The 144,179-nt window shown below is 43.2% G+C and overlaps 1 long non-coding RNA gene and 4 pseudogenes across 2 annotated transcripts; 1 reads left to right on the top strand and 4 right to left on the bottom strand.

The window, feature by feature from the left end:
* Positions 1–2,434: 2,434 nt before the first annotated feature.
* On the top strand, positions 2,435–42,846 carry LOC100583376 (annotated as a pseudogene). Its single transcript, XR_004032671.1, has 14 exons — positions 2,435–2,567; positions 28,164–28,377; positions 30,128–30,250; positions 31,079–31,293; positions 32,332–32,404; positions 32,868–33,073; positions 34,384–34,435; positions 37,626–37,789; positions 38,832–38,883; positions 39,541–39,713; positions 40,418–40,469; positions 41,079–41,251; positions 41,950–42,001; positions 42,604–42,846. The product of XR_004032671.1 is annotated as a neuroblastoma breakpoint family member 3-like (transcript).
* On the bottom strand, positions 19,040–22,787 carry LOC105739133 (annotated as a pseudogene).
* A 7,205-nt stretch (positions 42,847–50,051) lies between the features above and the next one.
* Positions 50,052–51,187, bottom strand: LOC105739135. Its single transcript, XR_001115010.2, has 3 exons — positions 50,887–51,187; positions 50,390–50,538; positions 50,052–50,293 (listed from the first exon to the last, which is right to left on the bottom strand). It is a non-coding gene; the product is annotated as an uncharacterized LOC105739135 (long non-coding RNA).
* Positions 51,188–66,400: 15,213 nt separating this feature from the next.
* Positions 66,401–99,319, bottom strand: LOC100581357 (annotated as a pseudogene).
* Positions 99,320–123,955: 24,636 nt separating this feature from the next.
* On the bottom strand, positions 123,956–126,511 carry LOC100581036 (annotated as a pseudogene).
* Between the last annotated feature and the right edge of the window lie 17,668 nt (positions 126,512–144,179).

Below are 144,179 nucleotides of genomic sequence, written 5' to 3' on the forward strand. Positions count from 1 at the left end.
ATGGTTACTGCTTTTTGTGTCCTGTTTAAGAAATCAATGCCTAGTCTAAGAGTATGAACACATTTTTCTGTGTTAACCTTAATGAAATATACTCTTATCAATCTTTTCCTTTATGGTTACTGCTAATTGTGTCCTGTTTAAGAAATCAATGCCTGGTCAGGTGCAGTGGCTCACGCCTGTAATCCCAGCACTTTGGGAGGCCTAGGCAGGTGGATCACGAGGTCAGGAGTATGAAACCAGCCTGGCCAACATGGTGAAGCCCTGTCTCTACTAAAAATACAATAATTAGCCAGGTGTGGTGGTGGGCACCTGTAATCCCAGCTACTCAGGAGGCTGAGGCAGGAGAATTGCTTGAACCTGGGAGGCGGAGTTTGCAGTGAGCCAAGATTGCACTACTGCACTCTGGCCTGGTTGACAGAGTAAGACTCTGTCTTGTACAAAAAAAGAGACAGACAGAACGAAAGAAAGAAAGAAAGTGAAAGAAAAAGAAGAAATCAAGCCTAGCCTAAGAATATGAACTCATTTTTCTGTATTAACCTTGTAGCAATTTTATTTTAGTTTTTGCATTTTTTTTTTCCAGACAGGGTCTCACTCTATTGCCTAGGCTGGAATGTGGTGGCATAATCTCAGCTCACTACAACCTCCACCTCCTGGCTGAAGCAATCCTCCCACCTCAGCCTCCTGAGTAGCTGTGACTATAGGCATGTGCTATCATGCCTGGCTAATTTTTGTATTTTTTGTAGAGATGGGGATTCACCATATTTCCCAGGTTGGTCTTGAACTCTTGGGCTCAAGTAGTCTGCTTGCTTCAGCCTCCCAGAGTGCTGGGATTACAGGCATGCACAACCATGCCTGGCTAATTTTTTATTTTTTGTAGACATGGTCTTCCTATGGTGCCCAGACTAGATTCAAACTCCTGGGCTCAGTTGATTCTCCCACCATGACATCCCAAAGTGTTGGGATTACAGGTGTGAGCCATCACATCTGGCCATTTTAGTTTTAATAATTTTTATATTTTTCTAATTTAAAACAGGTGCTAAAATGTCTTACAGCTATTATTTGTAAATATAGTATTCATTATTGTTATTATGATTATTTTGTATGTGTTCAATCTCATTTTCAACATAAGCTCCTGAAAATTAGAGATTTTGTCTCTTTTATTCACCACTGTATTCTGAGTACTTGACCTTGCCTGGCATGAAACGGATATTGAATAAATATTTGTTAAATGAATGAATGAATAACATACTAATACCATATTCAACAATCTCCAAGTATCACAGTTTTCACCACCTAACAAATAAAATAGCTTGTATAGAGCAGAATCATAGTCAACCTGCCAAAAAAGTATATGTCAATGAAAAATAAACCTTTGTATGTGTAGCTGCTAAGATTTTGGGGCTTTTGTTACTGTAGCATAACCTACTGAAAGCTCAGTGAGACAGTGTATAGAATATACGTGTACAGATTGACCAGATAGACCAATAGATGAGATTCCAAAGATAGTTCAATAAGCATTAACTAACTACACCCATACTCTCTTAATTCCCTAACAGAAATAATCAAATTCTTGTTCACTAAGATCTGCCTCAAATACTTTGTGAAAACTTCCCTGGCTACTCAAGTATTTAGTCAGGACTCTTTATTTTCTCCCCCCAGGCTGGAGTGCAGTGGTGTCATCATAGCTCACTAACCTCTAACTCAAGGCTCAAGGAAGCCTCCTGCCTCAGCCTCCCGAGTAGCTGAGACTACAAGTGTGTACCACCATGCTCAGCTAATTTTTCATTTTTTATTTTCAGAGATGGGGTCTTACTATGGTGCCCAGGCTGGTCAGGACTGTTTTTTTTTTTTTTTTTTTTTTTTGAGATGGAGTCTCACTCTGTCACCCAGCCTGGAGTGCAGTGACAAGATAGCTCACTGTAACCTCCGCCTCCCGGGTTCATGCTATTCCCCTGCCTCAGCCTCCCAAGTAGCTGGGACCACAGGTGCCTGCCAACACGCCCGGCTAATTTTTTGTATTTTCAGTAGAGATGGGGTTTCACCATGTTAGGCAGGATGGTCTTAATCTCCTGACTTCGTGATCTGCCCATCTCGGTTTCTCAAAGTGCCAGGATTACAGGTGGTCAGGACTGTTGATTACATACGACAGAAACCCAACCAACTCTAGTTCCCCACCACCTTTCAATCTGCTCCTCCTTGGGTCTTCCCAGTCTCCGTAAATGGCAGCTCCATCCTTCAAGTTGCTGAAGCCCCAAATCTCGATGTTAACCTTGACTTCTTTCTTTTATTTCATAGGCAATCTGAAGGCAAATCCTATTTAGACCCAGGCAAAGGTTCCTGGTGACCCAAGCTCTCACCAGCTGATCGTCCCTTACCATCCTCCTGAGGGTGTCTGGAGCTTCAGTGCTGTGTGCTCTTGGCCTCCATCCTTGGGATGCCACGGACTCCCACTGTCCAGGGCTTCCAGTGGACTCTCCGAGGCACTGACGTAGAAACTTCCCCATTCAGTGCACCAAGAGCAGCCTCACACGGTGTGGGCTGACAAGAAGGGCTGCCAGATCCAACAGGTAAAAATCCCGAGGCATTGCCAGCTCGATGGGGTCAGAGGATCCTCTTTTTATTATGACTCAGATGTGAAGGGAAGATGCCAAGGTCCCTAAACATCTCAGGGCCTTGACTGGCATGAAACAGATACTAAATAAATATTTGTTAAATGAATGAACAAATATTCACAGCATGTGCTGCCTGCAACCTGCAGTGCCGTGGTCAGGGGGAAGTGATTTTACTTCAGGAGAGGACAGTGTTCTCTCCAGGACTTTTCCTTAGTAGCTAGATCTGCATCCCTCTCCTGTCTCTTCCCCTCTCAACCCCCATTCTCTGCCTCCATTCCTCTGTGTTTCCACCCTGCTGTCCCCTTTCACCTGCTTCCTCCTCTTCAGGTTTTGTGGCTCAGCCCCTCCCTGTCCACTTGCATCCCCCAGACTAAGGCCCCTGCACTGTCCTGGGTGGGGAGATATGTCTGGTTTTAGGCAGTGCCCTCTAGATGTGTCCAGGATGGGGAAACATGGCTCAGTTGCCAGTATAATGGGTTAAAAGAGAGGCCACTTTTGAAGGCCTTTCCCATCTCCAATTCCAGAATCCTGTAGGACTTATAATTTATGGGCCACAGTGGAATTCTTGGTTCCCCAGGACTTTGTGGTGGACACCTTCTTTCACTGAGCATTCATGGGGTGACTATTAGGTACCAGGCCCTGGTCTGGGCTAGAGGCCCCATAATGAGTAAATCTCAGGTCACTACCCAATGGAACCCACCACTGCAGGCATTGAGAGGGGGAGAAAGAAAGGGGCGTGGCCTGTTTGTGTCTTTCTCACGTGGTCGCCCACTGGGTCCTGGGGGAGTGGGAGCCAGTGCAAGGAGAGAAGTCCAGTGAGAATGGCAAATGGATGATGTCAGACCCAGGGGCTGGGGTCCCCAACTGCAGCCGGGTAGCTTCTGGAGTGGACAAGGAGCAGCAGGGAAGGTCATGGCCTGGTGTTCTGGAGTCCATCATCTCATCTCATTCTTGTGGGCACCAGAACTTACCCAAAGATAAGACTCAGTGTCTTGCAACAGTGGGCCAGAGTCAGAATGTGTTTCAGAGGAGGAGGAAGGGGTTGTACCCCATGGAAACAGTATATGGTTTTACAGTAGTGCGTCTCTCTCTAATAACTAGTTAGTGTGTTCCTGTTAATGGAAAATATTGGTGGTGTAAGTTCCCCTGGATGTTCTCATCTTCATGTAAATTTGTTAACTTCCTCCCTCCCTCCCTGCCTGCCTGCCTGCCTTCCTTCCCTCCTTCCTTCCTTCCTTCCTTCCTTCCTTCCTTCCTTCCTTCCCTACTTCCCTCTAACTCTCTCTCTCTTTATTCTTTCCCTCCCTCCTGCCCACCCACCCTCCCTCCCTTCCTTCTTCCTTTCCTCCCTCCCTCTATTCTTTCCTTTCTTCCTTTCTTCTTTTCTTTTTCTTTCTTTCTCTCTTTTTCTTTCCTTTTCATTCTACTTTTTTGAATAGACCACACTGTACTGAAACCTACATTATTTACCAAAATCTCTGGAGCTGCTTCTGTCTTGCAGGCAGGGAGCTCGTCGTGTAGCCCTTAGCTCCTTCCAGCCCCCTCCTTTGATTTGTGGGTGCCACTGGGGCAGCTGCTGAGTCGCAGTGGTACCTAGTCTTCACCAAGTTCTGCCCACCCAGATGGTTTGTACCTATCCTTGCCAGAAACCTGCACTGTCTAGATTGCTGAGGCTGCTTCTACCTAACTGATCTGCTAGCTGTATTCCAGGGGCACCCCAGGGTTAGAGGTAAATGGCACAGGCATTGAAATCTCCAACTGCTGTGACTCCAGGTTGGTGCACTTCAATGCCAAGTACTAACACACAATAACAGGATGCCACCAAAACCTTGATATGGGGCTGCTGCATCCTAATTAAAAAAAAAAATAGACATTATTTTTTAGAACAGTTCTAGGTTTACAGAAAAATGGAGTGGATAGTACAGAGAGTTCTCCTAGGCTCCCCTGTCCTCCAGCACACAATTTCCCCTATTAGTATGTTGTATTAGTAGGGCGCATTTGTTACAATTGATGAACCACTGTTGATACACCATTATCAACTAAAGTCCATAGTTTACATTAGAGTTCATTCTTTGAGTTTCACAGATTATGGGTTTTGGCAATTACATAATGTCCTAAATCCCCAATACAGCATCATGCAAAATAGTTTCACTGCTGAAAATTCCCTGTGCTTCTCCATTTCATGGCTCCTCCTCTCCTCCATCCCTGACAACCGCTCATCATTTTACTATTTCTATCTTTTTGACTTTCCAAGAATGTCCTAGAGTTGGAATTGTACAGTTTTTAGGTTTCTAAACTGGCTTCTTTCTAGCATTGTGTACTTTAAGTTCCTCCATGTCTTTTCATGGCTTGATAGCTTGTTTTTTAAAATCACTGAATCAGATTTCATTGTATGGCTGCAACACAGTTTGTTTATTCATTCACTTGGTGAAAGACATCTTGGGTACTTCCAAGTTTTGGCAATTATGAATAAAATTGCTCTAAGTACTTATGTGCAGGATTTTGAGGGAATTTAACTTTTCCAAGGTGACTGTACTCTTTTGATTTCCACTAGCTATGGAGAGTTCTGGTTGCTCCTCGTCTTTGACAGCATTTGGTGAGTTCACCTTTTTGCATTTTAGCCATTCTAATAGGTTTACAGTGATACGTCATTGTTGTTTTAATGTGCAATTTCCTCACTACAAATGATTTTGAGCATCTTTTTCATATGCTTATTTGCCATCTGTATATTTTATTAATGAGGTGTTCAGATCTTTCACCTTTTTTTTTTTTTTTTTTTTTTTTGCTTTGTGTTGTTTAGTTCTCAGAATTCTTCATATATTTTGGACAGCAGTTTTTCCATCAGATTATTTTGTAAATATTTTCTGCCAGTCTGTGACTTGCTTTTTCCATTCTCTTAACAGTGTCTTTCACAGAGCAGAAGTTTTTAATTTTAATGAGGCTCAACTTAATTTTTTTCGTTAGTAGATTGTGCTTTTGGTTTTGTATCCAAGAAGCCATCATCAAACCCAAGATCCCCGAGATTTTCTCCTATCTCCTAGGATTCTTATGGTTTTGCACCTTACATTTATGTGTAAGATTTATTTTATAAAGGGTAGAACATGCATACCTGGATTTATTTATATATATATATTTTTGCATGTGGTTGTCCAGCTGTTCTAGCACCACTAGTTGGAAAGGCTATCTTTGCTGTTTTGAATTGTCTCTAAACCTTCATGGAAGGTCAGTGGGCTGTATGTAGGCCTGTTTCTGGGCTCTGTATTCTTTTCCATGGATCTATTTATGTGTGTTTTCTCTTTTCACCAACTTCACCCTATTTGGGCTACTGTAGCTTAATGTAAGTCCTGAAGTTGGTAGTGCCAAACTTCGGGGAGTTTTTCTGAACTTCATGATGAGAACCTGGTTGAGATCATTACAGTAAAACTTGGAAATGTGTGAGATTCCCCCTTAGTCTGGTTTTCAAGGAGTTTTCAGTGCTCTAGCCAGGCCACCCTGAGCTTCTAGTAATGTGTCAATACCATTTAAGTGCTCCTCCTACTTGCTGTCCCCAGCAGCTTCTCGTCCCTGTGAGCTGTGACTCCTTGTGTGTTAGCCTGTTTTTTTCATTTTTCAGGTGGCAGTTTTCCCTGTGACCTCAATTCTCTGGTCCACCCTAGAAGGGTTGGCTTTCAGTTCATTCAGCTTTTTTCTAGCTGTGAGGACAAGTCATGACCACCTAGCTCTTTCCATGTTGGAATAGAAACCCAAAAGTTCGTTTAAGGAATTACTTGTTATAAAAGTCACCCATTGTCAATGTACAACTCAATGATTTAAGTTGATTTATCGAATTGTGCAGCCATCAGCAGAGTTCAACTTTAGCACATTTTGTCACTTCCCAAATTCCCTTGAACCTCTTTGTAGTCATTTCCTAATCCCTGGTCCCCATGACTGGGTCTGAATAAAATAAATATTTGGAAAGCAGACTTCATTGTATTTACATTTTCCCGTGTTTGGGACTTTATATAGTGGTGGACTATTATGTTCGTTTTGTGACAAGTAGAGAAGAGATTGCATTCTAGGGATGGTTTTTGGGGGAACATAATAGTAGTCCTGTTTATGGCTCTCCTTGAATTGGTTCGTCTGTGCTGGTGACTGGTATTTGCTACCAAACCTTGTCTGGTGAGCACAAGAAAAGGAATTTAAAAAAATCTGCTATTAAAATCGAAGTGATACATTTTCATATAATAATATGTGGAGTTAAGTAATGAACCATCTTTATTTTTTTACTTATTCATTTATTTATTTTGAGATAAATAATTGCACTGTTCCTCGGGATGGATTGCAATGGTGTGATCTCAGCTCACTGCAACTTCCACCTCCTGGGTTCAAGTGATTCTCCTGCCTCAGCCTCCTGAGTAGCTGGGATTACAGGCACCCACCACCACGCCTGGGTAATTTTTGTATTTTTAGTAGAGACAAGGTTTATCCAATTGGCCAGGTTGGTCTCTAACTCTAGACCTCAAGTGATCCACTTGCCTTGGCCTCCCGAAGTGCTAGGATTACAGACATGAGCCATGGCCCGAACGGAACCATTTTTATTCTTTCAGAAATGTGATTGATAACAGTAAAGCCACACTCTTCACATGCCTGAAATACCCCTCATTGTCTTCTTCAGGTGGCAAGGGCTCTGGAACAGCCACATAAAGGTGAGGGCAATATTTTTACTGTAGTTCTTTGATTGATTGATTGAATCTTTTTCTTTTAGAGGGGTTAGCATCTATGTATCTAAAATTGAAATTCAAGAGGAGAGACAGGCACCTGTACTAGTTTTCTCTTGCTGCCTATTATCACATTACCACAAACCAGTGGTTTGAAACCACAGAAGTCTGGAATGAAGTGGCTGGGTTCTCTGATAAGAGTCATGTGAGGCTAAAATCCAGGAATGGGCTGGCTGTATTTTTTTCTAGAGCTGAAGCTATTTTTCCAAGTTCACTACAGATACTGAAAGACTTCGTATTCTTGTTTCTGGGGGACTGAGGGCCCTTTGTCTTTGCTGACTGTCAGCCGGGAGACACTCTGACTCCAGAGGCCACCTGCTTTCCTCCTTACCTCTCTTTTCCATCATCAACCAATAATAACTCATGGAGTCCTTCTCAAGCTCCTACCTTCTCTGAGTACAGATCCTTGACATAATTCTCTTACCTCCTTCAACCTGTGAAACTGAACAAACAGCTTATCTGTCCCTGATGTGAAATGATGGGACAGTCATAGAATAACAACTACAGTGATTCTAGTTCAAAATGAGGGAACATGGAGGGGACAAAGAAGTCACTGACCTAAAAGAGTTTGGAAATGGAGCTGGGCAAAATCCAGCAGGAGTTTCTTAATTAGGATCCACAGCCTGGGACCGACCTGCCTTCCTGTGGGTCTTTGCCTCTGGGCTCTCTGCTCTGCATTTCTTGAAACCATTATTATTTATCTTTTTTCTCACACTCTTTTGCATATGGCTCCTATTGCACTCAAAATGTTTTTGAGATTCATCCATGTTGTTTTGTGTGTCAACAGTTTGTTCCTTTAGCCATTCCATGGAATGAATGTATCACAGTTTATTGATCCATTCTTGTATTGACAGATACTTGAATGTTTTCAGTTTTTCCTATTGTGAATAAAACTGCTATGAACATTCTTGTATAAACCATTTTCTGGACATATGTTTTAATTTCTCTTGGATAAATGCTTAGGAATTACTGAGTCATAGAATAGGTAGTTGTTTAGTTCAGTAAGAATATGCCAGACATTTTTTCCCAAAGTGTTTATACTACTGGACATTCCAACCATTAATGTATGAAGGTGAGAAAGCTTTTGCTACTTCCAAAGAGGCCTCTCTATATACATGTAATTTTTTCTAAGTGGAGACAGGCTGATGACTTCAGAGACATGAGCCTGGGATACAGGACACCTGTCATCACCACCACCATGAAGTTGGGATTCAGGAAGGAGGTTAATTATGTAAGAAATCCTGTGACCAGCATGAGCTTCTGTCAGGCCACACAGGGCACTCAAGTAAACAGGGCATGGGGGGCCCTGGGGTCATGGTAAGAAAGTGTCTCATTGGTAAAACCTTTTCCCTTGGGGAGGTAAATAAATTCTTTGTTCCTTTTTGGTAGCCCTTGAAGATAAGGATGGTAAAAAAAAATTATCATATCTGCAGAAACTCAGATCTTGGAGAGATTTACTAGTTGGGAATCCAATGTCAATGCCAAGAAGTAGCTGCCAGTTGGGATCAAATGTGAGCCTATGGATCAAGGTGCAAACTCAAACACAGAGAGCTTTTTGAAAGATGCTATCAGTAGTTTTTCCAGGGAAGAGATGGGTCCTTTATTTTTCTCTCTAATCTAGCCCATATGCTTAGCTAAGGAGGTTTCTTCATATCACTTCAAATGATGATGTCCCTTGTTTAACAATTTTCTAAGCATTCTTTAGATAAGAATTTTATGGGCATTCTTTATTGCATTAGGCTTAAATTTAATGCATCTTAAGGTTTTATTGCAAAGTGTTGCCTTGTTTCCTTTTTAAGATGATACAATTTATAACATGCAAGTTTGCTGTCTGTCCCCTCCCTTTGTGTACACACAAAATGAGCAAACATGTGGCCATGAAAAGGATGGTCATAGAATTGGTTCAGTGGTTGTGAGTGCAGCAACCCCAGAAAGTCTTGTCTGAAATACCACCAGGAATGCCTGGACACAGTAGACAAAGTTTGTTCAACTGGATGCCTCAGGATACATGCTTCCAAAAACAATGTAGCTGAAAAGAAACCAGAATCACAGAATATCAGAGCGAGAGGAACATTTGGAGGTAATTCAGTACCTCCTCCTTTTCAACCTACAGGGGAGATAGTGGAACAGAAGCAGGGATGCACCTGCCTGCTGTGCCCACAATTCATTGGAGATTGTTGCGGTGAAAAATTTCATTTATGACGAAGGAGAAATAAACCCCTATCAGCTTAAATTCAGGCAGGTTTATTGAAAAGGTGAAGAAGCATCTTGCAGAAGCAAAGCATGGCTGAGGCTTGTGGGCTCTGTCTGGGAAATGAACAGCCAACAGTGGCTGATGCTGCCCCTGCCTCTGGGGCCATGTGGTTTCTTGTTCCCTGAGAGCATCTCTTGTATTCTCTTGCGTCTTCCCTCAGCCTGGCAGTCTCTGTGTACTCTTCAACACATAATTGAGCAAGGCTGTGCCAGCCCCAATGCCACCTGGCACTTTAGATCAAATTAGAAACGCATGAAATAAACTGGCCCTTTATAATATGGCTGTTGGAACAACAGTTGAAAATACAGTATCTTGACTCCTGGTTTAGTGCTTTCTGCTGAACTTTCTTTTCTGAATATGAGCACAGACTTTGGAATATTAGTGTCACCTAGCATTATTAGCTAGTATTCTCCTTTTGTTCCCCAATAACATCCCCTCCTCCTTCCCACAGATCCACTCTCCACTCATTTCCATTCTGTCTTATGCCACTCAGGGCTTACCCTTCTAAAATGCATCCCTGGCTCCCCTGCGTGCACACTTCTAGTTGGGTTTAGCAATGGGGGGCACCTGATGGAGCCTGGAAGTGAGAGGCAGGTGAGGTCTGTACTTCTTTCCTCTCCCTCCCTGCTCTGGCACTGAGTATCTGACAATAGCTGCATGTCTTACTTCAGTGGCCACTTTTCCACAGCCCCAATTCTCAGTGGGTCCCATACCATTATTTACCTTTGTTCCTTTAGCTCCCACCAAGGAAGATCCAGAGACATACTCCTCACCAAAGCATTAAGAAATGCACAGGTGAGGGGAACAGCGGCGTGCATGTAAAGGTCCTGTGGCACCTCTCCTTTGCAGGCTGGAGGTCATGGTGGGAGACGATGCATGGATTTGCCCTCCCTGCTGTCAGTGAGAAAAATAGGGTTCTGGAAGAGTAGAGGACAGGCCATGGGACTTGGCCATCTAGAAAGAAGGTGGGAGGGATTTCCTTGAGAGGCAGGGACCTGTGGTGGTTGCTAATCATCGTGAGGTATCTGGGAATGTAATGGATGGGAAATCTACAAGAAATCAATGTATGTAATAATTAGAAAAGCTCTAGTTCTGAGGACAGAGACCATAGTGGCAATTTATGACCTGGCATCCAGTTCAGATACCTGGAGCTTCTTGACGGAGGGGAGATTGGATCCCTTGAGGAAGAGTGAAGCCTTCAATGCTGCCACAAGTGTATGCTGTAAATCTTCCTTCAGGCCTTCCCCAGAAGGACCTGAAGCCATTTATGTGGGTGACCGAGGAAAGGGAAATACTCAGAGCTTCTGTGGCTTTTTGGATTCTGGCTCTGAAGAATGCTAGCCTAAGGGCACCTGTGGCGGCCATGAAAATGCACTACTTGCATCTCCAGCTGCAGGAGGCCTGATGAATCAACAGCCCCAGCTGCTAGACTCTGAATCGAGTACTTGATGACATTTCCCCCAGATCTGTACTAGCCCATGAGGAGGAAAGCCTCATATCAAGTCCTCCCAATGGAACACCCATGATGACTCATGAGGATGTCGAAGCTGTTTTCCTGTGGCAACTGTGACTTTCTTTCCTCAAAGTCTGTTTTGTTCATGCACATTAGCTGATTTATATAAAATAAGAGAATAAATGCCTACACTCCCATGAGTCTATCTTTTACTGATAAACTCTAGTTCTGAGGACAGAAGCTTGATGGAGTCAGTATAGTGGGAATTTATAACCTGGCATCCAGTTCAGAGACTTGGAGCTTCTTGACTGGGGGGAGATTGGGTCCCTTTGGGGAAGAAAGAAGCCTTCAATGTTGTCACAAATGTATCCTGTAAATCTTCCTCTGGCCTTCCCAGAGGGACCTGATATATGACATATGATACGGTGACCACCAATTCAGGGTGTTCTCATCTACTTTCAAGGATGCAATATCTTATTACTCGGGATTCACTTAGTACCAATATTTGTGTACAGCTATGCACCTTAATAGACCATAGCTAATTAGATGAGGAATGGTAGACCCAATTCAACCATACAGTCATCAACCATATCAGCATACAGGCATCCCTCTCCCACCATTTCATTCTTGTCCCCACTCCAAAGTCTTCTCCATTTTACTTGTATTAATTTTCTATTGCTCCTTCCTTCCTTCCTTCCTTCCTTCCTTCCTTCCTTCCTTCCTTCCTTTCTTTCTTTCCTTTTCTTTTCCCTCTGTGGCCCGGGCTGCAGGTAATCTACTCGGCTCGCTGCTGCCCCGCACCGCGGACTGCCTGGGACTGCCAGCGCTCGCCAGCCTGCTTTTCCTCCTTTGGCTGCAGGCGCGGTTTTGCCATGTTGGCCACGCTGCTCTCCGGCTCCTGACCCCGGGTGCTCTGCCCGCCTCGGCCTCCCGAAGTGCTGGGACTGCGGGCGGAGTCTCGCTCACTCGGTGCTCCGTGTGGCCCAGGCTGGAGTGCGGTGGCGTGGTCTTGGCTCGCGGCAGCCTCCGCCTCCCAGCTGCCTGCCTTGGCCTACCAGGGTGCTGGGATTGCAGCCCTTGCCCGGCTGCCGCCCCGTCTGGGAGGTGAGGAGCGCCTCTGCCCGGCCGCCCCGTCCGGGAAGAAGTGAGGAGCGCCTCTGCCCGGCCGCCCCGTCCGGGAAGAAGTGTGGAGCGCCTCTTCCCGGCCGCCCCGTCCGGGAAGAAGTGAGGAGCGCCTCTGCCCGGCCGCCCCGTCCGGGAAGAAGTGAGGAGCGCCTCTGCCCGGCCGCCCCGTCCGGGAAGAAGTGAGGAGCGCCTCTGCCCGGCCGTCCCGTCCGGGAAGAAGTGAGGAGCGCCTCTGCCCGGCCGCCCCGTCCGGGAAGAAGTGAGGAGCGCCTCTGCCCGGCCGCCCCGTCCGGGAAGAAGTGAGGAGCGCCTCTGCCCGGCCGCCCCGTCCGGGAAGAAGTGAGGAGCGCCTCTGCCCGGCCGCCCCGTCCGGGAAGAAGTGAGGAGCGCCTCTGCCCGGCCGCCCCGTCGGGAAGAAGTGAGGACCGCCTCTGCCCGGCCGCCTCGTCTGGGAAGAGAAGAGTGCCTCTGCCGGCCGCCCCGTCCGGGAAGAAGTGAGGAGCGCCTCTGCCCGGCCACCTCATCTGGGAAGAGAGGAGCGCCTCTGCCTGGCCGCCCCGTCCGGGAAGAAGTGAGGAACGCCTCTGCCCGGCCACCCCGTCTGGGAAGTGAGGAGCTCCTCTGCCTGGCCGCCCCGTCTGGGAAGTGAGGAGCGCCTCTGCCCGGCCGCCCCGTCTGGGATGTGGGGAGCGCCTCTGCCCGACTGCCCCGTCTGGGAGGTATACCACGGGGGCCAGAAGCAATCTGGGGGCTGGACGTGGTGGCTCACGCCTGTGGTCCCGGCACTCTGGGGGGCTGAGGCGGGTTGATCACCTCGGGCTAGGAGTTCGAGACCAGTCTGGCCAACATGGTGAAACATATGAAAAATACAACAGACAAACCAACCAACCAACTCAGTGACAACAAAACAGGTCTATCCTGGAGTCATACTCTAATTTTTTCTGTTTTCCTCCCTTTCTGATCCTTTATCCCACTTTCTTTTTCTTCCTCTTCCTTCTCCTTCTTTGTCAAATAGAGGATTGAGTTATTATCACTGATCCATATAAAGTCCCTCTGTCATTTATTTTGATTCCCACTCCCCATTTCTATTCCCCATCTTCCCATGTGCAACCTTCCTAATATGTTTGATATGCATCTTTTTGTTTGTATGTATTTTTAGAAAATGTTTATTGTTTTTGTGTGCAAAAAAATTAAAAAAAAATTTTCTATTGCTGCATACTAAATTACTGCAAGCTTTAGAGGCTTAAAATAACAATGATTTACTTTCTTGCAGTGTCCACAGATCAGAAGTTCAGGCCTGGATTACCTGGGTCTTCTTCTCAGGGCCTCACAGGCTGAAATTAGGCTAGGTTTCTTTCTGGAAGTTCTGGGGAAGAACTTCCTTTCAAATTTCCTCAGGTTGTCAGCTGAGTTCAGTTCCTTGTGACTGCAGGACTGAGATCTCTGTTTTCTTGCTGGCTGTCAGCTGGGGGCCTCTCGCTGCTCCTAGAGGCCTCCCATGTTCCCACTGCATGCTTTCTCCATCCAGCAGAGGAGAATCATCCTGCATGGAAACCCTCCTGCACTTCACATCTCTCCAGGAAGACCTCAGTCCCTCCAAGGAACTCACCTTCATTTGGTCAAGCTCATAAGATAATCTCTCTATCTTAGATTCGACTGATTTGGGATCTCAATTACATCTGCTACTTGTTTTTGCCATAAATTGTAACACAATCACAAGAGTGATACCTCATCGCTGGCTTTGTCTGCACTCAGGAAGAAGTGATTATATAAGAGCAAAGATCACTGCAGCTCATCTTAGGATTCTGTCTACCATAATACTATAAAGACACAGTAATTAAAAGACTATAACAGATTTCTACTGCTATCTGTTAGAATAAATCATATCAGACTAATCCTGCCTTCATAAACAAACATAAAATTGTTTTCAGACAGTGGACAACAGGGAGTACAACAGGAAACTTAAGGGGGAAGCCCCATGATTTCCTAGTTTTTTGTCTGGGGAGAATTTCTCAGCAGCTGCACAGTGGGCTAGAGTCCTGTCAGAGCAGGGCATCCCCACTGAGCTGAGAAGGCAGAGATCAGAGTTCAAGGCCACTGAAGAAATTGCAATCTGCAGGGCAGGGCACCAATAGGAGACAGCTGTTCAGAGGGGCAGCTCTCGAAGTCCATGTGGGGTTCCATGTGCATACTTATCAAGGACTGGAGTGTACCTGCACAAGGAAAAGACTAACAGATTTAACATAGGAGTGGCTGCTATAAAGTTGAGTTTGGACCAGAGGTACTTGTGGTGGAGAAGGGTTGGGGAATGGATGATGGAGTTCCTGCCATCCAGGGTGGGAAGAACTCATTTACACCTCATTAGCATCCAGGTATCCAACTGAGACACTAGAAAGGCTGTGCTTTAGGAATAAGTGTCATGCTTTACAATAAGGCCTATTCTAGACCAGCCCTAGTAAAGCCTAAAACCAAATCCTGACAAAATCCACAAAGGGGTGGATTGGTGATTGAGTCCTACCAAATTAGAAAGTCTTGGGAAATGCTTTTGGCTTTCCATGAATCCACTGTAATAAAACATAAACCAAGTCCACATAAGTCCAATGTGATCAGACAGTAATTTTACTGCCCACTAGAACAAAATTAATTCACACAATCAATGACACAAGTTAGCCAAGTCGACATTTAAGCAAAATACATCTAAGAACAGCTAACAAATAACTCTTCTTAAACTCACATAGAACATTCACCAAGATAGACCACATATGCTGAGACATACTTAGTGTTTTCTGTCCTTTCTCTTTGGCTCGTGTATACTGTGCTCAAACTCTTAAAATTATACAGTTTAATTATACACTTTAATGATTATACACTTTAATGCATCTCAATTGCATGTAAGTTATATTTCACTATATTTGTTAAAAGTTTATAATTAAAAAAACTGTCCTAGCTTGATTCAAGAAATCTTTTTTATATTTAAGAAATATAATTTTATATATTATCAGGGCAAAAGAGAAAAACTGTATGATTGCCTTGTCATACACAGTAAAAGCATTTGGCAAAATTGAAAACTTTTTTCATGATTTATAAAAACAAACCCCAGAAAACTCTCAGCCTGATAAGAACAGAAGGCAACACTTCCAACCCCATTAAGGGCAGATTTGAAAAACCCACAGGTAACATTATATTAAATGGCATAAGATTGAATGCTTTTCCATTAAATCAGAGAAAAAAGTAGAATATCTGTTGTTACTCTTTCAATTCAGCATTACACTAGAGCTCTAAATCAATGCAATAAAGTAAGAAAAATAAATAAAAGTATTGAAAAGATTGAAAATAAAGAATTGAAGCTGTCTTTATTCACAGATAATGTCTGTGTATATTAACAATCCTAGAAATCTACAAAAATCTCCCAAAACTAATTAGTGAGTTTGGTAGTGCTGCAGAATATAAGCTCAATATAAGTAGTCTTTTGTATTTCTGTATATTAGCAATGAGCATTTGGAAAATGAAATAAAAATACAATTTAATTTAAATTAACATCTAAATACATGTTGTGGTTATAAATAAATTCAACAGGCTGGGTGCAGTGGCTCACACCTGTAATCTGTCAGCACTTTGGGAGGCCGAGGTGGGCAGATCATGAGGTCAGGAGATTGAGACCATCATGCCTAACATGGTGAAACCCCGTCTCTACTAAAAATACAAAAAATTAGCTGGGCATGGTGGCATGTGCCTGTAGTCCCAGCTACTTGGGAGGCTGAGGCAGGAGGATCACTTGAACCTGGGAGACAGAGGTTACAGTGAACCAAGATCGCATCACTGCACTCCAGCTTGGGTAACAAACTGAGATTCTGTCTCAAAAAAAAAAAAAAAGATAAAAAAAGAAAGTCAACAAAATCTATGTAAGGCCAGTACACCAAAAACTACAAAAAAGTTGCTTGAGAAATTATGAAAGAACTAAATTAGTGGTGAGATAAACCTTGTCATGGATCAGAAGATTGTTATGTTTAAAAAGTCAGTTCTTCATGAATTGATCTCCAGATCCAATGCAATTCTAGTAAAAATTCCAAGCGGCATTTTGGTAGAAATTTACAAGCTGATTCTAGCATTTATATGGTAATGTCAATGATCAAGAGTAATAAAAGAGCAATATTATAAAAGAATAATGGTGAATGAATTCACTACCTATTTCCAGAATTACTCTACAGCTATGAAAATCAAGATCATGTGTTTTGTTGAAAAAAATAGAATATATATCAGTGGAAGAGAAGAGAGAATCCAGAAATAGATACTCACATATATGTCGAATTAATGATTCTTAGGACATATATATATATATGTGTACATACCCACCCACCTGCCCACACACACTCACACATATATGTGTGTATATATATATTCACCTTTTTGAAGATTATCTATCGTTTTCCTAATAGGGAACATTAAGAGAACGTAAATAGAAGCCACAATATAGGAGATATATTTATCTCCAACAAAGGTTTTTTTTAGAGTGTATATATGTATACACACACACATATATACTATATATATATATATACACTATACATATATACTATATGTATGCTATACATATATATACTATATATATTGCAGTCTGATAAGATAAACAGCACAATGAAACAATTTCTCAAAAGACTTGAATAGATGCTTCAGAAAAGAAGACACATGAATGGTCAATTAGCATAGGAAAAGATGCTCTACTGTTTAGTCATCAGGGAGATCAATCAATACAACAATGAGATACCAGTACATATCCAAGAGAATGGCTAAAATTAAAAAGGCTGAAAATAGCACATGTTGGTGAGGATATAAACCACTTGGAAGTCTTATACTGGTAAGAATGAAAAATGTTATGACTCTGAAAATCTAACAGTTTCTTAAAGGTTAAACATGTACCAATCAGATGGACAGTCATTCCATTCCTGGGAATTTACACACTATGTCTGCACAATGATCTGTATGTGTGTTTCCAGACCAAACTGAGGGGCGGGCTGCTATTTCTCATGTCCCAGTAGCGAGACGCTGATGAACTGGAGAGGAAGAGAGTTTTCACTTCTGCAACTGGTTACAGGGAAAAGGCCTGGAAATTATCAACAGACCAAGTCAAAACTACAAAGTTTTCCTGAGCTTATGTACTTTCTAAGCTATATGTGTATGCGGAAGTGTGTATTCATCTAAATACATAAGTGATTAACTTCTTTTAATCTATAAGGTCTGAGTCCTGAAGACCTTCCTCTGGAGCCTCAGTAAATTCACTTAATCTAAATGGGTCTAGGTGCTGGGGACCCTTATCTTGTCTCCTGCTAAATCACAGAGGTTTGGGGAGTTCCTTCAGACCTCCAATTAACTTGTTTCTGGAGGCCTGGGGAGTTTCTTCAGACCCCCAATGAAACTTATTTAATACTAAATGACTCCTGTTAAGAATGCCTTCATTATGTTGTCATGCTTTAAGGTCCAGGAAAAGCCTAAGCAAAACTCTTGGTGGGCTTTTGTTACATTCCAGCCTTTGTATAAGGGCACTGGCTTTTTTTTTCTCCTTCCTCTTAATATTTAACTGAACCACTCAGTCAGTACTGAAACAATTGTTAGGGAGGCCTGTGTTAGTGAGACCTGGCTGCCACGTATGGATGCTCATTATAGTTTCTTCATAATAGCCCAAATATGGAATCATAGAAATGTCCAATAACAAGTGAAAGTATAAACAAACATGGTATAGCCACATGAAGGAATACTACTCAGCAATTACAAGGCATTAACTGTTGATGCAAATGCTCATATGGATGGATTTTAAAATTACGTTGAGGCATGAAAGAAGGCAGATACAAAAGAAAGCAGGTATAATTTCATCTATAGAAAATGGTTAAAAATGCAAACGAACCTGAAGTGACAGCGGCTCCTTGGGGACGAGGGTTGAAAGACTGATGAACTGCAAAGGGGTACAAGAAACTTTGGGGCATAAATTCCTCTATCTTGGTTGTGGCAGTAGTTCCATTAGTCTATACATTTGTAAACATGCATTGAATTATGCATTTTAAAGTGGTGCAGTCTGTTGTACCTAAATTAAACCTTTATAAAGTTGATTTCATCATCTTAATTTCTCCATACTAGCAATTAGCAGCTAGAAAATGAAATTCAATAAAACATAATAGAGATTAATAGTCAGAATCATTCCATGCTTAAGAATACATGCAATGAAGCAGGTACAAGGCCCCTAAAAGCAATTGGTGAGAAAAATTAAAGAAGACTAAATAGAGAAATAGATATCATGTTCATTGACTGGGAGACTCAATTTTGTTAGCATATTATATCAACACAATTCTGATTAATATTTCTAGTAGGAGATTTTAGAGAAATTTAAAAGCTAATTTCAAAATGTATTTGAAAATCAAAGAACTTAGAATAGACAAGTTTGTCTTAAAGAAGCAATAAGTTGGAGCACTTTCTCTGCTAGATTTCAAACCTGATTTTAAAGTAATTTAAAAATGGCAGTACTGTTGTAAGTATTCATAAATATATCAAAGTAAAAGAATACAGATTCAAACTATACATTCAAACATATGTACAGTTATTTTTTTTTTTAGTAGAATCTTTTTTATTCATAAAAAATCCCTCAAAACAAAAAAGTTTTCCAACCACACAAAAGAGGGGTATAGGTAGGGGAATGTGTCTGTCCATCTATCCCTGGCCCCCAGCCCATGTTGTTTTGGCAGCAATAAGGTGTGTGGGGTAATGGTCCCCGAAATTAAAATCGTGTGTGTACGAGAAGGAAAGTGGGGCAAAGCTGTGGGGAGCGGTGGAGGCGAAGGAACAAAGGAGGTCAGTATTGGGAACGCTGAAGGTGGGAGGCCATTTTACAACATTTCTTTGTTATGAAATGGTGAAACTGCCATGGACACCTTCTTTGCACATCAGCAGGACTAGCGTCTTGGCAGTCATGGTGACAGTGAAATTGAAGGTGGGGGCTCCACTGATGCTCTTTATATGAAGATGCACGGTCAATTCCCCATCCTGCAGCAGTGAATCCGGGACCACAGTATGTTTCTGCCCCCCCCCCACACCCCCCCAGTGTCAGCCCATTCACGAAAAAGCTTGACCAGTCTTTGCCAACAAGGACACCAACCTCACCTGGGGTGATGTCGAAGAAGGTTTTCCCTGAGATGGCAGCCCAGTTGGAGGGCGAGTTCTTGTTGCCCATGATGGTCATGTCCTAACAGGTCCCGTCTGCCACGAGGCTGTAGATGGAGGCATCCACTTGGCCATTGCTTTGCTGCAGGGGCTCCTCTGGTCGCTGCTGCTGGGGCCGCCTGGGCTGGCAGGCAAGGGAGGCGGAGAGCTCGGGGCAGGCGCTGCCCTCCTCACCACAGCTCTGCTAGCTGTGCAGCAGCCCTAGCACTGCCACTTTAAAAAAACTTTATTCATTTATTTATTATACTTTAAGTTCTAGGGTACATGTACACAACTTGCAGGTTTGTTACATAGGTGTACATTTGCCATGTTAGTTTGCTGCACACATTAACTCATCATTTACATTAAGTATTTCTCCTAATTCTATCCCTCCCCCAGCCCCCCATCCCATGACAGGCCCTGGTGTGTGATGTTCCCTGCCCTGTGTCCAAGTGTTCTCATTGTTCAATTCCCACCCATGAGTGAGAACATGCTCGCACCGCTACTTCTAAATGTTTTAAAAACAAAGGCACCAATGCCCTTCATTGGGGAAATGAAAGACTTTTAAGTAAAATGATTTTGGGTGAAATAATATTTGTTGTTTTAAAAAGTTAATATTAAAACCACTCTCCTTCATACATTGAAATTAACTTAAGATGTGAAAGTTAAAATTAGAAATCCTGTAAAGAAAAATAGGAAATAGTTTCATGAACTTGACATAGGAAAATATTTCTTAGACTAGATACTGTAGCACTCACCACAATAAGAAATCAAGCGAATTGCACTTCATTTTAAAAAGCCTTCTACTTATTATGTTGTTGATTAACAACTTAAAAGCTATCTGTAGACCAGGAATAATTATTTGCAATATAATATAGCAAAAAATATGTATATATAAATGGACTCATTCAAAATATATAAGGAACTCCTATAGATTACAAAGAAAATGACAAACACCCCAGTATATCAACAAACATAAAAATTTGAGAGGATATTTTCCATAAGAAGATATCTAAATGAACATTAGGCCTGAGAAAACCAAAACAGGATATCACTACACACTTGTAGAATGGCTATATATAAAAGACTGAAAATATTAAGTGTGTGGGAATGTAGAGCAACTGGAAATGGCCTACATCTTTCATAGAAATGTAAAATAATACAATTACATTGCAAAACTCTGTGTCCACACATTCACCAAGCAACTCTATCCCTAGCTATAGATATCCTGGAAAATAAGTATGTATCTTCACAGAAATAATTGTATGAGAATATTCATAGTTACTTATGCACAGCAGCCAACGAATAAACCTGTCTCCCCTCAGAAAAATGGATATCAAATTGTGTGAAAATCATACAATCAATAGGGTATTACTTGGCCAAAACAAAATGAAACAAGGGAAAAAGAAAATCAAACAAATTAGTGGCATATATAACCACCTGAGTAAGAGAAGCCAAAACAAGAGAACATACTAAACGATTCCATTTTTTAATTTTTTTGAGATGGAGTCTCACTCTGTCCCCCAGGCTGGAGTGCAGTGGCACGATCTTGGCTCTGCCTCCCAGGTTCAACAAACTTTCCCTGCCTCAGCCTCCCAAGTAGCAGGGATTAAAGACACCTGCCACCACACCTGGCTAATTTTCGTATTTTCAGTAGAGACAGAGTTTTACCATGTTGGCCAGGCTGGTCTTGAACTCCTGACCTCAGGTGATCTGTCCGCCTCAGCCTCGCAGTCTTGGGATTACAGGCGTGAACCACCAGGACTGGCCAAAATGATTCCATTTTCATGAAGCACATCAATAAGCAAAATTAATCTCTGGTGGCTTCTATAGTTTAAATATTGGTCCCTTCCAAATCACATGTTTAAATGTGGTCCCCAGTGTTGGAGGTGGGTGTTAATGGGAGGTGTTTGGGTCACGGGAGTGGATCCTTCATGAATAGATTAATCCCCACCCTGGGAGAAGGTAGTGAGTGAATTCTCACTCTCTTAGTTCCTGTAGGAGCTGGTTATTAAAAAGTGCCTCTCACCTTACTCTCTTTCGCTTCCTCTCTCACCATGTGATCTCTGCACACACTGGTTCCTTTTCACCTGCTGCAAGTGGAAGCAGCCTCAGGCCCTAATTAGGAGCAGATGCGGGTGCCATGATTCTTGTGCAGCCTGTAGAACTATGAGCAAAATGCACCTCTTTTCTTTATAAATTACTCAGCCACTGGTATCCCCGGTCCAGCAACACAAAGGGACTAAGGCAGTGACAACATTCAGAATATATTCTTCATTTGGGGGATGAATATTGACTGGCAAGGGCCACATAAGAACCTTGTGGCATGTGGGAAAATGTTCTCTGTCTTTAACTGGGTGTTATTATACAATGTATAATTATATTAAAATTTATAAAGCTGTACCTTTAGGTTTTTTGCAGTATTCTCTATGCAAATTATATCTCAGTGAAGAACTGTTAGCATACAACAAAGAGAGAGAAAATAAACACTCAAAAATGTGAAAATGGACAGAAAATAGGTAACAAATATTTAGCATATAAATAAGAGGGATCTGTTGAGAAGAAATCAAAAGAAATGGAACAGAACAAAGACAAAAAAGTATAATAAAAAAGTTTAAATTTCAGAGTTTGAAATGACATTAAAGTGGCACACAATTTCCTTGGGAAAATCAAGCGAGAGCCATGAACTCTGAGACTAATTCCAGCAAAAGTGTGTAAATCAGTTTGATCTAATGGTACATGGTTAGCTTTGAAGGCCAAAAGGAACTGGTTTCTAATTCTTATTCCTCTCCTCACTAGTTTTGTGACCTGGGGAAATTTTGCAATCTTTCTGAGTTTGTTTTCTCATCAGGAGCAGGATAATACCTAAGTAACATGATAGTTCATAGATTTAAATATGATCGCATGGTAGTGGACATGAACCATAATTAGTTTTTAAGAATATATTTACACTGAGCTCTCCTTTATCCACGTTAAAATTGTAGACAAACAATTGACAAAGAATAGACAAAATGTTCTAACATAAACATTCTTCCTTTGTTTCTAGAAAGAAGTCACACATACAGTAAAAACAAAGAGGACCTAGTTCAATTGAACAATCTTCCCCAAACCCTGAAACAGCTCTACTTTCTAACACCAGACATGTCTTGACTGACTCCAACCCCTGCAGTCCCCTCTGTCTGGAATAGATGGAGGAAGTTTGCTCCAGCCTTAGAACAGCATGGGCTGGCAAGCGTTCTCAGAGAGCCTCTTGACTTCAACTCTGAAGGCCCTGAGAAATATGTGCAACTGGGTCGGGTTAAGGCTAAGCTGAATCACATGACCAGGGCTCTCACCAGCGCCGAAGTCAGTGGAAGGATATCAGTCCCCAGAGCTCTGTTACAGGCCATGGGATGCTCCATGGAGGGGTGGTGAGCATATGAATAACAATCAGGAGAAACATCGGTAATGGACACGAGGCATAAACAATGTCTGCCCTCCACTAAAAGCCAGGAAAGTTCTCATTCAAAAAACGATATCTTGAAGGAAACGTAGTTACAAATCTTTGTGACTTTGGATTAGACATTTTTTAAGCAGGCACAAACAACCCAAAAATAGATAAATGGACTTAATTAAAATAAAAATCTTATATGCTTCAAAGGACACTGTCAAGGAAGTGAAAAGATAATCCACATAATGGGAGAACTATTTCCAAATTATGTATTTGACACGGGTCTAGTACCTAGAGTATATAAGAAATTCATATAACTGAGCAATAAATGACAACCAAATTTAACAATGGGAAAAAAGCTGTGAGTAGAGGTTTCTCTAAAGGAAACACACAAATGGCCAAGAAGCACATGCAAAGATATTCAATGTTTTTCATTAGGAAAATGTAATCTTAAACCAAAATGCGATACCACTTCACACCCACTAGTATGACTTAGGAAAAAAATAAAGATAATACATGTTTGGAAAGTTATGGAGAATATGGAATTCTCATATATTACTATTGGGAATGTAAAATGATATAGCTACTGAAGTTGGTAAACAGTGTGTGAGTTCCTCAAAAAGTTAAACATAAAAAAAGTTAAACATAAAGTGACATATGATGCAGCAATTGCACTCCTAGGTTTACAACTGAGAAAATGAAAAACAGGTGTTCACTCAAAAACATCTACAAAGGTGTTGATAGCAGCATTATTCATAATAGTTAAAAAGTGGAAACATCTTAAACCACTGTCAGTTGATGAATAAACAAAATGTGGTATAACCATATAGTGGAATATTATTTGGCCATAAAAAAGTGAAGTACTAATGCAGGCTAGAAAGGATGAAACTTGAGAACAATATGCTAAGAACCAGATGTAAAACACCACATTTTGTTATTCCATATAGAGGAAGTGCCCAGAACAAGTACATCTATATATAGAGAAAGTAGATTAGTGGTTGTCAGAGACCTCAAGAAGGGGGGAATTGGAGAGTGACTGCCCATACAGGCATGTTTTTGGTATTATGAAAATATTCTGGAATTAGGTAGTGGTGATGGCTGTGAAACTTTGAAATATGGTAAAAGACACTGAAATGTATGCTTAAAAATGGTGAATTTTGTGATATATGAATTGTACTGTAGAAATAATAATAATGACAACAGTAATAATTCAAGATGTCTTTCCACATCTCCATGTCCTGTATTTTCATTAAAAATGAATAAATAAATAAATAAATAAATAAGCATTTCAGGGGCCAGGCTCGGTGACTCACTCCTGTAATCCCAGCATTTTTGGAGGCCTAGGTGGGAGGATCACTTGAGGCCAGAAGTCCAAAACCAGCCTGAGCAACATAGCAAGACCTTGTCTCTATGAAAAATAAAAAACTAGCCAGAAATGGTGATGTGTGCTTAGAGTTCCAACTACTTGGAAAGCTGAGGCAGGAGGATAGCTTGAGCCCAGGAGTTCGAGGTTGCAGTGATCTATAATCACCAGTGTACTCCAGCCTGGGTGACAGAACAAGACGCTGTCTCAAAAAAAAAGAAAAAAAAAAAGACATCTCACTTTAATAGTAAGTGGCCAGAATATGATGCTGGCAGCAAGTTGTGAGGAAATGTATTAGATGAAAGAGGTTACATTCTTACATTCCGGAAGTTTTCCTTTTTTCAGAAATGAGGTATAGGGGAGAGAAACACGTACTTGGAAAGAACTGACCCAGCTGAAAATGTGGGAAGGAGATGGGGAAGAGGCTGCTCCACCTGAGATCTGGCTCCAGGACTTACAGCAAGGAGAATTTAGGAAAGTTACAGACTCTCTGTGCCTCAGTTTTTTCATCAGCAAAACAGAATCATCCCATAAACTGTAAGGTCGATGCTATCAGTGGGTCCCCAAATTGACTGCACATCTGAGTCATGTTAACAGACACATTCCAGGCCCCACCTGAGCCCTCTGAATCCAAATCCCTTCAAGGAGGACAACGAACTTGTCCTCCAGTGCAAATGAACATTTGCACTGACTTTTCCCAGGTGTTTCTTACTCTGATCAACTTGGGGGTAGGACGCATTGAGCTGCATCACATCATTCCAAAGCCAAAACACAACAGCAGGACAAGAATATTTTCAATGCAGTCTCTAAAGCAGAGGAGAAACTGTTGTGGGAACCTAGAAGTAAAGGAGATCTGGCTTGCTGGGCTCCATTTAAACCTTATTTTGAGTACAGCAGAGACATAAGCCCTTCGGGACACATGCCTGAGGCAGTGACAGTCCAACTTTGGAAGAATGGAAGCCCTAGCTTCAAATTCAAGCATGCTTTGCATAGAAATTAGGTTTACCTCTTTTTGCACAGCAACATGGCCAATCTTTCCTAAGCTGTTCATCTTACAAGAAAAATAATCATACTGCTAAGAATTCAAACTTCAGCAGTCATGGGTAAGTAAGGAAGTCTTATAAACCTATTCTAGCCACCTAACAAGAAACCAGAAATTTAGCAAGTTCTTTCACTTACAGGACAGTTGTGTTCACTAGATCAGAGGCACTGAGACAGGAAGAACAGACCCCTAAAAGGGGAAAGTGTTCCTTTCAGTTTTAGGACCATCACTGGAATATTAGGGAAGTGGGAACAGCTGCCCGCTCTACAGTCTGGGTTGCCTTTGTGTCTGGAATGTTTCTGACGTCCTGATCCCTATGTCCATTTCAGGGAGCCTTGGGAGGAGCCAGAATCACTGATGGAATTGGACAGTGCACAGAGATGGCTCAGCAGGATGAGGTTAAGTGCAGAGGCAAGTCTAGGTCATACTGATAGACAATGAGTGGTGCTGATGGGGACAGACAAAGATAAAATCAAAAGTTTGAGCTTCATTTTCAAAAACTCAAACTAATAACAAACTTGGCCTTATAAGAAATAATAAGTATTTTTCTATTTACATGAGAATTTAATCTCAAAACAGAAATCAAAAAAATATTAAGTGCAGGACATAAAACCTAAACCATTGCTCATATTTATTCTTTCTAAATAGAGCAAAGTATAAAATCTTCTCCATAAAACAGACATTGTGGTTATAAAAAGGCAAAAGTCTTAGTGAGAATCATTGGTATTCCATAGAAGAGTGAATTAAACACAGCCAAAGGAAGACCCAAGTCTCATACTTCTTTTGTATATTCCAAAGTTCCAGGGAAATTCCAGGTGATAGAGGTTATTTCCCATACTGTTAAAGCAAGGTTGCAGACACTTCTGAATTTTGGTCCCAGTACACTATGAGGGCACACCTCTGTCCTGGAAAATAATACAGGAATGAATACACTTCCCGTGACTCATTCTGGTCATTCTTCCAGCATCACAAAAACCAAAAAATGGAAATATGGCCAAATACACGATTTGCTATCCCTCTTCTTCAAGTTTCTTACCTGTTATTTATGGATAATAGCATTACCTTCAGGATTATGATGAAGATACAATGTCAAAATATGAGCACAGTTTTGAGCAAAATGCCTTGTATGAATTGGTCAATGAATAATTACTGAATAATTATGTGAATATTTACTGAATTATATGGATCCTATGAATAATTACTGAATAATTATTGTGATTGCTTTTATTGGCAGTGCTGAAAACTCATCCCTGTGTGACCTCATGTAAGCCATGTAACTTTGTGAACCTGCAGTTTTATCATTTGTAAAATGAACAAACTTGACAGATTTTCATTCTGAAACAGAACGTCAGGTCTCCCAGACCCCAGAAAATACATTGACTTAAAGCCCTTGATACATCTCAAAGCAGTGTCCTTACAGTGTCATTGGAGGATGGTGTGGGCTGCAGAGAGAGATGCTTTCAAATGGGATTGATCCAGTCCTCCTTCCTTCACTTCCACATGAATGCTGGGCAGCCTAGGGTCACACCCACTGCACCCTCAACTCAGGCAAGTCCAGCAGCCAATCTTAGGAGACTTGGGCTACAGAACAGTCTCCCAAGTTCCAGGCTCACAAAACCTAGGTGGGATGAAAGCTGAGAAAGTGAGGAGGTGGTTCAGGGGATCACTCTTTTCTACTCATGCCTCTCACCTCAAACTCACCTTCTACTGCACAGCAACACTGAAGATCAGCGAGCAACCCTGACCGTAACCTTGATCTTGCCATGTTCTGTTAGTGGAATGAAACAAAAAATCAATGGTATTAGTCCAACTCAACAAAAATATGTATCAAACCATATTCCATAAGAACTGCTCGTGGCCCTGTTCTTTTCAGTATATGGGAAAACAAAATGGAAACAACAAAATAGCATCAGGTTTACAAAAATTCCCAAGATAGATGGTCACACACGTTTTCAGGAGATCCCTATATAAATGGTTTTGATCACTTGATACCTTGAAAAGAGCTCTTGTGGCACTAGAATGACATTCATAAGTGACAAGTATAAAATGTAGTGCTCAGTGACATTAAAAAACAAATCAACCCACATAGAGGAAGAGTTTTGGTTGTTGGGATGTCATACTTGTCTAGAGTGTAATGAAAAGCCAAGATGGTGCCCCAGTAAGAAAAAAAGAAATCAACGTAACAATGGGATGCAGCAAGAAGAATACTGAGACAGGAAAGAAAACATTTTTAAAAAATGAATTATTCATTCACTTTTTAGTGAATACAGAAAAAACTGCAGAAGACCCAGAGGACATCAGGGCAGGCTAAAATTTGATACCTTAGACTTGTGGAAAAGCCTTAAGATCTGTTTTAACTTAGAGCAGGTAGAGTGACTTCATGACTACCATTAAGAAAATATAACCTGTTGGGAAACTGTTTCTGCCTTGATGATATTGTACAGACAAGAGATAAACAGTGAGGAACATACTTAGATGTATTGGGAAAGAGATGGGTCTGTGGCATTGTCACAAGGGTACACGAATACTGAGAGGGAATGCTGAAGGAATAATCCCCATTGGTGGTGACCCTCAGGTGAGACTAGGGTGCCTGAGTTTCAGCAAAGCCTGGGCAATTGCAACGCAGAGCTCCTAAGATTCCATGACACCCCTATGTTCTAATTCTGTTATTGCAACTGCAGACAGTTACTTGGCACGCTGGCCACAATCTTCCTTACTCTTGTCAGAGTCTGAGCCACTGGTAGTGAGTGCCTTCAGCTCTGAGTTCAGGCACCTCAAATCTTGTTTTTGTGGTCAAGGATCCTACAGTGCTGTGGGGAGTGATCACATTTTTCTCAATAGTAAGTTAAGAATTTCAGTTACTGACATCCCTCAGTCCTGATTAAACGTATTGGATTTCACCAGTTTTTAACCCATCATGTGCTTGGGTTTCTTCTCCCCAGTCCTTGGCTCCACCTCTTCTGCCACAAACGTCAGCATGGTGGTACCTGCCAGCCCTTGGTCCAGTGAGAAGGCAAAAAAGAGCATTCTAGAAATCAATGAGAAATTGCACCCCCAGCTGGCAGAGAACAAACAGCAGTTCAGAAACAGCAAAGAGAAATTTCTTGTAACTCAAGTGGCCTACTTCCTGGTCAACCAGCAGAACAAATACCACAAGTTCTATAGGCTCACCATCACAAAAGTGATGAATGATGTCCTATCTTCTCTCTAAGAAACTAAATGCTGTCTCCATCAAAAATAATTTCATCCTTCCCATACATCTAATAAACTAGAAATGGGTATTTTAACATTTTGTTAAATTTGGAAGACAGAGGTACCAAAGTATTTAGCAACTTTCCATGTTTGCAGTCAGCTGGGGGTGAGACTAGAGTTAAAATCCCAGTTACTGATTTCCGACACAGGCACAGAATGACCTGTTTTCTCCAAGAGGTGAAATCATGTTTTCAAGAATCCTCTCTGTACTATATAAGATCCTGCAGACAAATAACATCTAGTCTGTTGTTCTAAATGTCTGGACAAGTGAACTTTTATTCAGTTCAAGCTTCTGTTGAGGCCCAATAGGCAAAGCTCTGTTCTAGTGACCCTGAGGGAAACTTGGTGATAGTACCCAGTACCCACTCTGAAGGACTTCAAGAGCAGTCTGCTCCTAATAGAACATGTGGTATATATAAGTAACAGCATCAAGTGCAGGGAGTAGGGGCCGTGCACTGTGGCTCACTCCTGTAATCCCAGCACTTTGGGAGGCTGACTTGGGCAGATCACAAGGTCAGGAGTTTGAGACTAGCCTGGGCAAGATGGAGAAACCCCGTCTCTACAAAAATTTCAAAAATTAGCTGTGCGTGGTGGCGGCGCCTGTAATCCCCACTACTCGGGAGGCTGAGGCAGGAGAATCCTTTGAACCTAGGAGGCAGAGGTTGCAATGAGCCAAGATCACACCATTGCACTTGAGCCTGGGCGACAAGGCAAGACTCGTCAAAATAAATAAATAAATAAATTTAAAAAAGTAGAGAGTACTCTGTTGAGAGGGAAGTCCTTTTTCCTGGGGCACAGGCTGTTGTTCCTAAAGAGGAAGAAAGATGGCACCTGAGAATGTGTGGAAGTAGAAGTACAGTGTGCAGAGCAGGGACCCTGGGCCTGTCTCCTGGGCTCCATCCAAGTTGCTTGTCTTGTCTGTCCCTCAGTCTGTTCCTGTTTCCTCATCTGTTCACAGGGTACGACAATAATACCTACCTCTGTAAATTTCTGAAATAAATTACATGAGCTATTTCTTGCCAATCTCCTAGAACATTTATTGGCACAGAGTAAACAGTATCAATTAGTTCTTCATTCTACTGTTTCTAAATTAACACAAACTTTATTAGCATTTGGGCATATTCCCTTCATGGCCTTATGGTCTTATGCCTCATACTTTATGCTTCAGATATGGTTCTCAAAATCATACCTAAAGATAAGGTTTAAAAATCAAAGATTTTAAAAATCTTTGACATATTTGTCCTTGAAATTCCCAGTAAAAGGGAAACCATCAGTCCCATAGTACTAGGGGGCCTTCCTGACTGTACAAGAAATCACTACTTCATGCCCCAGTGCAGTGTTTTAGAGGAGAGGCTGCAAGGCTTGGGAAAGTGGCCCCGCATTCAGAGTCAAATCTCTGGGGCTATGAATTCTGACTCCACTTCATTGTAGTTGAATCATCTTGTAAACTTCCTTGATGTGCCCCTGAGTTTCTCTTTCTTCGTTCCTAAATTTTGGAGGATCAGATGCCAGAAAGTCAGGAGACTGAAGAGTAAAGATGTGGAAATCCCTGCCTAGAGCCTGGTACTGGGGACAATTTTGTCCTTGGGATGGACCTGGCTCCTGCCCTGTAGGCAGTGACCAGAGCAGCACGTCCAGCTTTCCACTGAGGCAGGCATGTCTGTCTTTTCTCAGAGTGTGAAGAGTGCCAAGACCTCATAAAATCTATGCTGAGGAATGAGCTGCAGTTCAAGGAGGAGAAGCTTGCAGAGCAGCTCAGGCAAGCTGAGGAGCTCAGGTGAGGGGGCCCTGTGGGGGCAGTCAGGTCACAGATGTGTAAATCTCTGAAGTACAGCAGCTCAGTGGGGAGAAGTAAGAGCTAAGCTGGGCCAGGGGAAAGGCGGGCATTGCCATGGTAGGCTCTTGACACACAAATATTTATCAAACAGAGAACAAGGATAGTAATAAATTATGGGTTGCAGTTGTTTCTCAGAGCCTTGTTTTCTCTTTTTCAAACAAGTAATTGTTGAGGTGAAATTTGCATAACACAAAATTAACCAAAGGAGTGGGAGCCACCCAGCAGCATTCAGTATACTCAAAATGGTGTGCCATCACCACCCCACTTACCCTTAGTCAGAGTCACCTCCTGACTGCTCCTTCTCATTCTTTCACTCAATCAGTGTTGCCTTCTTGACACTCATTCTTTTCTTCTTTTGTCTTTTCAATTCTCCCCATCTGCACCTGGCCTCATTTCTGTACATGGCTTTGTATCTAGTCGCTGCAAGAGACACTATGTGTATTTTCACATGGCGGTGTCCATGGCCAGAGTGAGGAACTGAAAGGATGTCATTTTGAAATTGAATTAGGAAGACATCTACTTTTGTTTACAGAAGAGAAAGATGAATGGAACATCATCGAGGATCTTACAGGAGCCCTCTCTGATATAGAGGAAGCCTGTAAACCATTTTTGATTCTTTCCCTTGGCCACAGACATTTCTTTAAACATGTGCTGACCTTCTGCTTGGAGGTCTCCTTGAGGACATTGTCTCAGAAATCTCTGTCATAATATTAGAACTGATCACTCATCCATTTCCACCGTTAAATTTTCTCTACTATCTAACCGTAGGTGATATAAAGTCCCAGTCCACTCTCAGGAATGAGAGCTGACCCAGTTACGGGAGAAGTTACAGGAAAGGAGAGACGCCTCCTGCTTATTGAGTCAGCATCTCCAGGCCCTCCTCACTCTGGATGAGCCGGATAACTCCCAGGGGCAGGACCTCCAAGAACAGCCTGCTGAGGGGTGTAGGCTGGCACAGCACTTTGTCCAAAAGCTCAGCTCAGGTAAGGTGGCTATAGGCCCTGATGACCCAAAACCCCAGGCTTATGAGAGACTCCAGACCTCCTTACTTTCAATGACAGTTGTATCGGTGATGTTTTTTTCCACTAAACATATGTGGCCATGACATGACCAGGACTTCCTGGGTAAGAACAGAGATGGGAAACCCATGGGGTTGGAGGTCACAGTATTGCAAGTGTCCCTCCTTCCTTGATGGAAGGTCATCTTTGGAGCAAGAGGCAGCATCTATCTAGTTTTAAAGGACAGGAAGGAGGCTGTGACAGGAGGGCTGTTAGAGTGAAAAGAGCTCTGGACTAAGAATGAAGGTTCCCATGCTGTCTCTTCAGCAATGTTCTTATTAACTGTTGGTGAGTGAGTGATTTATCCTTCCCAAGTTTCTCTCTCTCCATTTGCAAAGGCAGACAGATTGTCTCTTGCAAGGGACTGAAGCATCCAAATGTGGGAACACTTACTACTGCTTTTCAAAATGAGATGAAGCTCCTCGCCTTGTCATGTTGCAGAAGGCACTTGATGTGGGGGCTTTTGATGGTAGGAAGTGCTTCAGACTGGAGCACTCCCCATGGAGAGAATGTCACACAGCAGAAGCCACATGGAGGGCCTGCGAAGTATCCTGATGCATAGAGCACTGTGGGACAAGTTTGTCCTCTCCTAAGAGAAAGAATTAGGTTCAAAATGCAAACTGTGACAGGACACCAAGCCTGTGCCTGGGAATCACATCTGTGATGGGATGGGGGAGACAGTTGCCAAAGTCCAGAGAGAGGGTGCACAAGCCTCCAGTGATATGGGAGCAAAAGATCTTTTCAATATTTGGCCACATCTTGATGATGGCCCTCCAGATCAGAAATGCATTACCTGATGGATCAGGAAACCGTGCCAGTGCATTTTGTTAAAGATAAAACATGAGAGCTTTCAGTTGAATGGTGACCCATGCCTAGATGTTCATGTCTCTGTGTACATAGGGCTGACTGTGCTTGCAGGGTGTGAAGTGGGAAATATCTGAACGAACACTTCTGTATTTACAGAAAATGACGAAGATGAGGATGAAGATGTTGAAGTTGAGGAGGCTGAGAAAGTACAGGAATCATGTGCCCCCAGGTAACACTGAATACTCAGGAGCAAGTAATGGGTGGTAACATATGAAAAAGGTCTAGGAGGCACACCCTCTCTGGCATCTACAGTGGGCCAAAAGCCTGCATTCCCTTGGCCACAGTACGTGAAATTCAACCCAGCATAGACACAGAGTGTGGCATCTGTCGAGTTTCTCTATGTGTGCCGAGTGTCATGTCTGTACCGTACAGGGATAGCTGAGTCTTCATCCACCTCACCTCCTATCTGTCCAGTGCAATGAACACCAGCTGCTCTCTTCCTCTCTGGCTCCTTTGGCAGCCATGCTCTGCTGCAGAGAGAAGAGGATTGCCCGTTCCCTCTTAAAGGGAACCTCCTGTTTGCTTTCTGGGACCACTTTCTTATGCCTCCTGTCAAAACCAGCCAGGACTCCCTGGGGTCCAATCCCTCTGTGTCTAATCTTCTGTCATCTCAATCCCACCTGGCTCATCAGGGAGGTGCAGAAGGCTGAAGGAAAGGAAGTCCCTGAGGACTCACTGGAGGAATGTGCCGTCACTTATTCAAACAGCTATGGCCCTTGTGACTCCAAACAGCCTCACAGGAACACCAAAATCACATTTAAGGAAGAGAAAGTTGATCCATCTCTCATTGATTCATCCTCTCCTGATGAATGAGAGGATGCTGTACACATTATCCCAGGTTGCCTCTATTTTCCTTGTGTCTCATACCTCTTTCTAGGCTGAGGAAGATAAACTCTGAAGACAGGCTCTATATACACAAATTGGTTTGAATAGAAAACTAGGATTGGATTCTAAACACAGATATCAAGGAGTTTTTGTGTCCTTCTCAGCTCATGTCATGGCTTTGTTTGCCAGTCCCCAGTATCAAGTTACTGGACCCCAAGCAAGTGTGACAATCTCATAGTCACCTGAGTGCAGGAGGTTCACAGGAAGTATCTGTCAGGCCTCCTAGCTTCGACTTAGCATCTCTTGTCACCTGTAATTAGGTCATCTGTCCCTGAACAATGTCCATGGAGTTTCTATGCCTTTTTAAGGAAGCTGGCAGATTTTCCTGTGTATTTGGAAATATTGTTCCCCAGGCTTCACTGCTCTCAGCTTTAATCTCGATCTCCTTTAAGTCAGCTTACCTAACTACTTAGCTGCACAGTCACCTTGAAATTGGGAAGGAAACTTTCTTCTTTACTTTGCTGATATATTTTCATAAAGCAAGGCTGGACCCTGGTTCTCCACCCCATCAATGCAATGGCTGATCCAATGTTTCTTTGTAGCATCATAGATTCGTTTTTTTGTTTTTTTTTTTTTTTTTTTTTTGCGTTGGAGTCTTGCTCTGTCACCCAGGCTGGAGTGCAGTGGCACCATCTTGGCTTTGTGCAACCTCTGCCTCCCAGATTCAAATGATTCTCCTGCCTCAGCCTCCTGAGTAGCTGGGACCACAGGTGCACACCACCACATATGGCTAATTTTTGTATTTTTAGTAGAGATGGGGTTTCCCCATATTGGCCAGGTTGGTCTTGAACTCATGACCTCAAATGATTCATCTGCCTCGGCCTCCCAAATCACAGATTCTTTTTAAAGCAAGAGCTGTTCAAATTTATCTATCAGTCGAGTTTCATGTACAGATGCCTCTAAACATTTAATGTCTGTGTTACCTGGGGATATAAGTCAGTATTGCAGCAACACTCCTAGAAAATTGTTTGAGCAATTTTTGGAGATTTTTTGGGGAAAAATTTTGTTTAACTTTGCATAGACTCAGGAATGGAATATGGCATTATGGTCTACCCATAGAGAGAGATTTTGGCCTGTGGGTCTGGAAAGCAGGGTCATCTACTTCTCATCAGACTTAATATAGGGTACCCTGGAATATTCCTATCAGAATCATATTCTTGCACTGAGAATAGTTATGTCCTTGTGCTATGACTGAACACTGATTTGGTCATATGTGAAGTGTGAATTGCTTAATGTGACCTGCTTCTCTGAATTTATTTACAGAAAATGAAAGTGATGATGAGGAAGAGGAAGAAAAAGGGCCAGTGTCTCCCAGGTAATGCTGTGGAATTGTGGGCTGTTAATTCAATAGTGACACCAGGAGATTGTAGATTTAGGGAAAAAGGGGAAGTGATGTACAGAACTATTTCTTCTTTTCACCCAATTACAAATTGTCCTTATTAACAATGTTGTGTGTTATTTGTGGCCCATGTATTGGTTTTAATTTTGTAGTCCTGTCAAGATAGGAACTTGCAATCAGATGAGCCAGGTGAACTAGCCAAATAGGGATTTCTTGCTGATCTTTTCACAAAACGAACTCCTGGATTCATTGATTTTTTTGAAGAGTTTTTTGTGTCTCTATTTCCTTCAGTTCTACTCTGATCTTAGTTATTTCTTGCCTTCTGCTAGCTTTTGAATGTGTTTGCTCTCGCTTTTCTAGTTCTTTTAATTGTGATGTTAGGGTGTCAATTTTGGATCTTTCCTGCTTTCTCTTGTGGGCATTTAGTGCTATAAATTTCCCTCTACACGCTGCTTTAAATGTGTCCCAGAGATTCTGGTACGTTGTGTCTTCGTTCTCATTGGTTTCAAATAACATCTTTGTTTCCATCTTCATTTCGTTATTTACCCAGTAGTCATTCAGGAGCAGATTGTTCAGTTTCCATGTAGTTGCACAGTTTTGAGTGAGTTTCTTAATCCTGAGTTCTAATTTGATTGCACTGTGGTCTGAGAGACAGTTTGTTGTGATTTCTGTTCTTTTACATTCACTGAGGAGTGCTTTACTTCCAACTATGTGGCCAATTTTGGAATAAGTGTGATGTGGTGCTGAGAAGAGTGTATATTCTGTTGATGTGGGGTGGAGAGTTCTGTAGGTGTTTATTAGGTCTGCTTGGTGCAGAGCTGAGTTCAAGTCCTGGATATCCTTGTTAAGCTTCTGTCTCATCGATCTGTCTAATATTGACAGTGGGGTGTTAAAGTCTCCCATTATGATTGTGTGGGAGTCTAAGTCTTCTTTTTAGGTCTCTAAGAACTTGCTTTATGAATCTGGGTGCTCCTGTATTGGGTACATATGTATTTAGGATAGTTAGCTCTTCTTGTTGAATTGATCCCTTTACCATTATGTAATGGCCTTCTTTGTCTCTTTTGATCTTTGTTGGTTTAAAGTCTGTTTTATCAGAGACTAGGATTGCAACCCCTGCTTTTCTTTGCTTTCTATTTGCTTGGTAGATCTTCCTCCATCCCTTTATTTTGAGCCTATGTGTGTCTTTGCACATGCAATGGGTCTCCTGAATACAGCACACTGATGAGTCTTGACTCTTTATCCAATTTGCCAGTCTGTGTTTTTTAATTGGGGCATTTAGCCCATTTACATTTCAGGTTAATATTGTTATGGGTGAATTTGATCCTGTCATTATGATGTTAGCTGGTTATTTTGCCTGTTAGTTGATGCACTTTCTTCCTAGCATTGATGGTCTTTACAATTTGGCATGCTTTTGCAGTGGCTGGTACTGGTTGTTCCTTTCCATGTTTAGTGCTTCCTTCAGGAGCTCTTGTAAGGCAGGCCTGGTGGTGACAAAATCTCTCAGCATTTGCTTGTCTGTAAAGGATTTTATTTCTCCTTCACTTATGAAGCTTCATTTGGCTGGATATGAAATTCTGGGTTGAAAATTCTTTTCTTTCAGAATGTTGAATATTGGCCCCCACTCTCTTGTAGCTTGTAGGGTTTCTGCCAAGAAATCTGCTGTTAGTCTGATGGGCTTCCTTTGTGGGTAACCCGACCTTTCTCTCTGGCTGCCCTTAACATTTTTTCCTGCATTTCAACTTTGGTGAATCTGACAATTATGTGTCTTGGAGTTGCTTTTCTCGAGGAGTATCTTTGTGGTGTTCTCTGTATTTCCGGAATTTGAATGTTGGCCTGCCTTGCTAGGTTGGGGAAGTTCTGCTGGATAATATTCCGAAAAGTGTTTTCCAGCTTGGTTCCATTCTCCCCGTCACTTTCAGGTACACCAATCAAATGTAGATTTGGCCTTTTCACATAGTCCCATATTTCTTGGAGGCTTTGTTCATTTCTTTTTACTCTTTTTTTCTCTAAAATTCTCTTCTCACTTCATTTCATTAATTTGATCTTCAATCACTGATGCCCTTTCTTCCACTTCATCTAATTGGCTACTGAAGCCTGTGCATGCATCACATAGTTCTCCTGCCATGGTTTTCAGCTCCATCAGGTCATTTAAGGTCTTCTCTACACTGTTTATTCTAGTTAGCCATTCATCTAATTTTTTTTCAAGGTTTTTAGTTACCTTGCAATGGGTTTGCACATCCTCCTTTAGCTCAGAGAGGTTTGTTATTACTGTCTTTTTGAAGCCTACTTCTGTCAACTCGTCAAAGTTATTCTCCATCCTGCTTTGTTCCATTGCTGAAAAGGAGTTGCAATCCTTTGGAGGAGAAGTGGTGCTCTGGTTTTCAGAATTTTCAGCTTTTCTGCTCTGGTTTCTCCTGATCTTTGTCATTTTATCTACCTTTGGTGTTTGATGATGGTGGCCTACAGATGGGGTTTTGGTGTGGATGTTCTTTTTGTTGATGTTGATACTGTTCCTTTCTGTTTGTTAGTTTTCCTTCTAACAGTCAGGTCCCTCAGCTGCAGGTCTGTTGGAGTTTGCTGGAAGTCCACTCCAGACACTCAAACAGGGATTTCTTGGTGTTGCCTGTTCTCTCCCATGTGTTTAAATCCAGGGAGAGATGTATATAGGCTATCTGCCCATTTTTTGTTAGTATGTTTGCTAGTATTTGTGCAAGAAAAGAAATGGAAAAAATTAAAATATTATATCAAAATATTGGAAAAATGGGGCCCTTAATATGTGAGATCTGTGTCTGCACTGCCTCAAGAGCTCTGTTCACTTGAATGCTGCATGTAAAATTCAACCCAATTTATGCAAAGTAGTTGAAGCCCTGTGTTAGTTCTCTGTGCTGCAAGTCATGATGGTAGTTTACAGGGAGATTCTGGGTGCCCTACATTGGCTCATCTGTGGCAAATGTACTGAGCACGTGCTGCCCATTTTTGCTCTGTCCCCAGAGCAGACACCCTCTACCCTGCATTTAGAAGGACAGTTTTATTTCTCTTGAAGGAAAGATGCCTTTGGTTTCTGTGACCACTCCATTCTGTCTCCCATCAGAACATCTGGGAGGTTTTGTTGTCTAATCTCTATTGGTTAAATCTTCTGTCATCCCTGTCCTGCCTGGCTCATCAGGAATCTGCAGGAGTCTGAAGAGGAGGAAGCCCCTCAGGAGTTCTAGGATGAAGGTTATTCGACTCTCTCAATTCCTCCTGACAAGTCAGCCTCGTACCAGTCTTACAGGAGCACCTTTCACTCATTAGAGGAACAGCAAGTCGGTTTGGCTCTTGTCGTAGGCAGTGAGTACTCCATTGTGAAAGTGATAAAGCTCCAGTTCATGTCCCAGGTAGACCCCATAATCTTTGGGCCTTGTGCCCCTGGTTGGGCTGAGAGTTGCCATCACTGTGGGCTGAACCTATATATCAATGTAGATTTCAATCACTCTGGAGTCGAGTCCGAAGAACAGGCATGGGGTGGGTCAGTGAGCTTGGCTCTCTTCCTAGTCTCAGGCCATGCCCATGCCACCCTGGATCGACTGTCAGGACATTGAACTCAAGGCAGGTGTGGCAAACTCACACCAAGCTCTGCAGCACATGCCCAGGAGTTGTCTATCAGATCAGCTCATCTGAATTAAATGTCTCTTGCCAGCTACGAAGTTCCTTATGAGTTTTGTTCCCAAAGCATGTCTGTGGAGTTCTTTACCTGCCCAAGGCCAGTGTCACCCTTGTCTACCTCTCGGTGGAAGATGTGACCCAGGTTTCACTGAATTTATCCCCATTTTCTGTGTCTTCTAAGTTGGCTTGTTTTAGCCCATCTGTTCATCATCTTGCTGGTATGTTTTCTAGATAAATGGCTGACTTTTCACCCACAAAAGCCATAATAGCTGATGCTTCTTTGTAGAACCAAGTCTCATTTTGACTCAAGAGCTGGTACATTGCACCCCTCCATCAAATCTCAGTGTCCACAATCTCGTAAACTATCAAATCCTGGGTATTTGATGAGAGAATCCTGAATATTGCAGTATCTCTCCTACAAGGTGTTAGAACTATTTGCCTAAACTCTATTGGGAGAAATATTGCTCATTTGTGTACACAAACCTAGGACAGAACACATTGGGAAGATAATGTTCCAAAACAGGGGAATTTTGCCCAAGGTTCAAGAAAGGAACCAAGTCAGTTCTCTCAAGACTTGACCTCAGGACTCCTGGTATATTTCTCTCAAAGTCTCCTGTTCTCACACTGAGAAAACTGATGTCCCTGTGTTAGGATTGGACAGAGGAAGGTTTCTGTGTGCAAGGAAGAACTGCTTAATGTAAGAGGCCCCATCTGAATTTATTTTCAGGACATCGATGTGAGCAAGTGAAAAAGGAGGACCAAGAGGCAACAGATCCCAGGTGAGTCTGAGAAATTGTGGACAGTTAATTTGGTGTTGACACCTGGAGACGCCAAGTCCAGGGAAAACAGTACATGCTGAAAATAATGATTTCATCTTGTCAGACAAGTCTGAATTATGCCTACTAACATTGCTTTTGGTTCTCATTACATTAAATGTTTAGGTTTTCTTTTCTTCCTACCCTTATCATTTACTAACCTAGTGAAGGTTGACCATACCTCAAAAGCTGTCTTCTCATAGTGACTGCAGGGAAACTTGAGCACATTTTATGCAAAGTTATTAAGCCCACTCTTTTCATGATCACTGTTTGCTGTGCGTCCTGAGGGCACAAATACAGAGTGTCCTTTGATTCCCTCATCAGTGTGTCACCTGGCCAATTCACTGAGCTCACTATCTCTCTGTCTCTCTCTCTCTCCCTGTGTGTGTGTGTGTGTATGCATGTGTGTGGGTGTGTGTGTGTGTCTCTCTCTCTTCCTCTTTCATCCGTTTATACCTGACCCTGGTCTATCCCAACATAAAGGCAATAATTTGTTACCTCATTACTGGATCTGTTCTTTTTCTTTTAAAACACTTCCTTATGTTACCCATGAAATCTAGCTGGGGCTGTGTGGTTTCTGATTTCCTCTGCCTTATTCTTTACTTTCTCCTACTTTTCCAGGCTCAGCAGGGAGCTGCTGGACAAGAAAGAGACTGAAGTCTTGCAGGACTCACTGGATATATGTTATTCAACTCCTTCCGGTTATCTTGAACTGCCTGACTCATGCCAGCCCTACAGAAGTGCCTTTTACTCATTGGAGGAACAGCACCTTGGCTTGGCTCTTGATGTGGACAGTGAGTACCTTACTATGAAGGTGATAAGCCTCCACCTGGTCTTCCAGATAGGGATGATATTCCTCTTCCAAGTGGCCCTTACTGACCCAAGAGATGTCATTGCCATAGGCAGGGCCTATGGATGCATATAGCTTGTAATGAAACTGTAGTTTCAGTTGGAAGCCCAGACATGAAATGGGTCAGTGAGCATGGCTCTATTCCTAGTCTCCAGCCATGCCTGTGGCAACCTGAGCCCACTCTCAGCACATTGGACCCAGGCAGATGTGAAAAATTCACAAAACTATGATTTGGACTCAAGGGTTTGTAGATTTTCTCCGTCATTTTAATTTCAGGGTCTTGCAACCATGAACAAGATGGGCATTTGATGAGACAGGGCTGAATACTGCAGTTTTCCTCCTAGAAATCATCTGGGGCATTTTCTTTGAATTGATGGGAACAATAAGGCATAACTGTTTCCACAAACTCGGGATAAATGATTTTAGGATAAAGATCTACCATAATAGTCGTATTTCACTCTTGGTTCTGAGATGCAACTAAAGAATCTCTATCATGACCGGCTTTCAGGCCTCCTGAAGTATATCTCTCCCATTGTCCTGTTCTGATGCTGAGGAGCCTGAAGTCCCTGTGTGGGGATTAGACAGTGGACTGTTATGGGTGTAAGTGAATTGGCTTATTTTGTCTGTCCCTGTCTGAATTTATCGTAGGAATTAAAAAGGACCAAGAAGAGGAAGAAGACCAAGGCCCATCATGCCCCAGGTAACTTTGAACAATTGTGAACAGCTACTTCTATGTTGACACCTGGAGATTCTTGGTTCAGGGAAGACAGAGCAGGCTGACAATATCGATTACATCTTTTCAACCAAGCCTGAATTATTCCTACTAACACTGCTGTTTGTTTTCATTGCAGTAGATATTTAGGTTTCCATTTCTTCCTCCCCTTATCATTTACTAACCTACTGTAGGTTGACCAGACTTCAAAAGTTGTATTCTTATGGTGACTGCATGGAATCTTGAGCACATTTTATGGAAAATTATTGAGCACAGTCTTTTCATGATCACTGTATGCTGTGTGTTCTGAGGGCACTAACTCAGAGTGTCCTGTTACTCCCTCATCAGTGTGTCACCTGGACAATTCACTGAGCTCTCTCTTTTTCTCTGTGTCTGTCTCTCTGTCTGTCTTTGTCTTTCTTTCTTTTCCATTTGGCCCTGTTCTGTCCCAACATGAAGGCTATAATTTGTTACCTCATTAATGGGCCTATCCTTTTTCTTTTTTAGCCACTTCCTTATGCTACCCATGAAATCTAATTGGGGCTCGGTTGTGTCTGATTTCCCCTGGCTTATTCTTTAGGTTTTCTACTTTTGCAGGCTCAGCAGAGAGCTGCTGAAGGTAGTAGAGTCTGAAGTTTTGCAGGACTCACTGGATAGAAGTTATTTGACACCTTCCAGTTGTCTTGAACTGCCTGACTCATGCCAGCCCTATGGAAGTTCCTTTTACTCATTGGAGGAACAACACGTTGGCTTTTCTCTTGATGTGGATGGTGAGTATCTTTCTATGAAGGCAATAAGGATCCACTGAGTCTTCCATATAGAGATCATATTCCTGCTCCAAGTGGCCGTTACTGAGCTGAGAGATGTCATTGCTGCAGTGAGGACCTATAGGCACATAGGTTGAATGAAACTCTAGTTCTACCTGGAAGCCCAGACATGGGATGGGTCAGTGAGCATGGCTCTCTTCCTCATCTCAGGCCATGCCTGTGGCACTCTGATTCTACTCTCAAGACATTGGACCTGGGCAGATGTGACAAATTCAGAGAACTATGATTTTGACTCAAGGGTTTGTAGATTTCCTTTTTCACTCAAAATCCTCACAAGCATGAACAACCTGAGTGTTTGATGAAACAGGGCTGATTATTGCAGTTTTTCTCCTAGAAATCATTTGAGGGCATGTGCTCTAAATTGATTGGAAAAATATGGCATAACCATTTGCACAAACTTGGGACAAATGATATTGGGATAACGATCTACCAGAACATGGACTTTTTACCGTTAGTTTCTGGGACAAAAACCAAGGAATCTCTATCATGAGCAGCCTTCAGGCCTCCTGAAATATATTTCCCACAGTGTCCTATTCTTATGCTGAGGAGCCTGAGGTCCCAGTGTGAGGATTAGACAGTGGATTGTTATGTGTGTAGGGGAATCAGCTTAATGTGTCTGTCCATGTCTGAATTTATTTCAGAAATTGAAAAGTACCAAGAAGGGGAAGAAGATCAGAACCCACCATGCCCCAGGTAATCTTCAGCAATTGTGGATGCTTAATTCTGTGTTAACACCTGGAGACGACAGATTCAGGGAAAACAGAGTGTGTTTGATTTCATGTTTTCAACGAAGGCCGAATTACTCCTAATGTCATTGCTGTTGGTTTTCATTGTAGTAGACATTTAGGTTTTCATTTCTTCCTCCCCTTATCATTTACTAATGTACCATAGGTTGACCATACCTCAAAAGCTGTACTTTCATGGCGACTGCATAGAATTTTGAGCACGTTTTCTGGAAAGTTAAAGAGCTCACTCTTTTGCTGTGTGTCATGAGGACACTAACTCAGAATGTCCTTTTACTCCCTTATCAGTGTGTCACCTGGCTAATTCACTGAGCTCGCTTTCTCTCTCTCTCTGTCTCTGTCTCTCTCTCTCTCTCTCCCTGTCTTTCTCTTCCATTGTTTTCTACCTGGCCCTGTTCTATCCCAACATAAAGGCAATAATTTTTTACCTCATTAATGGATCTATCCTTTTTCTTTTTTAATCACTTCCTTGTGTTACCCCTGAAATCTAGCTGGGGCTCTGTGGTGTCTGATTTTCCCTGGCTGCTTCTTTAGTTTTGTCTGCTTTTCCAGGCTCAACGGGGTGCCGATGGAAGTGGAAGAGGCTGAAGTCTTGCAGGACTCACTGGATAGATGTTATTCACCTCCTCCAACTTAGTTTGAACTACCTGACTCATTCCAGCACTACAGAAGTGCCTTTTACTCACTTAAGGAACAGCACAGCAGCTTGGCCCTTGAGTGGACAATACGTTTTTTACTTTGATGGGGATAAAGCTCCACCTGGTCTTCTAGATGGGAGTCATATTCCCACACTAAGCGGCCCTTATTAAACTGAGAGATGTCATTGCTGCAGGCAGGACCTATAGGCACATGTAGGTTTGAATAAAACTATAGTTCCATTTTGAAGCCCAGGCAAGGATGGGTCACTGGGCATGGCTCTATTCCTATTCTCAGACCATGCCAGTGGCAACCTGTGCTAAGTCTGAAGACATTGGACCCAAGTTAGGTGTGACACATTTACATAACTGTGCAGCACATGCCAGGACTGATCTGTCAGACATTCTAAATTGAACCATATATCTCTGGGTAGCTACAAAGTTCCTCAGGGATTTCATTTTGCAGGCATGTCTCTGACCTTCTATACCTGCTCAAGGTCAGTGTCATCTTTGTGTTTAGCTCATCCAAAGATGTTACCCTAGTTTCAGTGAACCTAACCCCATTCTTTGTATCTTCAGTGTTGGTTTGTTTTAGCTGATCCTTCTGTAACACAGGAGGGATCCTTGGCTGAGGATTATATTTCAGAACCACTGACTGCTCTTGACAATTGTTAACCCACTAGGCTGCTTTGATGAGAGAAGCTACAGTCCTTCAGCCTCCAATTGATATCAATACTTAGGAAGACCACAGCTAGATGGACAAACAGCATTGAGAGGCTGTAGCCATGCTCTTCTCAATTCCTATCCTGTAGAGAACAGGAGTCAGGAGCCAATGGCAGGAGACAGCATGTCACCTGGGAATCTGCCAGTGCAGAATGTGAACAATGCCATGTTCTTGCAGAAAACGCTTAGCCTGAGTTTCATAGGAGGTAATCACCAGACAACTGCATAATGTAGAACACTGAGCAGGACAACCGACCTATCTCCTTCACACAGTCCATGTCACCACGAATCACACAACAAAAAGGAGAAGAGACATTTTGGGTTCAAAAAAAAAGTAAAAAGATAATGTAGCTACATTTCTTTAGTTATTTTGAACCCCAAATATTTCCTCATCTTTTTGTTGCTGTCATTGATTGTGGTGACATGGACTTGTTTGTAGAGGACAGATCAGCTGTCTGGCTCAATAGTCTACTTTCTGAAGTTGTCTGAAAATGTCTTCATGATTAAATTCAGCCTAAACGTTTTGCCAGGAACACTGCAGAGTCAATGCTGTGAGTTTCCAACCTCAGCCCATCTGCGGGCAGAGAAGGTCTAGTTTGTCCATCACCATTATCATGATGTCAGGACTGGTTACTTGGTTAAGGAGGGGTCTAGGAGATCTGTCCCTTTTAGAGACACCTTACTTATAATGAAGTATTTAGGAAAGTGGTTTTTAAAAGTATAAATGTCCTGTATTCTAATGATCATCCTCTAAACATTTTATCATTTATTAATCATCCCCGCCTGTATCTATCATTAGATTCATATCTCTACACTGGAAATTTTCTGTCTCAATTTTTACTGTGCCTTTGTTTTTGCTGGTGTCTGTTGTTGAAAAAAAAGTTCTCTGCCTGAGTTTTAACTTTTGTCCAAAGTCAATTTTAATTTATACAATTAAAAACTTTTGCCTATCACTCTGGACTGCTGGATTGTTTTTTACATTCAGTGTTATAATCTTTTATTATGCTGATTGTTTTTCATGGGTACTGATGCGAATTAATAAAAACATTTTCATTTCCCTGTTTATTTTCTAATCTCTTCCACATTGTAGGCTATGTTTACCATATGTAGCAGAATGTATTTACTACTTTTCTTGGTTCCAATTATTTGTATTCTTTGTGAGTGTGTGTGTGTGTGGCTGTGTGTGCCTTTGGCATTTAGGAAGGGTTGTAGAGCTCATGTTTAATATTGCACTAAAAATGTTTCTGATAGTTCCCCCCCTTTGAACTAGACATACTTCTAATATTTGGTTTATACATTTTAAATTATAACTTTCAGCGTCAAATATTTCCATATGACAGTCAGTTACATAATGTGTTTTCTTTTTCCTACCTTCTCAACCTGCCACTTCTCATAACAGTATTTGAACCTAAACATATACCAGTGACATTCCGTGATTGTCATCTTGTCCCCACGTTTGTTTTTGGTTTAGATCCTCAATTAAATATATTAATGCTCATGAGCTATTCAAAAGTGAATGTTACAGTCATCTCTTGCTGAGTGGTACTCATCCTTAACAGAGTCCTCCTGAGGGAATTGGGTCTCACTGAGTTTAGCATGTTTAATAATCTTTTCTCACGGTCTTAAAACATGGATCACATTACTGGATATAAGGTGCTTGCCCAAAATGATTTTTCTTGAGTTTTTAGGAGATATTGTCTTCCTTGGGGGACATATATGGTGTATGTTCTCATCGCAGGATTCTATTTTGTTCTACCAGGAACTCTAATTTCTGCCAGTTACTTCATTCATTTGTTCTCTTCACCACGAGTCTCCAGAGGATACTTCCATGGTCCACGCCTCCCCATCTCCCAGGAATTCTGCGTTTCCAAGACTGGCAATTCTTGTCCTCTGCATGGTGAAGCTCTTTCCTTTCAATTCCCCAGTAGCCAGTGCTCTAATCCACCAGGTCTCAGGCATGATCTGTGTTTCTCCACACTTGCTTCTGTGGATAGTTTTACCTGTGTTCTGTCATTAACACAGGTAAAATGTCTCCCTGCTGTCCTGGCCTCTATTTGCATAGTGTTTCCTGCTCCCTCTGCTGTCGTGTGTCTCCCACACCCGGCTAAATAAAATCACCTGAGGGCCACAATGTTTCCTAGCCCTGGTGTGTAGGGGCAGGATTATGGGTGGAATTTTTGACTCTCTAAGTTAACCCCTAGGGCTTTGAAGTGTATGTTGAGAAATTCAGCTGTTATCATCCTAGGTGGACTTACTCTCTCCCATCCTCCTACTTCAAATGCAGAACTTCAATCATGTACAAAAGAAGACTGAATCATATAATAGAACACACCCTTATTCATTGGCTGGCTTCACCAATCATCTCATGGCTGAACTTTTAAAAATACAATCTTAGACACATACCTATGAAATGTATATGTGTGTGTGTATATATATATATATGAATTTGCTTCTGAGATTATGGAGGCTGAAATTCCAAAGATGGAAGGAAAGCTGTATACCCAGGAAAACATTTGTTTTCCATTAGGCTTCTTAATTCTCTCCTGGCATTTGATTGATTGTATGAGCCCCACCCCCATTAAGGAGGGCAATCTGCTTCACTTAGTCTGCCCATCCCAGTGTTAATCGTATCTGAAACACTCTCTGGAACACAACCAGAATCATGTTTGGCCAAATGTCCTGGCACCGTGGTGCTCGGTCACAGTGACAAGTACAAGTAACTATCACACTTGCCCTTTGTCATATTTGTGATTTCCACTGTTTTTCTCCCAATCCGCAGCTTATATTTGTTCTTTTATTACTGTCTTGTGTTGAGCAAAAACTTTTAATTTTTATAAAGTTGAAGTTATTAATGTTTTCTTTAATGGTTTGTGTTTATTGATAACAAAGAACACTTTGCCTAACTCTGTGTCATGAAGATTTTTTCTTATATTTTCTGCTATACTTTTTCTAGTTTTATAGTTTATATTTAGTTGCATAATCCTTTTTGAGTTAGTTTTTGAGTCAGTATTGAGGTTCAGGTGAATTTTTTTCCTTTGGGGATATGCATGTCCAGTTGTTTCTACACAATTTGTTGACAAGAGAATGCCTTCTCCACTGAGTCTTATTTGGACATTTGTCAATCCATTGGGTGGTTGAGATTGGTGAGAGGACTGTCCTGGTGTTTGGACAGAGAGACAGGGCGTGAAGTAGGGTAGTTCTTATGGGAAAAATTAAGGAAGACACATTTTTCTGTGAAGCATAGGAAAGCCCCAAGCAAAATTGAGGTGGCCTCTGCCAGCATGTTGTAGCACACTTATCTCTGCTCTCTCTACCTGTCCTGTTGCAAAAGCTTGGGTGTGCATAGACACTGAGGTCGAGTGGTGTCTTTGGGCACTTTTGAGCATTGACACCAAAGCTGCAGCATCAAATCTTAGAATATCAAGCAGCCAGGGGGATCACCTGAGGTCAGGAGCTCACGACCAGCCTGACTAGCATGGTGAAACCCCATATCTACTAAATCAAAAAAAATTAGCCAGTTATGGTGGTGCGTGCTTGTAAACTGAGCTACTTGGGAGGCTGAGACAGGAGAATCGCTTGTGTACCTGGGAGGCGGAAGTGGCAGTGAGCCAAGATCACACCATTGCACTCCAGCCTGGGCAATGAGAGTGAAGCTCCATCCCCCCCACCAAAAAGTAAATAAAAATAAAAGAATATCAAGCAGCCAAAGAAGCAGGAAAACATAACACATAAGGAAGAATCTAATATCTAGTTGAAATTGACACACGTTGGAAATAGAAGAAAAGGACATTAGAGCAGTTAGTATAATTGTGTTTTAATTAAATGGAGAGATTGAAGATTTTTTAAATATCAAATTCTGTAGATAAAAACTATGATTTACAGTCTGAAATGGAAGAAGGCACTGGATTAAACATTGCAGAAGAGATTATTGAACTAGATGGAATAGAAGTTGAAACTAACATAAATGAAACACACAGTAACAAATGACTTGAAAACATAAAAAGACCATCAGCATAAAAACGTTAAACATCCTAGTATAAGGCTAAATGGAATCCCTGAAGGGTATGTAGTGGAGAAGAGAAATAAAGATATTTAAAACATTCTGGATGAAAGATTTAGAAGCTCCATGGAAACTATAAACTTCAAATATTACAGAAATACAATTATTCTAAGCAGAAGAAACATGAAGAAAACTTCACCAAGGAACACCTTAATCAAATCTGTTAAAACCAGTGATAAAAAGGAAATCTTAAAAGGAATAAAAGGAGAAAGAGCATGTTACATACAGAGCACTAAATATAAGGATGGCATAAGATTTCTCATCGGAAACTTTACAAACAAGAAGTTTGCAATAAAGTACTTAAAAAAAGAAAAACTGAAGTCTACAATTCTTCACCTGGCCAATTTATCTTTCAAAAATAAACATGAGAAAAAATATTTTTGAACAGAAAACAAAATGATCTCAATTTGCAGATGGTGTGATCCTATGTATAGAAAATCCCAAATAATACATACAAATGCAAACACACATACATGCACACAGAGACCACAGACACACACACACACACACACACTACTAGAGTTAGTAAGTGAATTCAGCAAACTTTCAGCAAACAATCAGTTGTGTTAGCAGTGAACAATCTGAGAAGAAAATTGACACATTTATTTCATTCATAATAGCACCTGTAAGGATAATATGCCTGGGAATAATTTTTTTCAAGGAGGTGCAGTACTTGTACACAGACAGCTACAGAACATTGCTCATGGAGATTAAGGAAGACCTAAATAAATGGAAAGATATCTTGTGTTCATGGGTTGGAAGTTGTAACATGGTTAAGATAAAAATACAACTAAAAGCAATCCACAGATTCAATACAATCCTATCAAAAAGTGGCCTTTTTTACAGGAATGCCTAAGAAAAACTTCATATTCTTAAAAAATAGCAAGTGTCCCCCCAAAACAAAAGCAATCTTGAAATGTAAGAAGGAGCATTCTCTATTCCAAAGGTCTTTAACTGCTGTCAGCAATACTTGGTAGTCTTCAATATATAGGCTTTCACATCTTTGATTTTTCTGCTTTTGTTTCTAGACACGATCTCACTCACTCAGGCTGGAGTACAGTGGCACGATCACAGCTCACTGTAGCATGGAATTCTCAGGCCTGTGACATCCTAGGGCCTCATCCACTGAGTTCCTGGGACTACAGGCTCACACCACCACACCGGGATAATTTTTCTGATTTGCAATAGAAATGAGTTTTCACTATGTTTCCTAGGCTAGTTTCAAGCTTCTGAGCTCAAGCGAACCTCCTGCCACAGCCTTCCAAAGTGCTGAGATTTGAAGCCAAGCCTGGCTGGCTTTCACATCTTTCCTATGTAGTTTATATTTCTTGATGCTATTGAGAGCCTGGCTGGCTTTCAGATCTTTGCTACATAGTTTATATTTCTTGATGTTATTGTAAATGTTTATTAAAGGAATCTTTTTAAAATTTTGTATTAAAATTATATATTTAAGGAATACAATCTGAGGACTACGTATACATATACACATACCTATACATATACACATACCTATACATATACATATACATATACATATACATATACATATACATATACATATACAATGAACCAATGCATACTAGGTGAGGGGCTGTCTTGTGCGCAAACCCAAAGTCCCTGGCTCATGAAGCCTTTGCCTAGAAGGATGGAGGGATCAGCAAGATGGGCACATGGCAGGTTCTGTCTTTGTTGCGGGCACCTGCCCACTCGGGTCTCTGGCAATACTAACCAGGCTTCACGATGGGTGAGGTGAGATAGGAATGGGAAAGTGGATGACCTCAGATCCAGAGACTGCAGTTGTCACCTGGGGACCTGGCATGTGCGTGGAGGAGTCTCCCACTTATTTGGCCCTGGGTCAATGCCCCAACATGCACAAGGACAGGAGTCTCAGCCTCAATGTTTTAGGAGCCCCCAGTCTTCTAAAGAGGGTTAGTGGTGGGGAAGAATGTTCAACAAAACAGAAGAGTTATGGGTACTCTAGCCTGGCAACAGAGAATACTTCCTTGTGCTGCTAAATGGCAATATTTGACAATTATGGATGACACAATTGAGCAAGAGCTTTCACTGTTTAACAAGCAGTGTCTCTGGAACACTAGGTTAGTGCCGTCAGATGTTGACTGAAAAGTCAGTGGTTTGAGCCCATCCAGTCACATTAATGTTTCTAGCTGACATGACCTTCCATCTGAAAAGTCTCTTCCTTGGACCAAATATCTCTCAAATCTTCTCTTCTTGTCTCTTGTCTATTTTCCAAGGCACCTCTTTGTTGCTTGAGGCAAAAAAAAGTCCATTTTTAATCCACACCCAACAAACATCTACCCTTACTTATCCTGGTTTTTAGGGTTTTGAGTTTGTTTGTTTGTTTGTTTTCTCTGCTTCTCATATTTGGAATACTGGAAATTCCTAAAGTGGAAAATGACAGAACCTGAATCACAACTATGGTGAAGCCATGGGCTCTGGGTGAAAAACCTAATCTGCCAGGGTTTGAAGTTTAACACATTAATTTTCTGTGCCCCCATTTCTATCTGTCCAATAGGCTAAATCAGAACACTTAGGTTGTCCAAAGTTTAAATGAGCGTGGAGCCAATGCCTGTCATGTAGTAATTGGTCAACACGCATGAGCTCCTAACAGCGTCATGGCCACCAGCATTTCCACCAGGCTTAGATCTTTGAAATGTCCTTCTTGATATGAACGGATCATTCTTCAAACATTCTCTAACCGATGGCCATGAAATTGCTCCAATGTGTATTATTACAAATACAAAAGCAGGGATCAGACTGACACATGTATCTGTCGTGCATCGCTTGTCTATTTCTCCGTAGACACCTGGAGATGGAACTGTCAGACCAAAGTATTTATACATTTCTGATTTTGCTAATTTCTATCTAAATTACTGTGAAAAGAAGATATAACAAGTCATACTTTTAACATTTTATGAGAATTCTTTTTTTCTCCATCTTCTGGCCAAAACTGGGAAGTATTTCCCTACCATTTCCTCTGAACTTACTTTGTCAACATTTCTGTAATCATACAGGGGGATCACATTGTATGCATGACATCAAATTCAAATCCTTAAATGAAAAGAGGGATTAACATGACTGTATAAAAATTTTTATTCAAAATACAAAGATGCAAATATATATGTGTACATAAATATATATATATACATATACATATATGAGGAAGGGATTTTTTTATTTGGATACTTTATCAAAGTTATATATACTTGAAAATTTGTTTAGTACAACAGCAGTCCCTTTGTGTACTCCCAGAGTTTCATCACATAGAAGCAATTATTTAGTTATCTCCTTATGTCTAAATATATATTATTACTTTTTGATTTTCAAGTTTAGGCACTATCTCTCTTTCACATACTTACTCATCACCACCACCCTCAAACATGCCTCTCACTACCTTACCCTCTAACATGTTTATGTCCTAGTTTGCTGGGTCAATTACTACATTGTTATAACTTGTATATTTTATTCAGAGTTCAGTCACATTGGATATACATAGCAGGAATGAAAGGCCAGTATCTTCAGGGATTCTCTCTCAAGTGGATAAGCTTCAGAGATTTTTGTAATCTTTGGTCACCCTCCCCATCTTTTTCCTATTCCAGGTAAGTACTGGATCTGATGGGCCCAGCTTAGGTCAGGCACTCTCTCCTTGAGCAGGGGAGAGTGGGGCATCTTCATGTGTAGTACCAGGAAGACACTGTCCAAAGAGGGAAGGGTAGTTCTAAGACAGAAAAGTCAATCTGGGATATGGGTAGGCAAAACAAAGACAGGAAAAAAAAAAGTGTCTCTTCTGTGAGGGGAGCATGCAGTAGAGGGTGGATTCAGAGTGGGAGGGGAGAGTTTTGAGAGACATGGGCCATGGATATCCCTCTCTGGGCTGGAGCCACACAAGACTCTTGGGGTCTCTCAGGGGCAGGGAGCTGAGGAGAATCTGCCCTCCCCAACCTGCGAGACTGGTGAGAGGACTGTCCTGGTCACCAGACAGAAATGGGGTCTGGGCCAGAGCAGTTCTTGTGGGAAAGAAAGGACAGGACATCTTCTCCTTAAGGTAAGGTCCTGAGTCGGGTCTTGGTAGGGAGGGAGGTTACCGTGGGCATTGGCAGCTGAAGATGGTTGGCCAGATGAGGGCACTGAAATCTATGTCCTATAAACTTGTAGTTCTAGTAAAAGAATAGCTGCAGTAAAGGGTCTTTAGGAAGGAGAGGTGGAAGACCTGATTTGGGTTGGGGGTCCAAGAAGAATGTCTGCCTTGCTGTGCAGAAGCCTTCTGCATAACCTCCCTGGTCCCCTTGCTCAGTCTCCTGGACAGACCCCTGTGAGCCCTGGAAGTGCACAGTCAGCTCAGCCAAGGCACCTCCAGCTGGGACTCATCCCTGGGCATTTCTGTGGCCTTGGGTGCCCTGGCCTCCTCCAGGCCCTGTCTTGCAGGCAATCATCCTGCAAGGGAAGGGGGAAAGGAGGCTACTTGACAGTTAACTCTGAGCAGCTTCACAAGGTCCTGACTTAGCTCCTAGTCACTTGCAAACCTATATACCCCATCTCATCCCCCAAACGATGAAAAGAAACTTTGCCAGTACTCATGCCAGACAAATAGGATGGGACTCTTCCATAGAGCCAAGTTCTTAGGATATCAATAAGAGATGGAAACCACCTGCTGGAAGGCGCCACAGTGGGAACCTTGGGGACAGGGAGCAGTCACTGAACTGTCAGGGTGAATCCTGGCTCCTGGCCCTCACACACCCTTTCTCCCCCTCCCTCCTTCTCTCTTCTCTTCTCTCTGCTTTTCCCCCTCTCTCCCCTGCATGCCTCAGGTACCTTCCGTGAGCCCTCACTGCTGCTTTTCAGAGGTTGCAAAGTGAGCCCTCAAAACACTTTGTAACCTTGGACATTTCCAAAACTGGAGAGATTTGGCCACACCATTTGTATAAGTTAGGAATGTCCTCCAGAGTTCTTGTCTAAATTTTTCTGTTGATGAGAAGAGAACAAAAGAGTTTCCATCTGATTTGGTCCTAAGGCAACTTCTCCTAGGAGAAGAGTCTGGGCAAGAAGAAGGGGGTTGCCCAGGGCCCAAGACTTGCCCTTTACAGCTGCTCTCCTCCTCCCCGCTTCACTGTGGGAGAGCTGGCCAGGGATCAGGAACCTCTGTTCTCCACAGATGCTAGGATTCCAGGCTCAAATCTAAATATTGACTGATTTAGGAGGCTAAGAGAGGCAATTCCCTGGAGAGAGGTGTCAGGAGTTCAGACAAGAGCAGCATCTAGTTGCCATCCACAGAGACTCCAAGACAGGAATCCACTGGTAGCTGGTTGGAGGGGATCCCATGAAAACAAAAAGAAACATGCACATTAGAACTGGACCCAATATCAGGAGATTAAAAACTGCTCCATCCTATGGGATGAAGGAATTAGGGAATCCTGGAAGTAAAGTTTTTCATGTAGGTAATTTCTTCCAAAGAGACACAGGGCAACGGCCCAATGACATGAGTAAAAGAAAATTCGGGGTCTAGGATTGAGGGAGGCAGCCTTTTTTTATTATTATTATACTTTAAGTTTTAGGGTACATGTGCACAATGTGCAGGTTCGTTACATATGTATCCATGGGCCATGTTGGTGTGCTGCACCCATTAACTCGTCATTTAGCATTAGGTATATCTCCTAATGCTGTCCCTCCCCCCTTCCCCCCACCCCACAACAGTCCCAGGAGTGTGATGTTCCCCTTCCTGTGTCCATGTGTTCTCATTGTTCAATTCCCACCTATGAGTGAGAACATGCGGTGTTTGGTTTTTTGTCCTTGCGATAGTTTACTGAGAATGATGGTTTCCAGTTTCATCCATGTCCCGACAAAGGACACGAACTCATAATTTTTTATGGCTGCATAGTATTCCATGGTGTATATGTGCCACATTTTCTTAATCCAGTCTATTGTCGTTGGACATTTGGGTTGGTTCCAACTCTTTGCTATTGTGAATAGTGCCTCAATAAACATACGTGTGCATGTGTCTGTATAGCAGCATGATTTATAGTCCTTTGGGTATATACCCAGTAATGGGATGGCTGGGTCAAATGGTATTTCTACTTCTAGATCCCTGAGGAGTCACCACACTGACTTCCACAATGGTTGAACTAGTTTACAATCCCACCAACAGTGCAGAAGTGTTCCTATTTCTCCACATCCTCTCCAGCACCTGTTGTTTCCTGACTTTTTAATGATGGCCATTCTAACTGGTGTGAGATGGTATCTCATTGTGGTTTTGATTTGCATTTCTCTGATGGCCAGTGATGATGAGCATTTTTTCATGTGTTTTTTGGCTGCACAAATGTCTTCTTTTGAGAAGTGTCTGTTCATGTCCTTCACCCACTTTTTGATCGGGTTGTTTGTTTTTTTCTTGTAAATTTGTTTGAGTTCATTGTAGATTCTGGATATTAGCCCTTTGTCAGATGAGCAGGTTGTGAAAATTTTCTCCCATTTTGTACGTTGCCTGTCCACTCTGATGGTATTTTATTTTGCTGTGCAGAAGCTCTTTAGTTTAACTAGATCCCATTTGTCAATTTTGGCTTTTGTTGCCATTGCTTTTGGTGTTTTAGACATGAAGTCCTTGCATAAGCCTATGTCCTGAATGGTATTGCCTGGGTTTTCTTCTAGGGTTTTTATGTTCTTAGGTCTAACATGTAAGTCTTTAATCCATCTTGAATTAACTTTTGTATAAGGTGTAAGGAAGGGATCCAGTTTCAGCTTTCTACATATGGCTAGCCAGTTTTTCCAGCACCATTTATTAAATAGGGAATCCTTTTCCTATTGCTTGTTTTTGTCAGGTTTGTAAAAAATCAGATAGTTGTAGATATGTGGCATTATTCCTGAGGGCTCTGTTCTGTTCCATTGATCTATGTCTCTGTTGTGGTACCAGTACCATGCTCTTTTGGTTACTGTAGTCTTGTAGTATAGTTTGAAGTCAGGTAGCATGATGGGGAGGCAGGCTTTTTAGTGGAGGAGACCTCTGACCTGGAGGCCCAGGGTCACCCTGAGAGGGGAGGGGTCTTGCTGGGTCACTGGGTCCAGGACTCCAGTTGCATATAGCCAGTGGCCTGGAGGGTCCATGACCACGATTGGGGCAATTTCCCCCACTCCACTTAGGGAGCAATAGAGAGGAACCTCACTGGAATTATACAGAAAGTCCCAATGAGACTTGAACTCTGATCACTGTATTCAGAGTCCAAATCCCTCACCATTACACCATAGAACCTCACAGTAACTTATAACTGGAGGTAACTAAGTTCATACTTAGCAGCCATAGTTCTCATGCACCTATGTTAAGGCATTTCTTCTGATCTCTGAAGCAACACCAAGGAAGGTGGACCTGTGAGAGAGAAGTCGTCCTCTATCTTTCTCTCTGCCCTCTCCTTTGATCAACTTTTATCATTTCATTTGCACCTCAGAAAATGAGGCAAAATCCAGTTTGGGCTTAGGGCCAGAGAAGAGCCCTTTGAGGCCTCCCTCCTGGAAAACATACTTTCTCAGTTTACCAGCATTTCCTATACCAAGGGGAAATTTCTGCAAACTGTAGTGTTATATTCTTTTTGCCTTCCCTCTTTTCCCTTTGTCCAGGGAGGCCAGATGATTGTTACAGCAGGACTTGGAACTTCCTGGGTGCCTTGCCACCTTCCTTCATGTAATAAATAATGGTTGACACCAAGCAAGTGGGATTGGGAGGCAGGGAGTCTTTTATTTTCTTCTTCATATACTGCTATGCCTTTGTTTAGTTGGTTTTGGCAAGATTTTCTCACCAGAAATGGAGATTTGTTGGATTTAAAATACAAAGAAATCAGCCATATTTTACATTTCTATAAAACACTCAAACCAGGCCACACACACCTGCTGTGACTCAAAATCGACCATATACTGTCAAGGTCAGGAGGCAGGGCCCTGACACTTAAGCACAGTGTGTTTTCTCAGAATTGGCCAAGTTGACGCCATTCTAATTTCTCAATATACCACAACCCATTATTGCAGTTTTTAAAAGGGTACATGTATTTTTACCAAAACCCCAGGGGTTCAGTATAGGTCCTGCTGCTCAGCACACAGAAAGCCAATCATTGAGACATTGAGTATTGCTGAGGAAGAAGGCTTTAATCGGGTGCTGCAGCTGAGGAGAAGGGAGATTAGTCTCAAATGTATCTCCCTGATCGACTAAAGTTAGGGGTTTATATAGCAGGGAAGAAATGTAACTGTGAGTGGTAAAAGAGGAACTAGGGAGTGGTGATGAAGCACTCATGATGAGTGAGGGTTATGGCATCTCATGGTCTAGAGGCTGTGATCAGCTGAGTTTCAGGTCTATGATGCTTTCTGAGAGGTCTGAGAGTCTTTTCTTGAGGAAGGAACTCAGATAAAACAAATATAGTTTGTTTTAATGAATGGCTTCACCTCAGGAGTTTGAAAACAGCCTGGGCAATATGGTGAAACCCTGTCTCTACCAAAAATACAAAAAAAAAAAAAAAAAAGAGGGTTGATTCCAAGATGGCTGAATAGGAACAGCTCCAGTCTACGGTTCCCAGTGAGAGTGACACAGAAGATGGGTGATTTCTGCATTTCCAACTGAGGTACATGGTTCATCTCATCAGGACTGGTTGGAGAGTGGGTGCAGCCCATGGTGGACAAGCCAAAGCAGGGTGGGGCATTGCCTCACTTGGGAAGCACAAGGGGTTGGGGGATTTCTTTTTCCTAGCCAAAGGAAATGGTGAGTGACCGTACATGGAGAAGCAGTACATTTCTGCCCAAATACTGTGCATTTTCCACTGTCTCCACAACTGACAGACCAGGAGATTCCCTCCCATGTGTGGCTCAGTGGGTCCCAAACCCATGGAGCCTTGCCTACTTCTAGTGCAGCAGTCCGGGATCAACTGGATACACTGAAGCATGGCAGGGGGAGGGGGTTCTGCCACTGCTGAGGCTTGAGTAGGTGGTTGTATGGTCACAGTGTAAACAAAGTGGTATGGAAGCTTGAACTGGGTGGTGCCCACCACAGCTCAGCAAGGCATACTGCCTCTCTGGATTCCACCTCTGGGGGCAAAGCATATCTGAATAAAAGGCAGCAGACAGCTTCTACAGACTTAAACGTCCATGCCTGACAGTTCTGAAGAGAGCAGTGGTTATCCCTTCATGGTGTTTGAGCTCCGGTAACAGACAGACAGCCTCCTCAAGTGGGTCCCTGACCACCGTATAGCCTGACTGGGAGACACCTCCAGTAGGGGCCAACAGACACCTCACACAGGCGGGTGTCCCTCTGAGATGAAGCTTCCAGACGAAGGATCAGGCAGCAATATTAGCTATTCTACAGCCTCTGCTGGTGACGCCCAGGCAAACAGGGTCTGGAGTGGACCTCCAGCAAACTCCAACAGACCTGCAGCTGAGGGGCCTGCCTGTTAGAAGGAAAATTAACCAATAGAAAGGAACAGCATCAACATCAACAAAAAGGACATCCACACCAAAACCCCATCCGTAGGTGACTAACATCAAAGACCAAAGTAGTAGATAAAACCACAAAGATGGGGAGAAACCAGAGCAGAAAGGCTGAAAATTCCAAAAATCAGAATGCCTCTTCTCCTCCAAAGGAACACAAATCCTCACCAGCAAGGGAACAAAACTGGATGGAGAATGAGTTTGACAAGGTGACAGAAGCAGGCTTCAGAAGGTCGGTAATAACAAACTTCTCTGGGCTAAAGGAGCATGTTCTAATCCATTGCAAGGAAGCTGAAAACATTGAAGAAAGGTTAGATGAATGGCTAACTAGAATAAACAGTGTAGAGAAGAGCTTAAATGACCTGAAGGAGCTGAAAACCACAGTGCAAGAACCTCGTGAAACATACACAAGTTTCAATAGGAAATTTGATCAAGCAGAATAAAGGATATCAGTGATTGAAGATCAAATTAATGAAATAAAGCAAGAAGACAAGATTTGAGAAAAAAGAGTACAAAGAAATGAACAAAGCTTCCAAGAAATTTGGGACTATGTGAAAAGACCAAATCTACATTTGATTGGTGTATCTGAAAGTGATGGGGAGAATGGAACCAAGTTAGGGAACACTCTTTAGGATATTATTCAGGAGAAATTCCCAAACCTAGCAAGGCAGGCCAACATTCAAATTCAGAAAATACAGAGAACACCACAAAGATACTCACTGAGAAGAGCAACCCCAAGACATATAATTGTCAGATTCGCCAAGGTTGAAATGAAAAAAAAAAAAAAAAGGAATGTTAAGGGAAGCCAGAGAGAAATGTTGGGTTACCCACAAAGGGAAGCTCATCAGACTAACAGCAGATCTCTCAGCAGAAACCGTACAAGCCAGAAGAGAGTGGGGGCCAATATTCAACATTCTTAAAGAAAAGATTTTCAACCCAGAATTTCATATCCAGCCAAACGAAGTTTCATAAGTGAAGGAGAAACAAAATACTTTACAGATGAGCAAATGCTGAGAGATTTTGTCACCACCAGGCCTGCCTTACAAGAGCTCCTGAAGGAAGCACTAAACATGGAAAGGAACGACCAGTACCAGCCACTGCAAAAACATGCCAAATTGTAAAGACCATCTATGGTATGAAGAAACTGCATCAATCAATGGGCAAAATAACCAGCTAGCATCATAATGACAGGATCAAATTCACTCATAATAATATTAACTGGAAATGTAAATGGGCAAAATGCCCTAATTAAAAGACACAGACTGGCAAATTGGACAAAGAGTCAAGACCCATCAGTGTGCTGTATTCAGGAGACCCATCTCACGTGCAAAGACACACATAGGCTCAAAATAAAGGGATGGAGGAAGATCTACCAAGCAAATGGAAAGCAAAAAGAAGCAGGGGTTGCAATCCTGGTCTCTGATAAAATAGACTTTAAAAAACAAAGATCAAAAGAGACAAAGAAGGCCACTACATAATGGTAAAGGGATCAATTCAACAAGAAGAGCTAACTATCCTAAATATATATGCACCCAACACAGGAGCACCCAGATTCATAAAGCAAGTTCTTAGAGGCCTAAAAAGAGACACAGACTCCCAAACAATCATAATGGGAGATTTTAACACCCCACTGTCAATATTAGACAGATCAATGAGACAGAAGCTTAACAAGGATATCCAGGACTTGAACTCAGCTCTGGACCAAGTGGACCTAATAGACATCTACAGAACTCTCCACCCCAAATCAGCAGAATATAAATTCTTCTCAGCACCACATCACACTTATTCTAAAATTGACCACATAATTGAAAGTAAAACATTCCTCAGTGAATGTAAAAGAACAGAAATCACAACAATCTCTCTCTCAGACCACAGCACAATCAAATTAGAACTCAGGATTAAGAAATTCACTCAAAACTGCACAGCTACATGGAAACTGAACAACCTGCTCCTGAATGACTATTGGGTAAATAGCGAAATGAAGGGAGAAATAAAGATGTTCTTTGGAACCAATGAGAACAAAGACAAAACATACAGAATCTCTGGGACACATTTGAAGCAGTGTTTAGAGGGAAATTTATAGCACTAAATGCCCCCAAGAGAAAGCAGGAAAGATCTAAAATCAGCACACTAACATCACAATTAAAAGAACTACAGAGGCAAGAGCAAACACATTCAAAAGCTAGCAGAAAACAAGAAGTAACTAAGATCAGAGCAGAACTGAAGGAGATAGAGACACAAAAAACCCTTCAAAAAATCAATGAATCTAGGAGCTGGTTTTTTGAAAAGATCAACAAAATAGACCCCTAGCAAGATCCATAAAGGAGAAAAGAGACAAGAATCAAATAGACACAACAAAAAATGAAAAAGGGGATATCACCACTGATCCCACAGAAATACAAACTACCATCAGAGAATACTATAAACACCTCTATGCAAATAAACTAGAAAACTTAGAAGAAATGGATAAATTCCTGGACTCATACACCCTCCCAAGACTAAATCAGGAAGAACTCAAATCCTAGAATAGACCAATAACAGGCTCTGAAATTGAGGCAATAATTAATAGCCTAACAACCAAAAACATTCCAGGACCAGATAGATTCACAGCCAAATTCTACCAGAGGTACAAAGAGGAGCTGGAACCATTCCTTCTGAAACTATTCCAATCAATAGAAAAAGGAGGAATCCTCCCTAAATCATTTTATGAGGCTAGCATCATCCTGACACCAAAGCCTGGCAGAGACAAAACAAAAAAAGATAATTTTAGGTCAATATCTCTAATGAACATTGATGTGAAAATCCTCAACAAAATACTGGCAAACTGAATCCTGCAGCAGCACATCAAAAAGCTTATCCACCATGATCAAGTCAGCTTCATCCCTGGGATGCAAGGCTGGTTCAACATACACAAATCAATAAATGTAATCCATCAAATAAACAGAACCAATGACAAAAACCACATGATTATCTCAAATGATGCAGAAAAGGCCTTCAACAAAATTCAACAGCCTTTCATGCTAAAAACTCTCAATAAACTAGGTATTGATTGAATATATCTCAAAATAATGAGAGCCATTTATGACAAACCCACAGCCAATATAATAATGAATGGGCAAAAACTGGATGTATTCCCTTTGAAAACCAGCACAAGACAACAATGCCCTCTCTCACCACTCCTATTCAATGCAGTACTGGAAGTTCTGGCCAGGCCAATCAGGCAAGAGAAAGAAATAAAGGTATTCAATTAGGAAAAGAGGAAGTCAAATTGTCTCTGTTTGCACATGACATGATTGTGTATTTAGAAAACCCCATCATCTCAGCCCAAAATCTCCTTAAGCTGATAAGCAACTTCAGCAAAATCTCAGGATACAAAATCAATGTGCAAAAATTACAAGCATTCCTATACACCAAGAACAGACAAACAGAGAGCCAAATCATGAGTGAACTCCCACTCACAATTGCTTCAAAGAGAATAAAATATCTAGGAATCCAACTTACAAAGGATGTGAAAGACCTCTTCAAGGAGAACTACAAACCACTGCTCAACGAAATAAAAGAGGACACAAACAAATGGAAGAACATTCCATGCTCATGGATAGGAAGAATCAATATTGTGAAAATGGCCACACTGCCCAAGGTAATTTATAGATTAAATGCTATCCCCATCGAGCTACCACTGACTTTCTTCACAGAATTAGAAAAAAACTACTTTAAACTTCATATGGAGCCAAAAAAGAGCCCCCATAGCCAAGACAATCCTAAGCCAATAGAACAAAGCTGGAGGCATCATGCTACCTGACTTCAAACTATACTACAATGCTACAGTAACCAAAACAGCATGGTACTGGTACCAAAACAGAGATATAGACCAATGGAACAGAACAGAGCCCTCAGAAATAACACCACACATCTACAACCATCTGATCTTTGACAAACCTGACAAAAACAAGCAATTGGGAAAGGATTCCCTATTTAATGAATGGTGCTGGGGAAACTGGCTAGCCATATGTAGAAAGCTGAAAATGGATACCTTCCTTATACCTTACACAAAAATTAACTGAAGATGGATTAAAGACTTAAATGTAAGATGTAACACCATAAAAACCCTAGAAGAAAACCTAGGCAATACCATCCAGGACACAGGCATGGGCAAAGATTTCATGATTAAAACACCAAAAGCAATGGCAACAAAAGTCAACATAGACAAATGGGATCCAATTAAACTAAAGAGATTCTGCACAGCAAAAGAAACTATCATCAGAGAGAACAGGCAACCTACAGAATGGGAGAAAATTTTTGCAATCTATCCATCTGACAAAGGGCTAATATCCAGAATCTAGAAAGAACTTAAACAAATTTACAAGAAAAAAACTACCCCATCAAAAAGTGGGCAGAGGATATGAATAGACACTTCTCAAAAGAAGATATTTATGCAGCCAACAGACATATGAAAAAATGCTCATCATCACTGGTCATCTGAGAAATGAAAATCAAAACCACAATGAGATACCACTCATGCCAGTTAGAATGATGATCATTAAAAAGTCAGGAAACAACAGATGCTGGAGAGGATGTGGAGAAATAGGAACGCTTTTACACTGTTGGTGGGAGTATAAATTGGTTCAACCATTGTGGAAGACAGTGTGGTGATTCCTCAAGGGCCTAGAACTAGAAATACCATTTGACCCAGCAATCCCATTACTGGGTATATACCCAAAAGATTATAAATCATGCTACCATAAAGACACATGCACACCTATGTTCATTGTGGCACTATTCACAATAGCAAAGACTTGGAACCAACCTAAATGTCCATCAATAATAGACTAGATAAAGAAAATGTGGCACATATACATCAAGGAATACTATGCAGCCATAAAAAGGATGAGTTTGTGTCCTTCGCAGGGACATGGATGAAGCTGGAAACCATCACCCTCAGCAAAATATCACAAGGGCAGAAAACCAAACTCTGCATGTTCTCACTCTTAAGTGGGAGTTGACCAATGAGAACACATGGAGACAGGGAGGGGAACATCACACACTGGGGTCTGTTGTGGGGTAGGGGGCTGGGGGAGGGATAGCGTTAGCAGAAATACCTAATGTAAATGACGAGTTGATGCATGCAGCAAACCAACATGGCACATGTATACCTATGTAACAAACCTGTACGTTGTGCACATGTACCCTAGAACCTAAAGTATTTTTTTAAAAAGATTATTTCTTTGAATAAGTGTTCTACTCTTTGCTCCTTCTCAACCATCTCTTTAAGGCCAATGAATCTTTGATTTTCTCTTTTGAGGCCCTCTTCTAGATCTCTTAAGCATTCTGTGTTCCTTCTCATTCTTTTCTTTTTTCTCCTCTGACTGTATTTTCAAATAGCTTGTTTTCATGCTCACTAATTCTTTCTTCTGCTTGATCAATTCTACTGAGACCCACTAATGCATTTTCCAGCTCCAGGATTTGTTTGTTTTTTTTCTATTACTTCAGTATCCTTGTTAAATTTCTGATATATTTCTGAATTGTTTCTCTGTGTTTTCTTGAAGTTCATTGAGCTTTCTCAAAATAGCTATTCTGAATTCCCTGAGAGGTTACACATCTCCATCTCCCCAGGGTTGGTCACTGGGTGGCTTACTTCGTCCATCTGTTGAGGTCATATTGACTTAAATATTATTGATACTGTAGACGTTGGTCAGTATCTGGGCACTGAAGAATATGGTATTTATTCCAGCCTTTGCAGTCAGGTCTTGTTTGTACCTGTCCTTCAGAGGACCTTCCAGGAATTCAAAGTGGACTGACGAGTTCCCTAAGCCAGTGATCACTACAGCTATTTTTGTACTACAGGGCACCCTAGGCCCAGGTACACTGCAATTCTTACAGATTCCTAGGTCCCCAGCCCTGTGGACTTGGGGAAGATCAGGGATTGTTCTCTACATTCCCAGGTAAAGCCTCTAGCTTTTCCCCAAGCAAAAGGAATCTCTCTTCAGGCTGCACTGCCTGGAGTGTAGGGAGGGGTGATACAGGCATTCCCATAGCTGCTGCCCTGCTGCCGTCATACTGGCTTACACCTCAAGTCCAGGGTCTTCAAGACCTACGCAGCATCAGGGCTTGCCCAAAGACTGCAGTGACTCTGTGTCCGGAATTGGTGGGTTCTTGGTCTCACTGACTTCAAGAATGAAGCTGCAGACCCTCATAGTGGGTATTACAGTTCTTAAAGGTGGCGTGTCCAGAGTTTTTTCCTTCTGATGTTTGGATGTGTTCAGAGTTTCTTCCTTCTGGTAGGTTTGTGGTCTCACTGGCTCAGGAGTGAAGCTGCAGACCTTCGCAGCGAGTGTTACAGCTCATAAAGGCAGTGTGGACCCAAAGATTGAGCAGCAGCTAGATTTATTGCAAAGAGCAAAAGAACAAACCTTCCACATTGTGGAAGGGGACCTGAGTGGGTTGCTGCTGCTGGCTGGGCAGCCTGCTTTTAGTCTCCTATCTGGCCCCACCCACAACCTGCTGATTGGTCCATTTTACAGAGAGCCGATTGGTCTGTTTTACAGAGAGCTGATTGGTTCATTTTGACAGGGTGCTGATTGGTGCATTTACAATCCCTGAAATAGACACAAAAGTTCTCCACGTCACCACTAGATAAGCTAGATGCAGAGTGTCCATTGGTGTATTTAAAAACCCTGAGCTAGACACAGAGTGCTGATTGGTGCATTTACAAACCTTGAGCTAGACACTGAGTGCCAATTGGTGCATTCACAATCCCTTAGCTAGACATGAAGTTTCTCCAAGTCCCCACCAGATTAGCTAGAAACAGAGTGCATCCACAAACCCTGAGCTAGACACAGGATGCTGATTGGTGCATTTACAAACCTTGAGCTAGATACAGAGTGCTGACTGGTGTATTCACAATCCCTTAGCTAGACATAAAAGTTCTCCCAGGTCCCCACTAGACTCAGGAGCCCAGCTGGCTTCACCCAGTGGATCTTGCACCAGGGCCGCAGGTGGAGCTGCCTGCCGGTCCCACGCCATGCACCCGCACTCTTCAGGCCTTGGCACTTGATGGGACCAGGCACCATGGAGCAGGAGGCAGTGCTCATTGGGGAGGCTCAGGCCGTGCAGGAGCCCATTTGGGGGGACTCAGGCATGGCAGGCTGCAGGTCCTGAGCCCTGCCCCACGGGGAGGCAGCTAAGGCCTGGGGAGAAATGGAGCACAGTGCTGGTGAGCCAGCATTGCTGGGGCACCTGGCACACCCTCTGCAGCTGCTGCCCAGGGTCCTAAGCCCCGCTCTGAGTGTGGGGCTGCCAAGCCCATGTCCACCGGGAACTCCAGCTGGCCCACAAGCGCCTCGTGCAGCCCCGGTTTCCACCCATGCTTCTCCCTCCACACCTCCCTGCAAGCCAAGGGAGCTGGCTCCTGCCTCGGCCAGCCCAGAGAAGGGCTCCCATGGTGCAGCGGCAGGCTGAAGGGCTCCTCAAGCATGGCCAGAATGGGCGCTGAGGCCAAGGAGGCACCGAGAGTGAGTGAGGGCTGTGAGGGCTGCCAGCACACTGTCACCTCTGAACTACAGCCTGGCTGCCACTGAAATTTATTTGTAGCCCAATAAATTTCCAGAGATAAAGCCGGCCAGAACTTTGGTGGGTTCTTCTTGCTGGGGCATCTGATTCCCTTGTGGCCCAGAGTGGGTCTAAATGCTTCTTTTTTGGGCACCAGCCTGGAATCAAGTGCTGTGGGGTTCTGTCCAGTGCCTTGTGTCACTATGGCAAGATTGGTACTAAGTTTCAATATAAAGTCCCACACTTTCCTCCTTGTCCCCAAGCCATTAGATTCTCTCTCGGAGATGCATTTCCTGTGGTTGGGGGAGAGGTGCCATAGGAAATGCAAAACTGTCCGTCCTCCCTTCTTCAATGCATCTTTTCTTGTTATCATGTTAAAACCAGGTGCTATGATCTCTCACCTGATTAGCCCTTGTGAAAGTGTTTTCTTACACAGATAGTTGTTCAATTTGATGTTCCTTCAGAGAGACCATTGCTGGAGAATTCTATTCTACCATCTTACTCCACCTTCTACCTGTTTATTTTTTAAATGCTTCTAGTAAATAATTGTGAAGTGATAGCTTTATTTTAAGCCTGGGGATAAAAAGCATGCAGCTAGGAACTTTACCCAGGGAATATTTTAAAATTTTTATACAAATGTTAATGGAATGACATAATTTTTGATTCAAGGTTCTTAAATGTAGTTTTAGTTTTGATTCAGTGTTATAGAACACTGTTTTTTTAAACTGTGATCTGCAGCCCACATGTAATGGAATCACCTGGGGTGCTTATATTAAAAAAATGCAGATTCTAGGGCTCACACCAACTAAATCTCCTGGGATTGGAGACCAGGAGGTAGTTCCTGTAATCTTCACAGCTGCTTCTAAGGTACACCAAGTTTAAGAACCATTCTTTCATATTTTCAGACTGGGGGTTCTTACAAAATGACAAAGAAGGAAAACCTTAATCTTTTAAAGTTAGAGTTCAAGCATTAGACTATGCACTTCTTAAACACAGTTTGTCTTTCCCATTTTCTCTTTTCAGTTCTTTATACTGTCAAGGGATTGGTGCAGAAATGGGAAACAAAGCAGTGAAATAAAAACTATGTATTTCTTTATACACATTTTGCTTTAATAATCACCAAAAAGACTTTCATTTTCTCTCACCTACCCTGTCCACCAGTTATGTTGGCCTTCAATATATGGTGATAGCAACATATATAAATCTATATCATACATTTATACACACAAGCACATTCTATTATACACACAAGCACATTCTATCAGCACTGTGAAGACACAGACTAAGCTTTACTGTAGCTGGGGGCCTCTCCCATGCCACTTAAAAATGAGCACACGTTTGCTCTATGCAAGAATTTCAACAGAATTGGTCTGGCCATCAGTCCCCAATTTCCCTGAGGTAAGACAAGGTGACAAAATGGACAGCATATTTGAAGTGAGGTCAGTCCAATTTGGATATCATGGAAGAAAAGAAATAGGATGTGCTAGGTTAAGCCTGAGATGGTATCTGGGAAGTCACCACATTCATGATGTGAACTCAAAGAACACAGGTGCTACAGTGCAGACCAAGGCCCAGCCTGACCTGACCCAACAGGGTCAGGTGTGGATCTGTGAGTAGTGCTCACTGAGCCCCCGCCAGCAGTGTCCAGCAGGGCACCGCTGCTCAGTAGTGTGCTTTTAGAGTGCCCAGTAGTGTGCTTTTAGAACCTGCCAGAGGAGCTCCAGCATTGGGACCACGTGCCTCATTCATTGGAATCAGGGTCCTATATCCGCTGAGTTTTCCATCTCAGGACAGCTGATGAGGCAAGAAATGTGCTGTTGCTAGTTCCCAAGCTGCTGGGGCTGTTGAGAAGCAATATCACAAAACCTTCTATGCAAACTACGCATCTTTTGCTTAGTGCTGGGCCAAGTGGACCTTGGCTAATGGTATTCCATAACTGTCAGAAAGGCTTTCTGGCTTTCTCCCAGCCCCACCAGGATACATCTCTGACCCCCTCTTCTGGACCCTCCAGTGGACTTGGAGGAATGAGGCCCAGAAGCTCCTCAGCAGATAGGTAGCTGCACAAAAGGGGGACAGTCCCACCTTTCCTGCTGTTTTAAGGACTTCTGGTGGCTGCGCTTCTTGCATGGTTCCTGGAAGGCAAGGGTCACAAGGAGTACACGGCAGAGCCCTTAGGGATTTCACCTGCAGACAAAAATAAGCCAAATCAGTGTATATTGCCAGGCCCTACTGATGGCTACCTGAAGCTGGAGTGAGAGCTACGGGGTGACCAAAGCCAGGAGCACGGTGAGAGCCAGTTAAGAGGATGAGCTAAGAGCATGCGCTGCAGTCTGGAAGAGCAACAGGTGCCCGAGGTTAGGGGGAGCCTCCCCACCTCCCTGTGTGCTGAGATCGCTGCTCTAATTCACTGCACACTGGGTGGCTGGATCCTACCACTCCCTCTTCAGGGGCCAGGTGACTCTCCAAGTCACTTTGTTTCAGCAGGAACAGGCCTTTGCCATCTCCACCCAAGAAAGAAGTGCTTAGCGTGAAACATGCACATATAGAAACAGCCTGTTGTAGGAAGAAGAGGGCTCATTTTGCAGGGAAGTCCTCTGTTAAGTTTATGTCCAGTTGCCATAATGAGGGTGTGGAGGGGCCAAGTCCACAGGGACCTCAGAGCTCAACTAAGTCCAGTTCCATCTTTGACAGATGAGGGTGCAGCAGTCTCTCAGAGGTTAAAGGACAAGCCAAAGCCACACAGCAGTTAGTGATAAGCCAGGGATTAGGACCGAGGCCTCGGGTCCTTTCCAGTGATCTATGGGAGATGGAGGGGAAAGCTTCCACATTGGAGAAAGCCAGTGGATACTAGAGATTTTTGGTTTACCTTTTAGTGGATATGAGAGACTTTTTGGGTTACCTTTCCTGGGACAGGAATAAGGCTTTACAGAGGCAATCCTGTAAGTGTTGCTCTAAAGAGGCCCAGGAAAGAGAAGAATTATCAGAGAAAAACAAAAGCAAGTTAGTGGAAAAAAAAAAAAAAGAGCAAGTTAAACTGGCCCAAGTCATTTTCACACTATGGAGATCAACATTCTCTCAGGTTACGGTTTAGAAACATTTCTAGGAATATGCCCAATTGCTTATGGCAAAGCTTTGAAGTCCACGTTAAAAGGTTTAGTTTCTGATTTTTAAATCATTCATATACCTCAAGTTTTTCTTCAAAGCACTTCCTAGGGAATGATTAACACTTAGTGTTTTAAGTAAATGTAGATAATATCTGGTACATATATAACATTTTTCCCCTTAAGATTCAGTTGTTATTTATTAACAAATTCTCTTTTAGACCAATGAGACCCAACAGATCTCTTTTGTCATGTTACTTAAAGATATATCAAAATCAAATTGCTGTTCTTAACACAGGAGTGTGCAGTGAAATCAGTTTATTAGGTTGCAAATTGCTTTTACTTTTTCATGAAGAGTAGACCACATAACTGGCCTCAAGATCCCTCCACAAAAAGCTCATTCAGAGGAGACTTCCGAATGTCTAATGACTTTGAGAGTGAGCTGAATTGCATTTCTCCAGTCTCCTGACTTGGCATCAAAGAAGAAAAATTGGAGTAAAAAGAAGAGATGATGACAATGTGAGAGTGAACCAAGATACTGGGGCAGGAGCTGACGGGGTGGGAGAGTGATGGGAATAGAAACTAGCAGGATGCTCACTGAGGACCTGTGATCTTGCAAGTGGACCCAAAATCTTCTCCTGGAAGGCCAAAGCAGGCCAAAGGTCACCTACAAGATATGCTAATGGATGGTGACGGGTTGGTGCCTCTGACTGGTGCAGTAGTTTCCTTACCTCTAAGTTAGTGCTTGCCTTCTTTAAAACATCATGTGTTCTGGTTACTGAAACAACAAAAGAGCACCACGGAGTAGAAATCACCAGCAGAAATTAACCCTACTTGCTTAGCATGAGAATTCTAAAGCATTTATTTCTTTCTGGTCATTCAGCTTGGCGTCTCCTGCTATCCACCCCATTCTCCCCTCCTCTGCATCCACAATTGCTCGTGGCACAGGTCTGGGGACATCAAATCAGTCTCCACTCCCAACATTTCTAAGCCCGCCTGGTCACTGCTCATCTGCAGCACAAGTGGGGCATCGGGAAGACTGCCTGTTTCTTCCCCCATTCCCTCTCAGGGAACCTACGCTGGCTGAGGATGAACTGCTCCATGCTCTCCTTCTGCTGGTTGGTGGCCCTCAGACACTCTGCTATGTTTTTGAAGGAGCCACTCATGTTTGGATACTTTGGTTCTCAGTTCCAGAAGTTCTCTTTCTGTCGATTCTCCCTGGATAAGAGGAACAGACTCTTACTGAACAGGCAGAAGGCCTAAAGCACCCTGTGCTTTGTGGCTCTTTCCAATTCAAAGAAGGATTCTACAATCTTCTCCACTCTCCTGAAATGGATTTCCTCCTTCACAGCCTTGAATACCTCCAGCTGAGGACAGTTTAGGATGAGTCCATTAGGCAGGAGTATTGAGACTCTGGAATTCCCCACGCAGACTAGCACAGGCCTACACACCTGTAGCTTAAGAGAACCTCGCTTCAGGCTGGTATAAAACTCCCAAATCTGAAGAGGACATTGCTTTAGTCCTGATATCAGTTCTGTCACTCTCCCTTCACAGGTAAGATTGAGAGTTCAGAAATGTTATGCTGGGGAGAGAGATCTGGGCTCAGGTAAGTTTGCAAGTTTGTAAATATTTGTGCCAACATGAAGATGGTAAAACACCCTCTCCCTGGAATTAGCATAGTTGGATCCAAAAGGTATTGGTGACATTGATCTGGGGTTAGAATCCCTGGGGAGGGGATCCCGAAACCTGCCTACATGAGGGTCTGCCAATCAGAGTTAGCCTGAGCTCTGAGCAGATCCTGAGGGGTGGCTGACTTTCCCCAGGCTGGGTCCAGAGATGCCAGCTTAAGTGATATGCAGGGATTCCAGGCAGTGTCTAAAAAGGTTCATTCTCATGGGGGCATTCTGTGATCATTTGACCATGGGACCTGAGGGGTGGGAGATGGGTGCTGAAGCTTTCACTGAATTTCAGCTCAGCCAAATTTCAGAAAGGTAAAGAAACTGAACATTTATGCATTGCCAGGGTTATGATGTCTCCGCCTTCTCCACACCCCTTCCTATTCTTCTTTGATTTCTTATCCAGGGGCCAGTGGGCTGGTGGGGAATGGGATGTATTTAGAGCTGCAATGAAAGCAGCCACCATGGGCCAGAGATGTCCCTCCAGGGACACTCCTCTAAGTTCCTGTCTATCCCAACTCACTATGTGGCTCCTGATTTTCTGGAAAAGCTGTGACATTGAGGAGACAGAACAGTATTAGAGGGCAGGAGAACTGGGTTTGAACCAAGAAAGGACACTGGCATCTTTCCACTTTGCCAGGCAGCATAGGGATGTGGGTGCTTGGCAGGGCCGCTCTCCAGCACATGGTGAGGAGGGAAGCCGACTCCTCTAGGGCATGGTGCAGGGCACTGGTGCTGCTCTGAAGCTCATGAATGCCTTTGCTGCCTAGCACCTGGGGAAAGGTAACACCACAGGAGCAGAGAGATTACTTTCTTCCCCCTCCATGGGCTCAAGCTTCCTTTGTGAGTAAGGCACAGAACATGGGCCTGCTTGAACCTGTGAAGCCCTCACACAACCATTTGCAGCTCTCAGAACTAAGATGCTGCTCACTTTACCAGGTGTGCCTTTCTCCACCTGCAGAAACCACAAGGCTTTCAAAACTCATCCCACTTGCTATGTCCTCTATGAACCTGCTACCTTCCTTGCTTGAGATAAATGACCACATTTGCATCGGTGCTCTCACAGCACAGAGGATGACTTCTCATACTGTGCCTGTAGCCCCTTACTGTGCTTATCTACTTGGGTGTGTGTCTTGCCCTCTAGTGTGGGGGTTCCGTGGAGGCAGGGCTGCTCCTTTGCATCCATGGGTCTCCAGCAGCTCAGACAGCACAGCCACTGGTGCCTGGTCTCTCTCACTGGCAAGGTGTTCTGACAAGCTTTGCTGCCTGCCTTCCCTCCCCCTATGCAGTCTGCACAAGGAAATGCCATGGCTGCCAGACTTCTTACCGCTTCCACATGTGCGGGCCATACACCTGCAAATCCTTCAGTTTCTGTCCATCCCATTGAGTCGACTCTGCCCACAGATGGCCATATGCCTGCATGACTGTGGTAGCTAATAAGCTACCAAAGGCTGCTAGGCAATGCCACGTGTTTCTGTGGGGCTGAGGGGAAATATCCAGTCAGCTACATCTGGAACAGAGCAGAACTCACAGTGAAAATAGGAGATAGAGAAGAAAGGGCCTGGCTGCTATACATGGAAGAGGAAGCTCCAGCTGTTGAGAGATGCAAAGCATGAAAAAGAACAAAAATGGTGGGAGAAGGAGTTAACATCAAAGTAATAAAGGGCACAAGGAAGGAGTGCACCTAAAGCTACAGGTGTGATTACCTCTGTGCCTTGGGCTTCAAGGCCAGGGAAGCTGTACGCTGATCTCACAAGAGACACTATCTTTTTGACCAGCAGCTTGCACTCTGCAACCAGCTGTCTTAGGGCACTGTAGTCATCAATGTGGTCAATGACATGGCGACCATGCTTATTGGCAAAGGAGCCATCAGTAGCATCACCCTCCAGCTTGGCAGCGGTCTTCATTACTGGAGAAGTATCCAAACCCAACTCTGAAAAAGAAAATGACAACACAATGGAATCATCTGTTATTCATAATGATATCCTCAGTTTGCTCCAACTCAAAAGAGGTAGGGAACAAGGAAAGGAAGAGGCTGGGAGCAAGAAAGGAAGCCTTGGAATGTGCAAGGATGGGGCAAAGTCCATAGAGATCTTCTGGCTTCTATATTTTTATAATCTTTCTTACATTATCTTTTAATGATAAATTTGCCAGGAGACATTTTTTTCCTTATTCGCAAATGAAATAGGACAAATCATAATAAATAATAAGTTTCTGGGTAGAGAAGACACAGACAAGGAAATCAAGCTGGATACAGAGAGCATTTTCAAGAATGGAGAGATTACGGTGCAATGAAGCAAAAACAGCAATAGGAAAACTATTGGAGGATGAACAATGGCAAGAAAGGCAGCCCCAGAAGATGCAGTGAGTAGGGCTAAAGGCCTTGGGGCATGCAGAGAAAACTCTCTAAATACAGATAATATGTTTAGAGACAACAGAAGGTTGTTTGCATTAATCACTTTCCATCATCAGTCCCTGGGCCCTTCAGTTGCCATATTTAGCATTTGTTCTGATCATGGCTGTTTCTGAGCCAGGAGTAGAGGCAGCAGAGCTGGGGAGGACCAGAGCTGGGGAATTCATACCAACATCCCGGACTGGAGGAGACACAGCTGAATCTAGGGAGTAAAGGCAACCACAGTTTTCAGGAGCCCTGGAACACACTGCACGTGAAGCACATGCACACCTAGCCATCCCCACTGAGGCCTAAGGTGCAGGACTCTCCTCTTACAGAATTATGCATACGCCACAAGCAAAAGCAAAAGCCCATGAGTCACTGAGTTCAGAATATTTCCATTCTTCAGAACAAAAAGATATTCCTTTAATTGAGGGATGTTCCATGAGAAAGTAACCTCTAGTTTGAAAAATTATTAGGTGTATTTTTACAAACCAAGTCTTGAGTATAATTTGTGTGTGGTATCTAATACGATGCCCTGTAACTAAATGTAATATGTATAAATATACATAGTACATATTAAAATGTCGAATCAAATAATGAATGGATTCATGGGGGACTAAACTCAACATTCTAGCCATCATTCTGATGAGGTCATACTGAAAAAAATGTACTTGTATGAGAAGAACCGAGATGGAAGGCTTGGTGGGTTAACGTTGTCTTGCTGGAGACTAAAAAGCAACCCTATGGTGGAGGAATTGGAAAGTACCACAAAGAAGGTAGAAAAGGTCCTGCTCAGGCAAGTGTTGCTCAGTGCCTGCTTTCTGGCTCAGGCCTCAGGGGTGCTAGAGAAAGAGAGGCAGGGACTGCGCCAGTGGGGCTGAGTCTTGGCTGCTGTATGGGAAGCCAGTGAGAGGGGAAGGCCTGGTTAGAAGGAAGAGTTGGAGACATAACTGAACACCACAACCATCAGCACAGCCCTGAGGAGGGCAAGGCATCCACCTAATGTAAGCTGAGAAGTTCCTGACAGCCAGGCAGTTTGCGTAGTGGCCCACATGTGTTTTTTCATTGAATTGCCAAAACAGCATAATCATGTTATTGTCACCATAAGGTTACTGTCAGATAAATGAGCATCTACAAGAACCAGAGAAAAATAAAGATTAACACGACCCAGAAATAGCTGGCAGGAGAGTGAAAGCTCAGCTTTAGAGAAACCGAACAGAAGTGGTTCCTGGTTTGAATAAAATTGAAGGTATGGCCAAGGAGGTGAGTGGAGATGGTGTACTAAATGGTGTATCAAAAGGAAAAAAAGACAGAGGAAGTAGAAATTGAATGATTTAAGACTAGGGGGACACCATTGACATTTCAATTAAAACTGGGAGAAGTGAAATTGATGGGGGATATTGAGAAGAGAAAGGGGACCTGGTCAAACACACCTATCTGAAAAGGCAGGCAATGTGTGGGGTAGAGAAAGTGAATGATGGCCACCCGAAATAAATTGCCCACAATCCAGGACTTCCCCAGAGCCCTGTTTCCTTAAGGGCAGGAACATTTTGCCACACACTGAGTTCCCCACCTGTGAGGGAAAGGGGGACTAGAGAATCTGGGAAGGTCGGCAATACTGAGACAGGGCACAATGAGCTGGAAGGAACACAGACTGAAAATCACAACATCTGGTTCTGATCCTGGCTTTGTCTATAACTTCTCTAAACTCTTGCTTGTCTGTTAATATCTCAAGACCTGTTTTCTTATGTGAAATAGAGACAGCAAAACCTGCTTTACTTCAGATGAAATTCTATATGTGAAAACACTTGGCTAATACTAAAGCACTAAGCAAATCCAAGTAAAAGATATGAACATATACAGCTGCTAATTATTGAGCAATTCTTAGTGTGCCAAGCACTTGTAAATGATCTCATTTAATGCTCAAAATCATATAAGGTATATATTATTATTATCCTCATCTTAAATATAAGGAAACTAAGGCTTAAACCTCTGAGACTTTAAACACCTTGCCCAAATCAAATGACCTTTAAGCGGTAAACTCAAAATCTGGAGCCTGGTCTTGCCTAAATCCCACGCTTTCACTCAGGCTGCTAGACTAGAGCATCTCTGATTTCAACCTGACCCTAAGGAGCATAGACCAGGCAGATTGCACCTTCTGCTGCAGACATCCTGGTGATCTCCCCACTGGCTGAGGGCTTTCTAAGTCCCTTTTCCTTCCTACCTTGGAGGAGCAGCTCTTTGTTTCCAGGGTCAGCGCTGGCTGGGAAGTTCTGGTTAACGGAGGAGGAGCTGAGGCTGGCTTTGCCAGCACCGCTATCCAGCTGCTGTCACAGCCACAGTCACAGACAATTGTTCCCCTGAATGCTCTGCTCCAGCTGCCCTCTCAGAGCTCATACCTCTGTCACCAGGTGGCTCAGGTCACTGCTCAAAGGGATTTGGTGACAGGCATCCAGGCTGTAAGCTAAGAGAGAAGAGGAGTCTGGTAACATTGACCCAAGTATTTCCAAGCACTTGTCAGAACCCTCCTCTGTGACATTCTTTTCTGCCAAGGACCCCACTATCATCTGAGTCTCATGTAACCCATCTATGATGGAGATGTCACCATTTCTGTGTGTGGTCTGGGGATGGCACTGAGCTGGCACACATCCAGTCTAAAACTTCCCTGTGGGTTGTTACACACATGCACCTATAGAGCATTTGATTGGCAGATGAGTCCATATTTCATCTCCATAGTAACCTTAGTCCTGTAGGCTAAAGTATAGGATCCTCCAAGGTAGAAGGTCAGCGCTGAGCTAGAGAAGGGTAGGGGGATGAAAGGGAAGGAGATTTAACAGTCTTCACTCTCAAAAATGAAAGAGGAGAAGGAGGAGGCCTTTTGGTAGCATGTGAGGATATGAGTTGGGCACCTCAGACGAGGGATTATAACTAAGTGAATTTTTCAACTTCTCTGTGTGTGTGTGTGTGTGTGTGTGTATATATATGTATGTATATATGTATACATGTATATATGTATATGTGTATGTATAGATGCATATATGTGTACAAATATATATATGTGTGTACATATATACACCTATATATAGTGTGTATATGTATGTTGTGTGCATATACATACTATATGTGTATATATGTATATCTACATGTACATATATATGTACACACACATACACACATGAATATATAAATATATATGTGTATATATATTTACCTCCATTCACCACATGTAGTTTATTTCTTTGTACTGGGGATGAAGAGATCTAAGAAATATTCTACAAGGCCACAATCCCTTATCTGAAAACCTTAAGGCCAAATGTATGTCTAAAGGTAAATTTTGTTTTAGTTTTTAGCAAGGCAACAGGGTCCATATATCATATATAACATGTACCCAGTTGCAGGCGAGCCACAATCCTTAATCAAACATGTAACTATTTCTGCAATGAGCTATGTGAATATTCTAAGTAGATAAATAAAGATTTATGAATATCCTCTTGTCAGATCATCTAGATTTTGTCACTAAATGAGTATTTGAAAAATTTAATTTGGAGATCTTACTGGATTTTGAAATTACAGATAAAAGATTATGGAGCTTTAGTGGTTGTAGCTTTGAAATGAGTCCTAAAAGGCAGGGAGAAAAGCATGAAAGGAAAGGTAGCTCAGGATGAAGTAGTTTTAGAGACTTTGGTAAATAATCTACTCTTGAATTTTGCCCCAAATTTTATGATATTGCTCTCTATCTTTCTCAATCCAAGTTCTCATTAAATTTTGCTTATTTTTTAAAGAGATGTTTTAAAATCTATCTATACCCTTTCATCTTCCCAATAGCACCTTATATTAGACTGTTATCTCTTAATGTGCCAGCATATCACTAGACCTATCCAATAGGTTTCCCAGATTCTAATGTCTCCCAACTCCAGGACATCCCCCGAAACTTAGCATCTTAAAGCTCTGTTTTCATCATATGCTTATCTTCTTTGAAAAAGAACAGACTTAGTTTCATTATCTACCATACAGAATGTCAACTTTCCCCCTGACCTGTGGGCTTTCAAGATTTGATGACTCTGCTCCACTATCCTGACTTCTCATTCCCCCGACTCCAAGCTTCTCCTGCGGGCAGGCTGGTCCCACTGACCCAACACTCACCATGACTTTGTGCTTAAGCTATTCTCCCAGCCTGGTGAGCCCCTCTGTATTTCTTCAAGTTCCAGTTCACCTTCTCTTTAGGAAATCAGGAAATGAAATCAGGATTTATGATAATTCCAATCTAAATTCCACTGCCCTTCACTCTTTGTTTAGCTCTCTGGAGGGACATAAAATACATGAATTCTTTTTCACCTGACAGTTCTTCAAATATCTGAAGCCAGTTCTCATGTCCTCAATATATTTTGAAAGCCTAAATTTCTTTAGTTTCTTTGACCAGTTCAAGATTTCTGGTCCACACCATTGTGCGCCCTGTCTTCATTATGTTCCCTAGTGTGTCAATGCCCTTTTCAAAGATGGTGCCCCATAATCTAACAATATTTTAGACATGGTCTCCACAGGCGAACATCACACACTACTGTAGTGTTATTTTGAGCTGGTATTTCTAGCACCCTTTTGCCTATGCCGTACTTCTGTGAACATGTTTCTGCCAAACCCCAAATGCTGAAGTCCATGAATGGCTGCCTGTCCTATATTTCTATGCTCATCCTATATTTCTACCACTGATATTTTTAATCGAGCTCAAGATTTTGCTTTTTATCTTTGCTAAATTTCATGACATTGATGTCAGTCCTCTGTCCCTCCCTGCTGTGACTTATTAACATTATGTTTTGAGTACTCTTCTCCATTTAAAGAAGAATGAAGAAATGTATCAAAATTCTCGAATATTAGATTATTATTTCAGCAGGCAGCAAAGTCTTCAATAAATGTCCTTAATATTTAAATCCAGGATTGAAATTTAGGTCCTATTAGTGGTATTTCTATAAGGTTTTTTTGTTTTTGTGTCTTTTAATTTTCTCCTGTGGGCAGGCTGGTCCCCACTGACTCAACACTCACCATGACTTTGTACTTAAGCTATTCACCGAGGCTGGTAAGTCCCTGTATTTCTTCAAATTCCAGTTCACCTTCTCTTTAGAAAATCAGGAAACTAAATCAGGATTTATGAAAATTAAATGAAAGGGCAATAAGCTGAGAGCCAGATGTCACTAGGGAAAGGGTCAGGGTGGGAGCAGACTGCCTGCTACATAGGGCTGAATGGGTTGTAAGTATGTATTACTGACAATATTAAAGGCCTTTTCAAATGATATCATTAGGACAGTTCTCTTGCTTTAAAAAGTTATAATCGCCAGGTGTGGTGGCTCACGCCTGTAATGCAAGCACTTTGGGAGGCCGAGGTGGGCAGATCATGACATCAGGAGATCAAGACCATCCTGGCTAACATGGTGAAACCCCATCTCTACTAAAAATACAAAAAATTAGCTGGGCGTGGTGGTGGGCACCTGTAGTCCCAGCTACTCGGGAGGCTGAGGCAGGAGAATGGCTAGAACCTGGGAGGCAGAGCTTGCAGTGAGCCGAGATCGCCACTGCACTCCAGCCTGGGTGACAGAGTGAAACTCCATCTCAAAAAAAAAAAAGTTATAATCTAGACATTGATAGGAATGTCTAGAATAAGAATGTCTAGATTTTCTTAAAGTAATTAGGAATGATCAGGCTGGATCTTGCTCGTCCTACCAACCTGTCACCTTGGGCTTTGTGCATGAGAGTTCCTATTGGGAGCCCCAGGCTTGGGTGGGGGTTTGTGAGACAGAACTCTGTAGCTTCCCATGATCTCCACAACTCCCAAAGGAAAGACCTTACTAGCATCCTATGCGGGGGCAAAAAGTTCATGGGGTAAGGGGAGAAGAACACATACCTTTCAGCCCCTTCTTGGAATTGCCATAAAGTGCCTCATGGATTTGTAGCTCTGACTGGAGGGACTCAAAGAGCTGCTGTTTCTCTTCACACTGTTGCTGCAGGAGGACCAGCTTGTGCTGCAGTCTGACCAGGGAGCGGTAAGGCCCACTGAAATGGCAGGGCCACTCAGTCACACCAGAGCAATAAGCTGAGAGCCAGATGTCAACCCAGGGGGTCATAAAGGGTTATGGGTAGGGTTACATCTGAGCCCCAGATGTCAACTCAGGGGGTCATGAAGACCATCACTTTTATTTTGCAGATGTGGAAATGGTGGCTGAGGGAGTAACTTTGCTTGAAAACACACCATTACCTACATTAGTTCAGAGCAGAACAGATACACCAGCACAGTCTCCTTACTACTCCTACAGTGCTCTTTGCATTCTGACAAGCAGTTACAGGTCTTATGCTGGGACCAAGCATCACAGCCAGTATAGAAGCTTCCTAGGCGATAGTGAGACTAATGTCCTATACCTAATTGGAATCATAGGAACCCTTCTTTGTCATGTATCTGATATACTGAAGATTTCTATAACAGAGTTTTACTCTCTCAACTTGGGAGTGACAAGGCATTCCCAGAGAAGTACTTTCTTCTGCTCAAAGCGCCCTCCCATCCAACAACTGACACACAAAAATCAGGAATAGCAGAGGGAATATTAAGGTTTCCAAAAGAGGACACCAATTGTCTTGCCAATATCCCTTCTTCTAATGTAAGAATGAATGTAAGAATGAAGAATGCTACCTTCTCTCTCAATGGGTCCCCTCTTACCTGGAGTCATTTTCCTGGAGAGAAAGACGATACTCCCTGAAATGCAAGAACTCTTGCTGCTTCTCCCTCAAGTCTTCCAAAAGCTGCTGCCTTTCCACCTTCTGGTGCTCCAGCTCCTTTTCCAGCTCTTGAAGGTGGGATCAAGAGGACAGCAGAGCCTCCCTCAGGCTTTCCGTTTCCTGGGAGTGCTCTGGTGAAAGGAACATGGATGATTGATTTATTATCATGGGGTCAGAGCTCAGCAGGAAGATGACCCCAAGCATATCCACCCTGACAAACAGCTAAGGAGCAGGGAAGGAAGGCCCTATGTTGGTGGGGAAGAGCATGCTGGCTCAACATTCCCTGCAGCCTGGAGAATGGTGCATCTCTCTCTTTGCAAAACCTTTCATTCCACTTAATCTGTCCTACCTTGCTCTTAGAGAAATTCTGGTTTCTAATGCTCACCATTTTCCAAGTGCTCACATACCATCTGTTCAATAACCCATTCTTCGATTTTGACAAAGATCAACATCAAGATTTCTTTTTGGAATGTATCATTTTCATTATTTTGAAAACTGAGATATTTGTTCTTTTTTGAACTTGCAGTACTTCTCTGATCTTCACAAGTTGTCAAAGATTATTGAAGAGACTCTAAAAATACAGCTGCAGGCTCAGTAAGTCCTCTGGGGAAAGATTCACCTGAGCCTGACAAATTGTACTCATTTAAATCTCTTACTGTCTTCTCACCTGTGAGGTCCGTTCTATTCTCTCCAAGCATGCAACGGTAGCTTAGTAGTTCTGCCTTCTTTCTTATCTGTTAACTTTTGTTATCATCCCCTAGCAGTGACCTTTCCTCTCAAATTTTCTTGCTAATATAGAAATCAATTAATTAATTAATTTAGGTGGCTAATTTAGAAATATCTCTTGGTGGCTTTTTCCTTTTCCGCAAGCATTCCTTCATTCTGGGCTTAATCCTTTTGGATACTACTCTCAGTGTTTTTATGGCGGTTCAATAAATATTTGTGAATAAAAATACTTTGTTATTGATAACACATTGATCTGATCAAGTAGAAGAACACCAAGGTCAGCTGTCTCCCAGCCACACGAGAAATGATGCCCACCTGTGAGTGCCCCCTGGCTAGGGCTGGGAAAGTGCTGGGGGGGCATTTGCTGGTGCCATTTGGCATGGAGTCGTAGGAGTACTGACCAGAGAGGAGCCCTGAGTTTATAAGTGAGGGATGTGGTGAGGAGGCAGAGGGATGGCAGAGCAGGGCCAGGAGCGACACACGCTGCTGCAGTAAAGTCTGGAGAAACTTGAGAGGGAAGATAGGCATTTGCACTCCCTCCTTTATCAGTTCCAAATCAGCTGTGAGTGAAGGGAGGTAGAACAGACACCGGACTGGTATCCAGATTTATAGCTGGTGACTCTGGATATATGCAGGTGGGTTGTACAGAAATGATGAATTTCCTAGAGCTCTTCACTCCCAGGGACTGGGAGTCTGCGGGGCCCATAGTTGGAATGTCTTAGAAAGCAGCCTTCTCTAGACTGAGAATAGCTGTGAATTTGGGTTGGTGGATCTGAGTAGCTCTGTTATCTCTACCTTCTTCTATTTGCTTCTCCAGTTGGTGATTAGTGTGGCCAGGGAAGAAGGAAACTTAAGAGTGACCACAGTTTGTGGGTTTTGACAACGTACCTTTGGAAATATGACACAGTTGAGCCTGAAGTCTTCAATTTTCTTCCCTGAGGACTCTGTTCTCATTGCAGAGCTGAGGTATGGACTCCAGGCCTTGACTGTATAAGTTAGAAGTGGATCCTGTCCCAGAAAGTACACATTTGGGTAACAGAAGCTTCCAAAAGTTTCCCATTCTTTATCTCTCAAAGATACTGCCCCAACCCAGCAGAAAACCCCAAGGACTCAAGGCCTGGCCCTGAATGAAGCATGGGGGGCTGGGTACATGTTTTCTGTATGCCTCTTCTCAGTGGATTCTTTGTGTGCATCATCACATACCATAACTGCAGTGGTGCAGGAGTCTCAATCTCCCTAAACAGCTGCTGTTATGGTATAGGCAGGATAAAAACATCTGGAAAGACTGGCCTCCATGTGACAGTATCTTGGAAGGAGAGTGTAAGGAGAAAGGCCACCTTGGTAAAGTGGCCAGAGGTGGAGTTGGGAGGACCCTTACAGACCTGGCTCCACCGCTTATCAATCACACAACAAAGGCACAGACATCAGCAGGCAGTATATAAGCAGATTAAGTATGGGGTGAGAAGTCAGGTGACTCTGGGGACCAGACCTAGTTCTGACTTAAAGAGAGTTACTCTCTAAACTCAGATATATTCAGAAAGTAGTGATAACAGTACTTGCCCACCTCCCTTGCTGGACTGTTTATAAGGAGCAAGTGAAGTAAAGAATATCTGTGAAGGTCTGCCTAAAGGTCCCTGAATAGAGCCAGAAACAGGAAGGTCTGGGCCTCTCCTACCACTTCCACAAGCAGTAGAGCTCAGCTGGTGTTCCAGTTGCTCCCATAGGTGGCCATTGATGCAGATGGATTCCTCCAGGTGCTGGCACAAGTTCTGGATTTCACCAAGATGCTCTTCCAGCAGGTCAGCCCCTGTAGCCAAACCAACAGGACATGGAGAGAGGTGGGAGATGGAGAATCCTGCTTACTGATGGGTGTGGGGCTCAGCCAGGGGCCTTGCAGCAAGACCTGTAGATATCACTAGTCTTCTGCCAACTGTGTGCTCTCACACGGACACCCAAAGGAATGGTAGTTTTGTTTAAACGGTCAGTGTGCTTTCAAACACATAACAGTCACTTGCTAAAAAATCTCTGTGGGCCTCCTCCCACACAGGGGTCTTGTGAGAGTTCCACATGTTTTAGAAAAATAACTGAGGGCTCTGGACAAGGCCTGCCTAGCATCTGGAAAGGTGTGGCCACCTCCTGGGTGTGGCTATGAGGATGATAGGTGAGACCTCACTCTACCTTTCTTCTTACTGACACATGAGTGAGTATTCTTTAGCAAGGGACAAAGCCCTTCCTTCCACCCTTAGAAAGAAGGCCTAAAGTAAAAGTATGTGCTCTTACACTCACGCTATGCAGTTAATGACTGACACTGAATGCTTCCCTGAAATCACTTTTAACATGGAAGATGAAAGAATAGCCTGGAAGGATCTAGAGATCTGAAGGCAGATTAGAGAGGGGATGACACCACCCCCATCCCCCTACCAAACAAAGGAAAATGATGCAGAAAAGTCAGAGGGATGCTTACATCGGATATTAACTGCACAATTTTGCTTTGGGCTCAGTCTTTTCCTGAAAATTATGATTGTCTTACTGTTGGAACTGAGCGGCATCCCAGCATTTATGAGCTTAGCTATACCTCTCCACTTGCTGTGACTGAATTTTGTTCACAGGATATATGTGCAGGGTTAGGGAGCTGCACCCTTGTACCCTTTCCTGTGACAACTCCTGACTGATGGAATAAAGTCCCATCTATGCCTGGCATTCTGGAGGGGTCTAAGAGAGTGGGCTGCAAAGAGGCCAGGCTGCAGAGAGATGGAAGGACATGAGTATGAGAGTACAAGAGGTGGGTCCCTGACTTTCCCATATCCCTACAGAGCTCTGAGGCCCTGGGCAGGAGAATGAAGAAATGTACTTGGAAAGGATTGAGCCCTGATACAGCTCTTGCATTTTATACCCCCCACTCTGTGAGCCAGGGATGGAGGAGGAATGCAACAGTCCTGCCCGGGTAGGAAAAGAGTAGACCCTGAATGAGACTTCTCTTCAAAGGCTGCCGTCTCCACTTTGTGCTTTACCTGTGGGTTTGGAGTTAAGCTGGTACACAGAGGAGCCTGAGGATAGGTCCCCAGATACACCCCCTTTCTGAGGCCTCATCATGTCCCACTGGCCACTGCTGCCCTGGTACCCAGGCTCCAGGATTCTTCCCAGTTCTATGGTGCCTCTTGGAGGAGAGTCACGCTGGGCAGAGTTGAGGTAGTGGGAAGAGCCAGCTTCCAAGTCATTGCTCAGCAATGTAGCTGTGGAAGCAGGAGGAATAGTGCTGGCACCTGGGCAGAAAGAAACATGAGTAAGAAGCAAATGGGGTGTCAGAAGGGAAGGATTCGCAAGGAAGTGTGTGATTACTAAGAATAGGACTAAAAGGAGACCTGTGGAATGTCAGAGATCCCAGTTCACTGTGGTATACCAATTAGACTAAGGCTTGTAACCTAGAGGTTGTAATTCTCACCCTTTGTATTTCCTAGCAGGAGACACAAGAGGTAGAGAATAAAGTATCTTAAAGTTATCAGTATACACAATGGAAAAGTACAGTGGCCCCGCTCCTGGCTCCTATTACAATCCTTCATGACAGACTCCAAGGAAAGTTCTGAAAGTAGGATTCACTCCCACAGTTACAAGTTGTGAGTGCAATGGCATACAGGATTGAGCTTACCTGTGAACATGAATGTTTTTGTCTACATGTACTTGCCTTCCCCTGAAACTAACCAGTCAATATGTCAGTTCCACCTTGGAGTTTTTCAGAAGAGAAAGGGGACATGAAGTCAAGCTGGATATGGTGGCCCTATTTCTTCCAGACTGAAGAACTCTTTGCTGAGGCTGGGGAAGGGCCTATGTAAGGCAAGTATTTATTTGAATCCCATCCAACTCAAAGAGCTGCAAAATGTCATCACTCCTGTCTAAAGAATCATTGAATACTATTCCACAGAGGCAGGTAGGACTTTCATTCCATAGGCTGATACTTTCATAGACCCTTTGAAATCATAGGCCTTTCCCTTGAGCCCTGTCATTTCCACTTCTCTGTAAAAAGAAGCCCAGCATAGAGGAGATAGGGAAAGAGGTGGGCAGAGATGCAATTTAGGAGAAAATTCAGAAGCCTGCTTTCTTTCAGGGACATGGGCAGCAGAATAGACAGGTAGCTCCTCCTAAGCAACAGGAGTGAGGTCATTGTTTCTCCCAACCAAGCCAAACTCCTCAGAGGGGTTAGTATAATTGCTAGTTGCCAGTTTTAGCCCCATTTATAGCTGGTTCTCAAATTTTGGTACTTATTGGAATCACCTCAGAAAGTATGGAACCATACACTGATTCCTGGATTCCAGAGATTTTGCCTTAATCAATATGGGATGCATCTTGAACAATGGATGTTTTAAATTTATTCTAGGTGATTCTAATAGTCAGAAGTGAAGGGGTTGGTTGCCCCTCCACACCTGTGGGTGTTTCTCGTTAGGTGGAAAGAGAGACTTGGAAAAGAAAAAGACACAGAGACAAAGTATAGAGAAAGAAATAAGGGGGCCCAGGGGACCAGCATTCAGCATATGGAGGATCTCGCCGGCCTCTGAGTTCCCTTAGTATTTATTGATCATTCTTGGGTGTTTCCCATAGAGGGTGATGTGTCAGGGTCATAGGATAATCGTGGGGAGAAGGTCAGCAGATAAACACGTGAACAAAGGTCTCTGCATCATAGACAAGGTAAAGAATTAAGTGCTGTGCTTTAGATATGCATACACACAAACATCTCAGTGCCTTACAGAGCAGTATTGTTGCCCGCATGATCCACCTCCAGCCCTAAGGCGGTTTTCCCCTATCTCAGTAGATGGAACATACAATCGGGTTTTATACCGAGACATTCCATTGCCCAGGGACGGGCAGGAGACAGATGCCTTCCTCTTGTCTCAACTGCAAAGAGGCATTCCTTCCTCTTGTTCTAATCCTCCTCAACACAGACCTTTTACGGGTGTCGGGCTGGGGGACGGTGAGGTCTTTCCCTTCCCACCAGGCCATATTTCAGACTATCACATGGGGAGAAACCTTGGACAATACCTGGCTTTCCTAGGCAGAGGTCCCTGCGGCCTTCTGCAGTTTTTGTGTCCCTGGGTACTTGAGATGAGGGAGCGGGAGCATGCTGCCTTCAAGCATCTGTTTAACAAAGCACATCTTGCACAGCCCTTAATCCATTTAACCCTGAGTTGACACAGCACATGTTTCAGAGGGCACGGGGTTGGGGGTAAGGTTATAGATTAACAGCATCTCAAGGCAGAAGAATTTATCTTAGTACAGAACAAAATGGAGTCTCCTATGTCTACTTCTTTCTACACAGACACGGTAACAATCTGATCTCTCTTTCTTTTCCCCACAAGAAGTTTGAGAAGTCTTATGATGAGTCTCTCCTCCAATTTGCAAAATACTAGATGTTCATCAGGATCACTTAGTTAAGGAAGAAGATTAAAAATTTAAGCCCCTACATTTTTGAAGGGATACAACAAATATCTGATTTCCTGCCTCTTTCAAACTGCCTTCAACCCCATCCAAACACAAGGCAAAGGGAGAAATCAGTGGTTGTAGATAGTCAGCTTACTTTTTAATCAAGGCCATGTGAGGTTTTAAGTCTATCAGTAACAATGATCAGTGTTCTCATGTTCTAGTCCATTGGCCACACAGTACACAGTACATGCTCTAAACCATGCAAAGATACTATACAGACTCTTGCACAAGATTTTAACACAGGGACCTGAGAGGCCGCCATGCACCACTGTCCACATGGAAAATTGGCTCAAAGCAAACAGTCAGCTTGGGTAAGCAATGGTCCCTTGGAGAGGACCCTGACTTCAGGTGGAGAAGGAAAGGGCTGCAATCTTCCTCATCTAGGCTGGGACCATTCAAACTCCAGTCAATGGCCTCAGATTTGATGTAATTCCAATTTAACCCAAAACAATAGACCCTTTTTCATGGACAGTGCTCTCCTTCCATCCTTCCCTTTGGGCAAAGACAAATGGACAAATGTGGATAGATAAAGGAAAAAGAGGTAAGGGGAAGACATGGAAGCTAGAAAATACTCTTGCCATTTGTCTTGGGGCACATTTGTTGCCCATCCATTGCTGGTGCCACAACTGCTAAAGTAACAAGTTTTAGGTCAGAAACACCAGCACCTCCTACTGGTCTCTAAAGAGAGGGAAAATATTGTTGCAAGGATTCCCCAGAGTTTGATCAGCTGAGCTCGGCCCCATACTCTAAGCAGGATGGTGACAAAGCCATCCTAAGTAGAAAAGATATAACAGAAACATGAAACCTAGAGCAGAAGACGAGATTCAAGCCCATCTCTCCCACTTACTAGTGACCTTGAATAAGTAACTTCACTTCCTTGAGCTTTAGAGTTCCCTGCACTAGAGAAAGTATCCATTTGCTGGGTTGACAAAATAAATAGGCTAGGCTGGGTGCAGTGGCTCATGCCTGTAATCTCAGCACTTTTGGAAACTGAGGTGGGCCGATCACTTGAGCTCAGGAGCTCTAGACCAGTCTTGGCAACATGGCGAAACCCCGTGTCTACAAAAAAATACAAAAAATTAGCCAGGTGTGGTGACACACACCTGTAATCCCAGCTACTTGGTGGGCTGAGGTGGGAGAGTCGCTTGAGTCCAGGAGGTCGAGGCTGCAATGAGCCAAGATCATGCCACTGCACTTCAGTCTGGGTGACAAAATGAGACCCTGTCTCAAAAAAAAAAAAAAAAAAAAAAAGGAAGAAGGAAAAAATAGGCTGGTCCACATGACATTTGGGGCTACAGGGTGGGGGATGCAAATTATTGGCTGTTGTCTTGCATCACTAGAAACTGCTGGCATGGTGACCCTATCAGTCTCTGGCTCACCTAAGCTTCTTTACAGGCACAGAAAGTGCCTGACAAATGAGTTTAATTTCATTCAAACTGCTTTCTAACTGTTGTGCTTATGGTGCTATAAGAGAGCAAATTCATGTGAAGGTTTGTCATTTTTTTCTAAGCTATCAGTGACCACCAGCACACTAAATTTATGATGAGCATCCAGCCTACAAATATATCAAAGCATTTTCTAAAAGGTGACTGTCCACAGTCTACATAACTACATAAGGTCAATTATATTTGGGAGTCAGAAGATAGGATTCACAGTCAGATGCCATAGTTGGTGCTTTGGTTCTAAGCTGCCTACGTGTCACCTGTCCCAGGGCAGGGATGAACCCTGTGTGGTAGAAAAAGGGGCTCATCACTTCCTCTTCTGAATCCCTCTACCACTACCCTTTTTGCTCCAACCCAATGATGTCAGGAACTGAACTTGATTAACAGCATTTCACAGCAGAAAAGTGTAATAGCCACACAAAGGAACCCACTGAATGTGGCCATCTTTTTCTTGGCCACTTCATCCTGCATAGGGAAAGCATAACATCTCTTTCCCATCCCCTACCAATGAGCAGTCCACCAGTCTGTCAGGGATTCAGCATACTTGATGGTATCCAACACTGTCTACAGTGTGAGAGCACCAGGTCTAGAGCCTCGTGAACATATCTACCTGTTAACTGATGAGACACACACATCAGAGAAATAACAAGAAATACATTTCCAAAAAATAAGCAAGCAGAGCTTTCCCTCAGTCTTCCATTTGTAACATGTACCCATGTTGTTTTTTTAAACTCTGCCATCCAGCCCGAGCCACACAGTGTGGGGCTGCCATTCACAAGCACACAAATGCAGAAGTGCTTACTTTCTCCCAACTGCTTCTGCAGCTTCTGCAGCTCCTGATGAGCCTCAGCCAAGGAGACCACCAGTGTCTCACAGCAGCCAAGGAGGGGAGGGCCAGTGGGGCTGAAAGGCAGGAAGCTGGATGGAGCTGAGGGCAATGGTGGCTGAGGAAGCCTAGTCAGCTTGGGTATGGAGTGAAAATGCCTAGAAACAGAAAGTTAGGGAGAAAAGAGACACATCATCAAAATAAGAGAAAAGAATGAGCAAAAGATTGAGAACCAAACATCACCCTGAGGAGTGGCTATTACCTAGTGTGGTACAGGATGAGACAGCCAAGAGTGACCATTGCTACCAGAGAGGCTGGCCTGGCTGACCTTCCCTCTTCTCCCCTGCCATGGCTATCCTGCATACATCCTCTGGGTTCATCTTGAAAGCAATTGGCTAAAGAAGGTAAGGTGGCATTATTGAGCCCTATGCCAGCAATCCTGGGCATGGACAAGTCAGAGAGCCTGAATGCTCTCAAGGGCCCCTGGGCCTCTGCTCCCAGCATGTATCAGTCCTTGGCCTTGGGACAAGACTCTTTCTCCACCTAGAACTCCTCTCTTATGGCATCAGGTCCCATCCTGAGTAGGAGAGAGATGAACAAAGGCTGTGGGGAAATTTTCATTACTAGTGCATGCAGTTCAGGACTCTAATGGAAACAAACTTCAGAATTCCAAATCAACATATTCATTCACCAAATTAAAAATAGATGCCTTGGTAGAGTGGCTTAGACAAAGTGGCTTGCAAACCCTTCTGGGCATTTAAATCACATAGCAAAAACTCTTAATATATGTAGATTCTTTAGGCCTTCTTGATTCTGTCTAGGCCTTAATGTAGACTTACAGAATTATAAATTCTTGGAACAGGAAATTTGTATTAAAAAAAATCCTCCCTGGTGATCTTTAGGCAGCCTATCTACAGACAGGTTTTTAGAAAACTTGCAGGGCCAAGTGCCATGCACAAGCACCAGTGGATCAGGATCTTTGATCTGCTCCTTACTCTACAAGTTACCTCTGTCACCCTGGCTTCCATGGGCATGTACATGCTGTGGGGCACAAGGTGATCCATTGTGGGGAGAGTGAGAAGGTCATGGCAGACTTTTCTTCCTTGGTGACTCTGTCGGATAGATCTTTAGAAACCCTGTCAAGTTTCAATGTTTAAAATTGTTTCCTCTTCCCTAAAAGCAATTAAAGGGCATGTAGCCAATGGAGGGGGAGCAGAAACCAAGGCTGACTAGTACAGAATGTCTAATGTAGAAGACAATGATTATATCCTAAAACACAACCCAATGGTGCTGACACCATTTCAGATCAAAACTGCAAATACACTCAAATTGCCAGGTGACACAGCCCAGGCATTCTTTGAGGAGGCATTCTGATTTTTAAACCCTCTGTTCTTCATCTTCTGCTCTGTTCGAACCCAAAACATTTAAGCAGATGTCTACAATTCTGGAAGCACAGCTTTTCTTCATGATTCTGGTCCAGCTGCTGCCCACTCTGGCCTAGAAACTTTGAAACCAGGCTCAGGAAGCATTGGAACACTTCTTCTTCCTTAAGATTTTGGTTGAATTGCCTTCAGGGAAATGAGGGCAGCAGAAGAAAGCACTGTGCTTTCTGGGAGCACCTCTATTCAAGTCAAACCTCACAAGAAACCACACTGAAGGCAGCCAGCCAGCATGGTGGGAGGTAGGAGGTGAAGACAAGGTTTGCCTTTTCCTTGCCATCCCTGGTACAGGGCTGTGAATGAGCAGTGTACCCTCTGGCAACTAAGCTGGACTTGTAAATGAAATGCAACCCTTTAACTGCCCCCAAGATATGCACTATGTACATATCAAGGACTGCCAATCCATTCATACATCCATTAATGGTAACATACTATGAACAGAACCTTGTCTGAGGCTGTTCTCAGCATCCTTGGCTATGAAATAAGTAGCACTATCTCTTGGAGAGGATCTCCATGCAGATTTAATGGGTAACACACAGTGGATCAGTAGATGTGAATTTCTTTTTATCCTATGGCTGTCGTAATCCTGGGAGAAACATTTTTCCTCTTTGCTCCCAGGATAAAATGAGAGAAAACCAATAAAAATGTTTCTTTTTAAATGGTTAGCCAACTACTGGTCAAAGCTGGTGTGCGGATCAAAACCTTATGTGGATTACTTATTTTCTAAAATATTTTCTTAAATCAGACACAATTGGTGAATGAGGGTGGTTTCTTGATTCTGTCTAGGTTTTGATGCATCGAGGCCACTAACAGTCCAAACCTCTGTCCTTGAAGAAAAATCAAACAGGCAGCAGAGAAAGAGGAGATGAAGCTTCTGCCCCATTGGCTGTTGCATACCTGAATGGGCCTGGTTGACCTCCTTGGGGGCATTCTGGGGAGTTGGCAAGCTGATGGGGTTGCTGCTGGATTCGGGCTTAACCCCCAGAGATGCAATGGTTGATGATGGTTTAGAAGACAATATAGCAGAATGACTCGAATGATGGATGGAATCTATAAAACCCATGAATGGAAGAAGACATTTGATGTTCTACAGAGAACTGGAATCCTGGCCTTATATTTAGCCAGGAGTACCAGGGCTAGAGTCTTGCTTTCAGGGAAAGAACCAAGCACAAGCACTGTTAGCAGTGTTCATTTTCTTGCTGCAGACAGATCCTATAGTGAGGTAAACCACCTTAGGGATGATAGTGGTGCTCTGAGCTCTGGAACATGAAAATGGCAACTCCAAAATTATCAGGCAAGACTAGCAGCATCTGTGGACACCCACATATATTTAGGGAACACTGCTCAGGAATAAGTAGCAAGATCATTGTAGGAGAGATGAAGGAGGTTTTCCATCTTAAAGAAGATCTATCTGACAGAGTCACTGAGGAAGAAGAGTCGGCTGTGATCTTCTCACTCTCCCCACAATGGCTCACCTTGTGCCCAACAGCATGTACATGCCCATGGAGGCCAGGGTGACAGAGGTAACTTGTAGAGTCAGGAGCAGAGCAAAGATCCTGATCCACTGGTGCTTGTGCATGGCACTTGGCCCCACAGCCATGTTCAGCCTGATACACACCATGGTGGAGCTATAAGCCCTGTTTTCTGAGGTCTCCACTCAGTCTAGACAAAGATGGTACCACCCAGAAAGTGGAGGCTACCTGAGTGAGCAGGAGAAGCTTTCTTCTCTTCATAGTGTGTGTACTCACTGGCTATGTCCATGTCATAGCAGGCTTCCAGCTCATTAGACAGGAAAAAGGTGCTGCTGGGAGAGCAGTGGGAGTCAGACAAAGCATGGCTGCTAGAGGATGTGAGGGACCGAGGATCCACTTTGGCTTGAAGGACTTCAATCACTTTCTCCTTCTCCCGAAGCTCCCTGCTGAGCCTGGTGGGGAGAAGGGGGACAACAGGTAAAACCAAGTTCACCCAAACCAGCCTGTCCTGACTGTGGCTCATAGGAAAAGCCAAGTAAGCCAAGGGGACCATGCCTGCAGAGAATAATGGAAATAACCCACCTCTGCTTAGTGATGGAGCATAGGTGGGATGTAGATGGAGAAAGAATAGCTACCCAGTGCTCTGGCCACATAATATGTTGAGGACAAGCAAAGAGATAGCTAGCCCTCCTTTTAAGGCACTGTTGCTTAAAGTATGATCCCTGGAACAGTTGCAGCCTGTGAACTCTTTGTTACCATCTCCAACAAGACAAGTATAAAAATTGAAAGCAAGCATTGAGAAACGCAGAGCAAACCATTGTTCCAACATCCAAGAGCATGATAAATGGAATCATGTAGTTAACTGAATTCAGACCATGTATGTTTCTATGATGGATTAGAAATAAAAACAAAACAAAACAAAAAACAACACTGTGTCCTTCACTACAGATATTTTCAGAAGCATTTATGTAGTCTGAGACACAAGCATGACACAAAGAACCCCAACTAGTGGCTACAACGGACTCTGAGCCCATATTTCATTGATCATTATATGAAGCAACTCACTGAGAACTGGGTCCTGAGGCACTGCAGCCTCCTGGTGATCGACACCATCTAGGCCTCTTTCACCAGGTCCTGTTATATGATTCCTTTTTTCCCCCAGGGCAATTGAGTGACTATTAAACTAGCTGTCAACTCAACTTGGGGCAGGCCAACTTTGCAAAAAGCTCATCCTACTTATCAAACACACAGCAGGAAAGTGGGACCCTTAGTGGGGCAGAAGACTCTTGAAACCTAGTTAGTTCACTTTTAGCTCAGACTGTTTCTAGGTTACTAAGCCTGGAGAATTAATGTGCCAGTGTGATTAAACCAAAAGGGAAGAAAGAATTTAGTTAAAAACAACAGTGAGGTGTTCAATGAATGCATGAATTCAATACATTCAACACTTTCCTTTATTCCCCTTGATTTGTGGAGTTGCCGCCACCCTTGACCCTTTGGGCCTCAGTCCCAATCTCTTTACCAGATTCCCCTCTGAATTACCTGAGGGCCAGTGGCTCAAGTCCAGCTTGATCTTTCTCACTTTTATGTTCCTCTGCAAACCAAATTTAGAAAGAAACAACAAGAAATTAGGCTGGTCCCACTTCCCACATTACAAATGCAGGAGCCTATCTGGAGACAGAGTAGTGAGCATTTCATGTGTGCATCCAGAACAGTTATTCTGGGAGACCTCAGCTTGTGTCTCTAGAGAAGTGACCCCACTGTCCCTGACCTGCTGGTCACCATCATGACTTCCTCTGCCCTAAATCAGGGTAAAACATTTAAAATGTCTTTTGTTCCATTAATCATGATGCCCTTGCCCAGCTGCCCTGTGGGACACTCCAGCCTCCATGTCCTGGTGCAGACTAGCTCCCCAATGCATATGTCCCACCACAGCTTTCATGCAGAACCTGCACTGGTCTCTGAGGAGATGACAAGAAGCCCTGCCCCACCTCTGCATCTGCCACCAGGAGGTGGGCTAGGTGGATCCCAAGTGTGATCCTACTTTACTCCCTTGGATATTCTCTGGAAATTCTGAGTAGAGGACCCCAATAATAACCAATGTAGCCCTTGAACTACTGAAGCCAGTGCCTAAACCATGTATAAAAGAGCATGGTGCTTTATCCATATGTGGAGTACCTTCACGTACATTGCCATGCTATAAATGGAGACACCACAAGGATAAGGCATTTAGCGAGTTGGTGGCAGCATCCAGGCTAGAGCTTGGGTCTTGCAATTCTTAGTTCAGGGCTCTTCCTCCAATAACAAGGCCCTTCCATCTCATGTCCCCTACTCCCTCTTAGCATCAGATAGATGCTGCCCCTGCCCCACAGGTCACAATCCATGAGTGGTGAAGTTTCTATAGTTGTAACCACAGCATCTCCAGCCCTGTGTGTTCCTCTCCATGCTACCCACTGAGCTGTCTTGATCCTGTATGAAATAGAAACAGGACCCTAGGTTAAAAAGTTGCAGTGGAGATGTGGTGGCCACCAGGGGCTGGAACTGTGGGGGTGACTGAGAGTATTCCAAAGCCCTATCGCCAACTTACCAGTGCCGAGTTTGCTGGTGAGCCTCTCTGTCAGCTGGCTTCCCTGGGCGAGTTGCTCCCGGAAGCTCTGTCCCAAGTAGTAGTCAATGTCATTGCTCCTTAGGAGATCCTCAGAAGATTTTACTGCATCTTTTGCATGCCAGGTGATAACAAATACCTCTCCCTTCTTGTATTTTTTGCCATAGGGGAGACAGTTCCCGGGCCTGATCCTGAATCACGGAATCATATTTCCTAATGCAGGACAGAAGAGGAAAGAGTAAGTATGGAAAGAGTGGATGCTAAGTTATGGAGTTATGGGGGCTTCTGCAGAGATTTCTATGAGAACCTCTCTAAGGAACTCCCCCAAGCTGAATTCTGGCACATAAGCCATAGGAGGTATTTAAGAGTAAATTCTACCTTGATAAAGTATTGCATTAAAAAATTTAGTATGGGCCAGGTGGCTCATACTTAGTATGGGTGGCTCATGCCTGTAATCCCAGCACTTTGAGAGGCTGAGGCAGGCAGACCTCAAGGTCAGAAGTTCGAGACCAGCCTGGCCAATATGGTGAAACCCCTCCTCTACTGAAAACACACAAAAAATTAGCTGGGCATGGTGGAGCATGCCTGTAATTCCAGCTACTGGGGAGGCTGAGGCAGGAGAATTGCTTGAACCTGGGAGGTAGAATTTGTAGTGAGCTGAGATGGCGCCACTGCACTCCAGCCTGGGTGACAGAGTGAGACTCTGTATCAAAACAAAACAACACAACAACAAAAAAATTTACCATGCCACTGTTCTTCAACTGTTATGATTTATCTAGGGACATACTTTATATATATATTAATTAATTATAACATATATTATATATATTAATAATATATATTAATTATGTGTCCCTAGATAAATCATAAATTCTGTGAGACTAAAGATAGTTCTTCATTTTACATCCCTTGCAGCACCAGTATCACATAGATTCACAGCTGTTACTCAATGAATAATTAGAATCATTTCATTCTAAGTCTAGATAGAACCTTTCATGTCTTCTGTTTTAACCACCACCTGATGCCTGGATTTCTTCTATGTTATGATACTGTGGCTGACTGTATTTTGCAATAATGGCCATCACATAAACTCTCATACCATCAACTGATGGAACCCGAAACAAGAGACCCTAAGTGAGAACCACCCAGCTGAGCCCAGTCAAACCATAGAACCATGAAGCATAATAAAGTGTTGTTTGAAGTCACTAAGTTTTAGAGTGGTTATTACTTAGCAATAGATAACCAGGACACACCAAGATGAATGTCTGTTTTCAACACAAATTATCAATAACACTTATAACTATGGCAAATAGCATTGAGAGCTTAATATATGCTAGGCACTATTCTAAGCACTTGTATTAAGTATTTTTTTTTTTTTTTTTGAGACAGAGTCTTGCTCTGTCACCCAGGCTGAAATGCAGTGGTGCTATCTCAGCTCACTGTAACTTTCACCTCCCAGGTTCAAGAGATTCTCCTACCTCAGCCTCCTGAGTGGCTGGGATTACAGGCATGCACCTCCATTCCCAGCTAATTTTTGTGTTTTCAGTAGAGACAGTGTTTCACCATGTTGGGTATGCTGGTCTTAAACTCCTGACCTCAGGCGTTCTTCTGGTCTCGGCCTCCCAAAGTGCTGGGATTACAGGCATGAGCCACCACGCCGGGCCAGCACTTGTATTAATTCCTGTAAACCTAATATCCACCCTTTGAGATGAGTTCTCTTATCATCCTCATTTAATAGGTAAGGACAAAGGCTAAGAAAGGTTAAGAAGTTTGCCTGGATAGTGAGCAAGAGAGCTAGGCAGTCTGATTCCAGTATTACTACTATACTATACCATATATACTATTACTTTACTAATATATCCCTGAGAGGAAATCCCTGAGACCTGGTATCTCCCAGATACTGGGACATCATCATATGCCCTCCTGGTTGCCTAACTGTCTTTTCTGCAGACCTATATCTACCATTTAAATCAGTGTTCTTGTGAATACCCAGACATGTTCTTTCTTCCAACTGCCTGAGCTACCCTACGCCAAGCACGAACTTACACATTTTCAATCAAGAAAGTGCCCAAACAGTGCCATCCTTACCAAGGCCATGAGGCTGATCTCAGCTTCTCAGCCAGCTTCCCTTCTAGTCCATTTTTTGGGTGCTAGGCCTACAGCTGGGATACTCTCTGGATGAGATTCTCCAGGTCCTTTTTGGCCTGAAGCCCTGGTGAGTAGAAAGCCCCAGTGCCATCAGACAGCCACACCTCATCCTCATCAGGGACACTATGAAGTGAAGACCCCTCCAGGGTGCCAACAGCTCTCAGCTTCTGAGGTCTTTCCAGACTAGATGAATAATCACTTGTAACCGAGAGGCACTGGACCCGGCCCTTGAGGTTTTGAATGACCTTGTTGGCATTCTGCAGCTGGAGCTTCAGACCTTTGATGCCCTTTCATAGGACCGAGATGTTTTCTGACTTTCCATATACCCAGAAGTCTTCCTGCTTCCTTAGCTGGTTCTCCAAGGGCTTCCTCTCAGAGGAATTAGCCAGTGTTAAGCCCTGGTGCCCCTGCTCAGAGCACAGCCCCTCCATCAGGACCATTTCCATTTCAGAGTGCTCCTCACACTCCGAAAAGAGACAAAGATGTCTTCCTAAATAAAAGTTGGATGTGCTGTTGTGGCCACTGCCTTTGAGAAGAGGCAGGTTTGGTCATGCGGACAATAATCACTAGGGAAAAGTTGAAGTAGTACTTTATTCAACCCTGACACTGTACTAGGCATTCAAATACAAATTTTCTTATCCTCCTTACACCTACAAGTTAGGTTTCATCACTTTCTATTTTACTGACTGGGGAAATCAAAACTTAAAGGGAGGTGGTAAACTAGCTTGTTCTAGATCACTCAAACTAGCACATGGCAAAGCCAGAACTCAAATCCTCCAAGGTCCTGTGTTCCTTCCACACACACTGATGTTTCTTAAGAGATTCACATGGCCTTATCTATTTAGGATGGCCACAATTATGTAGGAAAAGCTATTCCTGCATGCTGAAAGTTAAATGCTCTCTAAATTTTACTATAATTTAAAAGTGTATTGGGTTACAACTGTGTGAAAAATAGCCATAGGAAAATAAGACTTTGAATAAATATACCAGCATGTTAACATCAGTGTATTAGGGCAGTGGTAGTCAGAATGAGAACTAATCTATGGCATTTTACCAGATGCCAGGCACTGTTCTAAAGCATTTTATAAGAATTTACTCATTTAATTGACATTAGTACCTGATGGGGTAGGTAGTTCCTTTATTACTATTTTAACATATGAAGAAACTGGGGCATAGGAAAGTTTACAAATTGGGATTTGAACCAACTAGTCTGGCCCCAGGATCTTTTCTCTTAACTGCCACACTACACTGCCTCAAGAATGAGAGAGATTGTGTTTTTCTTCTCTTCTGGTTTTCAATGTGGTGGGTGGCCCTATAGTTATAGTCTTTTTATAATGCAAAACAAAACTATTTTTTACTTAGGGTTTGCATGTTTCCAAAACCTCATCTGGTCTCTAAGTAGGCCTTAGTATTTCTATAATAATCAGTTGGATAGAACTTTATATTATTATTATTATTATTGTTATTAGCAGTATGCCAAAAACTAATTGTAGAAATTCAAGCTTATACTCAGCCTCATTTTGGGTAAGAGTTCTCCTATTAACCTCCTGTCCTCCTCTTCCCCGCTACTTGTCAGGTGTGGAATTGGCCAACAGCACCCAAATGTGACAGCTGACTCCAGGGAGGGGTGAACCCCACATCCTGTGCTCTTACCGGGACTGGTGGTTTCCTCCCATTCAGCCTCATTCTTGCTTCAGCCACGAGTCTTATAGCCCAGGTCCTGGAGGTCCACCTGGACCTGCTTGCTGTCCTGCTTCACCAAGGATTCACCTGCTTGGGAAGAGAAGCAGTTGTTACAGAATGTCTGAATTTCCCACATATGCCCTCAGCCTCAATGGCACATACCCTAACCTTTTGGGGAAGGGATGGCAGATCCACAGTGGGAGAGAAGCTTCTCTGAACTGGTGGGAGAAAGGACCACCAGCTCCAGGAAGCAGAATTTCTTTCCACAGGAGGAGCCTCCATTTGTCATTGATAATCTCCCCTTCTGATAACCCAGGCTTTAGTTGGGACCAGATATCTGTAAGTCAGGGATTGTGTACTATCATCTCTAGCAGCTCCATTGAAGCCGGCAAGTGCTTTATCCACAGGGGTTCAATAAATGTTGAATGGAGCTGAACTAATTTAGAGTCCCAAGACCCTAGACCTGTACTGTCCAATAAGGTAATTAGTAGCCACATATGGCCACTTTATGTTAAATTAACTAAAATTAAATAAAACCAAATGTCCAAGTTGCACTAGCCACACTTCCTGTGCTCAATAACCACGTTATGTCGGTATAGAACATACAGAACTTATAAGACACACAGGCTAGTTCTTTACTAGTAAGTCATAGTTACTTACTAAATATAACTCTGTATTTCTCCAGCTCATTAGCCTGAGCAAAGACAGTGGCTTCTGATAGCAACAGCTTCTTCTGGAGATCTTGATAGCGTTGTTTGCATTGTGACAGCTGGGAGCGCAGGTGCTGGGTAGACCCTGGTAGGCTAAACGCTGACTGAGACCCAGGGTCATGAGGCTGGAACCAGTTATCCAACTGTGAAAGGGATCAGGACAGTCTGAGGTCACCCCCATGCAGTGACGACCACTGCCCCTTCTGAACCCTGTGTACTTTACTCAAGTCTGTCACAACACTTCTCATGCCATTTGGCAGTGACTTGCTTTCCAGATGGAGCTCCTGGAGCGCTGGGATAATGTTTTCTTCATATCTGTATCCACAGCACACAGCACAGCACCAATCAAGTCTACAGAGGAGCTCTCAGGAAATGTTTTCTCAGTGGTCAAAAAGAGAAGGGGTGGAACTCTCCACTCATCTCCCCTCGCATTGTGTCCCATTGATTCTCTCAGAATCCCTGTATCCTCCATTTTACTGAATCTTCAGCATGGCTCCTTCCCTAAAGAGGATCCCAATAATCCATCTGAGGCCCAGGAACAGACACTTGTGATGAGCTTTGACAAGAAAATGGCAGTGATAAGGAAGGGATGTTATTACATGCCATTTGTCTGGGCTGCCTCATAAACTGATGCATCCCTATGTTACAGCAGTTACAACATCCTGTTAAAATTACCTGTTTGTGTGCCATCTTTCCTTACCATATTAAGTATCTCAAGGGCAGCCGTTGGTTTTATTGCCCCATGCCAATGCCTAGTGTGTTATCTGAAAAATTCAGTACTCAAGAAATATTTATGTTATAAAAGCCTTTCTAAAAGCTGAATGTAGGCAGAATATTATTACTATTGTTTGTGGTACAAAGAGACCCTTCTCTTGGTACCTCCTGATTCACATGGGAGAACCTTTTATGGTAAACACTGTCATATTGAGCCCTTCTCCAGTTGTTTTTCATTCTATCTAAGCCCACACTTACTTGGTGGGCAACCACTGTGAAGGTAGCCCCAAGGTCATGGGTCTGGGGTCTGGGGCAAGGCCTCACAGTCACATTCCCCTCCTCTTGGTGTTGGTGCTTCCCAGGAGAACCAACCAGTTCTGTGTTTATTCTGTCGATGGTGCTGGTCAGATGCACAAGGAGCTCTGGAGTAAGTTTACTATTCCCTTCCTTGCTACTCAGCACAAGTTGTTCTTGGAGGAGGTTGATGATATTGTGGGCATTCTTCAGTTTTCCCTGGTGCTTTCTGAACTCAGCCTGAAGGCTACTCTCACTCAGACCATCTTTGGCTACCACAGTCTCAACCATCACCTCGCCCTTCTCCTTGTCTTCCTCGATCTCCCATCCATCAGACATTGCTTCTCCCATCTGCTCTTTCAGCTCTGCATTCTCAAGGCAAAGGCTCAGCATGGTGTTCCTGCAGGAAACACATAATTGAGGGCTAGGTCTGGTCCTGACAACAGTTCCTAATAGTACCTCTTACCCACATCTCAGCCCATGATAAACTCAGACATACCCCAGAGCATGAAGCAACCTGAGGCCTACAACAGCTCCCTAATTTTATATACAAGAAAGCCAAGGCTCAGGAAGAGTAAGAGACTTGCCGAAACTTCCACAGCTTCTTGGTGGCAGCGCCATCACTAGAAACCTTGGTCTCCAGACATGCAGGCTAATTTTCTTTACTTGTGCCACACAGCCTCATATGTTCTAATTTTTAGTGGCCTCTGGAATAAACAAGAGTACTTACACTGTTAAAAAATAAGATCTTTTCTGTAACAAATTTATTGTTAGAAATTTTGCAGTTCTATTATTTATCATAAGTCGTTTCAAACCATTGGGACTTAGGAACACAGAATAAATAAATAACACTAATCAGAACTATTAATACAATCAAAATGTACTTAGATAACTGTTTGCTTTATGTCTGGCTCACATAATAGAGATAACCTTCTTGAGAGCAGGACTGTGTTTATCCTATTCACCCCATATCCCCAGTGCCTACACAAGTGCCTGCCACATAAATCATTCATATTTGTTGAAGAAATAAAATTGACCAAACAGCTAATTTTCACCAAGACATTGCAGATAAATTCTTTCCACAACAACAAACTCATACCAGGGTTGAGTGGAAGCAAACATGGCTGTAACAAGTCTATTCACTTAACTTCTTTGAGCCTCAGTTTCCTTTTATATGAAATAAGGATGATAACATTTACCTAGTGGAGTTAGCAGATGCTTAAATGAAATCGCATATATGGTAAGGTTAGCTCAGGGTCTAACAGGGAAGTCATTCAATCCCTGCTGTACTAGCTGCAGACCTGAGAAACACCAACAGCAGAATCCCATAAGGTGCTTGTTTAAAAAGCTGTAGAGCTAAGGCGTATGAATCCATATTTTACTTAAGTTCCACAGGTGATTTTTTTTTTTTTGTAGTCTTAGTAGAGACAGGGTTTCACCGTGTTAGTCAGGATGATCTCAATCTCCTGACCTTGTGATCCGCCTGCCTCGGCCTCCCAAAGTGCTGGGATTACAGGCGGGAACCACCACACCTGGCCGGGAGTCCAGTTTTTTGTCTGTTTATGTTAGTGGACACAAGAGCTGATAGATGGAAAAGTGTGGTAATAAACTGGCAATAAGCTGGTGGAGTATCCAATAAACTTAAACACTGTTTTTTGAATTGAACTGAAATTGTCGTATTGTGAAAACGAGAGAGTTTATCCAAAGAAGGATCTGCCTTGGCAAATAGGATGGATGGTGGTCCTCGCCAGTTAGATGAGGTCATGACCATGGGATCTCCATGATGAGATCAGTATCATTATAAGAAATGGAAGAAAGACCAAAGTGCTCTCTCTCTCTCTCCACCATGCGAGGACAGAAGGAGAAGGTAGCTGTCTGCAAGCCTAAGTGTGCTAGGCAGGGCTAGAAACAGGTTTTAGTGATGGTTGAAACACACAGGACAGTGCACTACTCTTTGGGAGATGCTGTGCTGCAAGGTCAGTGTGAAGGGTGATTTCCTTGTTGGGCTCAAGTTTATGACTCAGCCTGGACCTAGCTTGGCTTCTTAGCTAGAGAAAAAGCATGATTCCGTGTCACACACAGCTCCTGTCTTTGAAAAAGTCGTAATGACTCCCAGTCCCAACACATAGGGCAAACTCTGGATTTTTCTCTTCAGTTTAATCTCTCCAGGGAACTGAGGAAGGAAATCTCTCTACTATTTGAACTTCATCAAAAGACTAATATGTTAATATTTTGACCATCAATACTTCCTTAAATTAGTCTACTCCTTACATAGCTAATACATCAAAGCATATTAACTTAGGAAATTGGATTCTCCCTAACAATGAAATATTGACTGCAGGCATTATTAATCTTTTTATATCACATTTCCTTCAAATGCTTTATATATCTTCAAGCAGACAAATAATAGTATTATAATGATTACAAGACCAGTCATTACTCTTTTGTCAAAAAAACCAGGGACAAAAGACTAACTCAGTGGACCAACCTTTGTTTCTTCATTATCTCTACCTTGATTCTGTCCTTTTATTTCCTCTTTCTTCTAATTCTGCTTCTGCTTATTTCCTCCCTGGCTTTGAACTTTACTTACCTAAACTACCAGTTAGGTTACCTTCTCAGAACAACTAAGGCAGCAGTTTGAGGTTGACAATTGAAGATTTAGAATTAGAAAAAAAAACATGAATGAGTTTCTGATGCTTTATTATAGGGGTTTGCAATGCAGGTAGAAAGACCTTTTTCAGAGTTAAGAGTTTGATCCGACAAATGAGCTATTTTGATATTTATAACTTTGTTTAGTAAAAGTTTCCTATAAAAGCATTTGGCTTGGATGTCTTTGTTAGCCTTTAGTCGACACTTGAAAAGCCCGCTTGGAACTTTCTAAGTCTTTCTGGGTACTCTTTTCAGTAATCCTCCAGCCAGTTGCTAGGGAGAAGCATTGGTGGTTCAGTAGTACAATTCTCACCTCCCATGCGGGAGAGCTGGGTTCAATTCCCAGCCCATACAATACGATTTTTTCACTTCACTATGGCTCTTTACCCGTCTTCCCTGCAAAATTATACTGCGTAAGCGAATAGTGCACTTAGGGGCTTGGCTACCACAAGGTAAAGTGACGACAACACTCACCAAAGTAGCAGCAAAAGACATTCAGGAGACTAAACCAGGACTCGTGCAGTTGTTGGACTCAGCAAAGTGGCAAGCGCGAAGTGTTTCTGGTGAGTCACTGCGGTTTTGATATTGGTACCTGTTAACTTTCATCTATTCTCTGGGCGGGTCCCTGCAAACCCAAAGAACCATCAGGTTTCTGATTTGCGTGCTGGACCTTTAGCTTACCGCTGACCAACTATGGAGAGGATCAAGAAATGAAGCTCCTGGAAGGAGAGAAGCTGGGGACGGGGCAGTCACCTCAGAGATCCAAGAGGCCTCAGAGGCCCAAAGAAAAGGGAGATGTGTGGGGAAGAATCTGCGTGGAGATGAGGGGAGTGGCGGAGACTGGTCCTTGCGCAGAGGTGGCCAGTGGACCCTCGGGGCTGTACCCCAAACACCGTGAACCGAATTTGTTAGCATCGTCAGCCACCGCAGCCTCCGCGTGTTTTGTGGGCCCATCGGTGTTCCGCGAGGGATTCCGTGTGTCTGGCAATGTGTGTCAACAGGTGTTGGCCTGAAATTTGGCCGGGCACGGTGGCTCACGCCTGTAATCCCTGCACTTTGTGAGGCCGAGGCGGATGGATCGCTTGAGGTCAAGAGTTCAAGACCAGCCTGGCTAACATGGAGAAATCCCGTCTCTAACTAAAAATACAAAAATTAGCCGAATGTGGTGGCATGCATCTGCTATTCCAGCTACTGGAAGTATTGATGGAAGGCTGAGGCAGGAGAATCTCTTGAACCCGGGAGGCGGAGGTTGCAGTGAGCCAAGATCAGGCTACTGCACTCCAGCCTGGGTGACAGAGTGATACTCAGTCAAAAAAAAAAAAAAAAAAAAAAAGGAGCAAAAGAAGGCAGTGTTGATGGGACAACCAGACCTCCCAGGAGGCTTGTTGTAGAGGCAGTGGCTGGATCCTGAGAGATGAGATTTTTAAAAATTATGTAGCAGAATGAGGAGAGAAAAAAGGAGAAGCACATGAAAGAGAGAAAAGCACGAAAATCTGCAGACATCCAAGAATGAAGCAGAGAAAATAGTGTGAGTGTTTTTACGTTAAAAAAAAAAAAAAATAAGAAGTACAATGGTTGTCAGCAGGCTTTGTGGTCGTGTAGTGGTTAATACTTGTAGTTGTGGTTGCCGCAACCTGGGTTCTAATCTGAGTCACAGTAGTGTTTTCTATCCTGTGATTGTAGTTACAAGACCTGTCGTTTGCTTTGCCTTTAATCCTAGCAGCCTCCAGAGAGCAGAGTAAACCGCTGGCCCAGAAGGGGGCCAGCTTCTGGAGTTTAGCCAACAGTGAATAAACGAGGGGGCGGCCTGGCCAAAATGAAAACTTGGACATGCTCTTTGTCTCACAATGGAGCAGAAAAAATTTCCATAGGTGAAGATGCCGCCTCTCAAGGGCCCTTTGTCTGTAGCTTCCACTGATGAAATAATGTGGTTATAGTCTTTTCTGGTGGAGAAAATGGCTATATCAGTTGGATTTTTAAAAAACACAAAAGGAGAATGAGATTTTAATGAGTTTACAATAAAATCTAAACTAGTTGTCATGCTCTACACCAGCTTGCCTCCATTCCCCATCCGTTAATTTTTATGAGAACAGTAAATTATTACCATTATTATTGTTTTTGAGATATAGTCTTGTTCTGTCACCCAGGCTGGAGTGCCATGGCTCAATCTCGGCTCACTGCAACCTCCGTCTCCCGGGTTCAAGCAATGAGAACAGTAAATAAACTACAGTTCACATAAAGTGCACAAATCTTAAGTGCAATTTGTTTAATTTTGATAAATATAATCGCCACCCAGCTCAAGTTATAGAAAATTGCCATCATCTGAGAAAGGCCTGTTAGAGCCCCTTTCCAGGCAATTCCCACCCTGTGTCCTCTTAGTTAATCACTATTCCGATGTCTATTCCCATAGGTTACAATTGCCTGTTCTTAAAGTTCACATGAGTGAATGGACATATCTTTTGTATCTGGCCTTTTTTCTGCAGTTATGTTCATTATGAGATATATCCACGTAGTTTCATAGGTCACTTCTCAATTTTGGTGTTATTGAATTCTTGTGATGGATATTCTTCTACAAGTCTTTTTGTGCACTTGAGATTCATGGAAGTACTTCAATTGCTGGGTCATGACCTGAGTATAAGTTTAACATTAGTATAAATTGCCAGTCTTCTAGAATGTTTTTCACCAGCAATGACAGTTGAAGTGGCACCAAATTCTTGTTAGCATTTGGTGTACTAACTTTGTTAAATGTAGCTATGCTCTCAGACCAGTCTGGCCAACATAACAAAACCCCATCTGTAGAAAATACAAAAATTAGCCAGGCATGGTGGCATGCACCTGTAGTCCCAGCTACTCAGGAGGGGGAGGTTGCAGTGAGTCAAGATCGCACCATTGCACTCCAGCTCCAGTGACAGAGTGAGACCCTGTCTCAGAAAAAAAAATAAAAAATAGCCATACACTGGTGAGTGGTTAGTGGTATCTCAGTGTGGAATTTATTTGTACTTGCCTAATGAGCAATACTATGAAGATATTTTCTATGGCTTCCAGCATATAAGAAATTCTCCTTTGCAAAGGCCTATTCAAATATTTTGCCTGATTTTATTTGGCTTAGCTCTATATTACTGATTTATGAAAGTTCTCTTATATATTCAGGAACTGAGTCATTTTTAAAATAAATATATTGCAAATGACTTTTCCCAGTCAGTGACTTGACTGACAGCTGAAAGCTGTCAACTGAAAAATCACACAATTTGTAAATTTAGAAAGGAGACTTTATTTTTTATAAAGGGTTACAGCCTACAAGCTGGCCATTCTGACAGACTGGGAGGCATACCCTCCTGCTGAAACCCGAAAAGTAGGTTTCCAGGGAGCGGTGGGGGGAACAGGGATTTATGTTGATCCGGTTGGCCACATATACATATTCAAAAGGGAATAGGGGGAGCTCTGAATATTTGTGAAGGGATCCTGCTGCATGCATGCTGAGCAAACATGCCTGTTACATGCAACCCATGTTCACTTTGGGGTGGAGACAACATTTAAATACATTATAATTATGACTTATGCTTCAAAAGGTGAAGCAGGGACACAAAGGCAATCAAGTGCATAGCCTCTGTAAACTGTCCAGAAGCAGTCCAGAGCCAGCGGTCTCTTATCAAGAGAAAGTTACTGAAATCAGTCTCTTGTCCAATCAAAGCGGTAGTTATGGCTTGTGTAGGGAGGGCTCAGTAAGTTTATGGTAATAGGTGAGCTGCAAGTGCTTCAGCATTGCTTATCTCAAGGCCAGTGCTTGTTTAGCTAGAGAGAAAAAGGAAGAAAAAAAAGGGCAATTAGAACATAATTTATTTTGTAAGTTGAGAGGTGCATGACTTAACCTTGCCTGGCATGGCCTTAGGTCTTGTTTATAATATAGTGTCTTACTACGGTAAGAAGTCTGTTCTCACCGCCCTTCTTTCCCGTCAGAAAGGGATCCCTTCCGGACAGGACAGAAGTGAACAGCTGGTTTCCCCTACGTGTCCTTCCGGGCCTGGGCGTCTTGGCAGCTCAGGCTGACCCGAGACCTAACTCCCGACGAGTGGGACCAGCAGGAGCGTGGAAGAGCGCGCGCACCAGGGTGGAGGTTGGGCGCCGGGGGTGGAGAACCGCAGTCAAACCCTCTTCTTCCCCGTGCACCGCGCACCTGCCCCCAGGGGACGCCGAACGAATTGGCCCGTAAAGCTTTTCTGCAACCGAAAGAAGCCTGAAGCTCCAGGAGGGGCGAGAGGAGCCTCGCTGAGCGAGTCCAGCCCTCTGCCTGGCTGGCCCTGGTCAACAGGCTCGGAAGAGGCTGATTTGGAGAACAGAACGGAAGAAAAGACCTAAAGGTTTCGAATCTCATGATGTGGAGATGCTAAAAGCCTCTAATCTTAAGGTCCGACTGTGAGGGGGAGCGAGGGTGTCTCGAGCTGGATCCACCCTTGAGCCTTCACCTGGAGAGTCCTCTGCACAAATTCAGAGGGCAGGACTATGCGCAGCAATGGTTCTCAACAGGCGGCAACTTCGCCCTCACACGCCTCTCCCACCCTCGCTGGGACACTAGGCCACCAATGAGGGAAGCAGGGAGGGAGAATGTTAACCCCCTGGCATGTATTTAGTCAGCGGAGGCGACGGATGCTGCTAAACACCTTACAATCCACCGCGGGAGGGCCCCTCCCTCACCCCGAAGTAGCCATTCCGCAGAGGTAGAGAAACTCGCGTGTAGATCAATGCCCACGCACCTGGCCGATGGGAAATCACGAATTGGTGACCAATTGGATCTTGGATCTGAGGAAAAAACTCCAGCATCAGAGGGAACTCTCAAAGTTTTGCCCGGAGCAAGCGGAAGGGTGGCGTTGCCATCGCCTAAGATGGGAAAATGGCAAGTGTCACAGGTTGCAGGGGAAGGTCGGAGACCAGTTGAGCGGCCCGGAGCCTTCCTGGAAAGAGTTTCCCATCCAGCCCTTCTCGGATTCCGCATCCGTCTGACTCCTTATGATGCTGAGGGTGCCAGGGTCTGGTTCCTTTATGATGTAGAGGGTGCCTCCATTTCACCCCGGGCGCCTCCCGGCTCCCGCCTCCTTCTGGCAACCTGGTGCGCGGCTCCAGACCTGGCGACCCGCGACCGTCTTGTCAGTTGCTGCCGCCTCGCATAGGCGCATCTTTAGGCCAGTGGTGAGCTGCGGCCGGGTCGCTGCAACTCGCTCCAGGACTCGGGACTCGTGGCCTTGGTGTCCCTCGCGAAGCCCTCGGTGTGTCGCCTGCAGGCTCTTTTTTTGAAGAAAGCAGGGAGGGAACGACCTTGTGAGACGACTCCAGGAGAAAAGAGCGACCCTCACAAGGCCCAAGTCCTCCCAGAGCACAGGGAAACTGTCGATTCAGACTGAAGAAGGGAGAGAAAGTAATCCATTCCATCTCCCGGGTGGTCTAGTGGTTAGGATTTGGCTCTTTCACCATCGTGGCCTGGGTTCGATTCCCGGTTAGTGGAAGTCTTTGTGTTTTCTTTTTGAGACGGAGTCTCGCTCTGTCGCCCAGGCTGGAGTGCAGTGGCGCAATCTCGGCTCACTGCAAGCTCCGCCTCCCGGGTTCACGCCATTCTCCTGCCTCAGCCTCTCCAAGTAGCTGGGACTACAGGCGCCCGCCACCACGCCCGGCTAATTTTTTTGTATTTTTAGTAGAGACGGGGTTTCACCGTGGTCTCGATCTCCTGACCTCGTGATCCGCCCGCCTCGGCCTCCCAAAGTGCTGTGATTACAAGCGTGAGCCACCGCGCCCGGCCCATAATAACTGTTTTAAAGTCCTCTGTGTTCATTTTTTTTTCTTTTTTTTTGAGACAGAGTCTCACTCTTGTTGCCCAGGCTGGAGTGCAATGGCGTGATCTTAGCTCACCGCAACATCTTCTTCCTAGGTTCAAGCAATTCTCCTGCCTCTGCCTCCCGAGTAGCTGGCATTAGAGGCATGCGCCACCATGCCTGGCTAATTTCTGTATTTTTACTGGGGATGGGGTTTCATCATGTTAACCAGGCTGGTCTCGAACTCCTGACCTCATGTGATCTGCCTGCCTTGGCCTTTCAAAGTACTGGGATTACAGGCATGAACCACCATGCCTGGCTGTCCTCTCTGTTAATTCTAACATTATGTTAGATCCGGTTCAATTTTGATTAACTGATTATTTCCCCTCTTTATGGGTCATTGTTTCCTGGCTCTTTGCATAGTTGGTATTCTTTAATTGGATACTGGAAATTGTGAAGATTACCTTCTTGCCTACTAGCTATTTTTAAATTCCTTTTTTTTCCCTTGTGAGCAGGAAGTTATATTTTATAATTTCTATAAATCGTCTTGAATTTTTTCTGGGGTGCGCTTAAGTGACCTGTAAACAGTTGGATCCTTTTGGATCTTGCTTTTATGAACTTCTATGTGGTTCAGGAGTAGTGCTCAGTCCAAGGCTGATTATATCCCATTATGAAAGCATTATGAATTATGCATAATTCCAGTCTGGCTGGTGCAAACAGATACTGTTTTCTGCACTATGTGAGTACCAGATGCAATTCCATGATTTTCTTGGATGTTTCTTTCCCTGGCAGTAGTCAGCTACTCTTTTCACAATCATGCACTGACTAGTGCTCTGCTGAATACTGGTGGCAGAAACTGTACATATGCCCAGATTCTCTCTCTGCTCAGCTCTCTTCTCACTGGATCTTTGTACTATGAACTCTGTCTTGCTCTCCCCAGACACTTAGCTTCACTTCCTCAATTCAGGGAGTCTGCCACCAATCCTTTTCTTTGTGCCTAGCCTGGAAACAATTCTGCACCAGGCTGGCATTCCCTTCCAACCCAGATGAAACTCCAGAAAAATGAAGGGGTTCAGTGTAACTGAAAACAGTTGAGCCTTTGCATTCAGTTTGAACCAGTTGATTTGCATGTTTGTAAAGGAGTCTGGAAAATGAACCCTAAGCCTAATGTGAATGGTGAACAAAATCAGATCTAGAAGTATTGAATGTATCATAAGCTAAGCAGACATTTTTAAACTAACAGCATTAGTGATTCAGGTGGAATTTCTTCCTCTTCCCTAGGTTCAGTTTCTGGCCAAAACATGTAATTTGTTTCCTTTTCTTTTCTCACTGTCAACATAACCTCATTTGTTGCATCTGTTGGAGTCTTTATTACTCACCTAGCGAGTCTGGTCTACATAGAGATTGAGCAGCCAGGAGCAGGGCCACTGTGAGCTGAGGAAATGTGGGAAAGAAAAATCCCGTTGGCCTTTTTTTTTTTTTTATTTTTTTTTAGAGGAGTCTCACTCCACCACTCAGGCTGGAGTGCAACCTCTGCTCACTGCAACCCCCAACTCCCAGGTTCAAGCGATTCTTCTGCCTCAGCCTCCCCAGTAGCTGGGATTACAGGCACATACCACCACGCCCAGCTAATTTTTGTATTTTTAGTAGAGACAGGGTTTCACCTTGTTGGCCAGGCTGGTCTCAAACTCCTGACCTCAGGCGATCCACCCATCTCTGCCTCCCAAAGTGCTGGGATTACAGGTGTGAGCCACCGCACCCAGCCCCATTGGTGTTTTCGGAATAAAAGATAGTAATACACTGTCTCCTCATCAACGTGTCTGCCTTGGGGGCAGGGTTGTGATACTGAAGGAATTAGTGCTTGGCCTGAAGTGCAGCAACAACCCATCCAGCCCACCCCACTCACCTTCCAGAGTGAGAGGTAAGTTCTGGTGTGTTTCTATGGATTTATAACCTTTAGAACTAGTAACCTTTTCACATTCGTCTATGCTCCTGGTGGATCCATGAAGTCCTGGCAAAAAATCATAAAGTCACGGTTGATCCATGACATTTGTGCTGGGCCTTGGGCAGAAACTGAACCTCCAGCAAGATGTGTATATCTGGAGTGGGCTGGCAGAAAGCTGTGAGGAGAGTCCTTGGACCTTTGACCTGGGTAAAGGGCAGATCCCTGAGGGTTCAGACGCCTTGGCCTGCAGCTACACCAATGCTGGCCACTCAGTGGTTCCAAGCAGCAGTCTGGCACCCAAGTGCCTAAGCGCTCCCTCCAGAGAAGAGAAGGCAAAGCAAGCCCTGGGTGCAGTGACCCCAAACCTATCAAGGAGAATAGAAGGCAAAAGCGGGAGACAAGGGTGGGAAAGTGGGTGAGAGCCTTCCAGGACCTGTACACCACACATTGGGAATTGTGTCTATTAAAACTGTTGGTTCCTGAGGCCTCAGGAGGGTGGTTTGGGAAATTACAGTTTTCTGAGAAAGGTTATTTGGGGGTAGGGAAATGTAAGCATTGTTAATATAAAAATATTTGAGACAGAGTCTCGCTGTGTTGCTCAGGCTGGAGTGCAGTGGCATGATCTCAGCTCACTGCAACCTCTCCCTCCTGGGTTCAAGCGATTCCCTTGCCTCAGCCTCTGGAGTAGCTGGGATTACAGGCACATGCCACCATGCCTGGCTAATTTTTGTATTTTTAGTAAAGATGGTGTTTCACCATGTTGGCCAGGCTGGTCTCAAACTCTTGACATCAGATGATCCGCCAACCTCCATCTCCCAAAATGCGGGGATTATAGGCGTGAGCTGCAGAGCCCAGCCTAAAAATATTACTTTTGTGGGGCACAGTGGCTCACGCTTGTAATCCCAGTGCTTTCTGAGGCTGAAGTGGGTGGATCACCTGAGGTATGGAGTTCGAGACCAGCCTGATCAACATGGTGAAATCCCCATCTCTTCTAAAAATACAAAAATTAGCCAAGCGTGTTGGTGCACACCTGTAATCCCAACTACTTGGGAGGCTGAGGCAGGAGAATCACTTGAACCTGGGAGGCAGAGGTTCCAGTGAGCCTAGATGGCGCCATTGTGCTCCAGCCTGGGCAACAGCGAGATTCCATCTCAAAAAAAAAAAAAAAAACAACAACAAAAAGAAAAACAATAACAAAAACACATCTATCTATCTATCTATCTATCTATCTATCTATCATCATCTATTCTTAATTGGTGTGAATATGGAATATTGACTCCATATCCTTGGCTTGAGGTCCAGATGCAGCTTCAGATTGGTTTTCTCAGGCAAATCAACCTGTTCCACAACTGTGCTCCTAGAAGGAGGGCAGCCAAGCAGGACCCCCAGGAAATAACTCCTGAGCTTTCAAAGATGTAATCACTTATTCATCATCAGCCCATGGAGAAATTCAGGCATTAGAAGAGAATGAAGAGAACTTTGTGAGATTTCCTGATCTAAAACTTAACTCTGTTGTGTTGCCCTCAACCTGCCTTGCTGAAATGGTTGCCGGGTGACAAATGTGCCCTTCCCTCCTCACCACTCTGACTAGCAGGACAAGGAAGGAGGTGTGGTTTGCTGTGAGCAGATTTGTTGATTAGTAATGGCATTCCTTTCATGTTTCTTTAGAATCACCTACGGATTTCCAACCTTCAGAAAAGCAAGGGTGTTGGCCGCTCGATTTCAAACTGGGGGCCTTTCACATGTGAAGTGAACATGTAATCACCACACCACAGAAACCCCTCACAATTCCTGGCACAAGACATATTCCTGAAAATGTTACCGCCTGCTGTTTTTAACTACTAGAATTTCCAATATAAGAAATTCGACTGCTTTTCAAAATTTGAGTGGAAAAGACGCCAGGAAACACAATCCTTCAGGCAGACAGGCTGAACCCTCATTTATGGTTCCACACCTAGCCCCAAAACCATAGACCCTAGGGACCCCCAATCTGGCTTCGGGATCCTGCATCTTATGCAGGGTTTCCAGGAACTGAGTGCCTGTGTGTGGGATTCTCCCGCCTGACTCTCTCCGGCTCCCAGAAGTTTCAGGAGCTGGTGGGTTTTGAGTGTCAGAGCCCTGAGTGCCCTGTGCCACACAGGAGTGTGAACACTGCCCCTGCAGGGCTGCTGACTGAGCCTTGGGGGCTTTTTCCCCAGCGCTGGCCATCAGGTCTCTTGGCTCTTGACAGGCGATCATGCTTCGGGTCCTCCCAGGAACCACAGGACCCTCCCTGCCAACCCTTCCCCCAGGCAGAGGGGCCTGACCCACATGCTCTTTCCTTGCCAGCCCTTTGGCCTCAGCACCTTGAAGTCTTCCAAAGGGCATCCTTCACTGCCACTCTCGCTTAGTCTATTTGACTCAATTTAAGCTATATTTATTCACATGTTCAAGTTTTAGCAGGTACTGTAGCAAATGCTGTGTCTCAAGGCATTTGACTGTTTGAAAATGTAGAACATCCAACCCAGACCAAACTGTGCTTCTTGGCCTGCATTGAATTCGTTTGAAGACCAGGCCACTAGGTTTATAAAACACAAGGGTTTCAGAGCCATCACCACTGAAGGACACAGGAGCAGCCTATTCAGATTTCATGATCACAGGATCTCCACCTCCATCTTGAGATTTTTTTTAAGGGCAGTTTTATTGCATTCTTTCATAATACTTGAAACTTTTTATTTGCCTTTTTAATGTTCCTACTCAACAGGTCTTGAAGTGAATTATAACAAAGAGGTAAGGGCAGTTTTCAGAGAAAGGCAGTGTCTGTGAAGTTTTCAAGTTTGTCTCACAGCAAAAGGTCAACAGGCAGAATTTCCTTTTGCTGAAAGATGTTAATGTTGTTTCTAAGGTGTTCTTTAGACATGAGTGTAAAAACAAATTTGGGGAAGAAAGTGCCATTTTCTCCAGCAGTTGCTTTTCTTACTGCAGTGGTTACCATGTTTCCTTCACATCCAAAGTTCAAATGCTCCCACCCTGGGGAAAGTGACAAAATGTTTGCTGGATGCCAGGCTGCAGTGTCCAGCTTTGTTCTGCTTTGGCTCAGACTGGAGACTGGGACTGGACTGGACTATGTCTCACTCACTAGAGACTGGGAGCCCAGATCCACATGAGGCAGGCATCATGGTAACTTTTGATTACGCAATTTTGTGACATCTTTTTTTGCTTTCTTCCCTCTGAAATCTCTCTCTCTCTCCCTCTCCACTGACCCAGAGTAGAGGATTCACTGTCTTTCTGAGTCAGAACATTTTGGGGTTCTTCCTGGACAGAAAAAAAAAAGGCAATTGCCCTTTTACAGTACAGGAGCAGAAAGGGCTGCAGGTATCTGGAGACCCACAAACAAACTTCGTGGGCCACTGCACATCTGTGCCTTGCAGGATCCTAGCATACCCAAAACTGTGCAGCTTGAAGCTTCTCTGCCCACTGAACAGGAAGTATGGGGTTCCTAACTCTTCAAGAGGAGCCACACAGAGAGGTCTTAAGCATGTCTCTGGACCTTGAACACAGGCCAGAAAGAGGCTTGAAGGTGAGGGCAGAGTCAAGAAAGGGTGGAAAGACAGGCCAACCCACTCTCCCAAGGGTACCTTCTTCAGGCGGGAAAGGACAGGATTGTGTAGAGCAGTCTCCCTACTTGAAAACATGAATTCCTACCTAGATGTGGAGTCCGAGTAAAATATCGGCATCAAAAAGAACTCTGGTTGGCTGGGCAAGGTGTCTCATGCCTGTAGTCCCAGCACTTTGAGAAGCCTAGGCAGGCTGATCCCTTGAGCTCAGGAGTTTGAGACCATTCTGGGCAAAATGGCAAAACCCTGACTCTGTGGTGGCACACCTGTGGTCCCAGCTACTCCAGAGGCTAACGTGGGAGAATCCCTTGAGCCCAGGTGTTTGAGGCTGCAGTGAGCCATGATCACGCCACTGCACTCCAGCCTGGGGGACAGAGCAAGACCTTATCTTAAAACAAACAAAAACCTGCGATTTTTTTTCCTCTGTATGTTGCAAGGATGAGAACAAAGAGTTCCAACTAAGATGGAAACAGTGCAGATGCGAAAGGCTTTAGGGGGAAAAATCTGGTGTTCTCTCAGGGACCACGGGCCTTGCTTGAAAGAAATTTCATCCAGGCTCTCCGGTTTCCTGTATGTGTCTCAGGCCTGTCATTGGTGGTACCAGGGGCCGAGTGCTTAGCCCCTTCTCAGCTTGGGTGCCTCCCCTTTTGCCTTCTCCCAGCAACCTGGTCCACTGCCATGGTTCCTGTGGCCATCTCTCCAGAGCCATGCCGTCACCTTGAAAACGGGCATCTCTAGATCAGTTTTTTTTATTAAATTAGAATATGAATATATTTATTAGGATGCTCACAAAATAAATGAGACATTAATTAGCACTCTCCTCATATGATAAAGAATACATATGACCTGCACTGTAGCAGGAAACAGAGGTAAGAACTATCAGAGCTGGGACTAAGTGGCCACTGAAGAAATCTCGATTCACCAGAGAGAAGTTATTTCCTTGGATTGCATCATCTCTGCTCTAGGCACCAGCCAGGTCTCCACAACCTTCCCAGAATCCTTCATTCAAGCACCAGTTCAGGTTCTTTGCCCGGGCCTGTCCTGGATCTTTCAAGACCTGAGTCCACTTTCCTATATCTCACTCACCCACTTCTGAAATCTTGCAGCACATCTCTTTGGTATGCTGCTGCCTGGCTGCCATCGGGGGCACAATTGTCAGGTGGAGGAAGAACATACATACCGAAAGCAAACAGCAGGGCTACATTAGTAAATGACACTTGGACATAAACCAAAGAACCTCACAGAAGACATGCTTCCTCCCAAAATGATACATAATCCCCTAGAAGTAAAGGAAACCCCTCTATCATTTTAACATGTATGAATGATTCTGTATGCCAGGCACAGGGGATATATAGTGGGTGGTGTTTACTTCCATTGTACCCTGCACACAGTAGAAAGTTAGTGACCGGAAGCTAGAACCAGGTCTGTATCCCCACTCCCATCAGGTTCTCCTGGCCCTTCCTGCCTTTGATGGTGCCACCACTCAACTTCCTCTGTTCTGAACATTTATTCATTTTTCAATAAGGAGGCTAAGAGGATGAAGGATGGCAGAGACAGGGTGGGCAGGGAGAAGGGGGAAAACAATCCTGCAAAACAGAACAGAAACTATACAAAACATCAGAAACCAGATTTAGTACTATAATATTTTATAGCAACAGAAAGTAGCTGAAAATAACCTCAGGGGGAGGAGTCAGCAGAGATTGTACAGCAGAGGCCACAGGTTTAGACGCCACAGGTTTAGACTAGGAGCCTTTCCATGGACTGCTGAATGGACTGGATCAGCTGTGAGCCTTCTTTGATGGTGTCACAACAGGTGACAACAGGACTGGAGACCCCACAGGCCCACCCCAGGGCCTGCCTGGAGTGCACAAACATTCCAGGTAGGCCCAGCACATTCTTGTCTTCACACAGCAGTGGGAGTGCAGAATGCTCTCTTGCAGCGTGGTGTCTGCAGCCACCACAATGAACTCACAGATGCCTCTGTTGAGGGTTTTGATGGCCTCATTGTCTCCTGTCTGAAGCTGCTGGTGGTTCCAGTGGCTCCGCACTTCTCAGGGAGCACAGCGGACTTCAGAGCCTCTAGATCAGTTTTGACTTGTGCATCTGGCAGGCTTCGTGGGCATTGCAGGCAGGTTCACCTTTTGGAGAAACCTTTGGAAGGCAAGACGAATGAAAACTACTTGCTGGTGTTTCCCTGGTGGTCTAGCGGCTAGGATTCAGTGCTTCCACCTCCGTGACCCAGTTTTGATTCCCTGTCAGGGAGTATATGTTTTCTAAGGTCTCCAAAAGCAGGCAATCTTAGCCCTTGTTACTGGAAGTTGTGATGTGCCCCAAGGCCCCCTGCAGGAGAGTTTCTGTAGTCTTGGGTGCCACAAAACTCTGGTGAAGAAGGGGAGTTAATGGCGACCCTCTGCCTGTTTCTCATGCTCCTGACTGAAAACCTTGTTACACTCTTTTCTCCCTTGGGCACCCTAGCACTCCTGTTCTTTTCATATCTCCATTTCTCATACAGCAGTACTGACTTCAGAGGTCGACTAAGCAGCTTGCTCAAGGTTATACAGCCATGCATTGATCTGCACCTGAGTACAGCTCCCACCCTATTTGCTGGGCTGCCATTACTGACAGAATGAGTTCTGCATCTGGTAATGGCTGCTTGCTGCTTTCAGAGTAACTCTCCCACAGATAATGACTATAAACTAGAAAAATTTATTTCATATATATACATATATATATATAAATATAATTTGAAGGTTCTGGAAGACTGAACAAAAAGCAGGCAGACATGTGGAAGAATGGCATGTAGTGAGTTTCCCATTTTGCAAACTTTCAGCAGAGAGCTGTTAACTGAAAAACCGTACAATTTGTGAGGTTACAGAGGAGAATTTATTTCTTATAAAGGGTTACAGCATGTAAGGTGGTCATCCTGACAGGCTGGGAAATGCAGGAAGCCCAGAAGCAGGCACTTGGAGGGAGGGAGGGAGGGGCAAGACAGGAATTTAAGTTGAATGGGTTGGCCTAAAATACATATTCAACAAGTTATAGGAGGATTCGTGAATATTTAAGAAGGGGTCCTGATGCATGCTTATTGAACAAACATTCATGTAATATACAATCTTGTTCACCTTCTTATGGATACTTAGCATTTAAATGCCTTACAGTTAGGCCCTATACACAAAGGTCTTTTCAGGACACAAAGGCACTCAAATGCACAGATACTGTAAAACTGACAGAACCAGTCCATGGCCGCTGGTCTTCTCATCAGAAGAAAATTACTGAAATCAATCTCTTGTCAGTCAAGGCTGTAGTTCTGGCTTGTGGAACAGCGGGGTTCATATCTGCTGAGGGGTGAGAAGCAGGTGCTTCAGCACTCCCTATTCTCAAGGCCAGTGCTTGTTTAGCTGCTAGAGAAAAAACCTTATGGCAGTTAGAACATAGTTTATTCTTTGCATGTACAGGGTGTGTGAGTTAATCCTTGCCTGGCGTGGTCCTAAGTCCTATTTATAATTTGGTGTCTTATTGCCATAAAGAGTCCGTTCCGTCAGTCTTATGATCTCTGTGATAACATTAATGTTGGTCAGTTTTGTCTAAACTGCAAAAGGGTGGGAATATAATGAGGCTTGTCTGGCCTCCTATTCCTTCTTGGTCTGGGACTCAGTTTATAAGGTTTGCGTAGGGTCCTGTTGGCCAACGGGGGGTCCATTTAGTCAGTTGGGGGACTTAGGATTTTATTTTTAGTTTATAGAACAAACTTGGCTCCCCCTTACTTGGATTAGCTAAATTACAATACAAAACCAAACTGTCTTCCTAGATTAAAGGAACAGAGGACAAAGTTTTAGACAACCACAGCAGTTGGAACATCAAGGGGTTAGGTGGAATCTCAGAAAAGAAACAGCAGAGTAGGGTGACTACAGCTACCAGCAGTATATTGTACATTTCAAAGGCGCTAAGAAGAGAGAATTTGAAATGTTCCCAACACAAAGAAATGGTAAAATGTTTGAGATGATGGATATCCTAAACATCCTGATTTGATCATTACACATTGTAGGCACGTATCAAAATATCATATGTACTCCCATAAACATGTATAATTATTTTGTATCAATTAGAATATAAAACTTAAAATAATAATAATAGTAAGCAAAGAGGGCAGGAGAGAACTTTTGGAGGTGGTAAACAGTTTTTTTTTTTTTTTTTTTTGAGATGGAGTCTCCCTTTGCTGCCCAGGTTGGAGTGCAGTGGTGCGATCTCAGCTCACTGCAGCCTCTATCTCCTAGGTTCAAGTGATTCTCGTGTCTCAGCCTCCCGAGTAGTTGAAATTACAGGTGTGCACCACCATGCTGACCAATTTTTGTATTTTTGGTAGAGATGGCATTTCACCATGTTGGGCAGGCTAGTATCAAACTCCTGACCTCAAGTGATCCAGCAGCCTGGGCTTCCCAAAGTGCTGGGATTATAGTTGTGAGCCACTGTGCCCAGCTGAATAGTTTTATTGTATACATTGTGGTGATGACTTTTTTTTTTTTGAGACAGAGTCTCGCTCTGTTGCCCAGGCTGGAGTGCAGTGGTGCGATCTCCGCTCACTGCAAGCTCTGCCTCCTGGGTTCACACCATTCTCCTGCCTCGGCCTCCCAAGTAGCTGGGACTACAGGCGCCCACCACCATCTCGTGATCCACCCACCTCGGCCTCCCAAAGTGCTGGGATTACAGGCGTGAGCCACTGTGCCCGGCCTGTGGTGATGATTTAATGTGTCTATACTTATTTCCGAACTCAGCAAGTTGTGTTCATTACATATGTACAGCTTTTAGTATACCAGGCATACATCAATAAATTGTTTTAAGAAAAAAATAAAGAAAATAAGAAAATATAGTTATTATAATTGTCCTGCGGTGAATAGATGCCAAATAGAGACAAATACAAAATCTAAGAAAACACAGAATATTTGTTGATAAATAGATTTGTACAATAATATTCATGCACAGCAGCCTTCTTCTTAATAGTCCAAACTAGAAATAACCAAATTATCCATCAGCTGTGGTGTATTCACATATTGGAATAACACTCACCAGTAACATCCAAATAAACTAGATACATATAATAATATGGATACATTTCAAAGATGTGAAAAAAACGCATAACACAAAAAGTGAATTTATGTGAATTTCAAGAAGAAAGCAACATAAGCTATGGTGATAAACATCAGAATAGTGATTAACTAAGGAGAGAAGGGTGGGATTGCCTGGAAAGGGACTCTTGGACCTTTTAAAATTTTTTTTATTTTTTAAATTTGAAAAAAATTTTATAGAGATGGGGGTCTTGCCATGTTGCCCAGGCTGGTCTCAAATTGCTGGGCTCAGTCAATCTTTCCATGTCAGCCTCCCAAGTGCTGGGATTACAAGCATGAGCCACTGTGTCTGACATCTACAGACCTTTTTGGGATGATGGAAATTTTCTATAACTTGATCTGGGTGATGAGTTCATTTGTCAATATTTAATAACCTGTCCTAGTTAATATATTTGAATTTTACACTGTGTGAATTACATTTCAATAGTCTGCTCTTTAGCATAAACATGGGGGGTGGGGGATGGAAGATGGAGACAAGTCAGTGTAGACCATGGCAAGGAGTTTGGATTTTATTTTAAACTCAGTAAAGGCTCATTTTCATTCCCCCACCCCCCACAAAAATCCCTCCTAATATCTTAACCGGAAGAACAGCTATGACTACACAATTTCATTAGTGGAAAGTGCAGACAAGTTTCTTTCAGAAGAGGCATTTCACCTTGTGGGGTGGTTCAACGCAAGCCCAGACGTGAGGCACCTCCAAAGTTCCCAATGACCTAGTGCAGGCGCGTTTTTGATGGCCCTGGCTGTATCACGCTGGCAAGTCAGTGGTAAGCCTTGTTCTCTAGTCACAAATAAGGGTTGCAGCCATTGTGAGAAACAGTAAAAACCAGTTACAACCACACCACTGCATTAGTGGAAGCTACAACATGGCAGATTGAAAGGTGGCATTTTACCCTTTGGGATATTTTCTGCTCAATGGTGAGACATAGGGCATGTCTCGGGCCCTAGGTGTGTGCAGTGTGGGGTCTCCTTTTTGCCTGACTACACTGCATTGCAGGAGTCAGTGGTAAACCCTGCTAAGGGACTCGGTCAGTGCGCGGATTGAAAGCAAACCAAAAGACAGCTCAGTTTCTCCCCAAAAAGATGCCACACGCTGCCATTTTGGATTGGAATCGAGGTTCTGCATTCACAAAACAAAGTGCCAATCACTATACCACCGTGGCACACCAAAACTTGCTGGCAGATGCTGAGTTTTCTTTATACTTTCGATGTAAAAATATTCACAATATTTTGTTCTTGTATCACTTGCTTTCTGACAGGTTGAGTGGTAAGAAGCACAAATTCCTATATTCTGTTCTTTCCAAAAATGTTTAGTTTGATCAGAATGCAGGATATTGAACAAGATAATTAGCCTATCCACTTCAAAAACTTAGCAACAAGAACAAAGAAATGGAAGGACAGTTCTAGGTAAGTAAAGTGCAATTGAGGAACTTTACTTGGAACCTGGGGAAGAAATATCAGTACCACAAGTCACTTCTCTCTCTCTCTCTTAAATAAATATTACATATACACATACATATATATATATTACATGTGTATATAATATGTATAATACACACACACACACACACACACACACACACACACACACACACACACACAGAGTTTAATTAAGCAAAGAAGAATTCCTGAATCAGAAAGCTCCAGAACCAGAATAGGTTCAGAGAGGCTCCAGTGCTACCATGTGGTAGAAGAAGATTTATGGATGGAAAAGGGAAAGTGACTTACAGAAAACAGAAATGAGGTACAAAAATAATCGGATTGGCTGCAGCTCTGAGTTTGTGTTATTTGAACCCAGTTTGAACAGTTGGCCACCTTTGATTGGCTAAAACTCAGTCACTGGCACAAGAGTAGGTTACAGGTTGTTTATACATCCGATTAGGTTACAGTTCACTACATATAGAGAAACCTTTAAAATATGGATAGAGGCGGCTTCCAGCTAACGATATGTATATATCTTTAAGATATTGATGCATATAAATATTATTAAATTAAAACATTTATGCATATGTAATGTGCATGTGTGTTATATATACACATACATACACATATGCACACACTATGCATGCATAAATATCTATATCCATGCACATATATGTGTATAGATGTGACATTTTCTAAACAGAAAATTTTTATCTGGACTATATATTAGATAATATTATTGAATAAATGTTAATATCCTTAGGTTTGATAATTGAATTGTATTATAATTATATAGGATAACATTCTTAATCTCATGAAATACATGCTGAACTATTTAGGGATGAAGTGGAGTTTTTTTGGTCTGCACTTACTATGAAATATGAATGTGTGTAGGTGTGTGTAGACAGAGAAAAAAGGTAAAGGAATGTTAACTGTTGAACTTGGGTGAATGGCGTAGAGGTGTTCTCTTTTTTTTCAACTTTTCTGTAGGTTTGAAATCTTTCAAAGTAAATGATTGTGGAGGAAAATGTAAAACATGGGAGACTGTGAAGAGCTAGTTGAGTTTTAGGCTAAAATTTGGCTCTCTCTGGGTCTTGGCCTTGCAGGATGGGGTGAGAGATCTCAGTACCTCTCACTGTTAGAAGAAAGTGTAGGTTACCAGTCTGGTGTACAAACCTATTTAAAGGCCCAGCCTTGAAGACAGCTCTTGTCTAACCCCAGTGTTGAGTGGTTTAGAGATGGAAATAGCTTTATTCATGAGGGTGTAAGAAAGGAAGGTTAGCTAACAAGAAGTCACTGAGGCCAAGGGCTTACCTTCTCAGACCTCTTCTCCAATAGCAGAATTAGCTGCTCTAATCTGGGCCTTCCAACTGTGAAAAGACTTAAGGCTGGGTGTGGTGGCTCACGCCTATAATCCCAGCACTTTGGCAGGCTGAGGTGGGTGGATCACCTAAGGTTGGGGGTTCGAGACCAGCTTGGCCAACATAGCAAAATCCCGTCTCTACTAAAAATACAAAAATTATCCGGGTATGGTGGTGGGTGCCTGTAATCAGAGCTACATGGGAGGCTGGGGCATGAGAATCACTTGAACCTGAGAGGCAGAGTTTGCAGTGAGCCAAGATCATGCCACTGCACTCCAGCCTGGGCGACAGGGCAAGACTCCATTTCAAAAAAAGAAAAAACCCTCAAGAGACAATGTGTTTACCGACTCTAAATATGGGTTCCTTTTGCTTCATGCTCATGCAGCCATAGGGAAGGAAAGGGGAATATCATGAGCCAAGAGATGCCCCATACAACTTTACTCAGATCTTGGAACTTTTAGATGCTGTCCAACTCCCAAAGAAATAACGAGTATTCACTGCAGGGGACACCAGAAGGGAGACGATTTTCTTATTAGAGGAAATTCCCTGGTGGAAAGAGCAGCTAAGGCCACAGCTAAGGAAACCCTGGTATTTCAGGCTGCTGCGCTACTACAAGGTATTCCATCCATATCAGTGGCACCATACTATACCCCTAAGGAAATTAAAGGGACTGAGTAAAATTCTTCCAGTGAGACCCCTCTGGATGGTTGCTAGAAAAGAACAAACTATTCCTGAGGCTGACAGATGGGAAATAACTAAACATTTTCATGATTCCTCACATTTGGGACAGGATTTTCCATTCAAATTAGTTTCCTAAATATTCTTGGGGAAGGGACTGTTCCAAACTATAAAAAGATTTACCAATCAGGAAGCCACCCCATATCCAGATCCCTGCTTAAACTTGTACAACACCATGGAACATACCATGGTGAAGACTGGCAGACAGATTTAACCCAGATGCCACCTTGCAGGGACTAAAATATTTGCTAGTATTTATAGACACTTTCACCAGTTGGATAGAAGCTTTCCCCACAAGGACAGGAAAAGTACGGGAAGTGTCTAAATTCTTATTAAAGAAATCATCCCAATATTTGGATTACCAAAAGGTTTGCAAGGTGATAACTGACCTCCCTTCCCAGCTAAGGTGACCCGGTGAGGTAATGCCTCAGCCTTAAGCATTACCTATCTTCACTCCTCATGGAGATCTCAATCTCCAGATAACATAGAAAGCCAGTCATGACATTAGCAAAACTCTTTCAGGGAACCTCAGAGGCCTGAGTTTTTCTCCTACTCATACCCCTTTTGCATGTGAGGATGGCTCCAAAGGGAACTTTAAAGCTTAGTCCATTTGAAATGACTTAAGGAAGGCCCCCCCCCCTTTATTTTAACTAGATCGACACCACAGTTTATTTGTAAACATGTTATATGTGTCAATAATCAAATTGACAACACTTTATAGATTTCATTGTATAATATTAACATCCTAACAGAAAACAATCCACTGTACTCATTTACAGTTTGGTATTTTAAAATCCTTAAGTACAAATTGTACTTGAAACACTGAACACAAAAAAGAAACATGAATGGCAGAGAAAACTGAAAACATCAAGTAAAAGAAACCAGTATTCTGCCCCCCCCCAAAAATATAAAATCATTTGATTACATAATTTAAAAAAGAAATAAAGGAAATCAGATGATCATTTTTTTTAGTGATATAAAGTTGCATTTCTTCAAACCCATTTTAGATGTGAAATTGTACCATATTAAATTCTATGTCTTTTTTGGTATTTGTTCTTTTTTTCCTCTTGGTTTCTAAAGAATGTTTTAATCACATTAAGGAAGTGGGGAAAGAAAGGAAGAAACATGGCAAAAAGACAAATTAAATTAACTATTTGGAAAATAATTGGATATAAATTTTTCCTGAGTCTTTTTTTGGCAAAGAACAAAGTCTACATTTTAAATTTACCTTTTTGTTGAAATGGATCAATACTTGTAAGACTTAAGAGATGACATGAGTTAACGTATGAGTAAAACGAAGCCAAATTCACAAAGCAAAGCGCAAACATCAGCTTTTCACATTTTGCTAAAAGCTCTAAAAATGCACTCTCCCTCCTTGAGAGTACGAGAGGTCTTCAGCTCAGAATCAGATGATTACTCTTGGCTCATTCAACACAAGAAACCAGAGGGGACCCCATGGTTTTTCAGTACTTTCCCTAAAATTCATGATCACTATCAGGTTCCATTTCTTCCTCTTTTATCTCTCAAAAGAAATATAGCAGCAAATCACTCCCATATTTTAAGCTTTAAATTCACCAACAACTAGGCTCACTGCCAACAACTACAAATGTTCAATTCTTTATTAGTGTACATGTCATTACAGTTGGTTTAGATGGTTAATATAGGAATAAAGAAAATAACTACAGTTCATTCAAACAAAGGAAATTGAAATGAGATTAAAGAGCCCTGATTTAAAAAAGTACAACTTTCAGCTGAAAAACTGTAAAAGTTACATACATACATACCTAATGGCACCAGGAATGTACAATATCAATTATTGGAAAAATAAGTGAGTGACTCACAGTCATAAGGAATTATTTAATATTAGTATTTTTTCTTTTATAGACAAACATAACATACACATGGCTTCTACCTTCTATAAGGCAAAGTAGAAAACTAACCATTACTGCATTTACCTCAAACACAGCATTGACTGTGCCACAGATAACATGGGCCAAAATATTCAATTCTATAGTTAGGCCATGGTATTGAATGTAGGGTTAAGTTTTAGGAAAGGCATATATTTCCAGAAGTAAGTATGTTAAATGCACAAATATCTATAAATAACAAAAAGTTATCAACAAAAACGCTTAGGTTATAACATTCCCAAACTTTCTAACATTTTAAGTGTTTTAGATATATGTTGTCTGACCAGTTTGTTTGGCTACAGTTTTAAACTAGCAAAAAATTACCCTATAAGAGGAGCTAAACTGAACTGTAACACTACACAAACTTCCCAAGGAAGGTAACTTGAAAAGTCTAAAAAGTGATTCCAATTATTCTAATTAACATTTGACATGCTAAAAGAATCGATGACTCAAGAAACACTTTGAAGTAATTCCATTTTTCTTTATCATTTTCTAAAAAAGTATTTACTTAAATTTAAGATCCAGATGGCTTAAGAGTATGTCTTCAAAGTAGGTTTATCACTAAAGCATTCTGATCCAAAGACGTAGTCTTAATGCTTCTAATATGTAATTCTAACCTAAAATCACAATCCTTGGTTTGAAAACATCAAAGGTAAGAAACAAAAAAATAAATCAGGGTGAAAATGTGCAGCAGCTATAACTACAAGAGTGGAAAATAAATTCTATTTTTTCCATAAAGACTCTATGAAAATATAAAGCCCAAAGTCAGTGACAACAGAAGTCCACATATAAATGGTGTTTAACAATAGAAAGTTTTCTAAAGCTTCTCATGAGATGTCAATGAATAGTCATAATCTGAGTTAAGACCTCATAAATCAAGGTTAAGTTATACATAACTATGCTGATTTACATACCTTCTGCAATGTCCAACTGACATACATAATTTAGACACCCTTAGGAATTCATAATGCCCTATCATATCATCTCTCAATACTGGATGTTTATTGTTTTATAGTTTTACTACTTTAAGTATCAAGAAGCCTTTTCAGAGGAAGAGTTCCATCTCTTCCCTTGATCCCCCAAAGTATAGGTAACAAAATATAAAATTAAACAAGATTATGTTTGATAAACTAACATATAAAATTACCATTGCAATTTTCATAGTGATTGCTTAGAAACATAATAGTCATCATAAAACCTATAAAGTATATACTTAGTTTTATAAAAGAAATGTAGATTGTCTCAAAGTAAAAAATACAGTGCTGGCTGCTAAAAAGCACTCTGTTGCAATAAGATGCGCAATAATGAGCAAAACTTCAGAAAACATGAATATGTTCCCCAAACTTTTAATATTAGTTAAGCAAGAATTGCTCTGCAGCAGCAGGATGCTTTTCAGTGGCTGACACTATAAAGCTAACGTTAAGAAAGAAAAAAGGCAGAAAGTGTGAGCAACGAACAGTGTAACCAAATTATTGCACATGGAGATTAGCAATAAGAAGTGAGGTAGGTGACCGTCTACTCCCTTCTGATAAGACACGATCTTTAAATATTAAGTTTTTTTGCAGGACGTGGAACACGCATGTCAGCATCCGATGACTGTGAAAGCAAACTTGAAAAACTGGGCTCTGTATGAATATCCAATGTTGAAGCACCTTCCTGGAATGAGTGAATAAAGTTAAGGACTTGCAGAGAGAGTTTTCTACTGGAATGTAAGAGGTTTTGAAGGCTCTCTTTTCTGCAAAGGCCATGTGTAGCAATTTTTCTGCAAACTTTCTGGTTTAATTTGGAACTGAACAGTGGAATTCCAAAGCACAGCTAGTGAGGAACCGAATCTGCTTCTGTTGTGGCACCAGAGGTTTGCTTTGTTGCTGAATCTACAGTTGCTTCCTCAATGACCATTTGAAATGACTCTGTACTCCCATTTACATCTGAGCCAGAAGCTAAATCGGGTTCTCCTCTCTCATCAGAAGCATCACTGAGTTTTCTATTTGCAAGTTGGCTGGAAGCATTCAACATGGTGACATACGCCCAGAGATGTTGTAAGTCCACTCTGTTCCTTAGTATCTGCAATGCTTTATGAACACCCATATTGACAAGAGTGAACTCTCCTTGTAGTTCTGTTTCATCAAATGGAAATGGGATATGGACAGCTTCTCCTATCCCATGCAGATCATGCCCCTGAATTAAAACTGCAGAATGTGTTAAAGCATCATTCAACATCGTGGGCGCATTTGAGGTAGGAACTACTCCAGGATCATGACCCCAAGATGTTATTAGCAATCGATCATAACTCTGAAATATATCTGGCAGTTTTTGAAGTCTTGTACCTTTGGACAATAAAAGGGATGGTGGTCCTTGTCCAGTGATATGATAAATGCACAGTTTAAACCAGACAGAGTTGACTTCTGGGATAGCTGGTCCAATATGCTGAGGGGTGCAGCTGCTGACAGGCCGGATTTCATTGGTGAGGGGAGCCATGGAAACAAGCAGTGTATAATTTTTGTTTAGAACTCTGCTGCAAGTTGCAGGGTCCGGACCAAGAAGGCTTTCATAGTATAAGAGATCCAGAGGAAAACCATAATTGGGTTGGTCTGGCTGTGCAGTTTGCGCAACTAGATCTTTGTTATGACGCAGAAACAGTATTGTGTTTCTCAGAGTAAGTGCATGATCAAAATAACTCTGTGCTTCTCCTTCACCAGTGCTCTGAACTGGTGAAAGATATCCCATCATTAAGAAGGCAGTAAGAGTGGAGTCAAACAAGAATGCGATGCACTTTGTGTGTCCTGTAGACAGACTCAGGCTGCTTACACTGGCTGTGTCAGCTGGATCTTCTTGACTATTTGTATCAGTATCAGTTGCCGATGAAGCTTCTTGTACAGGCCTCCTACTTTCCCCTTCATCCCATGACAAGAGCATCTTCTGTGGAACTAAAGTATTCTTTAATCTGTTTACGGATGGAACATTCTTCCATGATGAATGAATTTGATCCAAATTTATTACTTGTCCCTTCTTATGGGCAAAGCCCAATCAGCAATATATTGAAACAGCATTCTTAACCAGGAATAAGTCAATCTCAAGGACATTTACAAGCTCCGCCACATTTGTGTGCTCATCTATTGAAACAAATATCTTACAGAGTACAGTTTCAAAACAATCAAAACAAGCACTCGATTCATTACAAAACCTTCAAGAGGTGCAACTGCTGTACAACTGTCATCAGACACTGGTACCTCCAGATAAATAAATCCTTCGTTACACAAACTATGTACTACATTGTAATCTAGTGATCCAGAGAGTTGAGGGCTTGAATCAACGATCTTATCAATAGCACAGTTCTCAGGCAAAGTGCATATCTTGATGTCATCTTCTGTGATATACCCAGCCTGCACCACCCACCACACCTCTATGGCAATTTCCACTGGCTTTATTGGTAGAAGATCACGGATTGTTTTCCTTCTGAAGAATTTTTTGATGATCTACACTGATTCATAAGATCAATATACTGGTTTCTTCCTATGCCGAGAAGCCTTAGACGGTCAGCAGCAGTAAAATTGGGCAATGAATCATAACTTTTTTCACTGTTCATAATATCCTCCATAATCCCAGTGTAATATGAAAATGGTGTTATCCAAGCCCTTCACCATAATATCCGATAGACGGTAAGGGTACAGCACGAGATGATCTCGGCTGTACTTTAGCAGTTCCTCATAGTATCTGCGTTCATCTTTCTTGACATGTTTAAGTGATTTCTGTATCGTAACTGATTGCAGATACTGTACAGGACAACCTGATTTTTATATTCTCTCTGTGAATTTCCAAGACAACTGGGATTTTCTTCCTCCTCTGCCACTCTGAACAGCAAGACCAATAGTTCCTGTATTTCCTCCTCCTCAGCCTACTTGATGTGAAGACAAAGATGAAGACCTCCATGATGAGCCATCTCCACTTAATGACTGCCTCACGTTGGCCGGCAACTTGTTCCAGGGTTAGTTGTGCCGGATGTGGAACTCCAGGTCTATGTTCATGATGCCGCGGCCAGGGCCGGCGGCGGGGGCCGCGACTGCGACCCACACTATGCTTCCCGCCTGCCCGCCCACAGCCCGTCAGCGGAAGGCCCAGGCTGCCCCATGGCCTGGGCTGCCGACAGTTAAGCGCGGCCCGGGCCAACCGAGCACTGGGTCGCCTGAGCAGCTCGGAAGGCCCTTTTTAACTTTAGACCTTCTGTTTGATAAAGAGACACATAGATTATCAACTTAGGCCAGGTTCAAAAGGCCCTTCAATCACATGGAAATGAAACCGTAACCTCCCACAAGGAAAAGGATTAACTCCCCCATTCAACCAGGAGACTTACTCTTACTAAAAACGTAGAAAGAAGGATCCTCCAAGAATCAATTACAACCAAAATGGAAAGGGCCCCTATCAGGCATTATTAGGCACTCCCACTGCTGTTAAACTCCAAAGTTAATTTTTTCTTTTTAGATGAAGTCTTGCTCTGTCGCCTAGGCTGGAGTGCAATGGCTCAATCTTGGCTCACTGCAACCTCCACCTTCTGGGTTCAAGCAATCCTCCTGCCTCAGCCTCCTGAGGAGCTGGGATTACAGGCACGTGCCACCATGCTTGGCTAATTTTTTTTTTTTTTTTGTATTTTTAGTAGAGACGAGGTTTCACCATGTTGGCCAGGCTGGTCTCGAACTCCTGACCTTGTGAAATGCCTGCCTCAGCCTCCCAAAGTGCTGGGATTACAGGCATGAGCCACCGTGCCCAGCCTCAAAGATTCTTATGAGTCCTCACAGATGTCAGAGGAAGATGCCATGACCTATACTTGCAAACTCCCAGAAGATTAAAGCTGTTGTTTTGCAAATGCACAGATAAGTATTAATAACATGATGCTGTGGATGAGCATGAAAGTTTTTCCCTTACTCCTAATTATGTTTTCTTTCTTACCGCTTTGCCCTGATGATGGAATTCAATAAAGGAATCTCTACCAGCAGACACTTGGTTTTTACCCTTCCTAGGACCTTTAACAGATATCTTGTTATTACTAATCTTCGGTCTTTGCTTGTTTAACCTCCTTGTAAAGTTTGTGTCTTCTAGATTACAATAATTCCATATAAAGATGATGCTGGCACAAGGCTTTCAACCCATCCCCTCTTCTGACCCAGAAAATAAAGACATCCTGCCTTTGGGCCTTTTAGAACAGGTATCCAGAGATTTTACTTCTCCAATGCTGGGCGGGGTCTATGCCCATAACATCAGCAGGAAACAGTTACAGAAGATGAACCCCTACCCTTCTGCAAGCCCCTTAAGATTAAGGAGGAGTATATAATCTCTGATGGAGAAAAGAGGCAGGCGACCAGAAAGACTTATTTTCCAGTCACAACCCCATTGAACAGAGCAGGATCTGGTCAAAACAGGGTGCCGTGAAGAAGCCTGCTGAAACCAGCAGATGATGATGAAAGTGACCTTTAGTTGCTCTCACTGCTTATGAGCATAAAGACACTAACACTGGGACCATGGCCAGTTTACAAATGTCATGGCAACACACCTTGGCAATGGCCTGGAAGTTACTTTATATGGTTCTGGAAACTCCCTGCCCCTTTTCCAGAAAGTTCTGAAAAACCTACTTCTTAATTGACATGTAATTAAAAGTGGGTCTAAATACAACTAGCTAGCAGCCCACAGGCACCGACTCTGGGCACACTGCCTATGGGTTAGCCCTGCTTTGCAAGAAGCAGCACCAGTTCAATAAAAGTTGCTTTCTCTCACCAGTGGCTTGCCTTTGAACTCTTTCCTTGGCAAAGCCAAGGAAACTACAGTCTGGGAGAAATTTCCCAGTCTACAAACCAGTTTTGGGGCTTGCCTGCCCTGCATCACTATCATTGTTTCCTTGGGTTTCCCAGGAATATACATGTGTGAGACTGCTGCCTTGCTTATAGATCTCTTTCCCTGCAGGAAATAGGAGTATCTTGCCTGTGGCTTCCAGAGTTGGAGATACATGTAGTTTCACTACTGAGTGCTAATATTTAATTTTGGAATCAAGTGATGCAATCAGACTGGCTGCTACCATTCTGTGGTATACATGTAGTGAACACATGTGTGGTTGAGTTTCCTGCTTTTAGCTGGAGCAAGAAAGTTTTATAGTTGTGATTTGTACAAAAAAATTATAGGCAAGAGAATGTGCGTAAAATAAACTTTATTGTCAGAGGTTTCTGAACGCTCATCCTTCAAGGAAAATGGACATATGCTGAAGAGCTGATAAGCAGTCTACAGCAGTGTTATTCTTACTTAATCTTGGTTCCAAGTCCTTGCCATTTCCCTCTAGCTGCTATTGACTCCAGTTATACATAGGATGGGGGAAAGGGGATTATCTATGGATCTAGGCATCACTGTCTCTTGGGCAGTTATCACATTTGCAGGATGAAGGGATGTGATTTCTACAATCAAACTATCCATTTGGAATACAAATCTGGAATGGCTATAAAATGTGCTTCTCAGAAATGGAGTTTTCAGATTTGGACTTTCAATTGTTCTGTTGTTTTAGGTTTTCTCATCAACTGCAGAACTGCTTGTGACTAAGCTTTGTTAAAAGTAGAGAAGAGCTTTCCATAGTTCCAACATTAGTTGTTACCTGAAACAAACAAAAACACACACACACATACAATGAAACAATAATCTTTGGTGAGGTCTTGCTGATACCTAACTGAGGCTGGAGTGAGAGCTAAGCGGTGATACAGGCCAGGTGCAAACTGAGTGCAGCTAAGTGGATAACCTCTGGTAGTGAACTACAGTGTAGAAGAAGATAGTAATAATAGATTGAAAAGAAAGTCTCCTGGAATGAACTAGCTGGCCTGTGGTGTAGGACACAGGACCCCAGCCACCTTATGATTCTAAAAGCTTTGCTCAAAGCTGCTGCAGATGAGTTATCTAGGTCTCTACCATCTCCTCAGCATCAACTGACTCTCCATAATACTCCTCCGTAGAGAAATAAAGGTCTTTCACACCTCCCAGGAAGGGATTTGCTTAGCCTCAAATGTGCACATTCAGAAATAGCTTGTCATAAGAAAGAGAGGATAGTTTACAGAGAAAAAACTCTCCTAAGTCCACATCCTATTCCTTTTAAATAAGAGAGTGGTGCCAAGGGAAGAGCCCTAGAATGTCAAAGCCAACAGGGTGCTCAGATACCACCCAAGTACATTTCCATCTTTGGCCATAAGGAGACAATGGTGTCAAGAGGCTAAGGCCATATGATGTGTAGGTGAAAAACCTGGGGTGAGAATCGAGGCCTCAAACCTTTTCCACTACATCACAGAGTTTAGGAGCAGTTAGAGGGAAGCCTTCAATCTGGAGAACACTAAGAGGCTCTAGAGATTATTGGGTCATGGTGGTTGGGACAGAAATAAGGATTCACAGAAAGATGTTTACAGTCAATGTTCTTTTACAGTAAATGTTCTTTTGGGATTTTGCTTGATAAAAAGCCTGAGCAAAAGTGAAAAAAAAAATTTTTCCTCTTTCTTTTCTTTCTTTCTTTCTTTCTTTCTTTCTTTTCTTTCTTTCTTCTTTCTTCTTTCTTTCTTCTTTCTTTCTTTCTTCCTTCCTTCCTTCTTCCTTCCTTCCTTCCTTCCTTCCTCCTCTCTCTCTCTCTTTCTTTTCTTTCTTTTTCTTTCTTCTTTCTTTCTTCCTTCCTTCCTTCTTCCTTCCTTCCTTCCTTCCTTCCTTCCTTCCTTCCTCCTCTCTCTCTCTCTCTCTCTTCTTTCTTTCTTTCTTTCTTTCTTTCTTTGTTTCTTTTTCTTTCTTTCTTTTTTTTGAGACAGTTTTGCTCTTGTTGCCCAGGCTGGAGTGCAATGGTGCAATCTCGGCTCACCACAACATCCACCCCCAGGGTTCGAGCAATTCTCCTGCCTCAGCCTCCCAAGTAGCTGTGATTACAGACATGCACCACCATGCCCAGCTAATTTTTTTTTTTTTTTTTTTTTTTTTAGTAGAGACGGGGTTCCTCCATTTTGGTCAGGCTGGTCTCAAACTCCTGACCTCAGGTGAACCTCCCAAAGTGCTGGGATTACAGGCGCAAGCCACCACACCTGGCCAAAAGTAAAAATTTTCTAATTGCAATTCTGAACAACTTATGGGTTGTGAAATCCACATAGTGGACTGCTTACTACTACAGGCTTTATTTAAACAATAGGTAGGGTGGATTACACATAGTAAAAGATTTTTTTAAAACTGATCACAAAGAATTGTATATTTCTCACTGCATCTTGTGGTCAGAAAAGTTTGAGAAACTGCTCTACATAGGCAAATTATTGGTTCAATCTATCCATCTACCTCTTTTTCTCTTCTCTTTTTTTCCATGCTATGCAAACAAGACCATGGAGAGAGGAAGGCAAATTCCATCAATGGGTGGTGTTAAGCCTTTTCAATGAGGTAGCTGCACATTTGGGACACTTCTATGCTGGTGACTTGAGATTCTAGTAGATAGATGGTCCTTTTCATCTCTAGCCACATGTTAAAATTACTTGGGAGCTTTTTAAGACTACTAGTGGCTTCCACCCACCAGGAAGCATTTAAATCAGAATCTCTATGTGTAATGTCCAGGCACTTATGTTAGTTAAAACCTCACCAGGCTTTATAATATGACAGAATGGTTTAAAGCTACTGAGTAGACCCACCCTATTTCCCACTATTCTCTTTGTTTCTCTTTCACCGTAGGCTTCTTTCCCATGAGAAAGTAAAGATTTTAGTCTCTCTTTTCACAGTCTCAAGTAAATCACTATCTTTCTCAATTGGAGTTCCAAGGCAAAGATTTCTTTCCATTTATCTATCTGGAGTTTTACAAAGTTGGCCTCTGGATTCCCTTTTTCCAAAGCTAATTCACCATAAAGGCACCCTTCAAGTCAAGGAGCTGGGCTTTCTTACACCTGCACCTGTCAATCATGGGTAAATACTTTGCAGGCAGGGTTGCTGGGTGCTGTGGGATTGACGTAAACTCCCAGGTATTGCCAGCTTTGAGCCTTAGGCAAGCTTGTGACTGACTCCAGTAGTCTGAGGACAGTCCTTACTCAGAATGGCCTTGGGAAGCAAAAGCAAACATAGGCATGAGAGGCTAAAAAAAAAGAAATCCCATGTGATCTTGGCTTATACCTAACAGAACTTGTGCAAGAATGGATATTAAGGTGGGTATTGTAAACAGCAGAGCTTAGTAAATACCAAGTCTGCAGTTTAAGGGATAGGCTGAAGAGATTTTGCAGGTTTGTAAACATTTTTGCCAATTTGGACATATTTTGTTTGCGTTTGGTTTTTCTCCTCAGTGGTAAGAGCTAGGCACAATAAGGTAGCTAGGATATTATAAACCCCATCTCTAAAAAAAAAAAAAAATTAGCTACAATAAGGTAGCTAGGATATACAAATTTGGCAAAACTTGTATTTTGCCAAGGACCAAGATGAACCATGATTTCAATTTTTTAGTACTTTATTTTCATCGGTTTGAAAATTGGGACTTTTGCTCCTTTTTTGGCTTATGGCACCTTTTTGGTTTTCACACTTTCTCAAAGACCAGCAACTTAGAATCTAAATTATGATTGCTTATTCTTTCAGTACTTGGAAAGTTGATTTAATCTTGACAAAAGGTATTCAATTAAAACAATTGTTTCTTTCTTTCTTTTTTTTATTAATTTTTTTTGCACACAAAACAATAAACATTTTCTAAAAATACATACAAACAAAAAGATGCATATCAAACATATTAGGAAGGTTGCACATGGGAAGTCGGGGAATAGAAATGGGGGGTGGGAATTAAAATAAATGAGAGAGGGACTTTATATGGATCAGTGATAATAACTCAGTCCTCTATTTGACAAAGAAGAAGGAGAAGGAAGAGGAAGAAAAAGAAAGTGGGATAAAGGATCAGAAAGGGAGGAAAATAGAAAAAATTAGAGTATGACTCCAGGGTAGACCTGTTTTGTTGTCACTGAGTTGGTTGGTTGGTTTGTCTGTTGTATTTTTCATATGTTTCGCCGTGTTGGCCAGGCTGGTCTCGAGCTCCTAGCCTGAAGTGATCAACCCGCCTCGGCCCCCCAGAGTGCCGGGACCACAGGCATGAGCCACCACGTCCAGCCCCCACATTGCTTCTGGCCTCCGTGGTAGACCTCCCAGACGGGGCGGTCGGGCAGAGGCACTCCCCACATCCCAGATGGGGCGGCCGGGCAGAGGTGCTCCTCACTTCCCAGACGGGGCAGCCAGGCAGAGACGCTCCTCACTTCTTCCCAGATGGGGCGGCCGGGCAGAGGTGCTCCTCACTTCTTCCCAGATGGGGCGGCCGGGCAGAGGTGCTCCTCACTTCTTCCCAGACGGGGCGGATGGGCAGAGGTGCTCCTCACTTCTTCCCAGACGGGGCGGCCGGGCAGAGGCGCTCCTCACTTCCCAGACGATGGGTGGCCAGGCAGAGGCGCTCCTCACTTCCCAGACGATGGGTGGCCGGGCAGAGGCGCTCCTCACTTCCCAGACGATGGGTGGCCGGGCAGAGGCGCTCCTCACTTCCCAGAAGATGGGTGGCCGGGCAGAGGCGCTCCTCACTTCCCAGACGATGGGTGGCCGGGCAGAGGCGCTCCTCACTTCCCAGACGATGGGTGGCCGGGCAGAGGCGCTCCTCACTTCCCAGACGATGGGTGGCCGGGCAGAGGCACTCCTCACTTCCCAGACGGGGCGGCCGGGCAGAGGCGCTCCTCACTTCCCAGACGATGGGTGGCCGGGCAGAGGCACTCCTCACTTCCCAGACGGGTCGGCCGGGCAGACGCACTCCTCACTTCCCAGACGGGGCAGCCGACCTTTCTTTCTTTCTTTTCTTTCTTTCTTTCTTTCTTTCTTTCTTTCTTTCTTTCTTTCTTTCTTTCTTTCTTCTTTCTTTCTTTCTTTTCTTTCTTTCTTTCTTTCTTCTTCTTCTTTCTTTCTTTTCTTTCTTCTCTTTTTTTTTGAGATGGAGTCTTTCTCTGTCACTCAGGCTAGAGTGCAGTGGCACAATCTTGGCTCACTGCAACCTCCACCTCCCAGGTTGAAATGATTCTCCTGCCTCAGCCGCCTGAGTAGCTGGGACTACAGGCACGTGCCACCATGCCCAGCTAATTTTTGTATTTTTAGTAGAGACGGGGTTTCACCATGTTGTTCTCTTAAATCTTTTCACCTTTTAAGTTTGTCCTTCTCTTCTCCAATTTGCAATAGTGGAGTGTGGCTTGCACCGAAATACTATATTTCTCAGAGCTACTTATTCCTGGAGGCTGGCAGTCTGGGGGCCTGGAGGGGGTGCATCTAGAAAGCAGCCCTGTCTAAGTTGAGAATAACTATGAGAATTGTGGGTTATAAGGTTTTGAGCAGCTCTGTCCTCCCTGTCCTCTTTTGTTTCTACAGTGGAGTGTGACAAGAGAAGGGACCCATCTGAGAGTGACTTCATATTGTGGCTTTCTCCACTTACCTCTGGAAATTTGATTCAGGCAACTCGGGGGAGTCTCCTGTATTCTCTGAGAACTCTGTTTTCATTATACAGCTGGAAAATGGAATCTATGATTTGCCTGTAGAGGTTAGAGGTGTATCCTCTTCCAGGAAATAATTACAATTTAGGCAAGTTATACACGTTTGCTTAAGAGAATGCTTTCTGCACATTTCATGTTCTTCCTCTCTATCTTAGCCTAGGGAGAAAACCATGGGGACTCAGGGCAGGAACTTTAGTGTGTTGGGGCGGAAGCTTAATTTTCTCATGATTCTCAACAAAAGCCAGCACATCACATGTATTATCATGTACGATGGCTGCAATATGAAGGAGGCTTCTCTGAAATATTTGCTGCTTTGGTATGGGAAGGGACCTGGTTACAGTTCTTCTGGCCCAGCACAATGTTATGAAATGATGGCCTCTGTGTGAGAACAATGTAAGAGGAGGGGGTTGGAGAGAACCACCTTGGGGTGGTAGAATGAAGAGTAACCAAGACATAAGGGAAGCTGATGAGGATGGCAGCAGAGGAGACTCTCATTCTGCTACATGAGGTACTCAGAAACCTGGGTTCTACTGAATGCCAATCACCTAAGAAGCAGTGAGACAGAAGACAGGAGACAGCCTAGGAATCACAAGAATGATTTTAGAGGTAGATACCTCTAAGATGGAGGCAAACATTTAAGCCCATTTATTTACCTATAAATAGGAAGGATAGTAGCTGCCCTACCTCTCTAGCTGGGACATTTGTAATGAATAAGTGAAGTAAAGTATGTCAAAGTGCTTGAAATCTATAAAACTGCCCCAGTCACATGCCTTTAGAAAAATACATATTGCCAGAAGCAGACCAACTTGGGCCTCTCCTACCGTTTTCTTTGTCAAAGCTGCTGAGATGACATTCCAGCTCTTCTCGCAGGCAGTTGTTGATGAAAAGGGTTTCCTTCAGATGCTGCTGCTGGCTCTGGATTTCATCTTCTGCAGCCATTCCACCAGGAGGTGGAATGAGATGGGAAATGAAGAATGCTGATCACTAAAGGGGTAGTCAGGGGCCTCTCATAAAGATCTCTGCTTTTCACCATTCTTTTGCCAACATAAGGCAACTTTAAGAGCTTTTAAGGTTTCAAACACAGCATGGCCAAGTGCTAAACAAACTCCACAGGGATGCCTCCCACATGGAGATATGGGAAGTATAAGGCAGGTTGACAGGAGGTGGAAAAACACTGAAGGTCTCTGAGTAGGGCTTTTCTAGCACTAGGAAAGGTATGACCACCTCCTTGAGATGACTTATAGGTACTAGGGAATATCTTCCTCTGTACAAAATCTCTCTCCTGAACATCTTTTTGTTGTTGTTGTTGTTGTTTGACAGTCTTATTCTGTCACTCAAGCTGGAGTGGAGAGGCACCATCTTGGCTCACTGCAACTTCTGTCAACCAGGTCCAAAGGATTCTCATGCTTCAGCCTCCTGAGTGACTGAGACTAAAGGCATGCACCAGTATGCTTGGCTAATTTTTGCATTTTTAGTAGAGATGGAATTTCAGCATGTTTGCCTGGCTGGTCTTGAACTCCTGACCTCAAGTGATCCAACTACCTAGGCCTCCCAAAGGGCTGGGATTATAGGTGTGCCATGCCTGGCCCTGAACATCTTTAACAGATGGTAAAGACCTTCTTCTGCACCTTATTGTGAAATTGGAAAGAGAAATAAGGATGCCTTTGTCAGAGGATGGTGTGAGTAATAAAAGCCACATACTTATACCCATCACTGACAAAATGACAAGCCTAATACGGTTTATATTACTATGAAAGCTCAATGAGTGAATTAATATAATCTCTTTCTATTGTGTAGAAGAGTATATAAAGTATATAGTCCCCTAACAATCCAAACTTTTGCCCCCAAAGTGAAGTCAAACATTCAAGTAAGGGAGAGGAGATATAGGACAAGGTTTTAATCTATACTCACACCAGTGAGGCTACCAACCCAAAGGGCTCTTGCGTACCTAATGAAGCTCCAATGGCTAGCGTGGAGTTATTCTGGGAAGAGGGCATGCTGGTGGCATTGCTGTTAGATTCATCCTTTTCTCCAGCAGATAGCCTCATTGTTTATTTAGATTGAGTTACAACACTGAGACTAAACTAACAGAGATCTCAAAAATACCTTGGTGCTGCACAAAGATTGAGAACCCTGGCTATTTACCAAAGGGTTGCCAAGATCAAAGTCTTGTCTTTATAGAAATCCCCTGATATTCTAGTAGTCAGATGGAACCTTATGGGAAAGCAAGCACCTGAGGGGAGATGGAGACTGGAGCTTGAAACCCAGGAACCATTATAATTGCACCTCCAAACATATGGACAAGACTGCCAACATTCTTGGGATGGCTAGAACAGCTTGGGAAAACTGTTCAGGAATGATAATTATCAAGAATATTTCAAGAAGGCTCATGTCTGTAATCCAAGTACTTTAGGAGGCAGGGGTGGGTGAATTGCTTGAGCTCAGGAGTTTGAGGCCAGCCTGAGCAAGAAGGCAAGACCCTGTCTCTACCAAAAAGGCAAAAATATAGCAGGGAGGAGTGGCATGCATCTGTGGTCTCAGCTACTCAGGAGGCTGAGATGGGAGGGTCATTTGACCTTGGGTTGTAGGTTGTGGTGAGCCGAGATCATGCCACTGCACTCCAGCCTGGGTGACAGAACAAGAGACCCTGTCTCAAAAAATACATATATTTCAGGAAAGATAAGATGTCCCATTTTATTATTTTTTTTATTATTTTTTTTATTTTTGAGACGGAGTCTTGCTCTGTGCCCCAGGCTGGAGTGCAGTGGCACTATCTCAGCTCACTGCAAGCTCTGCCTCCCGGGTTCATGCCATTCTCCTGCCTCAGCCTCCCGAGTAGCTGGGACTACAGGCGCCCGCCAACACACCCGGCTATTTTTTTGTATTTTTAGTAGAGACGGGGTTTCACCGTGTTAGCCAGGATAGTCTCGATCTCCTGACCTTGTGATCCGCCCACCTCGGCCTCCCAAAGTGCTGGGATTACAGGCTTGAGCCACCGCGCCCGGCCGAGATGTCCCATTTTAAAGAAGGAGATCTGTTAAATGGATATGTACATGTGCGGCAGTAGTGGCAGAGAGTCTGCCATAATCTCTTCATTCTCTCCATTCTGGCCTGCTTTGAGTATGCCAGCTTGCAGATGCCAGTCTGGACCAGAGGGACTGAGGTGAGGACAGGAACAGAGCAAATTATCTGACCCATCAGGGACCTGTACTTGAGACTTGATCCCAGAGCTGTCTTCAGCCTAATCACATTTTTAAAGTGAATGTTTAGGGCCTGCCTGCAGAGAATAACATCTCTCAATTTAGACAGAAGTGGTGAGCATGTAGAATGTAGGAGCTACTGAGAGACTGATGGAGCTTTATTTTTCTTATCGAAGGAGCACTTACTGGCTATATCCACAGCAGAGGGGTCTTCCTGTGCATCAAAGAGGAAGGCATTGCTGCTAGGAAGCTGGTGGGAGTCATGGCAGCTGGAATGAGTCAAATATTGTTCATCTAGTGAGTCCTCCAGGACTTCATCCATTTCTTCCTCCTGGACCTCCCTCATGAGCCAGGTGGAGTAGGCAAGGCAAGGGATTAAACCAAGGCAGCCTGGAACCACAGCTTCATAGCTAGTTCTGATCTGAAGCTCATGGAAGAGGCACCAAAACCAAAAGGACCATCACATCAAAGAGAAAGTATACAGTCCACTTTTGACTAGGAGTAGAGTGTGCCTAGGCTTAGTATAGAGGTGAAAATAGCAAGTGATCAGTGCACTGACCTCATAACACACAGATAAGGCAGCAGACTCAACAACTACTCTACAATACACTCAGGGCACACAGGACACACAGTGACCCGTACTATTGGCTTCAAAATGCTGCATTCAAATTTTATTTAATATTATGTGGAGTGGTCCATCATATTAAATGCTCTTGAGACAATGCAACCTCCCAGAGCTTTTGCAGATTTTAGACCCCTAGCTCTAAATACTTGGTATGGTTTCAATTTATTTTTCTAGGTAAATTTCTGGCTATAAAGTATCTGCCAACATAATTCAGGACAACTGTAAAGAAACCAGATAGGCATCTCACTTTGTTTTGTAACCTGATAGGTTTTAAAGATACAGAAACCAGGGATCCCTGGTTAGTTTACTTTTCAGTAAGACTGAATAGTTAACTAGTGTGAGAAATTACTAGCAACTAGGAACCAATACAAGAACTGCAAAGAGAACAGAGAACCATTTTTAAAAGGACACATTGTATAATCAGTCAACAAAAAAAGGAACAATCAGCAGTTTCTGCTTTTTCTAGATCTGGGACCTTTAACCTCTTGAGTCCTTGCTTCTGGAATCCTCTCTAGATTTGGTCAGTCCATTATCAGCCCCTTCATCATTTAGAGTTACCTGGGAGCCAGTGGCTTTTGCCTGTCTTCATTTCTCTTATCGTTGTGATTTTCTGCAAACCAAAATTAGAAAGAGCTAGTCAGAAATTAAGCAGGTCCCATTTCACACATTGCACACATGGGGCCTATATGATCAGGGACATAACACTTTACATGTGTGTTCAGAATGCTCAGTGAGAATTATTGCAGGGGGCCTCAGGTTGTGTCTTTAGAGAAGTGGCCTGGCAGTCTTACCTGAGCCCACTGGACAGGGTTTTCCTGATATGGTGAATCATCACCATGACGTCAGCTGCCTGAAGCAGAGCAAAAAGTTTAAAATGTCTTTTGTTCCCCAGCTCAAAGAATACTTGCCTGGCTGCCCTTTGGACTTCTCCAGTTGTAACCTTCCTTCCTGCCACAGGCTGGTTGCCAGACCATGACTGTTTGTCCCATAGCTACTCACACACAGAACCTGCTCCAGTCTCTGAGAGGACAAATAGCCCTGTCCTACCTCTACTCCAAAACCAGAGGACCGCCCAGGTGCCTTCAAGTCTGTCCCTGTTGTGCTTCCTCAGATGTTCTTGGGGGTAATTCTTTTTTTTTCTTCTCAGTTTGTTAGTGAGAATTGGGGTTGATTCTATGAAAAATATTCCAGTATAAATCAACTTTTCTAACACCAGCTTCTACTATATACAGAGCCTGAACTAACCCCAAAAGATTTGGACAGTTTATTGGGACCTGAAAATAAATAAATAAATAAATAAATAACCCTGAAAGAGAAATACAATCATGAACATTAAGATACTACTTCATGCTTCATGCTGTACTGATCTGTACAGCAGCCATGGAATTATGATTTGACCCACTTTACAAATGAGGAAACAGAAATTCAAGAAGGATCAATCATTTGCATGAAGTTAGTAAATACAGTGCTGAGACTAGAGCGTTGGTAATTCTGATTCTTAGTCCATGGGTCTTTCCATTCTAACTAGCTGCCTTCTGTCATACTGTTCTTTCTGACCACAAAGATTGAATGGAGACTTCTGCTTCTGGCCAAGTTGGAGTAATAGGGACCAGATTTGTCCTCCACCTTAAACAACTAAGAAACTGGAAAAAGTATTTTAGACTCTAGCTTCAACATTGGATATAGTGCAGTACTATAATAAATAAAAGAGGTGAGCCCTATGATTGTTCCAGTTTGCTGCCTGAGATTGTCAACTGCAGAGCAGGGAGGGAGGACCCAGGCAGAGCCTGGTAGTAAGTTTGAAGTCAGGGTGGCTAGACATCACAGGACAGACTAGAGAATAGGTTGCTGCACAGACAGAATGACTTGGATATCTGTCTTCAATCTTCAGCTAAGTATTGATTAGTACATGTATTTGAGGAAATTATGCAAAGCAGGGCAAAGAACTTCCCAAAAGGAATAATCTCTGTAGCTCACACAGAGCTTGCAACACTTGGTGTTTCCGTCAGCCAGAGTGAAAATCCCTTTTAATAGAGGGAGCACTGGTTAGAACAGGAGTCCCCAACCCCCAGCACTGGTCCACAGCCTGTTAGGAATGGGGCTGCACAGCAGAAGTTGAGCAGCCAGCAAGAAAGCATTACCACCTGAGCTCAGCCTCCTGTCAGATCAGCGATGGCATTAGATTAGCATTGGAGCACAAACCCTATTGTGAACTGTACGTGCCAGGGATCTAGGTTGCATGATACTCATGAGACTCTAACTAGTCTCAAAAAGTAGAATAAAATAAAATAAAGAAGCTAGAGGAAAATATGAAATGATGAAGAGTTACATAGAAGAACTTAAAAAAAGACATAATTGAATTTAGATGAAAAATAAAGTTTGAGATGAAAATACATTGGACAGGATTAACAGCAGATCAGATGGTGCTAAAGAAAGATTAATCAATTCCAAGACATGGAAATAGAAAGAAACAAAGAGAGAAAAGAAAGATACAACAAAAATGAACAGACCATTAGTCAGCCGTGGTAAAATTTCAAAGCAGCTAATACAAATATAACTGGAGTCTTTGAAGGAGAGGATAGAGAGAAAGAATAGAATATACATTATACATATTCGATATACATATGCCAAATATAATATATTGTATATGCCATAGATAAGACTATATGTCATTATTATTCAAATTTGATGACAACTATAAACATGCAGATGCAAGAAACTAAATAAAGTAAAACAATATGTAAAAGATACAACTATACAAGGTCTTATCTTAATCAAACTGCTTCAAACCAGTGATAAATAGAAAATCTTCCTTCCCTCCCTCCCTTCCTCCCTCTGTGGACCAGGCTGGAGTAAACTTGGCTCGCTGCAGACTCCCTGCGTCCGGCTCCCGTGATTCTCCTGCCCTGGCCTGCGGGCTGCCTGGGATTGCTGCCGCGCGCCACCACCCCTCCCTGGTTTTTCTCCTTTGGCTGGAGGCGCGGTTTCGCCATGTCGGCCAGGTTGGTCTCCAGCTCCTGACCTCCGGTGCTCTGCCCGCCTCGGCCTCCGGAGGTGCTGGGACTGCAGACGGAGGCTCGCTCATTCGGTGCTCGGTGTTGCCCGGGCTGGAGTGCGGTGGTGTGGTCTTGGCTCGCTGCAGCCTCCGCCTCCCAGCCGCCTGCCTTGGCCTCCCAGGGTGCTGGGATTGCAGCCTCTGCCCGGCCGCCGCCCCGTCTGGGAGGTGGGGAGCGTGTCTGCCTGGCCGCCCATCGTCTGGGTTATGAGGAGCTCTTCTGCCCGGCCGCCACCCTGTCTAGGAAGTGAGGAACGTCTCTGCCTGGCTGCCCATCCTCTGGGATGTGAGGAGCACCTCTGCCCAGCCGCCCATCCTCTGGGATGTGAGGAGCGACTCTGCCCGGTCGCCCTGTCTGGGAGGTGAGGAGTGCCTCTGCCCGGCCTCCCCTTCTGGGATGTGAGGAGCGCCTCTGCGCGGCTACCCCATCTGGGAAGTGAGGAGTGCCTCTGCCCGGCCGCCCCTTCTGGGAAGTGAGGAGCGCCTCTGCCTGGCCGCCCCTTCTGGGATGTGAGGAGCGCCTCTGCCCAGCCGCCCCGTCTGGGAGGTCTACCACGGAGGCCAGAAGCAACGTGGGGGCTGGATGTGCTGGCTCACGCCTGTAGTCCCAGTACTCTGGGAGGCTGAGGCGGGTTGATCACTTGAGGCTAGAAGCTCGAGACCAGCCTGGCCAACATGGCGAAACATATGAAAAATACAACTGTCAAACCAACCAACGAACCAAGCAACAACAAAACAGGTCTACCCTGGAGTCATACTCTAATTTTTTCTATTTTTCTCCCTTTCTGATCCTTTATCCCACTTTATTTTTCTTCCTCTTCCTTCTCCTTCTTCTTTGTCAAATAGAGGATTGAGTTATTATCATTGATCCATACAAAGTCCCTCTCTCATTTATTTTCTTTAATTCCCACCCCCGATTTCTATTCCCTGTCTTCCCATGTGCAACCTTCCTAATATGTTTGATATGCATCTTTTTGTTCATATGTACTTTTAGAAAATGTTTATTGTTTTGTGTGCAAAAAATAAAATAAAATAAAATTAAAAAAAAAAAAAGAAAATCTCAAAAGCAGCCAGAGAAAAAAGACATATTACGTACAGAGGAACAAAAATAAGAATTATGGCAGACTTCTTGTTGGAAACAATGTAAGCCAGAAAACAGTGGAATATCACTTTTCAAACACTTTTTAAAAACACGAACTGTCAACTAGAATCCTACATCCAGTGAAAACATCTTCCAGAAATGAAGATGAGTTCTTATGCTCATCAAAATGAAGTAATCCACTATACTCTATCTCTCTTACTGATTGAAACTAAGAACTCTCAGGCCAGGCACAGTGGCTCATATCTGTAATCCCAGCACTTTGGGAGGCCAAAGCAGGTGGATCACTTGAGCTCAGTAGTTCAAGACCAGCCTGGGCAACAGGGAGAAACCCTGTCTCTACAAAAAATACAAAAATTAGCCAGGTGTGGTGGCACACACCTGTAGTCCCAGCTACTTGGAAGGCTGAGGTGGGAGGATTGCTTGAGCCCAGGAAGCATAGATTGCAGTCAGCCAAGATCATGTCACTGCACTCCAGCTTGGGTAAGAGAGCAACACTCTGTCTCAAAATAAAAAACAAAACTCAGATCTCTTGAAAGAATATGAAAAGTGATTACCTGAGTGCTCCAAAGAGGAAAAAACAGAATGCAGATGAAGAACCATAGTCAAAACTAAAATAAAATCTACAATGGAGATAACTTTGCATTTTTTCTCTCCACTTTGGGGCACTTGGGAGGAGCTAAGGGTCTTCAGAGCCTGCAGCCAACTGTGGCAAGTTTTCTGACAAGGATCTCTGTCAGCTGTCTTCCTTGCACCATTTGCTCACAGAATCTCTGTCTCTGGTAGTAGGCAATGCCAGTGTTCCTGAGAAGGCCCTAAAATACATGACTGTGTTCTTCATATGCTGGGTGAAAAGGTAGCAGACACCTCTCCCTTCCTGTATCTTCTGTCATAAGTGGTTCAGTTCTTCAGCGTGAGCCTGAATTAAGGGATCATGTATCCTAAGGTGGGAAAGAAGAGTAAAATGTATGAGGGAATGTAGTGAATAATAGGTTATAGAAGTTTCCGAGGAGAGATGTCTTAGAATCCCTGTAAGGAACTCCCAAGTTGAATTCTTTTTCTTTTTTTTGAGACAGAGTCTCACTCTGTCACCCAGGCTGGAGTGCAGTGATGTGATCTCGGTTCACTCCAACCTCTGCCTCTGCCCCCACCTCCGAGCTTCAAGCAATTCTCTGTCCTCAGCCTTCCAAGTAGCTCGGACTACAGGTGCCCACCACTATGCCAGGATAATTTATATATTTTTTGTAGAGATGGGGTCTTGCCATGTTGGCCATGCTAGTCTCGAACTCCTGACCTGAAATGATTCGTGCATCTCAGTGTTCCAAACTTCTGGGATTACAGGCATGAACCACCGCACATGGCCCAAGATGAATTCTTGTACAAGTTGTGTGACTTGCCTGTGGCAGAAGGAATGAAGAAACAGCCTTGGGTTTGTCTGTTATCTTACTAAATTTCCTTTAAAAAGATGCCCCTTTGGTTCCCCACTTTAGCCAAAGTACATTTCCATATGCAGTAACTGGCAGAAAAAAAAAAGCCAGGTTCAAAAGTGTTGGGCAGGTATCTCTGGTATTAATTGAAAGTTAAAAAGAAAAATCAGTGAAAAAGTCAAGAAGGGGAGTATTCTTTTGAATGACATGAGGATAGACTATAATCAGTAAGAAGGCAGTTAAAACTAAAGTTCTGGCCAGGCGCAGTGGCTCACGCCTGTAATCCCAGCACTTTGGGAGGCCAAGGCATGTGGATCACCTTAGGTCCAGAGTTTTGAGACCAGCCTGGCCAACATGGCGAAACCCCGTCTCTACTAAAAATACAAAAATTAGCTGGCGTGGTGGTGTGCATCTGTACTCTCAGCTCCTTGGGAGGCTGACCTGGGAGGATCGCTTGAACCTGGGAGGTGGAGGTTGCAGTGAGCAGAGATCACACCACTGCACTCTAAGACTCCATCTCAAAAAAAAAAAGTAAAGCTCTGAGTAGCAATTTCATTACTCTATGTGGGATTTCATTGTTTTCTAATTATTGTTTAAATATTTATCAGGTGATATGGTTTGGCTCTGCGTCCCCACCCAAACCTCATGTTGGATTGTAATCCCCAATATTGGGGGAGGGACCTGCAGGAAAGTGACTGGATCACGGGGGCAGATTTCCCTCTTCCTGTTCTTGTGATAGTGAGTTCTCATGAGGTCTGGTTGTTTGAA

The sequence above is a fragment of the Nomascus leucogenys genome, chromosome 12, assembly GCF_006542625.1.
Source record: "Nomascus leucogenys isolate Asia chromosome 12, Asia_NLE_v1, whole genome shotgun sequence".
Lineage (NCBI taxonomy): Eukaryota > Metazoa > Chordata > Mammalia > Primates > Hylobatidae > Nomascus > Nomascus leucogenys.